General features: G+C 36.1%; 2 protein-coding genes across 4 annotated transcripts; both read left to right on the forward strand.

The window, feature by feature from the left end:
* Nucleotides 1-8,443: 8,443 nt before the first annotated feature.
* Nucleotides 8,444-67,105, forward strand: MBD-like (methyl-CpG-binding domain protein 2). 3 transcript variants are annotated; one of them, XM_081747717.1, is made up of 6 exons: nt 8,444-8,867; nt 14,987-15,103; nt 26,880-27,080; nt 49,655-49,799; nt 62,833-63,078; nt 66,807-67,105. In XM_081747717.1, the coding sequence occupies exons 1-6, from the start codon at nt 8,500-8,502 to the stop codon at nt 66,903-66,905; spliced, it is 1,176 nt and encodes a 391-aa protein (XP_081603843.1). In that variant the 5' UTR covers nt 8,444-8,499; the 3' UTR covers nt 66,906-67,105. The 3 variants fall into 3 exon arrangements, with proteins under 3 accessions (XP_081603843.1, XP_081603844.1, XP_081603845.1); XM_081747718.1 differs by having other exon boundaries at nt 8,472-8,867; nt 26,880-27,032; XM_081747719.1 differs by lacking the exon at nt 8,444-8,867 and adding an exon at nt 14,690-14,848.
* Nucleotides 67,106-98,572: 31,467 nt separating this feature from the next.
* On the forward strand, nt 98,573-119,918 carry LOC145677001 (T-complex protein 1 subunit gamma-like). The gene is made up of 3 exons (XM_081747720.1): nt 98,573-98,727; nt 98,814-98,875; nt 119,700-119,918. The coding sequence occupies exons 1-3, from the start codon at nt 98,688-98,690 to the stop codon at nt 119,901-119,903; spliced, it is 306 nt and encodes a 101-aa protein (XP_081603846.1). The 5' UTR covers nt 98,573-98,687; the 3' UTR covers nt 119,904-119,918.
* The last annotated feature ends 12,404 nt before the right edge of the window (nt 119,919-132,322 follow it).

A 132,322-nucleotide genomic window follows, 5' to 3' on the forward strand; every position in this document is an offset into this window, starting at 1 on the left:
AATTGATATCATATGCATATTCTTAAGTACTAAATAGCTATACGCCTATCTATATCATGTATTTGAGTATAATTTTCTTTTTGAAAAATGGGTTTAAAATATTAAAATCAATGTAATAAAATGTGAAATATAGGCTAGGATTAGGGGGCACCAAAAAAGTCACTTTGACCGGAAAATTTTGCCTTGGTCGCACCTGGTTCCATCTTTTCCATTAACCCTCTATTCAAATCAGAAGTGATAGGAATAAACCACTCCCGGTTTCAACGTTGATCTAAATAGAACAGAAATGGTAATAGATATCTAGAAGCGGTTGTTTCCAATCGATTGAGCGTCTCAAGAGAATGTAGTGTCACTACCCACAACAGTCTATGAAAATCAGAAGTGGCTGAAATTAACCATTTCCGGTTTAAACGTTTATAACAATAGAGAAAAACGGTAATAGATATTAACAAACGACTTTTTGAAATCGATTTAGTGTCTTAAGAGAACATATCGTCACCACCCACAAAACTCTACCAAAACTGGAAATGCTTGAAATTTACTACTAATTTTGATTTGAATATTGATTTTCATGGAACAAAAACGGTAAAAGATATCGAGAAACTGTTTTTTACAATCGATTCAGCGTCCCAAGAAAAGTTCCATCTCCTCCGTTAACTTTCTATTCAAACCGGAAGTGGAAGAAAAAAATTAAGGTTTCAACACTGATCTCCGTCAATTAAACGTCTCAAGAAAACATACCTTCACTATCCACAACACACTATGGAAACTGGAAGTTGTTGAAATTTACTAGTATCTCGTTTTCAATATAGAATTTCATAGAGCAAAGCCAGAAAGAGATGTCGAAAAGCCGTTTTATTGCAATCAATTCAGCATTGCCAAAATACGTTTTATCTCCTCCGTTAATCTGTATTCAAAACGGGAACGGTAGAAATCTACTATCTAATTCCAGTTTCAACATTTATTGTCAAAGAACAAGAACGGCAGGGGTGTAGCCAAGGGGGGGGCATCGGGGCCCTCCCCCCCCAAAGGGTTTCCTGGCCCCCCCAAATGACCAACTTTTAAAACATCATAGTAAAATTATCTCGCTTCATTCATTTAAAAGTTACAAAGTTTATTGACAATTAATAATTTATGGTAAAATAGTATGGAGAAATATTGTTTTTCCATACCGATCGAAAAATAGTATAGTATCTCTTCCTTATACCGATCGAAATATAGGATACTTTTTTGTGACAGCAGATTACACAATTTACTGCGATTTATATTTGACAGTTTGAAGACAAACGTTTCAACAAGGTACTACAAATACAGCCATAAAACAAAGGTACTAAACTGATTTGTAAGTACAGTATATTTTATATGCTTTAACAAGTGTTTTAAAAGACATAGAGGATGGAAAATTTGGTGAGAAACATGCTTTTATTCAATTTGGATTTCATTCGCTCTCTTTTATTTCTATTCAGTGTAATAAAATAATTCTGTTTTGTTTTAGTCACGAATAATGAATAAATATTTTCGTCAGGAAACCATAAAGAAATTAAGTGAATTTTCAAAGAAAACCAATCTTGTGTAGACAGGTTCTGTATACAAGGTCTTAAATTTAAATATAAAGGTAACCAAGAAAAGTTTTGTTGCTTTTTCACCCACCACCTTCTAACATCGATATGTCACTTAACCTGGAAGATAAAAAATAGTCCCATCAGCATCGACGACCTTCTGAAAACGTTCTGGAAGGCCATGCAATCCATCGCGGTAGAACTTGGTGGGCCGTGAAACGAAGAAAGTATGAGGTGCATTTTGGACTTTTACTAGGGATTTGAACTGGCGTCCTCTAAGGTGATTGTCCAAAGAATGGAACAGGTGATAATCGGACAGTGCAATACCCGGGGAATATAATGGTTGCAATATTGTTTCCCATCCAAGGCGGAAAATGGTGTCCTGAGTCATCCTAGCCACGTGGGACTTAGCGTTGTCCCGTAAACGAGGACCCATTTGCAATTCAGAAGTGATAGCTCCAGAGTTTTGAGTTTTTGTTGAGCACAGCTCAACTGCTGACAATACACAGTTGAACTGATACTCTGACCAGCTGGTAGCAGTTCCCGATGCACGATGCACCAAACACACAGAAGGACCTTCTTCTGGTACTGTGCTGGTTTCTGCTGTTTTGAAATCGGTTCATGGGATGGTAACCAATGATGACGGCGCCGTGGAGCTTCGTATAGGACACACTTTTTATCACATGTCAACGCCCTGTCCAGAAATGGCTCCGAAACAGTAAATAAACACAGGCGACTGCCGCGTTGCCTTCTGGCCCGTAGTCAAAATATGAGAGACCCATCGACCCAACTTGTAGTGTTTCACAAGTTGATGGATGTGCTGCTGAATGGTTTCACCACATACTGAATTGTAGTCCCAGTTCCTCTTTGTATATGTGTTGGTCTTCTGGCACGTGGTGTTTTCGGGTGTTTCGTCACCGTCCTTAAACTTGTTAAACCACCGCTGCACTGTCCGCGTTGTCACGACACCCTCACCAAAGGCCTGGCATATCTTCTGTCCCGCTACAGCGGCGTTTGACCTCCATTTGAACTCGTTCAGCATCAGTCCCGGTCTGGCTAGGTCGGCTGCTCGGCGATCGCCGAGGGCCCGAAGGGCCCCAGAGCCTTTGGGAGGGCCCGGACGCATAGGAAAATAAATATTTAAAACTTAAAAAATAACTTAATTATCAGATGTTTAGAATACAAAAACAGAATTAACACTGATAATTTTAAAACACAACAACATAGTTTAAGGTAATGCTTGGAAACCAGCTAAAAAAACAACCAGTACCAGATTTACACGTAATGTAAAACGACAAAATATGATTATTAAGGATTTAAAAGATAGCATAATATATAGTGTCATCATAGATACTACTCAAGATATAGCAGTGATGGACCAAGTAGTCGTTTGTGTTCGTTATGTTGTACAGGGTAAAATCTATGAAAGACTTCTTGATTTAACTATAGCAGAAGATACCTCTGGCGAAGCACTATTTGAACAAGTACAATCATCACTTGAAAAGTTAAATATACCTCTTTCAAATATGGTTGCATGCTCTTTTGATGGAGCCAGTAATATGAAAGGATGCTACAATGGTCTTCAAGCACATTTGAAGAAGGTAAACCCAGAAATCATATGCACTCATTGCATGGGACACGTTCTCAATTTAGTTATAGCAGGTTCTACTGTAAAGTGCCGCCAAGCAGAACATTTATTCGGGCTTGTGAAAGAATCCGCTTGCTTTCTAAGCAATTCATACAAGAGAATGATCGTGTGGGAGAAATTTACAAAGAAACATCATTCTGGGTGGGCAACGCTACATCGATTAAAAAAAAAAAAAAAAAAAAAATAGGTGCTACTAGGTGGTGGAGCAAACACAAAGCTCTATCATCCATAATAGATTTACATTATGATAATGTTGAATCTTCTAAATTCGTTACATTTTTGTAAGTATTGTTAGATATGTCAACAGGCAATTTCGATTGCAAAACAAAATTTACAGTGCGTTCCCTTCTAGGACAGTGGTGCAAATTCGAAAATTTGTTTCTAGTTGTAGTCATGCTAGACATGTTTTCAGTCACTTCTCCTGTGTCCATCTTTCTCCAAAACAAGTCTTTAGACTATGCAAAGGCCCGGCAGTCGGTAGATGCATTATTACACGAAACTAGAAGAAAAAGAAGTGACAAAAATTTTAAAAGATTGCATGACAAATGTAAATCCCTGGTTAAAGACATCAAAGCTTATTTTAGAAATGGGGAAATTGATATAGAAGGTGATTTTCCAGAAAAAAGAATTCCCAAGGTGAAGAAAATTCCTTGTGAAGAAGTTTCCGACGAGGCTAGAAATTTTCACATGACCAGAAATACAAAGCACTATACTTTAACATTCTCGATTATGCCAGTAAAAATATAGAAGAACAGTTTGTGCCCAACAAGACTCTACTGCTTGATTGTTCCTGGTTAGACCCAAAAAGGTACGAGGATATAGTTGCAATGGAGGTAGATTTTCCAGATGATTGCTTGCAAACTGTTTCTCAATTAGCAAACGTGAATAGAAGTGAGTTGTTGTTAGAACTGAAACAGTTTGCAAGCCAGTATCGTAATTTGAGTGCAGATTTTAGTGACAAGTCTGAAGAACCAGAAGAGAAAGAAGTGTGTAAACTTGTAAGAATTACAAGTAAGGATGGTGATGGTATTCAGATGAAAGTGTGACATCTGAAGAAGAATCTGAAAATAGATAGAAAAGGTCTGAAACTCAATGTGGTACTAAAAGGAAATGTTTAAGATGTCTCTCATGTGCATTTCCCATTCTATATGAACTATCGTCACAGTCTGGATTATTTAGTAATTTATATACTGTGTTTAAATATATAATGACCATTCCATCCACTCAGGTAACTTGTGAACGAGTTTTTTCGAAATTGAAAATTGTAAACACAGACTCAGATATTCTTTAAGCGAGAACTTACTATCTCCCTTAATGTTGATGAATGTTGAGAGAGACTTGTTTATAAATTTAGACAAAAATAAAGTCATTGATGAAATTGCGGTGACAAGCGAAGTTTTGAAAAGAAAATTAATGTATTGATATGTTCCTGATACTTTGTAATTCCTGTGTGTGTCTGAGTCATTTTCAATTTTACAATTATGTGCTTTATGATATTGTAATCATTTATTAGTAGTAATCAATAATTTGCCTGTTTGTATTAATATAAATCTAGAATAAGCTTCACTTTGTTAGTGCATACCAATATTGTCGTCTTTTTACAGTTATGTAGTCATATAAATGTTGTAATACATGTTAAATATTTGTTATTAGTTCTCACAGAATAAAAAAAATGGTTATAACTATACGGGTTTCGCATAATTTTGCATTATCAACACATTTCTCTTTATTTCACTCACAGCCTCATTACAGCATATAGTACAATGCTGAACTGACGCCGAAACCTATATCATGATTTATATCTACGTTATATTGCTTAAGTATGATTTACCTTGTCATTTATCGTAACATAGATAGATTTAAAATACTTCAGAAACTTTTTCTTCATAAACAAACCTTTAATCATTGTTGTAAGTACCGAAGATACACTGTGAAAAGTTTCTCGATCAGGGGGGCCCACAACCAACTTTAGCCGAGGGCCCGTGATTGCTCCAGACCGGCACTGTTCAGCATACATGCTCTTATGACGCTCTGTGGATGTCCCATTTTCCCTCTGTCTTTACGCAAGTTCACGGTGTGTCTGAATTGCCACAACCAGGTAGTATGTTGGATATACCCACACCAACAACTGACGTTCGCCTTATCTCCACTTGCATTCAACTCACAGTGTGAGGTCCAATTGAACACAGACCTCCACGAAAAGGGGCAGAATTTTCTTGGTTACCTTTATAGTTATGCACAAAAGTATAGCGTTTGGTCCCGGGCAGTAGTTCTTGATTAAGCATAATAAAAACTATATTGAATATAATTTATGGATAATAATAATAATAATAATAATAATAATAATAATAATAATAATAATAATAATAATAATAATAATAAGAAGAAGAAGAAGAAGAAGAAGAAGAAGAAGCTAAAATAGTGTTTTTAGTCTTCCAGAAGGAAACCAAAATTTTCCTTTCTTTCAGGCCTCAAAAACACTAGCAGTAAAACACTAGCAGCGACACATTTTTTTTTGGCTTTGTACATTGTAGCTGGCCCCCCCTCAAAAACGACGGGCCCCCCCTACACAAACCTGCTGGCTATACCCCTGAAGAACGGTAAGAAATAATGACAAGCTGTTTCTAACAATCAATTCAGTGTCTCCAGGTAACATACCACCTCCACCTCCAACACTCTACCAAAGCCGGAAGTGGTTGAAATTATCTAGTATTTCTGGTTTCAAAATTTCCATAGAGCGAACATGCTCAGATTTCGAAAATAATAATAATAATAATAATAATAATAATAATAATAATAATAATAATAATAATAATAATAATAATAATAATAATAATAATAATAATAATATTATTATTATTATTATTATTATTATTATATTATTTGCACAGACTCAGCGTCCCAAAAATGAGTTTTGTCTCGACTTTTGTTGAAACCGGAAGTGGTGAAAATCTTCTTTTTTTTCGGTTACAACATTCACCGGATAATGAATAAAACGGAAGTGGATAAGGACAAAAGGGTTTTCGATATGAATTCAGTACAATAAGGATATGTTTCTCCTCTGATATTATTCCTTCGTTGCAATAGGAAGCAATTAGTACTTCCTGTTTGAATGTTAAGCTACATGGAGCCAAAACAATAAGGGATAGTGAGTAATGACTATTTGGTATATATTCAGCGTCCGAGAAGCAGTTTCTATCTTCGATCTTATTCCTTTATTGCAACCTGTAGTTATGGATGTGCTTCCGTAAGACGGGGTTACTTGCACTTCAACTGTTACTTTGCACAAAATATGATAAGAGTTGCACAGTCCTCTGTTGGTAAAACCATGAACTGTAAAGAGAGTTTCAACTGCCACCTAAGATAAAACATCTAACTGTATTTTGGCTATAATATTGGCGGCTAACTTCAGTTCTAATTACCAGGAGGGTTTGTTGTAGAGATATGGAGACCAGTCACTGTAAAGGCCGACAATATTTGAAAGATATCACCTACAAGAATTTCCGGCAAAGTTTAGTAAGTTTCGTAGAATACTACTGTGTATAATGGGACTTCGAAGCAGTAGTTGAAATTGAAGTGTGAAACGTTTTAGTCATAAGAAAGTAAAACTGGGAGAAGGCGGTTTCAGCCTCTAATCGGGGTTACTTTGCACCGGTCCAAAGTAACCCCTTAGATAGAAAATTACTACTACTGATACCTCCTGCCTTCTAATTTTAGGTAAATTTCCTGTTTAGGTAGATGCCGGAATGGATTTCTTGTTGGAAAATAAATTACGAACAGTGGCGGAAGTTTGAGAGGGCTCCACTCAGAAAAGCTTTTTTTTTTTTTTTTTTTTTTTTTTTTTTTTTTAGAAATCACTAGACTTTTGGAGGGGGCTTGAAGCTTATACGCATAGGAATAACTAACTAATATTAGATTTAAAAAAAAGAAAAGAAATAATGCAATTTGGATGGGCTTCAGCCTGAAAGTCTCAAACCCCATAAATATTCCATTGAATGCGTTCGGGACGATATTCTCGAGCATAAAGATCAATCAAGGCAAATCAGTTCACAGGGATTTTTTTTTTTTTCGTTCCTGAGTTGGCTTTTTGTGAGACATATGTTAAACCAACAGAATGTGGTTCCTCTGCCAGTACCAGAAAATACATAATTTTATTTACAAATACCTATAATTCATATCAAGTACCGGTACCAGTACCTCATTCTAATATAAATATTTGTAGACTGCATGCAGCTTGCCTAGGAAGTGAAATGTATAAATACTGAAGGGAAAACATATCACAGAAACATTCTGTTCGTATGTTGAACAAACTTTTTTGTATGTTGTGCAAAGTATCTCCACCTATGGGGTTACTTTGCACCCAAGTTAATATTTCAATAACTATGGTCATACTAAATGTTTACTAATGCACTTCCACAAATGTTTTCCTTTTATATCTTACTGTTGTATCTTTAACATATACTGTTCTAAATCATTACGTTTGTAAGTTACATGTGATTTTCTTTAAAATTTCTTAAATATTGTTCAAGGTAACCCAGTGTTACGGTACTTCAAGTTTGAGCATTGTTTTCGAATAGCTTGGAACTCTATCATACCTCACCTAACTTTTGCTTCTACGAAGATGAAAAACGCCTAGTACGCAGAGATAAAATCATAGAGTAAATAGAGAGGTGATCAGTGGATAAAATACTGTAACAGAACCAGGGTATGCTATGCTAAAACTCAATCTTGATTGTTTTGTTGAAGGTATGACAACTTTTGAACCTGACATTGAAGTTCATAGGAAGAAGTTGACACAAATTACTTTTCTCGAAAACAATATACAATTTCTAATATTAAATATAGACATAGCTACTCAAAATAAATGCATGCTAAGTTGATCTAGAAGTTGTCATATCCTACGAAATCACCGTTCCCAGGCGCATTTTGCTTTTCATGTTGTTTTGCAGCTTATTTTCCCTATTAGAGTACTTATGTATCGCAACAATTAGAAGACGAATTATTTTGAGGGATAGGTACAGAACCTGCCTAAATAAAACCTACACCCTGCTTCTGGGTTAAGACAGAAAAAGAAAAGGTACAGAACAGGATAGTCATTTCTTTGAAAAATCATAGCAGACTCATGAATGGTGGTAATCTCATTGTTGAAAATATCTAACTGTCTGTGAAAATATCTAACATCGTTATCTCTATCCCAGAATTTATTGAACAGTTATAAAGAGGAGATATTTTATTTTATCAAGTTAAGAAGACGTAATTAATCTGTGCAATTAGATCTAGCAGTGTATAAAGATGCCAGCTTATTGCTGTGTTAAAGGGTGTTCTAACTGGCGTGGGAAGGAGGAAGTGAAAGCAAGAAATGTGTCATTTCATAAATTACCGATGAGGAACCAAAATTTGCTTACTACATGGTTAGAAGTTATACCATTTCGTACTCAAGTGCCACCCTCTGTGCATACCGTGATTTGTTCTGACCATTTTCAAGAAGAATGCTTCTTTTACCAACGTTGCACCAACAGAAGACAACTAAAGGAAAATGTTCTGCCCAGTATATTTAAGAATATACTTGATGTGATTCCTACAACGAAGACAGTGAATCTAAGTGTCAGAAAACAAAAATGTATTTCACAAAATTACAAGGAAAACGACAATATTATATTGTAAGTACTATAGAATGTGTTAATACACTTATAGTATTACAGAATTTATTCATGGTTGATTAACTATTAGTTGATTTATGCCGAGTGCACAGGTAGTTTTGTCAAGTAGATGTTTAGATTACTTTTTATCGCTTCTCCCAATTTTAATGAAAATAACTCTTTCAATGCTAGTATTAAAAAATAAATTAATAATAAGTTCGAGCACATATTAGGTCAATGTTTCAGTTCACAGACTGCAGTAAGAAATTTTTCTAGTACTAACAAGTCAAAGCAAGATAATTGGGCATGACTATTCAGTAGAATCAGAAATATATAAAGTAACAACAAAGTATAACTATTCAGCTAAATCAGCCATTTTTAAAATCAAAATGCCTATTGGATATCGTTAGGTTAGCATATTTATGAATAAGTATTAAGCTTGATTAGTCAATTTTATTAGCTACAGTGCAAAGCAACTTTTATAGTGCCAATATTAATGTTTTTTAGGATAAATTCTTAAATTCTATTTCGCCACGTTATGCCAGAATACAGGCGGAACAACTGTAAGTGAGAGTGTTACTCAATTGAAATATGTAGATAAATGACCTTCGATAGGACAAATATTCTTGTGAACTTCTATATTATACCAGAAGAGTGTAGATATATATTACTTTTCTTTTTTGCTATTTCCGGTCGAGATACTTTTTTAAAACCTAAACTTTGTTCTCTATTTACAATTATAAATAATAAAAGTATGAAGTAATTTTGTTATCCAGTGTCAACTTTACATGTTAAAAGAAGTTAATAACTGAATGAGTTAATTTCAAATAAATTAACACTAAGGATGAGTTTAAAATATTGCTTTAGATGGCAATAGTAAATATAATGTGCTATGCTTCACATCTAGATTAAGATACTCTTTTCTCCTGCTTTTAAAATTAATGATCAATTTCACATAGTACTGTGGATAAGGAGAAAACTTTTATTTAATATATTAAATCTTGAAATTGAGGTATTTTCTATTGAAGTTTTATAATTTTATTAATTTTTCTCTCATGCTATTTATCAAATCATGGGTGTGTGTTTTTTTAACAAGGAGAAAACATCGACATACTCCTCTTTAATTAGCCTAGTTAGATTTGCTTTTCTCGATACACAAGAAGAAATTCCATTTAACACTTGTAGTTATTTTAGGTTAAGCTATCTTTATAAATTTGGCTATTTCGAAATACATATATTCTTTGAAATTGTGATTATTTGTTCGGGGAAAACGAACTATGAAACTTAACTAGATGGAAGCATAGTTTTAGTTTTGAGAATTGGTCATATCTAGATTTAGATTTACTTGTTAGCAAACGACTTTCAATAAAGTAACCCCGCCTCAGAAGATTAGGGACACAACAGAAGTTTCCCATGCCGTATGAATTATGATTAATAATGATTCAAAAATACACGTTATTCCCCCTAAATTTTCTTCTGCTTTAATAAAGTTTAGTTCTGGTTGTGCATCTCTATATAACATATCGTTTACCAAAAACTGCAGAAACATATTTAATAGAAGGAAGATCTTATATAGGTAGCTATCTGCATGAGATGTAATAACATGAAAGAGAAAGAAAAACACGTTAGAAGGAAGAGTTAAGAACTTAGTCGCAATCAAAATATTTTTCGAAATTGTGCGATTGTACTTTTTAGTCTTCTGTTAATGCTCTACACATGAAGAGTAGGTTACTAGAAATGATTTTACGATTCGTGAGCTGGGAGCTGTCATACAAACGTTACAACTTCACAAACGTTTTTCAGTAAGGCGTAAAATATTTGAGACAAAAAAAAAAAAGTAGCAAGAGTAATCTAATTAGTAGCGTACAATTGTTATTTTGTGATGTGTAAAATTGGTGTGTAAGTTTTTTTTTTTTCAGTTCAACAATACTAATAAAAACTAGTGATGCTCATAAAACACTTTATGGGCTTATAGAGAATGGTTCTCCACCGAGAATTAATCTTAGGAATACGGTAGAGACCTGCACGGGCCAGGCCTGGCCTGAGGCCCGAAGCCCGGCCCGCGGGCAGGGCTTGGGCGGGCCGACTATGTTATTTCTTTGGGCCGGGCCGGGCTTGGGCGGGCCGACACTGTTATTTCTTTAATCTGGGCCGGGCTTGGGCTGGCAGACACTGATTTCTCTTCAGGTCGGGCCGGGCTGGGGCCGATCAACTGCAATTCTTTAATAATTATTGACTTTCGTTAAACGATAATTGGAATAAAGCCAAACGTTGAAGAAGTGTGTCCGTAAAAATGTTACAAAGAATGCAATAGCTGTGTTGCTTAGCAGCTCCACTTTCACTGTAGAGGATTGCAGGCATTATGCGGGAAATTGAGCTCTGACCTTGACCTTCACTGAACTCAAAATATAAAATGAAGGGGTGGGAATGTTTTGCCTGTCGCTAAACAATATTGCCATCTTCACTTTTTGCTAAAAATCAATTTTTGTTACAGGGAATGGAGTTTTTGTTCTCTCGATGACAGGCAAAGCTCTAGGAGGCAATGGTACCATTCGGAAGGCAAGCGTCAGGTTGTGAACCAAAGTTTAGAAAATGTTTCTGAGGGTTAGGTCAAATTTAGTACTAAATTTTGAGAAAGATTCGGGCTCGAGCTAATTTTTAAAAATATTTATCGGGCCAGGGCCGGGCCAAAAACTTAAAATTTTTCGGGCCCGGGCCGGGCTTGGGCCAAGAATTTTCAAAAACTTATCGGGCCGAAAATCTCCAAAACTTTTCGTACCCGGGCTGGGCCGGGCCTAGGTACGTTCGGGCTGGATTGGGCTCGGGCCGAGAAATTCGGCCCGTGCAGGTCTCTAGAATACGGTCAGTAAGTATGTAGTTCGGTACCGCACTTGTATGATGCGAGAACATTAAAAAAAGAAGAAGATGATGCTAATCATGGTTATTTTTTAAAAATTAGTTTTATGCGCCTCGATTATGAACCGAGATTACAGAAGACGTCATTAAGGTGGATGATAGTAATCGAATGAAGTAAATAGGAGGAAATGGAAGAACTCTAAGAAAACCGAAAAACATGATGTTTGTCCACTACAAGCCCACTTAGTGGTAGCTGGGATTACACCAGGAATCCCACGCGTTAGAAATGAGAGCTCTATCTCTGAGTCACCGAAGCTCCCATGCTTATAAAAATGTCGTATCCAGAGGGGTGAGATCATCAAATAACTTTTGTTTTCAATTAAATTTTATCTTAAGGTGATTTTAATAAAGCTAGTATCAAAAACAAAATAGGTCTATACGTTGAGTCAGCATTGGATTCAGCATTGCCGTCAGGAAAACCACACCGTACTTGTTTTCTGATACACTTACTTGTTTATACTTGCTATTATTGGACTACACACTTATTATATTAATCAAACATCACTTTGAGCTCAGGAATAGCGGAACAGTTGATTGGTTGATTTATATTTACGTTCTTTGTCAATAACAAGACTATGCAGAATAAGACATATTTTGAAGTTATATTTGAAGCATTGTACTATGTTCAATGCTCTCCCACTGGGAATCGAAGCCTAGACCTCGTGTAACGAAGGCACTTGACCAGCAGGGAATAGCTAAACTGATCTCAAGTTATAAGAATAGAATTATTATTGTTAAAGAACAATTAATATTTGACGATTTTTCTCTTACAATATAATTAATCTCTATAGCGAATGCGTTGGACAGGAAAGATTTTTCATAAACAAACCAATAGTTGAGTAATCAATTGGTACTTTTATGATCTTCGATAGGTATATGCCACATGTTGAGTTTTATAATGACGAACACAACGCAACATTAGCGTTTTAATTTACGATAGCAGCCATTGTTGTTATAAGTACTTATTGCATTATTTCTGTTGTGATGAGCGTTTAGAAATAAGGCTCACTGTACACAATATTATTGCAACATTAATGCCATTCCCCATCAAGGACAGGGTCATGCCCTCCCTGGAATTAAAACGAATCAACAATTTGAATAGAGTTTCCGATCACGAGCAATATTTCCTACCTTCTCCAATATTTGTTTATCAATATTTTTTTCTTTTCAACTTCTGTTATCAAAATAATTAATGCTATGTGGTCAGTTCAATACAGTAGCTTTTGTTCCTCTTGTTGAAAACTAAGCCGTGAATACCGAGGTGGAACAATGCAAATCAGCTTCTGGGTGACTCCTTTTTATGAAAGGTCTTCCTAAACGTTAATTGGTTTAATGTTCTGCTTTTTAATGATCATGATTGTTTGAACCGAAAGTTCCTCTCTTGATAACAAGGAGCACTTTTAGCTTTTGTTGTTACTCTCTCCTAGTGAAAGTTTAAAATAATATTTGAGTAACTGACTTTCCTGGAAAAACTATCAAGTTGATTTCATATAGCTCGGACAGGGGAGCAGGAGGTATGGGCCATAATCTCTTCGATTAACAGGTGAATTTTGTTGTTTGAGTTGTCCTGTAAGTCCGTAAGAGTCAGTTTCTGAATAATGCGTGTAAATTTGGGGGTAGTATTTTTTCTTTTAATAATACCAACTCCTGTCCGGAATTATACGAGAAAAAAATTGAGAATGTATGTGTATCTTGCTATTTGTTTGTGTATGTAGTATTTATTTAGAATTCTTCATTGTGTAGGGGGTGGGGATTTTTTGTTGTCTTTACAGATTTGGTTTCGTTAATCAGTTCTTTATTGTGCGATTAAGATGTTCTTTGTTGTATTGTGTTATTCTTGGTAGGTGTGTTCTTGCGTTTATGTTTCTTTACGAACCATGAAGTTAACAGGTATCATGTCTTCGCTATGGGTAGTTGTTCAGGTAATCATTGATAATTGGTGAAAACTATAATCAGTCATCCAATGTTTTCCCTTCCTATTAGAATAATCGGCAAAATACCCAAGAGAGTTTTTCGATACCAGTGTTTGTAAATATTGCGACACACAACTCAACGCAAAATTCACAAATTGCTGGTCGAATTTAAGCACACCATATTTTGCATGGAAAAACATATTTAAAGGGAAGAAGCTTTTGCAGGCTGCAGGATTAAAAAATAAGTAATGTAGCTATATTTTATGATTACAAATATAAAGTTACTAGTGTGAAACCATGACAAGTGTTATAGGAACTCTTACCACTGAGAGAACCTACGTATTTCCACTATCTTTTCTTACACGCACACTCGCCGTCACTGACGCGCCTGCTTCGAACGTAACCCTAACTAGCGTGTGGGCCTTCCAGCTTCACCGTACCCTGTCTGAATTTGTACTTTTCAATGGAAATCTAGCCCATACAGGTCTTCACTCTAGATTTTATGATATATGCCCGAATACTGTATTTACTGTATACGGAAATCGTGAAAGAATTGTGATTTGTTTTAGCAATTAAACCTGGTTGTCCTGTTGAACCTTATCAATGCAAAGAAGAGCATTCCAGAGTCACTCAGTGTAAATCTTTTTTTTTGGGGGGGGGGCAATAAAAAGAATATTAGTGCAAGAATTATAAATTTTTCAACAATTATTTCAAGTGCTATGCCTAAACTTGATCTTCACTCTCAATATATATATATATATATATATATATATATATATATATATATATATATATATATATATATATATATATATATATATATAACTCGTATGATTATTATCGTAAACTAAAACGCAGAATTTGCGCTGTATTACGAAATGTTGCTATATGTAGATTAAAACATTTTAAAAATAATAAGAAAAAAAAAACAGGAATTTTAATAAGTAGATTGATGGCAAAGTTTTAAGTAGTATTTCAAGTAGACTTTCAATCGTCCAGTCAGAGACTTGGCAACACTAGAGAAAGCTCTAATCGTATGTGTATGTTGTGTTTGTGTGTTACTTGGGTAAACGTCTTTCGATAAGGAGTGAATATATTTTAAAATTTGGTGTATTGAAACGTTAGTTTTCTATTTATTATAGCTGAGTGCAAGAGGAGTGAATGATCATGAAGGTAACTTTTAGTTTGCTTTCAAGTAATTAATACTATGAAGTTCAAGTTAGATGTTTACACCTGTTACTTTACCATATGCCGGCAAAAACAATGTAAAAATTCAAACAAATAAAATGTATATTATTATTTTAATTTCAGCATGTCCGTAGAACGAAGAAGATATGAGTGCACAGCTTTACCTAAGGGATGGCAAAGAGAAGAAGTAATCCGAAAATCTGGGCTGTCTGCAGGAAAAATTGATGTTTATTATTACAGGTAATTTTTTGTTTTTCATAGCAAGTACATGCATAGCTCATTCCATATTTATTCACTAGTTGAGTACAAGGGTTTTTCTACTTTATTATAAACGAATTGGAGTACCCAACATAATATGTGTTTTTTTAACGGGGGATGTCCGCCTTTGAACAGGGTCCGGTTCTTATCATCATATGCATCTTCCATTTCTATGTACAAGTATAATTTTTAGCTGTGTTGTATACTATGTCTCTATAGTGTTCAGTGTGTATAACTTTTAATACTATGATTGGCCTTTAGGGTTAAATTCCAAAGTTGGGCGTCCGTTTCCAGCAAAATTTTTAAAGTTTGCAGGAAAGATATGGATAATTTGATCGTTTGTGTGTTTGATAATATATAAGAGTCTCGAAAAATCTGTTTATTTGTTATATATAAGCGGTTATAAACATGGGACTATACGGCAAGTGGAGGGAACTACTTGGCGCAAGGTAACTGAACAGTTGCATTGTGGGAAAGAAACGAGCATATATGTTATCAATATGGCGAATGTACAAGGGCAATGAACTAACAGTTTTAACATTTGTGAAGCAATACGTTGATAACTAGCAAAATCTTTTAAAAGTTTGTGAAGAGCACAGATTAATGAACCTAATAACAAATCGCAGAAAGTGTGGAAAGGAGATAACAGCGAAAAAACGTGGCGAAAGCGGACGCCCAACTTCGGAATAAATGCCGGCCTTTGTTTCACATGAATAATATTAATACAAAAATATACATACTTGATAAAATATTAACTTGTTTAATCTAGAAATTCACTCTTAGTACCTTACAAAGTTTTTCTTAAGGCAGAAGTTGCATTACAAGGTGAAATTCATTTTACGAGGGCTGGGTGTAAATACAGCGTATTGACAGTCTAAGCCATAAAAACAACAGTGCAAAATTTGAACCGACCTGTGCTAGGTAGTCACTGAAAAGCACGAATTCTAGCTGAGTTAGGGCAGCAGCAGAGGCGGCTGTAGGGAGCAGGCGCTGAACCCGAGACCCCTAGCGTTTACTTCGTTTTCTTCAAGACTGCAGGCATTTTAGAACACGTTACATATGCTTTCACGCCTTTCTGCGTTGAGGCATAATGTGTGATGACGTCATAAATTTAAAAAGATATTTTTTCTTATCTGTATCATTATTATTTTTGGCGGGTTACATTTTGCATTCAGAAGACTGAAATTTTGCACACTCGTTTCAGATGTTTTCATATCTCTGCGTGGAAACAGCGGGGTCCAGAGGGGCAAAAATGTTTTAAAAAAGGATTTTTTTTAAACAAAAAAAATAGCTTTTTTCGTGATTTTCCCGCCTCAGATGGAAACATATGAATGGTATCGTTTGAAAGACTGTGCTGTTCTAAAGAAAATGATATACGCACTATGCTTCTAGGATAGATAGGGATATCTCAGGAAACGGTTACTGAAATTTTGTACATTTACTCAGTGCACCCCTCAGTATTTTTCAGATTTGTTTCAGATCTCTGCCTTAAAACAGGAGGAAGGGTCCACAGAGGTAAAAAAATTTTTTAAAAATGTAGCAGAAAATTCCTTTTTTCGTAATTTGCCCGCCCCAGATACATGATGGAGACATTTGAAGGGTACCGTTTGAAAATATCCTAGGATAAATAGGGATGTCAGAAAATTTTTATATTACATCCGGGTCGTCTGGGGCATTGTGGGAATATTCTTAGCTCATTGTTAAATAGTTTCCTCACCCTTACTACTCAAGATAGAAGCTTGAAATTTTGTACACACATTTAGTACATCCCTTAGTATTTCCCAGTTGATTTTGAGATCTGTGTGTTAACACAGGGGAATACAGAGGGGATCAGAATTAAAAAAAGTTTAAAAAATGCCGATTACTCAAAATTTCCCGCTTCAGGGACGTGATAGGGAAATGTGAATGTTTCCGTTTCAAAAGCAGTTCTATTCTAAAGAGAGTGATGTATGTACCATGATCCTAGGATAAATAGGGATGATGCTGTAGCTGCTTGACTGAAAGTCTATAATTTACCGTTAAAAAGAGCCATAATTTAAAAGGGTTAAGAAACATTGTTTGGGATTGATATAGGTTAATGATTGGATATAATTTAAAATTCAACTCCAATACTTTCACTTAAATGGCATAATTAGCATTTAATACTAATTCCTATCGCTTTTTCTTCAGTTCGCGGCTTGTATTATACGAGGAGAAAGATTTGATTTAAATCAAAAAAGTCGATTTAAATAAAAGAAATCAACAAAAGTAATTTTTTTTTTAAATCATGATTTTTTTTTACACCCTGATATAAATATTTTACTAGAAGTTTTAGATTTGCAAGAACTGTAAATAGATGTATGACAATATCTATAGCTGCATTATACTGTAGGCAGGTCGTCACTTGTACGGAACTCGGTATAATGTATATTATACTTATGCCAAGTGCTTCAGAAAACATTTTTTTCTACGCACTTCCCCCAGGTAGGGAACATGAAAAGAATTGTCCTTGTCATTTCAGGTGTTTTTTGTTAAGCTCTCGAGTTCCAAAAATGTCCCTCAATCTACATTAATAGGTAAATTCATGTTAAGTGGTCCAATGCATGTTGCTTGACAATTTTTTTAAAAATCTGGCTTTTGATGTGCAGTTACCTTGCCATGTCGTTAGTTCAAAACAAGTATTATTTTAACTTTAGTGACTAGGTTTCGAGTAGCAGCCATATTTGTTTTCGAGGATGCGTCATTGATGTTATTGTAAGGGATTACCGAATTTGAAGTATCTCAGCCCCTAGTTGTTCTATCGATGTGGAACAAAAACCAAAATGGTCAGCAAATTGTAAGCAGGGTTTTTACAAATCTGGAGAACAGGGAAAGTGGTGCTTATCCTGTATATCAAGGAAAATTCAAGATTTTCTCTCGAAATGGACTGTTGTCCGTCTTACCTATTTGTTAAGATAAGCCAATAATTCAGTCATTATTTGTTGAAAGAGAGACCACCAATAAATTATTTTCGTTGAGTTTCAAGAGTTGTATTTATAGTATGTAAATTTGTTAAGTAAAGTAGTTACTACTTCATGTAGAGATGCAAGGGCTCGGGAAAAAACAAGTTTTTTGAAAAAGAAAAACTTTTTTCTGCTTCGCTTTTTTGCTTGGGAAATTTTGGGGTTTTGCTTTAATTGATTAAGCAGACTTTGTTTCGCTTCTCTACAGCACAAGAACTCATTTCATTAGTGGTTGATGGAGATAATAATATAGTACCTCTAAAATAAACCATGAATTTCGAAAAGAATTTTTTAAAATTTTTAACATATTTACATTATGAATTCCAAAGGATTAACCAATATATATGTAATATTTTTTTAACTTCTTATACACAAAAATATGTACTTAAAAAAAAAGATACACAAATAACTAGCAAGATTGTATGTAGTATTTTTGCTTCAATATATCACACATCCTCTTTTTGAAACAAAAAATAAAACATGAGAGAAATACATTTATATGATAATCTTAAAGGCTGCACATCAAGAGCTTGGCTTCGGGTGGTTCTGTACATTCTTGAAATTTTTAAGTTATAACTTCCATATACATTGTATGAATATTTCGAACAAATTTTTCATTCATTGATCACATATGTAATAATGTTACTACCTACCAGGTGCTTAGAATCTGCAAAATAGGTAAATTCCGAATTCCATAATGCACTGACTGTTCCGTAAGCTTGTTCAGAATCGGGAAAGTGCAAAATTTTCTGTTAATGCTGTTAATGTATCAAATGCGTAATAGACTATTCATCTGATCGTGCGGTTTCCTAGACTTATAACCACCATCACGGTTTACCCAGTTCTGAAGGTTTCTGAATTTTTAACGACATAAATTCAACATATCAGTAGGAAACTCTTTGTAAGATAAAAACTATGGAATACATTACAAAAGAGTGGAAAGAATCAATCACTGTTCCAATTCACAAGAAAGTCGACAAAACTGAATGTAATAATTATCGAGGCGTTTCTCTTAACGTTCTATTAACAAGATTGATTCCAGACGCAGATGAAATTATTGGAGATTATCAGTGTGGATTTAGGAAAATCGATCAGCTATCGACCAGATATTTACTATTCGATAAATACTCGAAAAGAAATGGAAATATATTACCCAGTACATCAGTTGTTTATTGGTTTCAAAAAGGCTTATGACTCGGATAGGAGGGAAACATTGTACAACATTCTTTCAGAATTCGGAATACCGAAAAAGCTAGCTTGATTAATTAAAATGTGTTTAAAAGAATCCCAAAGTAAAGTAAGAATCCCTAGTAGAAGATTTCTTGTCCATGAGCTTCCACGTCGAGAATGGCCTGAAACAAGGAGATGCGTTATCGCCATTATTATTCAGCATTGTTCCGGAGTACGCTATAAGGAAAATTAAAGATAGCAACCAGGCCCTAGAGCTGAATTGTATTCACCAGGTTATGGCATATGCTGATGATGTAAATTTAATAGGGGATGATAGGAGAACAATAGAAAGAAATGCAGAAGTCTTATTAAACGCTTGCAGCGACATTGGTTTAGAAGTAAATGCAGAGAAAACTAAATACATGGAAGTTCACCGGGATCGTAATATGGCAAATTATGGATGCGTTAAAATTTCATGTCTTTACAGTAAACTATCAGTTATCTGTACTTCTGATTGTGCTTGTTTGTAGGTATAACTTTGTGTTAATAATAAAGGTACTCATAGTCAAATCTAAATCTAATTTTGCGGTATATAATAATATCACACAGACCTGTTAAGGGTAGGAATTATATATTTTTATCAGGTCCCCCACCAGAGGCATGTACTTGTGAAGGACGCACTTTCTTACTTTCCTGAATTTTTAATAATATAAGAGGGGGGACACGTCCAAGGGTTGAGATTCGGTGAATGAGGACTTCTTTATGAAACATCTTTATCCAGAAAAGCTCACGTTCCTATCTTTATTTATAAGGAAGTTATCAATTAGAACACCAGACATTACGAACGACCGTTATAAGTTTCTGTATTCTACAGAAACAAATAAGAGCAATTGAACTATGAAAACTCAAAAACTTTTATAACTTTGGACCTCAACTTACTTAGAATATTACACCCTGCGTATTTTGGAAGATGTAAATAGTAGCCCAGGAAATAAAAGGAAAAAATCCATGATTGTCGGGAAAAATTCGGGACAAGCTGAATTTTTGCCAGTTGTTAGGACCCAACTAGAGGTGTATTTTCCCAAAAGTCCCCACTCCTCCCCTTGCGCTTTCCCCTCCAGCCCCCGTTAATACTCAATTTGCAAGGTTTTGAATTATCGCTTATATCTCCGTTACTATTCATCCGATCTTCAAACTCCTTTTGCAATCTTTTTTCCTTGAACCACAATCTATAAAAAGTCATTCTTAACAATTTTCGCTAGATCTAATACTTTAAGAGATATTTGTTGAAGTATGTAAAATTTTACATTTTTATGAGTACTTTTTTCCTTTTTTTATATTTTAACTTTTCTGTATTCGATAATTTGTAAAAACGTTTCAAATAAAAGTTGTAGGTCGCTTCTTTAGCTTTAAAACGGTGATTATATTAATATATTTAGCAGTACGGGAACGTGTAAAAGGGCACCTTAAGAGAGCGAAGTGCGCGCTCACCAGTATCACAAACACTGGTGCCGGACAGCCATTCCCTGCGAATTGTTTAGTCGACTTTAATATATGAACGTAATAATGGAGTGTTTCGTATGGTTTGCATCGTAAGTAGTGCTGTTCTGTTATTTTGATCCCGTTTGTGATCATTAGGACAACCCATGGTTAATTAATATTTTTACTGAAATAGAATTTTTGGTAAGAAAGAATAGATTTTGGACATACCGTTTACTTAAATGTAGCTTTTATGTTAAATTCTCTTGATTCTCTTTACTCAATGATCAAAGCCTATTTAATTTCATCTTTTTAGTAAATCTGAGCTCTTGAAAACAGACCAGTTGTTACGAGTTATACGAAGGTCAAAATAGTATATTTCACAAAAGTAAACGTACCAATTAGTTTCTTACTTCTAAACTAAACTTTGTCAATTAAATTACGTCTTCTCACTATGAAATTCCTTTGTTACTATGGAAACTTGGAGTATTTTAATTTATCGAAAGTAATAGGCAGAAAATGTGATGTGTTTTAATTTATCAAATCAAATACTAAGATTGGGGGCGCGGTGGCTCAGTGGTAGAGCGTTCACCTCTGGTGCTTGGGGTCCAGGGTTCGATCCCAGCCCCCGCCAAGTGAACTTTGTGGTGGACAAACATCGTGCTTGTGGGTTTTCTCGGGGTTCTTCCGTTTCCTTCCACTTTCTTCATTCCACCATTTCACTCTCATCATCACCGTCTCCTTTAGCCTAACCGGCATAACCGTGGCGCGTAATACTCAAAGATTTTCAAATACTGAGATTGGATTTCCAGGTATCTTCGTATTGTAAAAAGGGACTAGTCACTTCCGTGAAGTTTCGACAGCACAAACAAAACTCAAAAACAACAAGTATGTGAAGTGTAGTTTTCTCTATTATTGCCGTTCTCTAATATATATATAGTGTTAAAACTCTCAACCACTGTGTAGGGGACATCAAAAGAAGAAAAAAAAGTTCTCTTAAACTTGGTCAAATGCCACTAGTTTCGGAGGTATAACGCGCCACATCCGTACGAAAGTGAATTCCAGAGGCCTTTATTTCAAAAACTATCCAACGTAGAGAGTGCAGCTTAAAAACTCACACCTGCTCTGCTTAAAATTTAGGTTTAAAAACTGCATGAGCGATGTCCCAAGGGAACTGAAAAAACGCCTGTAAAATTGATTTTCGGTTTTTGAGTCCCTTTAGAAATCCATTGAAGAGCTTTTGCGAACCGCTATAACATTTACTAAACAACATATGGAGATTAGAGAAACAAGAAGAAAAAGAAACCAGGCAGATTTGGAAAAGTTCACTAAATAGCTTACAGAACACAATCCGTTTACTAAGTTATCTGGAGAACTTGTTTCTTTATCATCTGAATATGTGTCTGATGATTCTGCCAACTGTGTTGAGGCTTATGAAATAGGAGTTGCAGCGATTTACAGCTTCATAGAAGGGACATGGTGAAAACTCAATCTAAACGAAAAAAGGCGAAAGTTCGGTCAAAGGAAGTGACAGTCGATCCTCAACAGCTTTTCAATAAAATATTGTGTGTTTGTGACAATCCAAACAAATTAAAAGAATATCTAATACATAAACTAGCATCTGGACCGCCGTCTCTTTTTGATGAATTGTCACTCCGTAAAGGCACGAAATCCTCATTGATGAAGATATTCCAAGTTGGGTTGCAAGAAGATATTGATGTAAGTGATGCAACATTTGTAGTCGATGGAGGGTTTCTGATTCATTATGTGAGATTGCCGAGTGATTCCACATATGGAGAAATAATTAAAAATTATTGTCACTATGTAATATCTAACCATGGAGGAACAGCTACTATAATTTTTGATGGATATCCGCAGCATTCGAGCACTAAACACGAGTAAAAGAGCAGAAGAGCTCTAAATAAAATTTCAAGTAAAATAAACTTTGAAGATATCACAAAATATTTAACAGCCAAAGAAAACTTTTTAGGAAATAGAGAAAACAAGAAGAAAAAAGTTGCAGGCAGTAGCATCAGAATTGGACAAAAGGGATATATCAGTGTACATGCCAGATGATGCTGATGTTCATATAGTGAAAGTTGCCATAGAAAAACTAAATCAGTGTATCGAGATAGTTGTTGTAGACTCCGATACGAATTTATTGGTCCTTTTAGTGGCCCTTACTCCTGAGAAAGAAGAAAAATTAATACGTATTTTTGTTAACAAATAGGTGGTAAGGGTCGAACCAAAGTACTTATTTTACAATGTTCAAATGTTGGCTGAACAAAACAAAGAAATTAGAAGTCTCTTATTTACCCATGCAGTGACCGGCTGCGATACTACGTCTTGCTTTTATGGTTTAGGAAAGATAAAAAGCAGTAGAAATGTTGAAATTCTAGTCTGACGCTAAAAAGCAAGCTTTGATGTTTACCGAGAGCAATATTTTCAAAGAATAATTGCTTAAAAGTGCAGAATGCTTTGTATGGACTGAACAGATACTCAAACTAGAATGATGCCCGATACTTCAAATTTACTATGCTCACAAGAAAGTCGAAGTTGAGATGGAATTTCGATTTGACTAAACTACCTCCAACAACAGAAGCATGTCAACAGTACTTACTAAGGGTTTATTTGCGAGTACAGAGATGGTTGGGAGCCAATTTGTCAGCTACTGAATGGGAATGGAAAGTAGAGTCCGTAAGAGGAAATGGAGGAGGGAGAAAAGTACTTAAACCAGTTACCTCTTCAAAGCCTTTTGTACCAGATGATTTGTTGTATGTTGTGTCATGTTCTTGCAAAACTGACTGAGAATTATTGTAAGTGTTGTCAGATATGAATTGTTCAGTTATGTGCGAACATTGTAATGCAGCAACACAACGCAGTCATGTCACAACGCAGCAACCATGGATAAAGATCAAGACGAAATTGATTGATTGTGAATAACAGCATTTATATATTGTAAATATTGTTAACTGCCTTCAATATAGACATAAATTGTATATATGAATTATTGATAGGATAATGTGTAAACAAAAGTCAGGAAACGAATAATGAACATAATATGTATAGGAACAGAAAAATTGTAACATTAGCTGGCAGTGGGTGAGAGGTACGTGATGCTGTGAATGATAATGATTAATTTTAATAGATAATAGTGTCAATTAATTCATAGTTACCGGTTGTCAGTCCGAGACACAGCGGGTCCATAGGTGGTGAATAATGGAACAACTTTATATCGTATGGGTTGGGGGCAGAAGCCGCTCGAACCAAAACTGACGAAAAAGATACGCGACATTAAAAAAAAATACGAGTAATGCATTCCGCAAAATCAGAAAATATATTTTCGATCATCATTCATCAAGAACAATAGTGAGTGTGGATTGAGGCAGGGACCGTGAGTGTTACGGCTCAGGGGACCAACAAAACCAGAAAAAGAATGAAAGGGCCCATTTTTGGATATTGCGTAGGGGTCTATCCCATTTTATGCTACGAGGTAAACGGGGCGAGCGAGGTCGCGACAACTCTGCGAAGTTTGCAATAATGGTGAGCGCGCACTTCACTCTCTTAAGATGCCCTTTTACACGTACCTATACCTCTAAATATATTAATGTATACATCGTTTTAAAGCTAAAGAAGCGATCTACAACTTTTATTTGAATCTTTTTGCAAATTATCCAATGCACGGAAGTTAAAATATACAAAACGGAAAAAAGTACACGTAAAAAAAAACTTACATATTTCTAAGAATATCTCTTAAAGTATTAGATCTAGCGAAAATCGTTAAGAATGACTTTTTATAGATCGTGGTTCAAGGAAGAAGACTGCAAAAAGAGTTTGAAGATGGATCAATAGTAACGGAGATATGAGCGATAATCTAAAACCTTGCAAATTGGATGTTAAAGGGAGGCTGGAGGGGAAAGCACAAAGGGGAGGGGGGGACTATTGGGAAAATACACCTCTAGTTGGGTCCTAACAACTGGCAAAAATTCAGCTTATCTCGAATTTTTCACAACAAAAACCCTTTATTTCCTGGGCTATAGCCTATATTGTCAGCTACATTAAGACACTTGCTAAAGGCACAACATAACTAGTGACTTGTCAGTCAGAATCTGAGTTCAGATCTATTGCGAAAAATTCATCTTTGTACTTAGAAAGACATTTGTACTTTCTCCTTCCATCTCACTGGCTTCTGCTATAAATGGTTTATGTTCATTTAGAGACGGAAAAATCTCCTTCGTTACATCAACATCGTAAAAAAAGTTCTTCAGATGTAAGGTAGCTATCTATGTCACAGATGTCTAAAAAGACATCCAAATTCAGCAGGCCTTAAATAGAATATCAGTAAGCATTGTTTTGATACATTTTCTTCTTTGACATAATTGCTCCCTAACATAAGAAAATGGGGGAGTTATAGCACCACTTGTAAATCATGTAATTTATTGTAATAACTAATGGGGTTATTTTTTATAATATTTTGAAGCGCGATTAAACATTACATTACTAAAAACATTTTCAAAAAATACTGGCTTAAAAATTAATTCGAGGCAATGTGTTATGAAATTCCTTTGTGGTAGATGCAAGTAGTTTCTTTTATTGCTTATAACAACTACTAGAACCAGTTTTCTTGAAAGAGTTATGCTTGTTTTGTGTAGGTGTTATTCTAAATAAAACATATTCTGTCGATTTGAGTATAAAACTGAAATACATATGCCCTTGTCATAATTGCCCCTGCAAGAATTGTCTCAGGTCATCCCTAACTTCCATGCATTTCTTTAAATAATTTTCCGTAGTCCTAATAGTTGTGAGAAATAAGAGAGCGAAGTTTCAGAGTTGCAGGCATCCCGGTGGATCTCTAGACCATCTACTTCTACTGCCTGAGTTGATAAAAATTCTGTCATTTCACTGACTACAAAACTGTTCTGTTAACAGCTTTGTACATGATGCTTTGTATCAATTATTTATCAATGCAATGGCCCATTCATACTAAGGAACAAGGATTTAGATTTCTGGGCTTTCGGCATCTACGGCCATTTACCCCGTTATGTATGACGGATGACGTCCCTTGGCGAGCACACAATCTGGGAAAAGGGAAAGAACAAAGGATTGGAGAAGGAAGCAAGCGACCTAGGACCTATAAGTTAGGTACCACCCAGGCATTTGCCATTTGTGAATGAGGAAAACCTCATTCAGAATGACTGGCCTGAAAAAGCTTTTTACACTTTTCCGACAGAATGCCCCCACTGGGAATCAAGCCCGGGAACGCTCGCACTGATAGGAACAAGGATAAAGGAATATATTACAGATACGAAAGAGCAATATTCAGCGATTTCTGGCTGATCAAACTGTCTAAATACTTCTGAATTTAAAATCAAGGAAATCCATTTTTTTTTCCGGAAAATGTCTTCACGTATCAAAGAAAATGTTTTTGAATGGTATATTAGAACTAAACATCTAGTGTTAAATCTGGATGAGAGCAAGCTCGAAAAGAGCTAGAATGTTGTTTTCAACGGTTTCATTCAGAAATCTGGGTCTCAACATAGTCAGTCTCAATAGTCAACTCAATTTTCCGACCAGGCTCAGAGGCTGCATAAAGCAGCATTTTGTTTATACAGGGTGCCCACCCAACCGTGAATAAGCCGTGGATTTTGTATACCGTGAAAAAACCTGGAATTAGCCGCAAATTTCGCTAACAAACTGAAATCTTGGAAATTTTCAAATTAATAGAAACAACTGACCAGAATCCTTCCAAACATGAAATTGAAAATTTTTGGACTGTAAAAAAGCTGTGGATTCGATTTGAAGTCGATTGCAACTTTGGTTTCAGTTTGTAAGGAATTCGTTAAATTTAATTTCATGTAAAGTCAGGTATTAAAAGTTCTTGCTTTCTATTATTGTTAGTTATTGATTGATTGATGAAAACGGCAAGAAGACTGCTAAAGTTATTTCAACATTCATAGAATCTTTATAGGTGCATAAAAATGTTTATGAACTGTTCCTATATTAAAATTTTATTCCAGGTCAAATTTCTTTATTTCTTTTATGTTATTAATGTATAGAAAAATAACGCTGATGATTTCAAAATATTTGTTCTGTGGTAATCTAACGGAAATGATTTGTATTTTTTGCAGCCCGTCGGGTAAGAAGTTTCGTAGCAAGCCTCAGCTAGCTCGTTATTTAGGCGAGTCTATTGATCTTTCGACGTTCGATTTTAGAACTGGCAAAATTAATTCCCTACTTTTACGCAAGAACAAGAAGCAGAAAGGGACTCAGTTTGATTACAGGTATGGTATCTATACCTGGGAAGCTGAAGAGTTAAAAACAACTTTCCAGTGAGTATTTAGTTCACATATCTTACTGAAAGAAACAAGGTAGTTTTTCATGCTCCTAACGTCACAGAGTACTTGACGGTACAAGATAATCATATATAATAGTATCTTAATTTCCTCTAAATTCATTGTTTGTGTCATCCTAATATTTCGTTCATCTTTTGTAGACAGTATCAAAGAAATGAAGATAAGAATGTAAATTAGATGAGGAAGAAGTGTTTTGCTAAGAAAGAAATCTATAATGTAGTACCGAATTTGCTTGTTACATAAAGAATAGAATTATTGTCCTCAATAATCCAATTGGTGAAAAAGTATTCAAATTGAAAACTGGAAAACTATTCATGCATATTGTAGGTATTGATGTCAGTATACACCGTGTCCATAAAAATACTATCATACTTTTAAGTGGTATTACGTCTCTTTTATAATCGTATTTAAATGAAATTGGTCACATTTAAAAGAAAAACTCAGATATTTTTGTACATGTCAATAATGGACGGGATCAAACACAGAAAAAATAAATTTACTCATGCTTACTTTGTGATTAGTTGATATGAATTTATTGTTGGATATTTAGTAGGCAGTTGCTGTTTCTGCTGGAGGTCACTTGGGAAGCTTTTATGTTTCTGTACTGTTATGCCTTAATGTGCTAACGTAAATTTATTTCCTTTCGTTGTGATGTGTTGTTATTAAAGAATAAGGTTTAAGGAGTTTGGTGACTCCACAAGAACGAGGTTGGTGTGTTTTGGAATCATAGTACGCAGAGTCTAGAGCAGGTTTAGCGTGCTTTCAGGCGAAAATTTCATCAGGCTCCTACATGCAAGTCAATTTTGAAGTGTTGCAGTGATTTTGTGGATCATGGCTGCATATGTCATCAAAGGAAAGACCATTCGAAGAGACCATCTGTCAATGCGGGAATTGCGAAACAAGTGCGGGAGGCATTTGTACGTAGCCCTAAGAAGTCTGTCCGTAGGGAAAGTCAGCAGTTGAACACCCCTAAATCCACCGTATCTAAGATTCTGTGTACGCGACAGAAGTTTCACTCCTACAAACTGCAATTAGTACATAAGTTGAAAACTGATGACGCTGTAAAACGATTAGATATCTGTGAACATTTTATGGTACTAACACTACTAATGGAGAATAATGAAGAACTGCCAGGAAAAGTAATTTTCAGTGATGAGTCAACATTCCACGTTAGTGGAAAAGTGAACAGGCATAATGTTAGGATTTAAGGGAGCGAGAATCCACATGCCATTTTGGAAGTTAGAGATTCCCCTAAATTGAATGTCTTTTGTGCTGTATCGAAACGTCAAGTGTTATGGCCCACTTTTCTTTCAAGAGGCCACTGTCACAGGTCCAACTTATCTTGATATGTCCACTAATTGGTTATTTCTGCAATTGGAAGAAGCAGGCAATGACTTTATTGTCCAACAAGATGGAGTACCTCCTCACTGGCATTAACATGTTCGGGAACATCTGAATGGGCGGCTTCCAGGAAGATGAATTAGACGTGCTGGAAATGATGATAATGTTTTCTATAAGTGGCCGCCGAGGTCGCCTGTCTTGACAATCTGTGACTTGTTTTTATAGGGTTACGTAGAAGATTGTGTGCACCCATTGCCTCAAAATCTGCAAGAAATTCAAGTTCGTACCAATGCTGGTATCCAGTCCATTTCATGAGATATATTGAAGCGTGTGTGGCGTGAATGGGAATATCATCTTGATGTCTGCATCGCCATTCGTGGAGCCCTCATTCAATGTCTGTGAGATATAATGAAAGATATTGAGTTTTTCTTTCAAATGTGACAAATTTCATTTAGATACGATTATCCAAAGCAACGTAATACCACTTTAAAGTATGATAGTATTTTTATGGACACGCTGTATTATCAATACAGATCTCAAGTATTACTATTATTTTTAACGCAATATGAGTTCTTGTACTTGGGTGTAATGCACCATCAGTTCATTTTAATGCTTACTATAATTTTGCAGGTAAAATGTATTAGAAAAATGTGTGCATAACATTCGAGTGTGTATCTTGAATTTGTATATGGATGTGTAGAATCCCATCATTTTCATTATTCTTATTTCTTTGATAAGATCTTTCTTTGAGGATACGAAATTTAGTATCGTAGGAATGGTAAGTTTAGAGGATAATAATCTATATAATTCGTTAAAATTAGAAATTATTAATTTGCACAATAAGTGTAGTAATATTTGTTACTACGTTTGGGGTCATTCCACCGAAAATCGCCTAATAGTTGCACCATCTTGTTGAAAATTCTGAATTTGCACATATATTACTTCAACCCAATGGTATCAAATGTGCGTGCCGTTTACATTTTCAATATTTAGTCCGTATTCTGGTTTTTAGTTGTTTCCGGCCATGCTCAATATTTGTGTGAAAATTTCCCGTCGCTTTCACCGTAATCTGTCCACCTCCAAACACCGTCAGTCTGTGTATTCACCTTTCAAAAAGCATCTACGAAGTCAGTTTGGGATTGTATATAGCACTTTTGAGAAGGAATTTCCGGATGAAAAATATCTATTTATGAGTCCATGAGCTTAGTAAACGGCCAGAAGCCACTGGGAGCAGGATCTCGGGGATAGGAAGGTTGTGGGAGACATTCGATGTGTTTGTGCTGCAAAAAGTCTATTAAAGTGACAGTGCATTGTGCCAATGTAGTAGAAACCTTGAACTTTCGAGTTGTGGTCGATTTTCTTCCAAGCAGTCTTTTCTCCAAAGGTTGCACACAGTTGTGCTCAGCGATCTGTGTCCTTTTGGTACAGAGTTAGCTAGAACTATTCCCCTTTTATGCCACAACATGCATAGAGAAGATTTTCGTTTGAGGGAACTGTGCGAAATTTCGGGAAAGGGGAGAGGAGAAATGTTTCCAGTTTTGACTATACTTTTGTTTCGGAATTGAACAGGGAATAAACGTTTTATCCATAATGATCACGAAGTTAAACTGTCTATTGGCAGCACCGTTTCTTGCCAGCAGGCCACTGGTAATTGGCTTGCGGGGTGTTTTCAGCTCGTCCACCTACCTATGGATCCAGCGTGAACTGATGTTTTCTCAGCTTCAGGTGGTCAGTCGGTATGGGTTGCATGACGTCGTGCGAGAATCTTGTGGCACATGTCCTCCATGGTTTGCTGTCTGTCGTGCATAACCAGATTCTCAACATAAGCAATGTTTTTAGTTTCTGGCACATAACTTGGGCGTCCAATCCTTAGCAAATCCTCTCCTTCTCCTCCACCCCACACCCGAGAATTCACATATGAGCAGTATTATCTGCAAGTGTACTGTCCACACTCATGTCCTTCAGCTGCCGATGAATGATAACTCGTTGCTTCTCCAAGTAAAATCCATGGTGTTAGATTAGTATCCATAAAGGGCTTCTTTTTAGTAATGTATCTTGGAAAACTACTGCAATTAGAAATTTGCAGTTTGGCTCAGTTAAATGTTAAAATCAGTTCAATCCTCAGCAGCTTCACTAAAATGCTTTCACACCTTTTGGTCTCTACTCAAGCATCTACATTTGATACTTAGGGCAGTTCAGATCTCGTACTAAATTGTCCAGTATAAGAAGTTGACCAGGAAAAATTAATTCGTTTCACGTTTTGGGCAGTAGTTTGGTTCAAAGGATGTGGATGCTGCGAACAATTAATTTACTTGTTCTGCTGGAGACAGTTCTTCTAGTTTTAGCAGTGTCTAATGACTGGCGTCAGATCCATACGATATTATTTTTATACTGGACGGAACATAGGGTACTCAATATTAATTATCTTCTTTTCGAATATCCCCAATTTCTGTTGGGCAGAAATATCAGTCTTCATGGCAGAGAAAACTAATCTTCACGCTTGGACACTTGAAATCATTTGTCAGAGGAAAAACCAAAGCCTAAAATTCGAAGTTTCTACAATAAAACACTCTCGTAGTCGATTCCTGTTGGCCATACTCATAAAACACTAAAGTAATAACATTCAGTGTTATGTTCAGTGTATTAATGAAAATGTCAGTGTTTTCATTTTTGCATAATACATATTTACATATAATAAACAAAATTAAGTGACATAACCTGTGTATTTGTTTATTTAATTTTGGCTCCTATTTTTGTTGGATCCTTTGTCGAGTCCACTTTCCTTTTGTTGAAAAGCGAAGCTTGTTTACTTGCATTTTGGGTTTCTGTTTATCTTCATTTTTAAAGCTTTCTTCCGCTGCTACTATTTCTAGGTATTCATTTGTTATTGGGCTTAATATACAGAATGGCCCAAAAGTAGGTATACAGTCCTGTATGTTTTATATATGTAGGTCTGTATACCTTTTGGGCCACTCTGTATACACTAAATTTAAACAAAACCCTGAAATAAAAGTAAGCCTTATTATGTAGCCCATTGTGTATGGACTAGCTGCCAGAATATTATGTTACCCCTTATCATGTTTTGCGTACTTTGAATAACTATACATAAGCTGAACATGCTCTTCCTTAGGTACCTATGTAATCACATGTTATAAAGTAGAGAACAAAGAAATGGAAACTTGCTTTGTTTCAAATGACTTCTGGAAGAAAGAGACTTAAGCATTTGCTAACATCATGTGTATAGGAAGAGACGTTATAAACGAAAGAAGGGGTAACAAATGCATTCGGTGAGCTTCTCTGTGACGCTTATATCTTTGTCCACTTTACCTTTGTCATATTCTCATATGAATCAGCAAGCAATGTTTTCACTTATATATATAGGGTAGGCCATTTATCTTGGAACCGCATTATAACTTTTAAGCTAATAGACAAGAAAGCTTGAAATTTTGCATCATTCAAGAACAAGCACGGGACAAGGTTTGAGATAATCCGCAAGACCAGAGTCCTGCCAACTTAACATAAAGTTGTAATTTTTTTTAAATGACTACGCCAGGTTACTGCTTCTGATCTACATATTAAACGTAAATGTATCGTAACGGACATAAGTCTTTGACCAGGTAATAGCGACTGCTTTGAAATAAATGCAGAGTATCAGAATTAAATCTGTAGTTTCGTGTTGAGAAGAAACAAAATAAACTTTGCCGAAGATTATTCACTTATATCATCATAAAAGAAATACGAAAGACGTTTTGAATCGAAGAAATATAACATACAACTTGCAAGCGAAGGCAAAGAAACCTGACAGAAGATAAACAGAAACCCAAAATGCAAGTAAACAAGCTTCGCTTTTCAACAAAAGGAAAGTGAACTCGACAAAGGATCCAACAAAAATAGGAGCCAAAATTAAATAAACAAATACACAGGTTATGTCACTTAATTTTGTTTATTATATGTAAATATGTATTATGCAAAAATGAAAACACTGACATTTTCATTAATACACTGAACATAACACTGAATGTTATTACTTTAGTGTTTTATGAGTATGGCCAACAGGAATCGACTACGAGAGTGTTTTATTGTAGAAACTTCGAATTTTAGGCTTTGGTTTTTCCTCTGACAAATGATTTCAAGTGTCCAAGCGTGAAGATTAGTTTTCTCTGCCATGAAGACTGATATTTCTGCCCAACAGAAATTGGGGATATTCGAAAAGAAGATAATTAATATTGAGTACCCTATGTTCCGTCCAGTATAAAAATAATATCGTATGGATCTGACGCCAGTCATTAGACACTGCTAAAACTAGAAGAACTGTCTCCAGCAGAACAGGTAAATTAATTGTTCGATATTACCGATACCAATATCGGTTCGATATTACCGGTACATCCCTAATTATTTCACCCAGCTAATTTTGCTTCCAAAGCCGTATTTCGAATCTTTGTAGTTTTTTCTTTCGTAATGGTCACATTTCTGAACCGAAGAGTGCAATACTCAGCACAAGACATTTGATGACTTTCCATAACTCATTATTTAACGACCTATGAAATATACTTGTCTTTTTGTTAGAGATTTCCATCGGCATTCCTATCCTTGCTTTTATTTTACATATACATTTCAGGTCATTACTAATACTGCTATCGTACCTTTTGTGCTCGTTTTCTTTTCGAACGAATCTTATTAGTTCAGTAGCTAATGTTCATGCTTTCTGTTCATGTTGTCTCGGATGTACGGTGAGGATTTTTCTCTTTGATACAAACCCAAGTAGTTGGACCGTATCTCATTTAAGCAATAGGTCTTGTCTCACCTAGCATTAGTGTTGAAAAGGAATGTTGAACACTGACGTCTTTCGTGGCTTAATTTTTCAATTGGGTTTCAATTTCTGTCAGCACCAGATGTGATATGAAGTACAAAATAAAACTTTTACAAGGCATAGTGTCCAGTGTGACTGAATGAGAATTTAGAATTTTCTTCGAGCGCTTTTGTCGATTTTCCCAAAATAATTAGGACACGTTTTTGTTTTAATATTGGATTTCGCTGTGTACTATTCGCAAAATAATACATAGATCAGTATCAAAGACACAGCGAATATATTGATGATGCACATGCTGGAGTTGCCATTTATAACTAATCACAACAAGGACATGCTTAATTAAGAGCATAATATGTGTTGTAATTTAATATTGTGTATGTAACACTGATTTCATCATTGTAGTATACAGATGAGAATTGATATGGGAAAGAATAAATTAATACATTAATAACTAGCTTCCTTCCGGTAGAGTTGGTATGGTCTCTGGCGGTCTGTGTAGATGTGCATTCTATTCTTTTACGATTCAATATTTTATTTTATTGTATGAATAACTGGTGGGATAACGAGTTAGTATGCTATGATATAATAGAAGTATCTTAAAGTAGGTAGATAATACGCAAAATTCCCGTATTCTGAGCAAATTAGTAAGTTTAACGTACCCCATTACTGTTCTGTAGACAAATGGAAACTTGGAACAAAGATCTCGGTTACTCCTGGTCATTATGGAGTTGATGTAGAATCCAACTCATGCTGTACCACTGAAACATCATTTTCATCTTAAATATTTTGACGTTGCTAGCAGATCTCTTGTCTCTCAAAGTTGTGAAAAACTCATGGCTTTTGTAAAAACTCAGCCCAGTGGATTTTATTGACTAAAATTGATTTTATAGGGCAAAACTAAGTTTTATTAAATTACGTACATTTAAAGCCGTATTTCTACTTAAAATAGTGTTTAAGTATGCATGTTCTAATTACTCATTGTGCGTATGGAACACGTTGTAAGTACAGTATGTGTACGTTGTTAGTACTGTTCCTTCCAGTATATGATTTATTTACAGCATTTCAAATGCACCGCTCATACATGTTTTGTTAAGACCACGCTGGCTTAAGTCCTTTTTTTATTCGCAATCTTTGCATTGTTCTTTTTTCGACAGTGGTGAAATAATGAAAATTGCTCAATATATGTTTTATAGATACTACTAGTTTATCTACGTGTTCCAATAGATATAAATTATTCTGTTTATTATCTTTGTAACAATTAAAATGTGTAAACTTAACGTTAGTGCATCGACTTAATTACTAACAGCCTGTTATTTTATGTTTTCATGGATCCTTTCCAGTGAAATTATCTTAAATAGAAACTTCATCTGCAACCAACCGACAACTATGATTTCACTGGAAAGAAGAAAGAAATGAAATTGTTGTTTTAACGTCTCATGGTTATGGTCTTCTGGCTAAAGAAGACGAATGATTAATGAAAGTGGGTGATTGTGAAACTAAATTTTTGTGCTCTCCTTCCGGAAATCGAAGCCGAGACCATGTACAGCAAAGGATTTCAGTGGAAAGTATTCTTAAAACATAAATTAACACGTTCTTAGTAATTAAGTAAATAATAGACGGTTCCATTCGAACAAACTATTAAACTGGAAATACTGCATTTTTATTTATCATAGACTCCTTATCAGTGTGGAGCCCAAACGGCAGGTTGGATTGGAAAAATTCAATTTTAGATTGAAAACCATTTATTTCCAACACCTTCCCATTTATTCATATCTTCACTCATAACGGAGTTGGCCTATCACCCCGCACTTTTGATATACCCGGTATTGCACAATATTCATTATTTCACCACTGTTGAGATATGACAACAATGTGAAGACTATACCTGAAAAAAACGACTTAAGCCTGTGTGACCCTGACGAAAAATACCTGAGCGATGCAATTGAAATATTGGATATAAATTATATACTGGAAAAAACATTATATGGCTGAGTAGTTAATTAATCATTTTTGTTTTATTGTGCACATGAAACTGGAATTTCCTTGTCTCACAAAGGGAATAGATAAAAACCCCATCTGCTTTTCTTGGGACACACTTTGCGCTACAGACACTCGCATATATTTCGATTTCTAGAAATAATGAAGTAGACAATTTTGTAAAGTAACAAAGAGGAGAGTAATTCTATATGCAATGTCAGCAAAAAAATTGAAATACATTAGGGATGTGGATTGCTTCCACTATTATAAAGGTAAACAAGAAAATTCTGTCGCTTTTTGTGGAGATCTGTGTTCAATTGGCCCTCACACCGTGAGTTGAATGCGAATGGAGATAAGGCGAAGATCAGTTGTTGGTGTGGGTATATCCAACATACTACCTGGTTGTGGTAGTTCAGTTACACCGTGAACTTGCATTAGGACAGAGTGAAAATGGGACCTCCATATAGCGTTATAAGCGCGTGTATCCTGTACGAGTCAAATGCCGCTGCAGCGGGCGGAAGATATGCCAGTCTTTGGTAAAGGTGTCATGAGTACGCGGACAGTGCAGCGGTGGTTGAACAAGTTTAAGTACGGTGACGAAACACTCGAAGACGCACCACGTGCCGAAAGACTAATACATATATAAAATGAAGAGCTTCAGGCAGCGATTGAGGCAAACAGTGGCCACACTTATGAGGAACTGGGGCTACAATTCAGTGTAGGGTGAAGAAACCATTCGACAGCACCTCCGTCAACTTGGGAAGCACTATAAGTTGAGTCGATGGGTCCCACATGATTTGACTCCGAGCCAGAAGGCAACGCGAGCATGTGTTTCTTTGCTGTCTCGTCTTAGAAAGGAGCCATTTCTGGACAGGATGTGGATATATGATGAGAAGTGGATCCTGTACGAAGCTCCACGGCGCCTTCATCATTGGGTAGCATCCCATTAATCAGTTCCAAAACATCCGAAACCAGCACTGCACCAGAAGAATGCCCTCCTGTGTGTTTGGTGGACTGCTCGCGGGATCCGTGCATCGGAAACTGCTACCACCTGGTCAGAGCATCAATGCGACTGTGTACTGTCAGCATTTGAGCTGTGTTCAAGAAAAACTCAAAACTCTGGAGCCAGTACTTCTGAATCACAAAGGGGTCCTCCTGTTACAGGACAACACTAAGCCCTACATAGCTAGGATGATCCGGGACACCATTCTGCGCCTTGGATGGGAAACACTATTGCATCCACCATACTCCCCGGATATTGCACCATCCGATTATCACCTATTCCATTCCTTAGACCATCGCCTTTATAGGACGCCAGTTCAATCTCTAATAGAGGTGCAAAATGCACTTGATACCTTCTTCGCTTCACGGTTCACCAAGTTCTACCGCGATGGAATCCATGGCCTTCCAGAACGTTGGCTGAAGGTCGTCGATGCTGATGGGGACTCTTTGATCTTCCAGATACGTCTTAGGTGACATATCGATGTTCGAAGGTGGTGGGTGAAAAAGTGATAGAACTTTCTTGGTTACCTTTATAGATTATATGATGGTAGTGGAGTAGATGATTAACTTTGTAACAGATGGCAGCTCCATAGTGACATTGGCACCATCTGTGTGGATTCTGTGTTGTGAATGAGAGAGGCAGAAGGGCAGCAGGTGAGTTAATGTGACTGAAACGTACACATGAGCAAGACAACATGGCATGACGACGCAATCATACAGTCAAATGAGAGAGTTCGAAGGAAATATTATTGGTCTTCGAGAAGTAGGTTGATTCTTTAGTCGAATCTGCCACAACGTTAGCCGTGATGCATTTGTCATGCAGCGATGTTGGCGGTGGTTGATATTAATCAATTCCCATACCCGCAGAAAAGGTTGTGGGCGTCGTAGCACGGACTATGCAAAGATCGATATAGTGTGAGGGCAACATTGGCAGATCGCACAGCTGTCACTTCCAACATTCGAGCAAATGCGTCCCATGGAGTGTCCATACGCACTATAGGGAATCGATTACAAGCGGCATGACTTTGGGCTTATACACCAATTGCCCATCTGCAACTGATGCCACATCATCGCCGTACACATCTGGCCTGGTGCCAACAAAGGAGCACTTGGAGAGGGGAATGACGTTCTGTTGTGTTCAGCGATGAAAGCCAGTTCTGTATATGCAAGTGATGGTAGATAGTGTGTACGACGTTGACCGGGAGAGCGTCTTCTCCCACAGTGCGTTCATGAAAGACATAATGGTCCCACTCCAAATGTTGTGGTGTGGGATGCAATCAGCTACAACTCCTGTTCGCCTTTAGTATTTGTGCATTGAACATTGATAAGCGCCTCTTACGTGCAAATGTGGTGAAACCTGTTCTATTGCCTGTCTTGCGATAGAAGAATCATGCACTGTTTCAGCAAGATAATGCATGATCTTATACTGTTTGTGCAATAGAACGTGCTCTGTAAGGTGTGTCACGACTTCCATGGGCAGCAAGCTCCCCAGACTTGTCACCTAGCGAACATGTAGGGGAATTCATGAGTCGACAACTGACGACTGTTCCGCGTCTACCGACAACTGTTGTTGATTTGTGCAACCAGGTCGAACAGGCATGGCAGAACATACTGCAAAACCGTATCCGTCATTTCTATGATCGAATGCATGCAAGAATCCATGCCTGCATTGCTGTCATTTGAGACGTGACACGGGTACTAATGTCGGGGTGGCATTGTAATAGTATACATGTCGTTCCCAAATCACTGTACATTTGGAGCTCGTGTTGTAATCATATCATGCCCTTACTATGTAGTGTCTGTGGAATAAATGTGGTTCAGATTGGAAACCAGTTTCATGGTGTTGCAATTCATTTTCCGGCAGTGTAACATGGAATAGGAATTTACATTTGCTATTACACTCACAAATCAAATACCTGGGCTAGCAGTCCTGACTGAAGATTTCATTAGTTTCCCTCAACACACTAACCAAATGTCAAGGTCAGGAGCCAGAGATAAAAAAGAATGAGTTTATTAAGAGGACTTTCTTTTTTTCTAAAGAACTGAAATGTTGGAAACCCTTTTCTTTAAAAAATCATTTCTAGTTACCATTTGACTTTCGTATGATTAAAGGATTTTTGTAACATACAGTAATCATGAATGCCACTCATTCTAGCTTTGGAACTTCTTTTATAAAATAACAGACAAATTTTGACCAAAGCATATATTAACTAATAAATAATAGCGTTACAGTTTCGGCAAATTAACTTTGCCTTCATCAGACACATTATCAATGTGTCTGATGAAGGCAAAGTTAATTTGCCGAAACTGTAACGCTATTATTTATTAGTTAATATATGCTTTGGTCAGAATTTGTCTGTTATTTTACAGTAATCATACTATAATACATCACGCAGTGTAACCAGAGACGGAAGAATTCGAAGAATTCTAGTTTCCCGATCTCCTTTTTAGTGCAACTCTTCTTCGTTTTTATATGTGTAATTATCCAAGCTTAGGGATGAAAAAAAGAAGTATGTCTTCAGTAATTTTCTGTTTTAAGCGAAGCATTTGTAGTGTCTTTGATTCAAATTATGGTGTTACAATAATAATAATAATAAACTGATTTGTAGATTTGCAGTTATCATCAGAGAAGATTCTGTTTCCTCTTTAATGGACTTTCTTGTTTGTATGTGTGTAATTGTCCAAAAGTAGTGTTGAGAAAATGGAGCTATATCTTCAGTAATTTCACTTTTCAAGTGAAACATTTTCGATTGTAATTAGCTGGCACATGGAGAAAGACATTTTGGTATTTGTTTTTACTAATACAAGTACTACAAAAGCAAAAAATGTAGTCCCATTGCTTTTTGTTCCAGATTACAGTTGAAAACCATTACAGCGAATTCGAGCACAAAGTTCGTTATGCATGGTTCCCAGATTTTTCTCCTTCAATGGTATTCTATTCTGGGGAGCTTCTCGTGTTAATTACATATTTTAAGCCAATTTTGAAACTAGGGGTGTACTGAGGAACACGATTGAAGAAAGTAATTATAATCACTTTAAGATTATCATTTTTAAGTTCTGAATTGTATATTTTTAAAGGTTTTTAAGGTGGGTTTTACCCGGAAAAAGCCGACTGGAATTTTGGGGCTAAGGAAAATTCCAACAACACTGCTTTCAAGTCGAGAAGTTTTCATGCATCACAAACCTCCCATCCACACCAATCACTTAATCTTTATTCTCTTTTGTATCATGCAACAGATGCAATCTTTCTCTTTCCTTCCATCATTTTTCTGTATCATTATTTGAACACGTCTCTTAGAATGAAGTTCTTCTCTGCACATTGTGCTAACCGATGAAATTCGGATAGTGAAAAAGTGCAACTGGTCCAAACTCTCACTTGTTCAAACCACATGGACTCTACTACAACTTGTGTTGTATTTGGACAGCCCAGTTTCATATATTGTGAATGCTTGTTACGATTGAATTATACCTGTATATATGTTAAGGAATGGAGAAAACATTCGATCTGGCACCAGTTACTCATGTCATTGACTTCACACCTCTGAAGGATATGGTGTAAGAAAATTCGGGTGTTCCTTCAAAGTTTTCAATGCATATAAATAAAAATGAAAGTCACTATGTTTGTGACTTAATAACTCTTGAACTGTCCGATCGATCTCGGTTAAATTTTCAACATAAATGATGTTTCGGGCTGGGATGGTTTTTATCATTTCACTTTGACGGTGTGACTTAGGGGAAGAGGAGGATTTATAAAAATGATCGATATTAGTGCCTAGTCATAGGTTTCATTATCGCTAAGATGAACATTAACACTTCCGATACTGTTTAAATCGAAATTCAGCCCTGCAACTTGGGGGAGTGGGTAGATATATAAAAATAGATATAAATAGTATAAGATATAAAAATGATCGGTATCAGAGAGCGTTTCAGTAATAGTAAAAAGTGAGTAACAGAACATTTTATATATATATATATATATATATTAATTTTAACCCCGCAAAGCGGGTAATTGATGTTAGTATCATATATAAATGTAATAACAATTTCTCTTTCTCTTGTTAATTTTTCTATTTCTTACTTTTTCCAATACTTCCTTGTTACTTTTCCATTCTGTTCAGTAATTTTCTTCCGTTTTTCTTCATACCTATACTGCGAAACCTTTTGTGTTTCTTGTCTATTGTGTTTGTTTACTGTCTCATGTTACGACAGAGGTTCTTCTTGAGAGTGAAAATTTCTTCGTGGAAATCTGTTCATGAAAAGGCCCCACTTCACCATAATACAAGTTATTTAATTCAGGACTCTGGTCGAGGATTTATGGAACATGGTATCTATTAAAATGTTCCACCTATGATGAGCAATCAAATTCGTACCAGTAACGTCACTACAGCGTAAAATACTATATCAAAATAATGAAATAGAACTTAAACATTTACTTAGTCAAACATATGTAGGTTCTATAAATTCAAGAAATAAAAAATAATTGCAGGCTTTGGATTTAAAAGACATATGGAGAACATCTAATTTCTTCTATTTTCTCCTGTAACATAATACGCACATTTTATGTTCCTACCTAAATCTTTTGCTCTTGGGTATCTTCCTTTCTTTATTTATCTCTCCTACATTGTTACTTTTTCGTTCAATAATCCTTCCCTAGACATCACCCTCCCGGAGATCCCAATAAAGTTTTTTTTTTTTTTTTTTTTAACTTCCAGAAGTATATTTTGAGCTGCGAAAAACCATTATATATATATGTTATCATTTTGCTATCAGCAAACTAGGGTGGTTTCTCGCTGCTTTCCACCCCGTAGTATCCCAGCCGTTAAAGTCACTCTGACTACGTCTGGGAGTAATGTCTAAGTTGCCGTACCAATCACTATGGTTTCCGCCAACTTGGCTACCTGAAGAACTGCTGCCCTCTCCCAGAACACTCGTAATCTGGAACTCTTGTTACAACATTAGACTATCCTGCACGCCTGGAGCCGCGGTTGCTGAGTGGTAGTTTTCACCTGTGGTGCATGGGGTGGTCCCTGGTTCGACCCCAGCTCGCTCCAAGTGAACTTTGTGGTGGACAAACACCGCGTGCGTGGGTTTCTTCGGGAATATCTTCTTTCCTCCCACTTTCTTCATTCTACCATTTCATACATTCTCATCATCAGGGCCTCATTTAGCTTAGCCGGCATAATCGTGGTGCGTAAAACTCAAAGATTTCATTTCATTTTATATTCTGCACGCCATAACCGTCTCTCTTGCAAGTTAATTACTGCAAATGATTATTCCTATTAATGAAGACCGATAATATTTCTAAGACAATAAAGTCATTTTCCCCTTTTCTGCAAGAGGAGCTCAGCAAACAAAATTATTATTGGAACTCTATTATCAGTGTCTATATATATATATATATATATATATATATATATATATATATATATATATAGTTCTTTTTCTTGTTCTTTTTCATGTAGGAACATCTGTTAATAAGAGAAGAACGAGTTTTTTTTTCTTTTTTTAGCATTTGAGATTCTATTGTTATCATCTTAACGCTCTGATAATTTACCCGTACATATTGTACTTGGTTTTCGATTTTCACCGTGTGTGAGTTTTCTCGTGTTCTCCCGTTTCCTCCCACTTTCTTCATTCCATCATTTCATTCATTTCTCATCATCACCGTCTCCTTTAGCCTATCTGGCATAAGCGTGGGACGTAAAACTTATAAAGATTTCATTTTCGTTTTTTGATTTTATATTATGAAATTATTGTATCAATAATAAATACCCATTCAATTTGCAACCCTGCCATCCGTTGCCATTCCAACATTATGTCACAAGCCCGACTGCGAAAAGAAGGAAAATAAACAATACAACTGTTCAATAAAATTGCTATTATAATAACACGCGTTATTTACCTCACTAATACAGGTAAATTTATCTAAGTATTTTAAAATACGTAGTATTATTATGAAAGTTGTAACTTATTATTTAGACATATTTAGATACATTCTATACTTCCGTGTACGGGGGCTGATGGTGGAAGACGGAACACCAACGTTCACCTGTACTTGAGCGTAATGGGGGAGGGGACTTCTTTTTCCTATCAGGTTACGTGAAACAGATTATAGTAATATTAGAATATCATACCTGGAAAGGACATAGTCATAATACTACTTGTTTTAGTGACTGTAAAATAATTTATTTAAACAATTAATTTAGTTTAGTTCAGAAAAAACAAGACCCGACAAGAAGTGTTGGTTCGTCTCCGCGAAGTGGGGCCAGAACTTCTAGCCCTCAGGCTACTTTGTCCAGAGAGAAAATTGTTGAATGGTCAATGGGTCCTCATCATGAACGAGTCTCATTTCTCTGTATAACGTTTTTCCATCTACAAAATGTTCTGGTGAAAACGCTCACCTTGTTCATTACTTATAGCAGCTAATTTTTCAGAGAAATAACTCAAATGGAAATGCAGACATTGAGTGAATTTTAAAATTTATATTTTACTCTCGTGCTTCGCAATTTTTCATGAAGGTTCTGTACCAGTATCTCATAGTTTTCTTCTCTTACAAATAAACCTATCGATATCGAATATCAAGAAACGAGCGTAACCAAAATTTAAAGTGCTTCTATCCATAAAGACGGCCTCAGTGGCCAAAAGCCTGATTGATCAAAATACACCATAACAATGTTTTTCAAGTTTGAAAATTTCATTTTATTTGTGAAATGTATAAAGAAATTAAAAACAAAAGCACATTAACCGACACCGGGAGGAGTAAACATCTATTTGAGGGTATGCTTATTATGATCGCCATCTTGAAGTCGGTCATCTTCTATCTTGCTCGACTTTTTCAAATAGGAAGAGGTCATGTAATATATCAAATTGAGCTAGAATTTTACTAGAAATACAATGGTGAAGTTTATATTTGTTATATTTGCATAAGTTTATATTTGTAAGACATAATGAAATGCACATTGATATGAATTCGTTGGTTCAAAGATTTTTTAACAGCCGTATCTTTTGAAAAGAATTCAAGTCAGGATAACCTAATGTACGCTAGTGAGAACATCGTAGGTATGGAAGGAAAGGAATAATCAGCACGAAATCGTTATCGATTGATCGACTGTAGACAAAATGTAATGGTGATGAGACGATCACAAACTTTACGAAACTGATGGAAGATAGATGACATATTTTCCATTGGATTGTTAGAGTTAGAGGTTAAACCTTCATAAGCAGCCACCTATTCAGTACGCACTAGTATACATTCGGATTTCCTGACTTGATTTTCTTTTACAAAAAAAAAAAATCATTCACGGAATTTTTCGCAGGAGAGGGCAAAGTTTGTCCTCCGATTTTGTATTTTTAATAGAAAAAATATAGCTCTAATAAGAGAAAGGATGTACAAAGAAGTCACTCTGAAGCTGATTTATTTGGTATCATCTCGATATTCACGGTAGTATAACATGACAATCAGTAAGAACGCCAGCTACTTTTACTTAAAATAGGGTGTTCAAATAAAAGAGGGTGTATACCGGGAATAATAGTATACATTTTTACACAAGCTCAAAGAAAACAATACTTTTACGCCCAGGGGTGTGTGTAAGGAAATTTCGGGAGTATTAGGAGTGTTGGGGGTGTGCAGAGTACTCCCTGGACATAATGTATATTTTTACAACAGAAGTTCTAAACGTAAAAAATTAAAGAAACTACTGCAATATCAAATTCAGAAAATATTTACTTATGCCCAAAAACTTAATACTAACTATTCATTTACTTGTTAGGGAGAGGCCATACCCTCCCTTGTGGAGTCCATGGATGTACCTGTATTGCAATATGTTCTGTGTAATTGACAATCGAGAGTAGCAGAGCCATCTTAACGGTACAATAGCCACTTGGCTGAGGGTCCCGCAAGCAATGGGGGTCCAGCGAGCAGATTGGCATGTATTAATTACATGTATTAGGAGCAAAATTTAGTCATAATGACCACAATACATGTGTTTACTCTGGGGCCTAATATGCTGTTAAAATAGAACTGGAGAGACAACACTAACGCGGGGCCCGATTGGGAGAAATCGGTTCAATCGGCTTAAGACCGATCCTGATTATGCAGATCTATTACCAGGTCGTCTAAAAAGCATTGAGCCTTTTGCGCAGGAGATGACGTTATTGCCCCTAATCTCAGGGTATATAAGTCGGAGCAGATAACCAAGTTGCGTCATTCGATAGCTGACAGTAAAAGCTATTGGAAAAGTGTTAAAATTCTTGTAATCAAGCATAAAGCATTGTACCGTGAAGATGAGTGAACTTTCTGCAAATTTCACTACGTTTTACAATTTTATTTCAATAAAGACACAAATGCTACGCAGTCTCATGAAGAAATTTGTACTGTGTATGAGGAAGAGAGGAAGATGTTTTATCAAAAGCAACAGCCAAAAGATGATTCAGTCGCTTTCGTTTTGGAAATTCAGATGTCCAAGATCCTCCTCGCAGTGAAGGATCAATCACAGTAAACGGGGATGATATTCTGGCGAAAGTCGAGCAAGATAAGAATGTAAGCAGTCATAACATCGCCAGTGACTTAACCAGTCATCACCAAATAGTGTTACACAATTTTAAGAGAAAGAGAAAAGAAAAGAATGAGAAGAAAAAAGCCCGACGTTTGGGTGCTACATGATTAGACTCAAAAACATGTACTCGATTAAATTTCCAGCTGCGAATCTCGACTGAAACATAGAAGTCGTTTCTAAAGTGGTTGATCACGAATTATGAAAAGTGGAAAACGAAGACAACAGTGACTGAAAAATGATCGTGGTCGAAACGACGAGACGCTCCATAATCTGTGACAAAGCCCAGGACGGTTATGCAGGCGTTTTGTGGGATAGGAAGGGCATCGTGCATTACGAGCTGCTCGGCCGGGCAGAACGATAGATTCGGACCTATACTGTCAAAAATTAGCGCAAGTGCATCTAGCAATTCGAAACAAACACTTGGAACTACCAACAGAAAGGGTGTCGTATATTATGCTGAGAACGCTAGATCACATACATTTTTAACAACCCCTCAGAAATTGCGAGAACTTGCCGGGAGGTTTTAATGCATCCACGGTACGGCCCGGACCTGGCATCGTCAGACTATCATTTGTTTCACTCTCTGCAGAATTCTCTGAATGGTATTAAAGCCGTTTCAAAAGTGCTTTGGAAAAACCCGTATCAGGTTTTTTGCTTGCTTGCCAGAAACCATTGAAATTGTATAGCGTCGGGATTATGTTGGTTCAGGATAATTGGCAGAAGGTCATTAAACAAAATTGTGCACATATAATTTCATAATATTATTTTCGAATAACTATAACTGTTCTCTACCTTGATCTCCAAAGGATCAATACTTTTTTACGTTTTCTGAGGCATAAGAGCGAGTCCCTAAAAGTATCTTTGTCATCTAAAAGTATCTTTTTTTGGCCAAAGCCTCTGTCAGTCTCTATTTTTGAAACATTAGTCTCCTAAGTCTCTTTTTTTTTTTAATCCTTACTTAGTCATATTGTTTGGATTGTGGCCAATGTACTAGAAAATGTCAATAATTAAATTTTAAAAAAAATAATAATGATGATGGATAGAAAATGACATAAATACAAGGTTGTGTGTGTGTGTTCGTGTGGGAGGTTGGAGGGATTTGTCTCCCTAGAGGGAGGTTGCCAGGGAGCCCTTTCTATGTTTGTCTTACCTTTTTTGTTAGCTACAAGGGAATTTGCAACAGGTTACCCACTCTATTTATTTAACAAGGTTCCCATCGACCTGGTAAACCGGGAAAGTGAGGGAATTCATCTAACTCAAAAGTCATATTTGATCATAGTCATAGAAACCTTTACAAACTTGGAAAAGTAAAATAATTTTAAGTATGGATTTATACCAGGTGTACCAGTTAAGAATGCGGATTTTGTTCGATAGGTGGTATTGCACCAGAGTGCTTTCGGTTCGATGTCAGGCGTGTGCTATTTCGTTCTAGTGATAAAAAAGGTGCAGTCCTCGTTGGTCAAGTGGGACGAAGCTGTTAATTACATAGAAATTTTTATGCTCAGACATGGCAAAGTTCGTGCCGAAAAAAGAGCATGTGCGGGAAGTGTTATTTCATTACTTCATTTTGAAGAAAAGGCTGCTAAAAGTTTTCGAATTCTTCGGGAAGCTTATGGTGAACATGCTCCATCTCAAGATACGTGTGAACGCTGGTTTAAACGCTTTAGGAGTGGCGATTTCAATGTTAAAGACATCGAACGACCAGGCCAACCGAAAAATTTGAGGACCCAGAACTGCAAGCATTATTGGATGAAGATGCGTGTCAAACTCAGATTGAACGTTGCTTAGCAAACAGTTTCCAATCATTTAAAAGCAATGGGTAAGGTTTTGAAGGAAGGGAAAAGGGTGTCACATGAACTGACTGAGAGACAAATGGAAAATCGAAAAGTCATCTGAGAAGTCCTACTTCAACGTCACCAAAGAAAATCCTTTCTACATCGCATAGTGACTAGTGACGAAAAGTGGCTTTATTTTGAAAATCCTAAACGCGTGTCGTGGGTTAATCCAGGTCAACCATCAACATGGACTGCAAGGCCAAATCAGTTTGGACAAAAGACAATGCTCTGTGTGTGGTGGTGTCAGGAGGGTGTAGTGTACTATGAGCTTCTCAAACCCGGTGAAACCGTTAATAGTGATCGCTACTGACAACAAATAATCAATCTCAACCAGACTTTGATCGTCAAACGACCACAATGGGCAACAAGACACAGCAAATAATTTTGCTTCATGATAACGTGTTATCACACACTTCAAAGCCTGTTAAAAGGGACGTTAAAGAACCAGGCTGGGAAATATTAGCTCACCCGCCCTATTCACCAGACCTTGCCCCTTCGGGTTATTACTTGTTCCGTTCGATGGAACATGCATTTTCTGAGCAGCACTTCCGAACGTATGAAGAGGTGGAACTGTGTGTCTCTGAATGGATTGCTTTCAAGGACACCAAATTCTTTTGGGACGGTATCCAAAAATTGCCTGAAAGATGGAAGAAATGTATAGACAGCGATGGGCATTACTTTGAATAAACCCCTTTTGTTGTTTCTGTTGAACTTTTCGTATTTTCTTTGCTTACGAAATTTGCAGTATTAACTGGTACACCTAGTACTTCTCAAATCCAGTTTCTAAACCTTTATTTCGCTACAGCAGACATTTTTTTTTCCTGGTTTAACATTCTGACTTAAAAATAATGTTACGGTTTAACGACTATATAAATGTTCATGCAGAGTCAACCCGTAGCAAGAGGAATATATAGATGCCTTTTTACATTATATGTAGAATCGGAAATTTATAAATCATGATCTGGAAAAGTAAGAGAGTTCGTACTTGCAAAATAAGTGGGAATCCTAATTAAATTGGTTGTAAATTGAGGTAATATAAGAACTAGATATGCCTTTCGCTATGTCGCAGTGTAAATTCGAACATGGTCTCATTGTAACCTTCGATTCAAGAATTTCCTCTCTAAGGTGATGTATTCCGTAAATTTCAATTAACTGATGTATACGAGCAAATAAAATCCATATCTCCGGTCTTCATGAATAAAAAAATGAAGTACACCTATTGAGTCTCCGTGACTACAATGATACACGAGTGTCAAATATAAGTACAGTCAGGGACAAAAATGTCGGACACTCCTCGTATAAGTTATACGGGGAGTATCCGATTTTTGTCCCTGACTGTACATGTATATATTACCTCAATATTACGAAATAACGATGACATCCACATGATATTATTGACTATTGTAGGGTAACAGAAGTGAGGAAATCACTTCGCTTTCAGAATATCTTGTTACAAGTGCCATTGAATGTTTTAAATGTATAATTTTCCACACGTTTTTAAACAATTGAACAGTGTATCCTAAAAGATTAGTAAGGGGGCTTACGAAACAATTAGCTTTTTGCCACCCTTAAAATGGCGGATCTATTCGATGTATGTGAGTTCTTATACAGGGTGTCTATCGGTCTCGAAAGTTACGAAAGTCGCGAAAAAGTCACGAAATCAGAAAATGGTCATGAAAGTCAAGAAAAAGTCACGAAGTTTAGCTTTTGGGTCACGATTTTTTTTATTTGTACAAACAAAAGTACAGACTGAAAAATTTTGTTCTATAAAATGTCAAAATTCATCACCAAAGAAGTCTATGACCGACTTTAGACGCTACCAAATCGCAGGCAAAGCACGCTTCTATCACATGCATGAAAATTCACCTAATTCGTACCAAAATTCACCCTTTTAGAATGTTACGAAATTTTATGGTTTGGTAAAGAAAAAGTCACGAAATTTCATTTTGGAATTTTAGTAGACACCTTGTTATATTACCTCAATGAAGTTGTAACAAATAGGAACATTCAAAAACAGTCCTTTTGCTGGCATATTTTGTATGTTCTGTTACATGCATTATATATAATGTTCCTGAGATGTCAAATCATAATGATGTTATTGTATCTTTGAAAAACGCCAATCCCCATCCAGGACCACAAATAAAAGCTTTGTTCTGTTGAAGACTTTACAGCTGAGTTGTCCCTCAGCTTTCTTTATATATGTTCGAAAATTAAAAATGTCTTTAATCATTTGTGAAGATTGAAAAATAGATAAATATATTTTTTATTTCTGGTCTTAACCGACATCTTGGTAGGGGTAAATCACTATAAAAAATGTTACATTTTCTAACTTATGACTGAAAGTTGATTTGTGAATTCATTATCAGAGGCGAGTTGGTCTACAAAGTCTCCTTTTTTACTTTATTTAATCTACGTAATCTACGAGGTCTTCTTTTGTGCTTCATTTGGTCTATAAATAGCTATTTTCGATGCAGTTAGACGCTCCGATGCCTGTCTGACACTTCCGGAAAAAAAAGTTGAATTTACAAGTACAATTGTTGACTAGAAATAAGATGATAAATATTCTATAAAGCAGTTTTTACATTATTAATTTGTAAGCATTATTGGTTTGTTATGTACTCGGGTATATTAATTTCTATAGTATCATGAATTTTATTTTAGTTTTACAGTGTGAAGGATTGTTGGCAAGGAAATATTTAATTTGATTCACTCTTTGGTTGTAAAAATTTTGTCCCATAATGGTAGTAGTGCAACTTTCGATTGATTAATGCACGAAATATTAGTAGCAAAACTACGTAATATTTCATATATTGATAAGTTAACAAGATTACAAAATGAAAGAAGAATGATTAAGGATATCTTTTAATTTCATTTAAATGCATAGATAAGCATACATCAGATGTTCAGTTTGCGAAGTACAATATTTTAATACAGATCTCATTGTTTTCCGTAGAATTGCAGAAAAAAAGTAAATATGTGTTTTAATGTAGTGGAAAGATACCTTGAATATAGTTTTCATTGATTTTGCAGCCGAGGAGTCCGCAATGATGCTTCTCTTGTTCCACCAATCAGACAGACAGCTTCAATCTTTAAGCAGCCCGTTACAGTGTACAAAACACAGGAAGGAAAGGTTAAACCTGACTTCAAACATGGCCCGCAAGAAAAACCTAAACAGGTACTGTTGTTAAGTATTATTTCCTGTGGATATTAAACTGCTGCTTAATAATTATATCTCTGTTTATTAAATAAATTATATTAAATTCTTAAATGGTAAAATCAAATGACGAATCAGGTCAAAAATATCCGAGCATGAATAGAAATTAACATCATGTTTTCATAATGTTTGTGAACTGGTCATATTTAAATCATGTAATGAAGCTGGCGACCCTGTTAGAATATTGTTCCAGCAATATGTCATATGGCATGAATATCCCGTGAGTATTAAGTAATAGACGCTATAGGACACATATTACATAAACAAATCAAAAGGATTCACCTCAATATTCTGTTGAAAATCAGAATTTACGCTGGAATCTTTGTCCGTGCACATCGCGTAGTAACGTTGACTTCCTTGAAAAATCATTTCAGAGTGAAGTAATCCTAGAAGATTCGAAGGAAACTGAATCATCCGATAGAAGCAATTGTAGCTGTAGTATATATTAAATCTTTCCCGAGGAGATGTGGTGATTAAGACAATAGCACCCTTAAAGATTTTAAACATTGGAAGTGATGATATAAAAGACATATAGTCCAGATCAGTTTGGGCAAGCAAAGAAAATAATCTTGCCTTGGTAGTGTCAGATGTTATTGAATTTAACAGTTGTTAAAATTCAGGACAAAGTAAGACCCCCTTCTTTTTGTCCTAAAAGAAATTCAGAACCGAGATACAGGGCGCCATTTCTCACGTACGAATTTCGGCAAAATATTAAAATACTCAAAGGTATTTTGTTGTTTATTTTATTTGATAATAATTTACTTGTTAAAATGATATCCTGCGTGTGGAAATATATGTCCAACTTCTCTTGCTGTAGCCTTCTGATTTTATCGTCGAAAAAAAAAAAAAAACTGAAAATTTTTGATTTTATTAGTTTTGGTTCAGTACCATGCAATAATAATACTTGCCCTGAAAAGGAGAACTTCCACTTTAGAGTTGAACAGGATCATTAAACAACTGAAAATTTTGCTTACATTAAACCAGTTTCCGTTACCACATTCTCACATATTGGTCTCATGAATTCAGTGTCTAGTCTTATTTTACACGGCATTTTAATTTTGTATAAAGATAAGTAACAGACACAGCTTTCAAACATATTAAAGCTTACAAAATATGTATGAAAATTCCGAAACATATTACAAGTTCCAAAGCATGCCACTTCTGCATACTCTACTTAGAACTGAAATTACAAATTCAGTAAACTGTAAATGTCTTCAACTGTACCAGTATCTTTCTTTGATATTGAGTGTTGTCTTTTTGTTGAATCAATAGAAGTTAGGACACGAACAATCTTGAAGTTGAAAACTTTGTGAATTGAAAGTGAGCACTGGTGGTGTTGATGTCGTGTATGTGGAAATCTATATCCAGTAGCTGTCCATGTGGCAGCATAAATTTCACGACGATTCTATTTAACTTACAGTTGATATCTATAACCTCTGCAACTCACCAGTTGCAGTCATACACAGGCCGCAAACATCCCTCTTTGTAAGTTGTGAATCTCAATATTCAATAGAAATCTGCAATGTAGGTTCGCCCATCACTGAGATATCCAGACAGTGACTTCTGAACAGGACCACAAATAGGGATAGGGGAAGCGGGGCGCGTGGTTGCAGTTGCGCCTAAAAGAACACTGCCGGTACTTGATATTTTTAACCGACTTAAAAGAAAAAGACAAGACTCAATTCAACCCGTTTATGTATATATTGCGGATGTGTTTCACGCATAACTTCGACATAGTTGCACCGATTTTGATGATTTTTGTTGGAAAGAGTATATCTTCTCGGTAGCCTCATATACATTTCTTTAGGATCTGATGGTAATCTTTGGAACTAGATCATAAAACTCCTCAGTGGATGCTGTGTTGAATGCGGTTAGGAGTTTTGTTGAAAAACTTTTATAATTAATCTAAAATTTAATTGTATTTTAAATACATTAAGCATATAATAGTGCATTTTTTCTCGTGTCCGACCAGTCATTATGCACCTTGATAGAAATTCATTGTACAAAGCAGTGAAATTCGTGACACAGAAGACCCAGAGGCAGTCAGACCCGTAGCTTGAAGTGGCCAATGGCCTAATCTGACCCGGAGATGAAATGTCATCATACACATAGGGACTATGTGTGAGGCTTCTAATGCAATTCTAACAAACATGATTCTCTCTGTCAATGCATTTTCACTAAATAAAATTTTCTTTCTCGCTTGTTGTTTAACTGCAAGGTTTATCAGAGTACAAACGCGGTAGTCCAGAAAAGATAAGTTGCATGTTCCTTTCATGAGGGATCGTCAATGTTTAATCGACCTGTAAAATTTGTCGTTTACAATATAAAAGATACCACTGCGCCCAAACAGTGTTTTGTTAATTCTTCTTGTGTAGGCAGTGTTCAAAAACCACGCGTGGGAAAACGATCAAAACATGGTACTGTATCTTGATTAAAAAATGTTGCACCGAGAATCAAACAAATAAATGTTCGAGCTCGAGTAGTGGACATCATTAATCAACTATAAAATTCTGCATTAATGCAGTAGAGATGATATTTTGGCAGCTTCTGTGTCACCGCTTCTGTGAAACGATGCCCGGAATCAGTAACTCATGAAATTCCATCACTGCTACAAAGACATCCCTGCAGTCTCCTCCCTTCCTCCTCCAGTATAAGAGCCTTGTTCCGTAGCCACCCGACAAACTTCAGTGTTTTGCCAAACACCCTTTAAAACGTTTGAAGTAGACTATAGCTAAAGAGGTGTTCGTTTGTTTGTGTATAATAGTATTCCGTTCAAAACATAAAACTCTCTTAGTGAACCTGAGAGACAGGGAAGTTGGGCCCTGACTTTCGTGTTTGCCCTGGGTTACAAATCCTAGTTGCGTGTGAACTTCTTTCACAGGAGTAGTTTGGTTGGTTTTTAATTTTATGCTGACGGAATTCTTCAACTTCTTTTTGGGCAAGAGGATAAGGGTTGTTGATCCCGTATGACTTCACCACTCTTGTAAAATCCTCGACATTCTGAATTGCAGCTTACTTGGGCTGGAAAGTTGATTTTGTAGCATGCTGCTCAGCACTCTCTTTCGACCATCACAAAGCCTTTTCCCATGACCACTAGTACTATATACTCACTCCATTGCGACTTTGTCTGTTCAAACAGTTGGTAGGGCAGCATCAGTTGTTCAGCTTCTACACGTCCCTTCACTTCTTCAATGTGTTGTTGTTGCAATATCTTTAAATGTTGATGTGTTACTGTTTACAGTGTCCATTTCGGAAGTTTATCAATAAACGTATCAATGGCAACAGTTTCCTTAATGAGTTTATTGTTGTTCCTTGTTGGATATGTAATCTCGGAAGGGTCATCTATGTTTTCCAGACCAAGTGTGTGTGTGTGTAAGGCAAGTCTCTCCTTTGTAGAGCAATCACATATTCTGAAACAAACAGGTCTTTCGTTGTTCATCATAGGCTACTAACGAGTTCACACATCCAACCAAAGTGTCATATGTCACGCCTTCAAGTAAGTTTTTCAAAGTTACCACACAAATTTCAAAGAGTCTTTTCATAAAGAATGTGAAATCAGTCATTTAGGTTGTTGCATAAAATTTTTGATTTTCCAATATAGGATACTGAATGTATCTTGTTTAATGGCGAAAGCTTGTTTAATACTGCGGATTATGTATCTTTTTACTTTCACTGTTTCTCCTGCAACTGTTGTGATTATAGTTTTTTTTTTCTTTCTTTCTTTCTTTCTTTTTTTTTTTTTTTTTTTTCACTCTAGCGAGATCAGTCCCATTTCTTTTTCCAGATAAAATAACTGCAATTTGAACATATGCTTATACATAGGATGACCATAGTGGGGATCCGGTTTTCCAAACACTCCCTTTGCAAAACACGAATTTCTTGTTTTATCCATGATGTGTTTTGTTGCTCATAAAATGTAATGCAAAATTTGTACCTTTGAAAGGCTTGCACCTTTTCGTTGTAAGTTTCATACGATTCAATAGCTGTATGATATAAATTTCCGGCAGGCAGCACAAGCTTCTTTTGGTTCATTTTCTTTTGAAGATGGAATTTCTACTTTGCAGTGTTTGGTCAGTTTTGAGTTGATGTACTCACCCACAACCGCTGTGCTTTCTTGTTGCATACACCTTACGACTTGACTCGACTGACCATGGTTTCTTAATAGGATTAACACCAACCTCTTTAGTTGACTGATTCAGAGAATGTAATTCTTATTCAGCAGACACAAAATCTTCATCATCCTCACATAGGAGACTTGTTCAGTTTTGTATATTCTGTCAAAGGATTTAGGACACAAAATGTAATCACTGGAAACATCTTGACTTTGAAATACTCTTGAAGTGAGCACTGTTATTCCCAACTTGAAAGAATTTTTTTCCCCTAGTCTTTAGATATTATTCTTTTATGGATTTACAAATAGTCAGCACACTCCGCTTTCTTGTAGCTGGAGTCAGAAGACATTTCAAACTATTCTTTCCACAAAATACCCTACAACTCAATCAATCAGCAGGATTCTTAGAAAAACGTACAGTTGCTGTTGGACCATAAATTTGGACCATAAATCACATTTTCTCTTTGTTTCCCTGCTGACAACTGAACTATGAATTCATATGTACTCCATTTTATACGCTAAACTAAATACAGAATGATTCCAGATTGTTCTAGAAGGTTTTGTTATATTCTGGAATAATCAGTATAGTTCGCCATTGTTCCAGAAGACTTTTCACGATTTGCAAGATTGTACACTCATGTCCAAAATTATTGTCGCATGTCTATAAATGTGATATTGTAGGAATATAATTTGATAACGAATTTGCCTGGTATTTCTTATAATGGTAGTATGTGTATAATCGGCAAAGACATTTATGTGGCAAATTTCATGTCAAAAGAGCAGTAAATAAGAACAGTAAAACGAAAATAAAACTTTCTTGTCCATTTAGCACCACTTTGTTTTATTCATTCTAATTTTCCTATTTATAATTCTTTTCCTATGAAATTTACCACAACTATAGATTTCCCGATTATACACATAGTATCAGTATTAAAAGTACCCTGCAAAATCATTATCAAATTATATTCTTTCAAGAAGACAGTTATAGATATGCGACAATAATTTTGGAGATGAGTGTACATATGTATATTTAAAAAATCCAGAATAAAAACATTTCACCAGTTCCAGCTTTGTTTAATTTATTGCTTTTATTCCATCACATTGAACACATTTGCCTAAGTGGATTCTTTACAAAACCACTATGTAAAACTCCAAAACCAAAGTGGTGTGCTTTTCTTTTCGGGGCTTGTAATACTTTTACAGATATAACTACTGTACAATTCTCTGAATGTTTGGGATTTATGTTTCAAGATAGAAAAAAAAAAAATTAAAAACTACAATGAAGACATTAGCCTCGGAAGTTATAACATGAACATTGTTTATGGAACCTGTTAAGCTGAAAAAGCATGTAACAAAGTACAATACTGATCAAGAGTCAATCAAAAGGTTTCAGATTAACATTTTTTAAAAGAAAATGATAGAAAATGTTTTTGATTTTTCAAGAAATTCAGAAGGCTACATCTCGAGCCTTCTTACGGGTTTCTTACTACACTGAATTTTTTAATATATGTTTTATTCAATAACATGTGAGGATCAAGCAAACCCTCCTGCCTCAAAATATATATATAAAATTTTGGTTCTAAGAAAATATAAACAATCAAGCTATAAAGTTGTAATTGAAGCGTGCGTTAGCCAAGATTCTTCAACTTGATTGGCATTTGTGTGTGTGTCCGTCTGTCTGTTCCACAATAAATCTCATAAAACTTATTCAGGTTTGATGAGACTTATTATGTGCTTTCCTCCCACTTGCGAAAATAACCCTATTGTTTGGGATTGTATCCCTTCAATATAAGAGGGTAAAAAGGAGTAAAATCCACCCTATGTAACAAATTTACAAATGTACATTCAGTATAATTTTCCCATATAATCCACGTAAAAAGCTTTCGCTTATGAGAAAGAATGTAATTTTCTTTATGGCATTGGGAATATTCCCATAGCATAGCATTAAAGTCTGCCAAGAATGAATGTGTGAACTCAAGCCCTCGTCCCCCTTTATTTCAAAAATGTTCCACGATAATTTTTGTTAAGAGGTGTTTGATTTTAGCGCAATATATCGAACATTTTCTTTGAGTCTTCCCAGTCATTTCTTCTGCAGGTAGTTAAAATCAATAAAGAATAAAGCAATGGATTTACCCTACTAGCTCTTCCCTATTTCTTTGGAGAGTAACACGATAAATTTTCTGAAAGTCATTCGGTTTTGATACAATATAATGTACATTTTCTATGACTCTTTTCCGTAATCCCCAGTGCTTACGATGAAAATCAATCAAGATTGAATGTGATTTCAGTTTCCTCATGTGGGATGAATTACTCTCCCATCCCTCCTCAATAAAAAACGTTCCACAGTATTTTGCCAAAAATCATACGTGAGAAATAACACCCGAGGCCTCATCTTTGGCTGCCTGTATCTCGGGCTAGGATTTTCTTTTTTGACAAAACAAGAAAATAGGGGTTTCTTACTGCTGTTCGATTTTGGTGCTATATATCATACATTTTCTTTAAGTCTTCATAGTCATTCACTTTGCACGGAGCTGAGATCAGTAAAAAATAAAGCAGTGGTACTATCCTCCCCCTTTTTTTTAGTTCCACGATGACATATATATAAAACACAATATTTCCTTTGAGACTCTTCCCGTAATTCCTGTGCTTATGAATAAAATCAGTCAAGAATGAGCGGTAAATATAGCTCCCTAATGTAGCATCGATTATCTCCTTCCACCCCTCCGATTAAAAAATATGATCCAAGATATCTTTGAAAATATTATATTTTCATGGGATATGGTGTACTTTTTGAGACTTCACAATCATTTCCACTCCTTGGATTTAGAATCAATTGAAAACGATAGATTGAACCTCTCTCTACCCTCCCCCTCCGGGTTTAAAACGAAAAATATATTTTCTTTGATAACTTCCGTAGATGTTATTCGATTGTACCACAATATGATGTATGTGTTTATTTAGGTTTTCACATAGTTTCTACTCTTGCAGTTGAAATCAGTCAAACACCAGGACTCACTAAACTCGCCTCTTCCACCCAAAGATCTAAATGAAGATTATATGATAACTTTCGTAAAAGAAAATTTTGTCGAATATGGTCTAATTTTTTCTGAGAATTTCTAGTCTTCTCAGTATATATATATATATACAGGGTGGTTCAGTAATGTTGGACAGCCCTGAATAAATCGGAAACCAGAAGAGATATTAGCAAGAGTGTGGTGGATCCATATACTTGTGGAAGGGGGACGTCTTGTGAGGTACCACACATTGTTACCAGGTCAACAGTGTTGCCAGCTCAGTACAAAGTTGTATTTTTTTAAATGGAACATATAGAAGTTTATGCCATCAAAATAATTAGTACAGAATGTGAATACCAACAAGCGAAACCGCACCTGTCAGTGTTGCCAAATAAGGAAGTTATAAAGCTTCAAAGATCAAGAGATTAAAGTGTCCGTAGAACAAAACTAGCAAAAAGGCAAGAAAAATAATACTACGGAATGAAAAGGAGGAACCAAAAGAGTAAACCAAAGAACGCACAGCATCCAGTGAGTAACAGGGTTGCCACAGCAAAGGGGGGAAAAAATTGAAAATTTTGCAGTTGCTATAGGAGGAAAAGTGCCCATATGACATAATGCTGGAAACACCATAGAAAGTCTATGTAAGATTCAGGAATCCTAATACCGTTTGTTCGAAAGCGATATCTCAAACCGTTTTCGAGATACACCAAAGGTGTGCGGGGTTTGCAACACTGCATAATTGATTTGACGATTAGACCCGTGTAGCTCTTACATTTTGTTGGGCGTATCATTTTCATTACTCGTTCCTGTAGTTTGGAGGGCGAGGGAATTATTATGCAGTGTTGCAAACTCCGCACACCTTTGGTGTATCTCGGAAACGGTTAGAGATATTGATTTCGAACAAACGCTATTAGGATTCCTGAATCTTACATGAACTTTCTATGGTGTTTCCAGCATTATGTCATATGGGCACTTTTCCTCCTATAGCAACGGCAAAATTTTCAATTTTTTCCCTCCTTTGCTGTGGCAACCCTGTTACTCACTGGATGCTGTGCGTTCTTTGGTTTACTCTTTTAGTTCCTCCTTTTCATTCCGTAGTATTATTTTCCTTGCCTTTTTGCTAGTTTTGCTCTACGGACACTTTAATCTCTTGATCTTTGAAGCTTTATAACTTCCTTATTTGGCAACACTGACAGGTGCGGTTTCGCTTGTTGGTATTCACATTCTGTACTAATTATTTTGATGGCATAAACTTCTATATGTTCCATTTAAAAAAATACAACTTTGTACTGAGCTGGCAACACTGTTGACCTGGTAACAATGTGTGGTACCTCACAAGACGTCCCCCTTCCACAAGTATATGGATCCACCACACTCTTGCTAATATCTCTTCTGGTTTCCGATTTATTCAGGGCTGTCCAACATTACTGAACCACCCTGTATATATATATATATATATATATATATATATCATAGTGTTGTGTTTTGTCGGACATTAGAGACTGACTTCTGTTCAGGTTCATATTACTACATATTGTTATGTAGAAATTAATTTTCGCTCTTAAGACAGTCTTGTAATCGTGAAATATTAAAATTCGAGATTGCCTCACATTTACACGTTATATGAACTCTACATACCGAAAACAATTACTTGGATGTTAAACGTCTGTATGTGTAGAGGTCTTGAGGCTGCATTCTCAATGTATGAAACCAAACTTTAAATGTAAGGGTCGTAAAAGGTTTTCGAGGTGAAGCTGATCGAATTTTCTCCCTACATCCGATAACATGGAGTGTGAAAATTCATTTACCAATTTTGTTGCCAATAAAATGGTTAATAAAATTTTACAATCCGACAAATTGTATAATTCATTTCTTTTTGTGTAATCCACAAACAGGAGCTTCCTAATGAGAGTGAATTATTTTTGGACGATTTTAGGTGTACGGCTTCAACTATTTTGTTCCGATTGCATTCACAAACTTGCAATGTAATGTATAAAATGTTTTCGTTTCTAAGGCCTTCCCTAAGTTCAACCTTTATTTTTTTATTTTTATTTTTTTAATTTATTGAATAACTTAGGCAATGAAGAATATAAAAATTGAGCCACACACACACACACACACACAAAAGTTCTTTGCACCGGACCCCAGAATATGGATTCGATGTATTTCGTTATACATGAACCACATTTCGTAACCCCAGGATGATAGATGTGTGAGTGTTTTGTTATGGGGGTGGATTTTGAGCGATTTTGGATAGGGAGAATACACGTAACACAGCCATACAAAAAAAAAAAAAAAAAAGAAAGAAAAAAAAAGTTCTATTCAGTGGACCCCAGGGTATAGGATTCGATGTATTTTGTTGCACAAAATCCAACTTTCGAAATCCCAGGACGTTTGACCGTGTCTTTTTTTAATAAACGAAATATTTGATAGGAAGGAAACACTTTTTCACCCGTAAAACAAAATTCACACGGTCAGTCGTCCTGGAAATTGAAAATTTGGATTGTGTGTAACAAAATACATCAAATCCATACGCTGGGGTCTGCCGAACAGAACTTTTATTTTGTGTGTGCGGGCGGAAGGGAGGGGGACTTAAGACTTTCCATATAGTGTATTAATTTAGTTGCCGACAATTATGACGTCATAAACTGCGCACCGAAATTTCTTACATTATTTTATTTAATAGCATTTTGTAGAGACTACCTGGCTCACTTACTATATTTTTAATGTATTTCATTGTCTTTTAAGTTATTCACTAAAGTTTTTTTTTTTTTTTTTAAATGTGGGGCTGAGCTTAGCGAGGAGCCTTAATTTGATTTCCCTTGAAAAAAAATGAGAACACTATATATCGTATAAGCCCACTCACTCATCAATCGTGATCAACTTAGCATAGTTGTATACTTTGACGTGCTATAAAAATGTGAAATATTACGTTGTGCAGGCTTCCGATTTCCGAGTACAGGTAATCAAACGTTGAATCATGTTTTCGAAAACAAAGTCATACACACAATTTCGAAAACAAAAGGTAATACACCGATTTCATCCGATCGGGGTCAAACTTAGTATGATGGTAAATCTTGACTTGCTATATAAGCGTATGAAATATTATGTTGTATAGGTTTTCGGTTTCCCAGTTTTAAACGGTCAAATTTTGAGTCATATTTTCGAGAGGAAAAGGTCATGTTCGATCGGGATCAAACTTGGCACGGTACTAGATCTTGTTCTGTTATATAAATGTGTGAAATGTTGTGCAGGCTTTCGCTTCCCTTGTTGTGAGCAAGGAAATTTTGAATCATTTTTGAAAACAAGAAAAACATCAACCGAAATCATCCGATGTCAATCAAACTTGGCATGGTACAGTCAGCGACAAAAATTCGATGAAATTAGTTTCGTAAATAACTTGGAAGAACAATTTGAGTACAGTGGATCTTTTTGTCTCTGACTTTATACGCGTGTGAAATAGTATGGTGTACAGAAGTTGGTTCCTAAGCTAAAGCCCTAAATCAATACATTGAGCATAATAATGAAGCAATAAATACTGTGTAATCTGTACAGTTAAAGGCTAATCTTGAACAGAAAAAAATCAAGTGAAGAATAATGTCATATGACTGTTGGTATTTCACATATAAATATACAGTATATTTAGGAAGAGTAATTTACTGGTAGAGTGAGTTTCGTTTCTGTTTTTTCTCTTTCTCAAATATACATGTAACGATTTCGTTTTCAATTCATAAATGTTTCAATATTTGTTAATATGTAATATGGCTCTTTTACTGTTGAAACAAAAGAATCCCGAAATGGAAAATAGATTAGTTATCAGAAAACAAATATTTCACATAGCACTAAAAATGTATGTTGTATATATATATATATATATATATTTTTTTACTTCATCAGATAAAAAGGTGGAAGAAGTAGGAAGCAGAGCGAGAGAAATCAAAGAATATATAAAAATGCCATTTTAGTAATAAGTGTTCCCGTATTTTGTTTGTGTGTAATTATTTAGTACTTAGATAATAATTCCCCCTTCCCTGGCACACGAAAATGTATTAAATTTGAGATTTTCTCAACACAAATAAAAATACCAAACGTAATATAGCAAGCAGGGAGATGAGCCCCTAGAAAATTTTCTTCGAGCGCCCATGAATGAAATCTTAAATTTTATGTTCCATGGTTATCACCGTGTAGACTAAAGGGAACGATAATGATGAGAATGAATTAAATGGTGACATGAGGAAAGTGAGCGAAAACGGAAGAACCTCGAGAAAACTAACACATATAGTGTTTGTCCACCATAAAACTCATTTGACGCAAATAGAAGAAAACCAAGAACCTTATCCACCAGAAGTGAACGCTTTACTCTGAGCCACTACTACCTCAATAAGCAAAAGATGAACATATATTTGCAAATATACTAGTAACCCCAATTGAACCCAACCTGAGAGATGCCCCAAAGGGAACTTAGGCCGGGGAATTTTCTCAACGGCCACTCCTGAAATCATCACTGTTCGTCTGTTGCTAAGAGAAAACCATCAGTTAGTTAAATTTGAGTTCAGTTGATTTTAACATTTCGTTCAACAGCGAGGCTATAAGACTTAGATCTACTGATTACATATGGAATCCGCCCGCCGGGAATCGATCCCGGGTCTCCCACATCCCTTTGTTTACATCCCATTTTTATCTTCACGTCTATTTCAATAGTAGTAAAGCGAAAAGTAGATATCACTAATGTAAACTTTGTTCCATGTGGACAAGTGTTTTTACTGAAAGATGCAATGCATTGTCTTCCCAGAAAGAATCTATGTTCGTCTTTCTATAGCATATAATATTTTACAGCGCACTTTTTCTGTGTAAATACTGTATTTACATTAAATATAATGTAGTACTTTGAGTTGATTATGAAACATTGAAATTGGCCTTTATGGCTAGTGCAGTTGAAAGTCATCATAATAGTTTTATCCAATGTACGTACAGTATCTTAATAAAATGGATAAATGCGTATCAGGAGTATGCTGATATTAACTACGAAATGTACGTACAGTATCTTAATAAAATGGATAAATGCTTATCAGGAGTATGTTGATATTAACTACGAAATCGTATTACGTCTAATTGAGCAACACTGTCAGTACTTCACGACGAGAAGCAAGCAACAGGAAAGTATTTTGAAAATAATGTTTCTTCCTTTCTTCGCAGGAAGCAACCCTACTACGCAGAAAAAAAAGAAAAAAAAAACGCATGCAACTACAAAAGCAGGAAGAAACAGCGCGCGTATGGTTTTCTTTCTATTTCTACTCCCCTTGAACTGCAAGTGCATTTGCTGGCAGTTTGTGATTCACAATTCATTTCGATCATGACAAGCAATTCAGTGGAGAGTACAAATGATTCATTAAAAGAATCGATTCATTTGTGGAAAGAACTCGAATTCATTTGATTCACACCATGATTCGTTCATAATGATCGAATCGTTCATGATCGACACAACACTAATCATGATCATAGTATTAGACACTAAAGTACTTTGGATGTGCATTGTCCCATTTGTCTCATTTGCGTTATTACTGCTGTAGAGCCCATCAAAATTTATTACAGAGTATGCCAAACAGTGTCCCACTACCGATATTTCTGTAGTACAAAATTTCAGCGTTTTATGTTCATTAGTTTAGAAGTTACAAGGTGACAGGAAAATGTAAGATTTAAATCATTTATATCTTTGTAGCAGTAATAATTTGTTTATACAGTATCGTAAATTTCCAAGTCTTTTTTTTTTTTTTCCTTTCTTCATAAGGGACAAAATTTTAAAATGCTTCCCAAGTTCGTGTACGTATTCCCAAGTTTAGTATAGTAATATATTTACTTATATTTTCAGTTATTTTGGGAAAAACGACTGGAAGGTCTGAAAGCATGTGATTTAGATGGAATGGAATTTGATGCCATGGAGTTGCCTCGGGGTTTACGAGCAGTTGGTCCGCACGTCACTGAAGAGACATTACTTCAATCTGTTGCCACTGCTTTGCATGTTTCTACACAACCCGTTACCGGACAGACAGGATCGCGTTCTGCCCTCGAGAAGAATCCGGGTGTGTTTTTGAATCCAGATCAACCATTGGTACAGGTGAGAGCTTATTTTTATTTTTATTTAGATGAAGGTTTAAATTGTATCAACTTTTATGGTGAAATGTAGAAAATATTTGTAATATTGAGTTGATCGGATTGAAATGTCCGATCGACGTTTGTTACTTTCAAAGGTCAAAATAATGAAAACTATCTTACCTGGTTAGTGAAAGTATTCTCTGGCTGCTGTCTCATTCTTTTCTCATCGCTCTCAGCCACACATTGCACCGCTCAGCCATCAGAGAAGTTATGTCCTTTCAGTAAGTGATCGAAATGAGGGAAGGAGTGAGGAAGAGTTTCAGACAGCGATCCACGGAGCGTTCGCACTATATTTTGATATGCATATGGACGTGCATTGTTGTGCAACATGAGATCCATATCTGTTGAGCATTGAGCATTATTGATGCTTACGGATAAGTTTGTGGTGTATTTCATGGAGTTCACTGTAACGTTCCACAGTGGTAATTTCCCCTCGACGGAGAGACATGATAGATGACTTACACTATATACCACCATACCAGCTACAACACCACAACTCTTCTGCAGGTGGAGGCTTAATGTAGAAAGCCGTCGTGGATGTTGATCACGATATAACCACTCTTCTGACCACCATCTATGAATGTCGTAACAGATCCATTTTTCATTTGAAGTGACAGTTCGATACAGAAAATCGTTCCGGTTATTCCGTACAGTTAGAGGACTGGCCTGTTTCAACTCACGGACACCAGTGAGTCCAACTTCTTCACCCAGTTGGTTACGTGGAATCGCCGAACGACAGTAGTATGATGTATCTCTGACTCGTATGCAATTGTACAAGCATTTTTCTGAGGGTCTGCTTCCAAAGTGTTCCTGAGGAGTACAGCAGAACATGCTGTAACAACTATGTGTATTCCCTGAAATGACATTTATAAAGAAACAGTCACATCAGTGCCAGCTTTTTTGCAGACTCGTCAACAGCATACAGAGATTACCAATATAATTAGATATTATTCAGCAGTTATCTCTTCGAATTTTGACAGCAGCGGGAGCTAAATAAATTTTAGCTTTAACAGCATTAGGCACTGAAGGTGGTTTTGATTGCCAAATATTTTGTTAGTGTTAATGGACGACTGCATGGACAGTGTTTGCTGTTTTGGATCAGAAGTTCTTCATAATGATGTCAATGTTTATGTGAAAGGTGAAGTTAATAAATAGTAATTATGCAACTGCTACAGGCAACAATAAGTTTACATTCATTCGCTATTGACTTTTAAGTTGTTATTAGATTGAAAACAAACCTAGCATCGCATTTCTGTTAGTATCTCAGTCTTATTTTCATAAACCAGGACATCATTATAAAAATGAAAGACAGTGTCCTTTGTGTGTGTGTGTGTGTGTGTGTGTGTGTGTGTGTGTGTTAGTCTTAATGCGTTTTCAGGGGGTCACGGTGACTCAGTGGTAGAGCGCTTACTTCTGATTCTTGAGGTCCCTGGTTTGATCCGCAGCTATTAAGTTTGTTGTGGACAACATCATGCTCATGGGTTTTTTCGGTGTACTCCCGTTTCCACCCACTTTTTATTCCACTAATTATTCCATCATCATTCACTTGCTTTAATCATCGTCTTCCTTATGAGGCGTTTACACTTGGTCGATTTAGTCGCACGGCTAAATCGACTCGCTGCATTTGCGACTAAATCGAAGCAACTAGACCGAATGAGATCGATGGATGTGTTCAATTGTTTCAACCGAAATTGAATGCTGCTTGTCGACTCGCTCTCCTCTGGTCGATTCGAAATCGACTGGTAATTTTAAAGATGCCCAAGCAAAAAGTAATTGGTACAATTTGCGGTGTTATAGCAGAAGAAAATAGAATCGACCACAGAAAATAGAACGTCTTTCAATTCAGTTGCTAGTCGATTAGTCGCTTTCGATCAACAAGCGATTAAGTTGAAGTCCTGTTTACACGGTCGATTAAGTTGAAAGTGACGTCAATTCAACTGAATCGAACGCAAATCGACTAAGTGTAAACGCCCCATTAGCCTCACAGGTATAATCATGGGACGTCAAACTCAAAGATGTTCTTAATGCATTTTGTTTTTAAGTATGTAAAAGTTCGCTGCATAATAATTAGTTTGGATTTTATAATGTGTGAATCGACTTGTGATTCATTCTTATATCAGACGAAGACTTCCTTTCTTACTAGCTATACAATTGTACTCACTACAGAATATACGAAGCGAAATGAAAACACAGTGAAAATCCTAATTATATTTGTTATTATAAACATTTAACATATATAATCCAGACAGCTAATGTGTTTCCAATAAATTGATAAGAATCTGTAAATAGATTTAAAGAAACTGAGGAAATCGTCCTCATCACATACCATTAAGTTTCTACGTAGTTGTCTACAAACTGAAGCACTGGTTCTCTGGATTAATGAGCCTCCTTTCCCATTACAGATAATGCCGGAAGTGTTTCTGCCAGTGTGTCGTGACTGCCGATGAGACGTTCTTTTTATCCGAAGTTTACGTTATTAAAGGTCCAAATGTTTCGTTATATTCGGTAGCAGGTCCGATTTTTCTTTCTAAATAATGTAGATATGTGTATCAATATGGATGATATATATATACATGATATATATATATGGATGATATATTCCACTGTTTCTCTGTAACTCGAAGTGAGCAACACCATCTGTTTCCTCGAGATTTACCATCAAACCAGACCAGTGGTATTTGAATTCGGTAGGACGGGCATTTGCATTGTAGAATACTAATACTTTAAATAGTTACAAAACTTGATGATTTCCCATTATATCATGATATTTGATTGATTTCGATAGCGTAGCGAGATAAAGGTAATATAATCTTGGGAGGAGATATCATTGTTAAACTAGCGGAATTTATATTGATAGATATGGGAACTTACATGTTAATTCCAGTTGTGGTCGTTCTGGAAGTGTCCCCGAATGTGACCTGACCTTTTTCAGATCTTATCTATCCTCCTGCTTTTATCTGATGAAGCATCAGTGACGGTGCTTATAGTTTATTATTATTATTTATTTAATTAATTTTTAGGTTAGTGCTTTTAACTTAAGCTGCACAGTAAATAGGCAAAATTCTTAAAAGACTTCGAGAGCCTTATTTAAGGAAGGTAAACTCGGTGCAAAGCAAAATCTAAAATATTCTAATATATTTTTAGAAATACACATCATTTTGCCGAAACGGCAACATTTGAATCCAAAGTAAGAAATTAACATTACTCAACATAGGTATGAAGAAGAAACTAGTGACACTCGCATATCATTGTTTGCATTTGTGGGTGCAACCTTACTTACTTCAGAGCAGAAAGTTACTGTACATGTGCTCTTTTTTCCTCTCGCCTATACTATAGTTTCGTTTCTTGTAAGCAAAACAAGAAAAATATACGGAATCTACCATTCTCCTTTTTCTGGATGTAAATGCCGATAAAATAAAGTTGAGACAACAAAATTGCATTATAAATAATAATGAGTAAAAACAAAGTTAGGTTTAAGAACAAATCACGAAAACATTATTTCCGCTGGTAATAGCGCAAATCTACAAACGTATACACAGACCGTCGCTATCTGACCGAACACCGATAGTGAATATAAATAAAAATTTAAAAGAAACGAAGTATTACTTCTTTCGATTATGTTTTTCAGCTACAACTTCGATAAAATTATTTACTAATCATTTGTTTAATATCTTGTTTATTTTTTTCCAGGCCGTTGCTGTGGCAGAAGATGATATTAAAAGACAGGAAGAAAGAGTGACCATAGCGAGAAAGAAGCTTGAGGATGCCCTGAAAGCTTTAATGAGCTGAGATGTCTACATTCTTATAACCCGTGTTTTATATTGAATATTTTTTATTCAGTGTTTTAAGTATCCGTATTGTGTATACAGTATTTCTAGCTGACAATTTAAAAACAATGTTATTAATCAACATAATCTAGAATAAATTGTGCATAAGAAGTGCACATTGTGATATTATGTACTTTATAAGTAAATGAATTTCAAAGCCAATATTCGTTGTTAGTATTTTATTTTGTCTTATGACTTAACCCTTTGTTTAGATAACTACACATACATCACTCAAATACCATCTACATGTCTTTGATGGATGTTTATTTATGATCGACTACCAGTGTACAAAGGGTCGTCATAAAGTTCTGTCCCTTGGTATGAAGAAGCATAGCACTAAACTTCACTTATCCCTGAAAATGTGTCTGCCAGGTTTTCATGAGTGGTGAAAATCACGTGGTGTATTAGTTTGGAACTCTTCTATTGGAATAAAATCCAAAATAACTCCATTCGTGCAGACAGAAGAGGTTCGTGCGGCGCTCCATTTCCTTCGCTTGAAGAGCAACAACTCCAAGAATATTCATGCTGGAATGGTTAAGGTGTATGAAGACAATGTACCAGCATATTAGACAGTGGTAAAGTTGGAAGAACACTTTCAGTTGGGACAACAAGAGTCGACAAACTGCGCAGTTGCCTACCGTCGCTAACTGAGGGATCAATCATTATCATATAAGTGGAGTCCCTAGTGCTCATATATCGCTACATTAATATCAGTAGGATCCTGCAGAAAGTCGCTATTGGTTACGTGTCCACTCACATCATCCGTAATAATGTGTATATGACAAATGTCCACGTTCGAGTGAATGTGTCTCGAGGTTGCTTATAGCATGCAATAGAGAGCAGACTTGATAGTTTTAGGAAAATTTGGACGCTGTGGCAGGCCGATTCCTTTTCGCAGTAGGAAAACCTTGGATCAATGTTGGATGCATCACTACGATCCAGAAATAAGGGAATTGAGTGAACAATGGAAACGCATACCTTTCCCTGCTCCTAAAGAAAGCAAAAGTGCAGTAGTCATTTTTTCTAGGACTGCCACGGTGTTATGTCCGCAAGAGTCAAGCTGTTACTAGGAGATATTATTATAATTCTAAGTTACAGAGTGTTATCTGTCAAAAAGAACCGTCCTGAAATTCTGTAAAAAGGGGTCCTATACGGCAGGTCAAGGTATGAGCCAACACGCTTGGACTGTTCTTATCCAGCAGAAGGAAATTCACGTCCTTGCACTGAAGCAGTATTCCCATTAACAGCTTTTCTTACCATTTTTTCTGATATTGTGAAGTAATTTCCCCATGAGTGATGGATTGTGAAAAAAATAAGTGTCTATAAACCTAATAGAAAATAAAATACAGGGTGGCCCAAAAGTAGGTATACAGTACCGTACTGATCAGCTCATTGCATTTTATATCATTTCTTATTGTTATCCATCAGGTAGACTTAGTTTCTTTATTATTTGTTCTTAATGTGTTTTTACTTACATATTAAACTCAGAAGAGCCGAAGCAAATAAACCCATAAACTAGAATGTTATACTTGGTCAATGCGGGGGTGTATATCGACTTTTGGGCCACCCTGTATAGAATGCTCAACCAAAATTTACGGCATTGCTCAACGAAACCGTATAAGAGACGAGTGTAACATTCAAAACAATCCGATCATTTTCAAAGTAGATTCTCTTTTGACATTTCTACAATGAAATATGAAATTTGTACAAAAGTAAAATTCATTTCATATGTAAAAGTAATTATCAGGTGTGTGTTTTCCGTCTTCTAAGTTTTAAGTAGTAGTAATGAGTCTAGCAATGAATACATGATCTTGAAGGGGTCAAAGTAACTCAGTGAGAGCGCTCACCTTTGGTGCGTGGGATCCTTGGTTCGGTCTCATCTCGCATCAAATGGGCTTTGGGGTGGACAAATGCATTGGATTTCTCGGGGTTCTTCCGTTTCCTCCAGCATTCTTCATTCCACAGTTCGGTGCATTATCGTCGCCACTGGTTCTCTCAGCCTTGGAGCATAATCGTGGGACGTTAAACTAAATATAAATAACCGGTTTCGGAAGAAAGGAAAAGAAAACGAATAATGAAGGTAGGACTTAACCAAGGTGACATTGAACAGGTTTCATTGTGACTTATTACGATTCTTCTGGTAATGAAATTAAAACATTTTATTTAAGTATGCTTTAACCTAACTTTTGTTCTTTAGTTCAAAGTATGGCTTACAATGGCATATAAATTCCTCTTCGATATAACCTAGCAATGAAAAATAACTATTATTATTATTTTAATATTTTTCATTTTCTCACAATAGATAATAGTTCTTCAATATTTTCTAATAATAATTCATTAGCTTTTAATCGAGTTCATTCGTTGCTATATGCTTAGAGTACGCGCTATCAGCGTGGGAGAACCGGGTTTGTTTCCCGGTGAAAATTCATCTAGTTAGGTTCACATTGTAAGCTGTAGGTCCACATCTCATTTAGCCTTGGTGCTTGTTACGCTCCTCAGTCCGTTTCCTCCAGCATTCTATCCTGAAAATATTGAACTTAATGGTATTTGGAGAAGTAGGACTCTTCAATACTATTGTTTGTTTATTTGCTAACTATATAGCCACCAGGGAATTCTTACAGTCTGTTTCTGAATAAGATCTAAAATCACAAGTGATACATATATAGCGGAAATATGATCGTATTGAAACGGGAAAGCATGATCCTCTGTCTACTGGAAGTTACTATTTTTTCTCTATCTTGTTAATAAAGTGTAGACTCGAAGCAGTACAATAGTGTTTTAAGTGAAACGATAACAGGGAAATCTGGAAGCTCTTAATTTCTGAAAAGCATAGACGAAAACTTGTTTAAGACAATTATGCGCACTCATTCAACAAAATATTTTTGATGTTGGTGTTTCTGGCGTTTTGAAAACTTATGATGTATTATAGAATGATTGTGATCCTGTTACAAGCAGTATTGACGTCAATACAAAACAATGATTGAAATGAACATTCACTTCACAGAAGTAATAAATTGGAGTGCAGCAGCATATTGTATATTGTTATGCTAGTTTTACATTGGTTACAGATGTAAATATAAGATTAAACCAAATACATTTCATGTTTAATTTACCTGCCTTGAGGGAAAAGTGTATGGTTCTTGTAAGAAGGAAATTGAATGTTGAATTCTTCATGTCGAAGGAACACTTGACAATCATCCTTAACAGAAATAACGAGTTGTTGAATATAGTATTAACAAGTAAGCCAAGAAGATCACTACATATTACTTCCCGTCTTAGTTTAGTTGGTGTATCCAATCATCATTACTGAATCATTATTATTATCTTAATCTGGTGGCAACAGTCAAGCTCAATACAAGGAACATAATCTATATAAGAAATAAACGCACATTCAGTTCGTTCGAAATCATAAAATTATATGTTGCATTAATATTTCCGCCCAAATTATCGCTCTTTGATTTTGTGTAGAACATTAAACGTTTCGGTGAGTCTTCTCTGATAGCACACACACACACATTTTCAAGAGAATGTAATTAGTCTAAACGACTTGCTGTTTAAAGCAGTTACGACTGCATATCCAGAGAGTCGGTTGGGACTAGTTATGCCAATCAGTTTGGGTCGAGGTGGCTGTGTTAAAGAAAGTCGTCAGTTCCACCCAGCTTAACTAAACCAAATATATAGCAGTTTGATACCGCATAGATTGTACTATGTGCGCGTCCGACATGTCTATATCTTGCACGGAAATCACAGTATAAAATTAATTTCGTTGTAAGCAAGTTTGGTGAAAAGTGTATATATAAAATTTGTTTTGGTTTAAAAATAGACATTTAATTAAGAATACCTTTCAAACCAACTATAATCAAAGAGCAAGCCTCAGGAAGATAGAGTGTCTAGTAAAATTATAACCAACAAATTTCTTCAGTGTGTAAGTCAAATAGTACAATTGAAAGAATAGTGTTGCCTATCTAAGATATATCTCATACATTTGTTTGTTTGTTTGTTTTAGAAGTGATAATTATTGAACGTGAATGATAGATAACACCAGTGGTTCTCAAATTTTCCGATAACGCGGATCCCTGTTCATTCGGAAAGTAATCTGCGGACCCTCTTGCAATGCTTTTTGAAATTTCGCATGGTATTAAAAAATATACTAATTAGAATTACCATTGACAAGAGAAAGATAAAAAAAATAATAAGAAGAAACTTATTCTACAGATTGTTTCCTAGTGAACGAAATTTCAATTGAAAACACAGTAACTTTCAAGACAGAAAATCAATGTTGTTTATTTTTTTTTTTCATAATTTCATTTTTTTAATTATTATTATTATTTTAGAAATCCCAGAATCGGAGGGAGGCTTGATATTTATAAGCATTGGAATGACTAATATTTACTCTTTAAAAAAAAAAAAAAAAAAAAAACAAAGAAGGAATTTCTCTCACTTGAAGTAGTCCTATATAACGGTTGACCGACTTCAGGGCAGAAATTTAGTAAAGTAGGAAAACATTTAAATTTACAAGCGTAGATAATTTCTAATTGCTTTCTTTTAAGTAACTGTAAAAATACTTCTTTCATAACAGCTGTGTGTTCCATTTTATTAGTATTCATTTCAATTTTTAGGCGTTGCATACCCACTAGCTAAGTCCCGGGAACCCTAGGGGTCCGCGGACCTCATTTTGAGAAATACTGGATTACACCATGAATTGTTAAGTACTTCTGGGAATAGGAAGGAGTTGTCCTAGTAGGCATGCTACGCATTCCGATGTAAACATTTAACATAGTAATTTGAAGTCTACCTAAATTCTAATAGAAAAAAAATCTTCAGAAGTTATTAGAAAATCATAAATCAAATATAGTATTATGGAGTCCTGTTAAGTAGGAGTTCATTACGTACTGTTGTCTTTTGACATCTTTAGAAGCTATGGTATTCCTTAGGATGGGCCGAAAAATTAAAAGTGTTCACATTGACTGTAAATAGCTGCCAAAGGTTGTCTTTGGTGCAAAATATAAGAAAGGTTAATATCTTGAAAAAGTGCTGCTGTCATAAGGTTTATTTTTTTCACGGTTATATTATGGAAATCAATGCTTTTAACTAATTTTGCTGCTAAGAGATATTTATGTATTAAGAACATATTAAATATCCCCTCGAAAATTTGGGAGATATACGTTACCATTTTGAGGGACCGCTGTGTATATATATACGAGGTGTGGCAATTAAATAACGAGACTGTCCACCTCCTGTTGCGCAGGATCGTGGGGGGAGGTAGCTAATGATTTGTTGATCTTGAACCTTCATGAGCAGCCACTGTTTGTTTCATGATTCTGAAAGCTTTTCTTTTTTTTGTAGGCTTGCATGAAGAGGACAGTGTTCTGTAGTAGTGCCGGAATCATGGTGAACAGTAAAGTTGAGCGGCGCATTAACATCAAATTTCTGGTGAAGTTAAACAAAACAACGACGGAATGTTGTGCAATGTTAAAAGAGATGTATGGTGATAATGCTATGTCACGTGCGCGAGTTTTCGAATAGCACAAACGATTTTCAGAAGGTAGGGAAGAGGCTGAAGATGATGAACGACCCTTCCGCCCTTTGAGTTCAAGAACAGACGAAAATGTTCAAAAAAATAATGAACTTGTGCCGAAAGACAGAGCATTCGGATGGTCGCAGACATGACGAACATTAATAAAGAGACAGTAAGACAAATTTTGCATGACAATTTAAACATGACAAAAGTTTGTGGAAAAATTGTCCCGAAAAACCTCTCTCAGGAACAAAAAGACATTCGAAAGACCATTTGCTGTGACGTCATGGAACGACTCAAAGCAGAACCAGACTTGCTAATGCGTGTTATCACATGTGATAAAACACGGATTTTCCAGTATGACCCCGAGACTAAGCGTCAATCCATGCACTGGAAGACTCCCACATCGCCAAGAATGAAAAAAATCACAAATGAGCAAGTTGAAAGTGCAGGCAATGCTCATCGGTTTTTTTTTTCGATATCAGGGGTATCATCATGACAGGGTCAAACGGTGAATCAAACCTACTACAGAGAAATCCTAATCAAGTTGAGGGTAAGAATAGGGAAGAAGAGACCGGATTTGTGGAAGAACGATGCATGGATCCTCCACCAAGGCAATGCGCCTGCCCATAATGCCCTTTCTGTGAAGCAGTTTTTAGCAGCCAAGCGCATTCCTGTGCTCGACCATCTTCTGTATTCCCCAGACCTGGCTCCCTGTGTCTTCTATCTATTCCCAAAAGTGAAAAGTGCATTGAAGGGAACACATTTTCAGTTTGTGGAAGAGGTGAAACGAAAAACGGCAGAGTTGTTGAACAGCGTGACATCTGATGACCTACAGCATTGCTTTGAACAATGGAAGGCACGTATGCAGCGGTGTATAGATAGGGGAGGGAAGTATATTGAAGGGGATAACAGTCAATTGTAACTGTCTTTGCAATACATCACAATTATGACACCAGTCTCGTTATTTAATTGCCACACCTCGTATATATTTGGTCTAGGAATTAATTCGTGCGGTTTTACAAAAGATGGCGTAACTAGCTTATTGTCCCATAGTTTCGTTGATCCAAACATGCGTTGAAAACTACTGTCATTGAGCATCTTGTTTAGTATATGTCAGTTGCTTGAAGCGGAAACAACAACATTTTTTCTTCAACTGAAAATGGCGCATTTTGTGCCTGATAAAGTGTTTCTGCGGGGAATTATTCTTCATTGCTTTAAAATGAAGAAAAGTGCTACCGCAAGTCATCATATTTTAGTGGAAGTGTTTGGTGACCATGCTCTAGCTGAGCAAACGTGTCAGAAGTGGTTTGCACGGTTTAAAGGTGGTGATTTCAGCTTGGAAGACCAAAAGCAATTTGGACAGCCAAAAGAATTTGAAGATGAAGAATTGAGAGCATTGCTTGATCAGGATTCGTGTCAAACGCAGGACGAACTTGCAGAAGCATTTGGAGTTTAGCAAACAACAGTTTCCAAACGTCTCAAAGCCATAGGAATGATTCAAAAGATGTCTTATTGGGTTTCACATGAATTGAAAAGAAAGACGTTGAAAGAAGAAAAACCGTTTGCGAATTGCTGCTTCAAAGACAGAAAAGGAAGGGATTTTTGCATCGAATTGTAACTGGTGATGAGAAGTGGATTCATTACGAGAATCCTAAACGAAAAAAGGCCTGGGTGAAGCAAGGTGAACCAGGTCCTTCACAACCGAAACGAGATATTCATTGTGCAAAGGTTATGCTGTATATATGGTGGGATTTGAAACGTGTGGTGTACTATGAACTTCTGAAACTTGGTGAAACTATTAATGGACACCACTATCGACAACAATTAATGCGTTTGAAGCAAGCTCTGGCCTGAAAACGACCAAAATGAAATAACAGGCATAATAAACTTATTTATCAAGATGATAACTCTCGACCACATGTCGCAAAACCGGTCAAAACCTATTTGGAAAATGTCGGATGGAAAGTGTTACTCCACCCGCGATATTCACCAGACACTGCTCCGTCTGACTACTACTTGATCGATTGCATGAATAACGATTTGATTGGACAGCGGTTCACTTCTTCAGAAAATATCGAAAAATGGATCTTTGATTAGATTGCGTCAAAAGATGAGGAATTCTTTTGACACGGAATCCGTAAATTGCCTGAAAGATGGGAGAAAGTAGTGGCTAGCGATGGACAATATTTTTGTTAACGTATTCATTTATTTTGTTTTTGAAATAAAGCTTCAATTTTTATTAAAAACCGCACGAATTAATTCCTAGACCAAATATTAAAAAAAAAAAAAAAAAGAAAGAATAATTGCGAAATTCAAATGATTTTGTTTCAAGTGAACGCTTAACATATCTAAATCTGAATTTGTGCAAAATCTAACACAAAAAATATGAAACTGCAAATATTTTACATAAAAGAAATGAAATTACACAAAACTTCATATAAAAATGCTGATATTATACTCGCAATTTAAACATTAAAAAAAAAATATATACCTCAAGTTAGTACTTTCATACAGATAGTTTGTACTCCTTGGTTCAAAGGAGAGCAGTGTGCTGTTGCTTGTAGACATACGCGGTTGGTTTCAAAGGAGAGCAGTACGTTGTTGCTTCTAGACGTGCGCGACTGAAATCATCCTTTGCTTTTGGTCCACATACAGCCAGCGATGTATCCGTCACCACTTAACGCAGCGCTCCACGGATTGTGTGACGAAACTTTCAACGTCCACGTAGTCGAGAGCAGATAAGACGGGAAACAGTAAAAGAACTAATGTAATTGTTACGAACGAAATTGGTATCTCGAGTTCGCAATATCCTGCGAGCAGATAACTGCCGTATATGCTTACGGTCATCATCCAAAGTTAGAGTTTGTCAGTCATGAGTGCAACAGGATGTGACCCGCTGCAATCCATCACCCACCGTGACGGATTCTGACCCCTACGACCCTATTGTACTAATAGCAATAGACCTTATTACTTGGCTTTCGAGATACACTCGAATTTTATATTGTTTTATCCTTTACGTTGGCCTACTTGATCTTTATTCGAGACTTTCAAATTTCATTCTGTTTTCCACTGAAAAATATGTGTAATTCAGCAAAGAAAGAATTATTTGTGATAATTAAATTGAATTCCATCTTAATGTGGCCCATGACAAACACTTTACATTTTATAGAAAGGTCAGATCCACCGGTATTATAACAGAGCGGTGCTTGAGTGATTGACCGTAGAAATTCAAACTCCGATTAGTGATAATTTTACAGCGTTGTTTTATTACAAGTATAAACTCTAATGAGTGGAGAGGAGGGTGAGATTTGATGACGATGGATTTTGGTGGGTGGTGGGTCACGGTGGGTCTTGGTTCATGGGTCAAGTTGTTATTGAAACACGCCATCTCTGTCATCATCCAACATCCCCAGGATAATATTTTCGAGATGCGCAAAATACATTTTTTTCTGAATAACAGGGTCGATAACACGTAACAGGTCGTCCATCCTTGGATGATGAGTTGCATTTAGTTGAAAACCAGCTAAGTGTATAGACTTTAATAATGAACGAAACAAACGTTCTTAATTTTTGTGGTGGATAGTCTATGCCGATATACAAGCGTAAAATTCGATTATCTTTTGTAAGCCATCTGGAATGATTCAGTGTACCAGGTGCTTTTTCAGTAAGCGTATCGGGCAGTATCACTAACAACGGCCTCAAATATTTTCCAGGAAATAGTTCTGGTCTGTACTTAACTCATCTCGGTCGATAGTTTGCATGTTCCTGGATAGAATATGTTGAGTAGAGATGCCCGAATTTTTCATTGTTGCCCAAACCATTTACAATAACCCTCAAGAGTGGCGTCTTTGGCATAGGCCTATATGTTGGGGAAATATGCCCCTGTTCCAGATGCAATATTTCTTACTGTGTTCATAAACATTATAGAGACACACTACTAACTTTAAATTGTACAAAGAAACAGCAGACTTTTCACATTATCATCATTTGATCATTCTCTTTTCCAACGCAGATTTTTTGCGAGGATTAATGCAGCGACAACTGTAGATTGTGAATGTTTCACGTAACCACTTTTCACCCACCATACACTTAATCCAGCCATATTCTTTTCTTGTGTAGAATAATACAGGGTGTTCAATATACAATGCAACCCGGAGTTTGGGATAGTAGAACTTTTGAACCTGAAGTGATACACAAATAATGGTTATACCAAAATGAAGCTTTGTTCATGCCCATATTTTTGAACTAGGAAGCAACGATTGAAGTACACTAGGAACCACACAGTGTTGCCACATGTAACTAAAGGTGTAAATGTTTTGTTTTTTTTTCAAACATGTAATTGACTCGTAACTCATACGTATGGATATTCTGTCGTTAATTTTCAGTTTGTTTAGTTGGAGTAGCTTGAAAACTATGGAGCAGAAAAAAGAACTTTTCATTTCCACCCATAACTAATCGGATGAGGCTCCGTAAGGGGCATCTAGGGAAATTATAGTTTTCATAAATTAACACTCTGAATTGGCAACATTGCTGATGTTTCAGTGCATCAAAAGGTGTGTTAATGATCCGTCTGCATTATACAATTCCTGAACACAACGAAAAAGAAACTTTGAAATTATCGTGATAAAACTTTTACTTACATGCACCCGGCAACACTACTATTCATTTCTATGGGGATACTTAAAGCAAGAGGTATACAAGAACAATTCTGGAACTATTCAAGACCTGCAAACGAACATTCGCAGTGTCATTGAGAACATTAACTCTTCTACTCTTCGTAAAGTTGCTGCCAACATGGTGAAATGTGTGAATCAATAGTCGAATCAAAACAGGGGGAACTGCTAGGATCGCTGTAGAGCTGATAACTCGTTTCGGGATAGTAGCAGTGTTGCCGGATGCGTGCAAGTAAATGTTTTTTCATGATAATTTCAAAGTTTCTTTTTCATTGTTTTCAGGAATTGCATAATGTAGACAGATCCTTAACACATCTTTTGATGCACTGAAACATCAGCAATGTTGCCAATTAAAAGTGTTAATTTCTGAAAACTATGATTTCGCGTTCGATACAAGAATATTTTAACTAAGGAATATGTCGTAGACTCTGGTGTGACTCAGGGATCGAACTTAGGACCTCTGTTATTTATACTATTCGTTAACGATTTACCACCTGCAATAACATCTTCCCACAAACTTTTGTTTGCTGACGATCTAAAAATCTATCGTAGTATCTCCACGGAATTAGACGCAATTTCTTTGCAAAATGACATTAATGCTATTTCCCAATGGTGTGAATCAAACAAGTTGCTACTAAATATTAGAAAATGTAAAGTAGTATCATACACCAGGAAAATAAACTATGTACGCAATGTGTATACTATTAATCAAACGCCAATTGAGAGAGTGGATTATGTTACTGATCTTGGAGTCACTCTGCAGTCAAATCTATCATTCGATATTCATGTCAACAGAGTAATTGGTGAGGCCTTTAGGAATCTTGGCTTTGTGATGAGATTAGGAAGTGATTTTTCTAACACTAATGCTTTCAAAACATTATACACTGCCTATGTACGGTCTAAGGTGAAATATGCAACGGTAATATGGGGTTCTAATGGTAAGAAATATATATATATAAAAAAATCGAAAACTTTCAAAATAAATTTGTGCGCTTTTTGACATATAAAAAAACAGGTATATATCCAAAATTTGAGAACTACGAAGGTCTTCGAAACAAATATTCATTACAATCTCTTGAAAGCAGAAGAAGTCATTTCATATTATCTTTCTTACATAAAATAATTCATGGTGCAATAGATTCAGAATATTTGTTATCAGAAATCAAAATTCGCGTCCCACATAGAGCAACGAGACCCCATAATGGCATATTCCATCTTTCAGCGCAAAGGACTAATGCATTAGATGTATCGCCTATCAGAAAAATGTGTATATTGTATAATAAGATGTCACAAGAACATCCAGATATAGATATTTTTAGTTACAAACAAAATTTTCATTCTACATAAATTTGTTGTATCCTGTATATCGTGCTATTTGTATTTTAATGTATATTTTACTTTCATATTATTATTTTATTATATATGTATTTTAGAGTGTATTACAATAGAATTGAGGTCATATTAGTATGTTATTATATGTGTATTTTAAAGTTTATTAAATACACTTTACAATAAGGGAAAACTGTAATTAGGCATTTGCCTGTTGTTTTTCCGAAATAAATAAGTAAATAAATAAATAAATTTCCCTAGTTGCCCCTTACAGAGCCTCATCCGATTAGTTATAGGTGGAAATGAACAATTCTTTTTTCTGCTCCATAGTTTTTAAGCTACTCCAACTAAACAAACTGAAAATTAACAACAACATCAATGCGTATGAGTTATGAGTCAATTTACATGTTTTGCAAAAAAAAAAAAGATTTACACCTTCAGTTACATGTGGTAACACTGTGTGGTTCCTAGTGTACTTTAATCGTTGCTTCCTAGTTTAAAAATATATGCATGAATAAAGCTTCATTTTGGTATAACCATTATTTGAGTATCGTTTCAGGTTCAAAAGTTCTACTATCCCAAACTCCGGGTTGCATTGTATATTGGACACCCTGTAGTTACACTCGATACAGAGATCATTAGTTCAATATTTGTTCTTGTCGTTACGCACATTATTTTCTTGCTACCACTACTTGTTTGAGCAACATTACTTTCCTTTGTAACTGGTTGATCTTTAGCATTGTAATTGATTTCAACACCTGTTGTGTTTACCATAGTTCTTGTATGTCGTGCGATATTGAGAATCTTTCCATAAATATTTCTTTTACCATTTTTGATTTTGACTTTTCAATTACTGAATGTGAAGCCAATTCAATAAGTGACTTAGCCGGTGTCTATTTAATAAAAGACGTGGTATCATCTTTACCAAGTACACGTGTCGAGGGGACAGAGGAACTGAATCGAGTAGAGAGCTGCTGGCATTTCTCTCCATTTTGCGGGCGTTCATTAAAAGTTTTCTTTTCCTTTCTGAAGTAGTGCATATGAACCTGAAACTTGGCTCATGTCTGTCTATGATAAATTCAAGGAGGAACTGACGCTAAATTCAGATGTTGCAAAACACATGATCTGGAATCATATCTTTGTTCCAAGAGTGAATCCCTGTATGCCAGCATTCTGATGTTGCATTTGATACAGTACTTTTCATTCTTTATGCTTTGCCAAAGGCAATCTCAAACTGAAAATGGGTTATATTTTGTTCCTTATTTATCATAAATCAAAAATCACACTGTTATAGTGGTCCTTCAATGACTTTAAAAGGCTTTCTCGAGTGGTTGAGTGTGGCAGCAAGCACAACATGAGTATGTTATTACTTTCAAACTCAAGGATCAATATCACGACTATATGAAATATGCCCACCTACGTATAAAGTAACCTTCATGGGTGGTTTGCACCAAGAAAAATTGTTCTCGCAACACAACAAACGTATGACCCAAGTTTTTGTTTATCACTAGAGTTCCTGCTGGCATTCCGTTTTTATATTCAGATTTTTTTTTTTAGCCCTTTTAAATATTCATAACAGTGGAAGGAACTTTATTTCTTCGTTACATAATCAACCACTGTTATAGATTATTTTTCTCCTCACTTGCAACACGCCCTTTGCTTCGTATGTTGGAATCATTTTATTCACAAGGTTGACTCTTTCACACCATACGTACCGAGTCCCAGCTTCTTGGGTATTATGTTATAGAGTTCTCCGTAAAATACATAACGGTATCTGCAATGACGACTCGTCTCATTGGCCCGATTTCTTCACACAAACTGCTCCTGCAGCCGTCTTCAGTGACGCTTCACTCTATCCTCCAAGCTTAGAGTTTGTTTGTCTGATGTACCTTTCTATTCCCGCCTGTCTGCTGACAGTACATCTATGGTGATATTTGATGGATCAATGGAAATGTTTGCAATAAATTTGTTAGGCTCACCTCAGATGTAAATTTAACTTTTAAAAATAGTTGAACCACCTAAAGGAAGTTAGGTGAACCATCTTTGGATCGATTCCACTGGGACAACTTTCCCAAAAACACCCCAGTCGATCACACTACATCTTCATAGACGAAGAAATACAAGAAAGAGTACGTATTAACCTTTACGAAAGACTGAACTATTTATGCTTTATTCATGTGCTTCTATTTAACTACCGTTAAGAATGTTATTCTGTTTCACCATTTAAGTATATAGATACTAAAATAAAAGTAACTTAGAACCATATGCATAGTCCATCTAATAGGGTTCCCTAGACGAACCGTACCTGTTGGATTCCTCAACCTTCCCCTTGACTATGTATTCCACAAAGCTTCCAGTGATTCCTCGGGTTTGGTTAACTTTGAGTATTGGTTCGTCTAGCTCGAGTGAGGCTAAAATTTTACACACTCGAGTTGAAGATAAGTTCGATTTTACCAAGTTGAAGGTAACGCTCCGAAGCTCAGTTCTACTCTGATAAAGTGTAAACATGACCATGCACGCCGACAACGTGGGTGCTTCGGGGCTCCAGCAGACCAATATCCAGTGGGCGGCCCCCCTAAATTTTCGCTGCCCCCCCTCAAATTTTCACGACAGGCTTGCAAATGAACTATAATATGGTGATGAACTATACTATGGTTGGATCGGGCCCCCTACATTTTTGGGCTGGCTACAGGCCTGGGCTCCAGCACCCACTCAAATAATATTGTGGGTGCGGCGCACCCACAGGAATTTTAGTTTGATAGAAGCAAAATAAAATAAATATTTCTCACTTGCCTTTATCAAATAATAATAAGCAATTCAAACATTAACATGGAAGTTAAAATTTCTAACCTCTAAACCATAATTGTTCGTTTCCAATATGTTTGTGCAAAGGGAATCAAGCAACATACTCTCCTCCTTCCTTGCCTGTCTCCGGCCTAATTAAAGGCAGTTCCCACTTTAAAAAATGGAACTATAGACTATTGTGAATAGAATCGCATATTTTTGGCTTGCTTTGATGTTTCCTTATAAGTGACACACGCCCAATCCATTCGTCAATTGTTTTAAAATAACACTTGCCGATATTGAGCACTAATAAAGAATAAACCGAAACAGAAGGAAGTCGAAGCAACTCCCTCAATAGTTGATTTTTTCCTTTTGTTTGTTTCCATCAGATAAGAGCGGTATGGTGTGATCCTGTGGTTTACAATTTCAGTGAAGTTATTTTCATGTAATCTGGATTGTTATAGTTTTGTTTGTTCTGCGATAGCTAATGGTTTGGGAGGACACGGCAGCTTAGACTGTGCTTGTAGACTGAGAAGTTCTTATTTTAAGAAAAGAACCGAGGGGTGATAGTTAGTACGGTCTACTGATCGGATGCGTTGAGCAAGAGCCCTTCGGCGGGTAAAAATTCTCGCAAATTTCAAACATGGCACAATTAGTGGGCGGCAAACCTGTGTGGAAAGCTGAAAGACAATATTGAGTATTGCTTCCTCACATACTTTCTAATTTGAACAGTAGCTAAGTTTTCAAGTCGCTATGGATAAATTCGTCATATGTTTGTCATCATCACAGGTACATTAGCAACAAGTGTCAAGAAATCGTCTGGTAGGTCATACCATGAACAATAGAAAAAGAAATTTCTTTGAATTTATCGCGACACAAAATTGACAAAACGTTCTGTAGTGCGTGTAAAAACGCCTTTGATTCCAGTATACTGCTTCCGTCAGCAATTGCTACTTTTTTGTTCGTATAATGCATTTGTTCGAAATGGATTTTCCTAGTGGCAAAAGACAATTGAACGTTTCGGGGTTGACGAAAAATGTGCACTTCATCGTTCGTCCGTGACTGCTCTGACAAACTACAAAATAGGGAACCAATGTGTTATCTCTTGTCTCAACAAGTAAATTAGGAGATATGTAAAGTGTAAGCAAGGCGATTTTAAATATAATAATGTCCCTCCAATTTCTAAGGCAGCAAGGAATTACAATTCGGGGTCACACCGATGAAGCATCAAATATTCTTCAGTCGCTGCTGCTTAGAGCAGATGTTCCTGACTTGAAATCTTGGCTGCAGTGAACTACATAAGTGGATTTTTCACGATATTGAATGAAATTATCTCTTTATTATCAAGTAATGTACAGCAAAATATTGTGAAATCTATTAAGGCGGCACGATATTTTTCTCTTATTGTTGATGAGACTTCCGACATATCAGTGAGGGAACAAATATCCATATACTACAGATTTGTAGATAAAAATCTACGGGTTGAAGAAGTGTTTAAGGGGTTCTATGTAGTAGCTTCAACAAGTTCTAGGACGATGTTTGAAATCGTCCAGGATGTCATAAGACGTTTATCTCTCAACATAAAATACTGTCGTGATCAATGTTTTGATGGTGCGAGTAATGTCAATAGGCGTTTAACAGGATTACAAAGTAGGATTCAGTGGCGGCTCGTACTGCCATTAACAAAGCGTGCTACACGTGTATTTACCCACTGAAGGAGGAAGTTGATATCCATCCTTCGATTCTTAATGCTGGCAAACTTTTCTATCACCCTGGAGTTGAAATCTAGCATGTTCTTGATCAAACTTTTTTCTATCGAGGGCATGGCAAGGGCAGTTAACCTTCCTGGCCTACGGAAATTCCTCACGAATGTCTTAATTCTCTTTAGAGACGAAATGCATCTCTCACGCTCTGCTGTGGACATTGGTATGGTCACTATTATTTGCAAAAGGGTTGTTATTTCGCTAAAATTGTCCTGTAAATTGTTTTTAAAGATAAGCTGGCAGAACCAAAATCTCAGTGCGAAGTCACTGCTTACCTAACATTGGGTAGCTTTTCAACCTCAGTGTCCAAAAATGTTCCGGAAAAATCACTAAAATTTGCAGAATTCAGAAGTTTGGCGGCATCCAAATGGCTTGTTTTCTCAAATCGATTTCGCGCATCCGCAGAAATGCGATCACATACTTCTTTGGCATTGGGTACTCTGCAAAATATAATCTGCCCATATTTGTTTTACCAACTGTTGGAAGAAATATGTCACTTGTCCTAATATTGTCTGTGTCATTATTAATTTTCTCAATGGCTTCAATGAAATATTTAAGTGCTGTTTGTACTTTAATGGTAGGCCTGCACTGAATTTGATTATAGAAAATATTCACATGCGGCATTATTTTGTGAAAGAATTCTAACCAAAACATGAATTCCCTGGTTGGATTTCTCTAGTTCTGAAAAACACTCTTTCGAAACATTTTAATTTTCATAGATGGAATTGACGGTTCGTGACTTGAAATTCCATCGAGTAGCTGACCCATTCGGAATACGTCGTACAGCCACTTTTTCCAAAACAGATAAACGCTCTGGGGAGCAGGAGGAAAAATGTATTTGGTCTAGGAATTAATTCGTGCGGGTGGACAAGAGATGGCGCAACGAACGGAGCGTCCCACAGTTCCGTGTATCCACACATGTGTTGCAAACCCCTGTCATCGTGTATCGTTCGTAGTATAGGGCAGTGGATTAAAGCGTCAACAACACCAGTTTGTAGTTAAGTGAACATGGCGCAATTTGTGCCTGATAAAGTGCTTTTGCGGGGTGTCCTGCTGCATTACTTTAACATGCAGAAAAGTGCGACTGAAAGTCATCGTATTTTGGTGGAAGTGTATGGTGACCATGCTCTAGCTGAGCGAACGTGTCAGAAGTGGTTTGCACGGTTTAGAAGTGGTGATTTCGGCTTGGCAGACCAAGAGCGAGCTGGACAGCCAAAAAAATTTCAAGACGAAAAATTGACAGCATTGCTCGAGCAGGATTCGTGTCAAACGCAGGAACAACTTGCAGCAGCATTAGGCGTTGATCAAACAACAGTCTCCAAACGCTTGAAAGCCATGGGAATGATTCAAAAGATGTCACATTGGGTTCCACATGAATTGAAAGACAGAGACGTTGAAAGACGAAAAACCATTTGCGAATTGCTGCTTCAACGACAGAGCAGAAAGGGGTTTCTGCATCGAATTATTACGGGTGATGAGAAGTGGATCCATTACGAGAACCCTAAACGAAAAAAGGCCTGGGTGAAACCAGGTGAACCAGGTCCATCACAACCAAAACGAGATATTCACTGTGCAAAGGTTATGCTGTGCATATGGTGGGATATGAAAGGTGTGGTGTACTATGAGCTGCTGCAACCGGGTGAAACTATGAATGGAGAACGTTATCGACGACAATTAATGCGTTTGAAGCAAGCTCTGGCCAGAACACGACCAGAATGGGAGAACAGACATGATAAACTTATTGTTCAACATGATAACGCTCGCCCACATGTCGCAAAACCGGTCAAAACCTATTTAGAAAATGTCGGATGGGAAGTTTTACCCCACCCGCCGTATTCACCAGACGTTGCTCCTTCGGACTACTACTTGTTCGATTGCATGAACAACGATTTGATTGGACAGCGGTTTACTTCTTCAGAAGATATCGAAACATGGGTCTCTGACTGGATCGCTTCCAAGGATGAGGATTTCTTTCGCCACGGAATCCGTACATTGCCTGACAGATGGGCGAAAGTGGTGGCTAGCGATGGACAATATTTTTCTTAAGGTATTTATGTATTTTGTGTTTGTACTACAGCTTCAATGTGTGGGTACCAACCGCATGAATTAATTCCTAGACCAAATAGAAAATCCTGAAAGACTACAGGAAAAAAGCTCTTGTCGATTGATTTTGAGATGCAGTTCTTCCCATTATCAAATTTAAGTGGTTAACAATGGACGTAGTGTGCCAAAGGAAAGTGTTCTTTAATTTTAGATTGTACGCCATTAATTGATCCCTTATTACCGATGCCCCATTAAATGTGTACGCTATAATTTTGCTACAATCTGAATCTGTGTCAAAAATGTTCAATTCATTTAATATACACTCCCGTCAATTCTGGGCCCCCGGACCTTTAGGATTAAAGAAAATAAAAAAGAGGAGAAAAGACAGAACCGGGCGGCGAGCGCCGCCAGTAAGCAGAAAAAAGCGAGAAAGAGGAATACTTAGCGCTTGCGCAGAATGTCTTCGGGCTCAACCTAACACAGCACGGTGGAAGCTATTCTGGGTGAAAAAAAAAAAAGGAAAATGGACAAGGCATATTGAGATCTTTGCTCCACAGTGTTGCCAGATCTACTGATTTTGCAGGAGATCTCCTGCTTTTTCTACGTTCTACTGATCTACTGCGAAAGAAAATGAAAAGTTAACAATCTCCTGCTTTTTCTTTACTTCGAGAAGTTGAAAAAATATATTATTAATAATATTGAATTTTCAATGTTTCCTCACATAAAAAGACGAAATTTCTCTGTTATAATACACAAAGCTCTATAGAACATATAGTTATAGAGCTTTATTGTATATAATATGAATCCAAAGAATACAACTGTAAGTCATCTTCTATATGCATTATGGTTAGCGTTTTTATGACTTTCTGTAAGATTTACAAATAAGTGTTTTGTTAGATTGGGACTTGGGTTGGAAGAGTGGCTTAGATCGTCACGATCGTCAGCAAGAAATCGTCTTACGCCACGGTCACGTGTGACTGCACCATGTAGCTACGTTATCGCTACGTGCATGAAAAGACATTTTCCTACTCCACTTTGCTCTTTCACTACGTTTTACTTCACACATATGTGTATCAAATAATATTAATATAAACCGGGACTTTTCCCTTTTATTTGCTCAACGTAGTTAATCGGAAATGAATTCTGGACTGCTTGTTTTGACTACTGCCCCCTTAATAATGGCAAATGTTATTACCCCCCGGATTCACATTCAAACGCCATCACGTATGTGTCTACTGCTTTCTCCTGTTTTTTATCTTCGAATCTCCTGCTTTTCCAACTGACTCGTCTGGCAACACTGTTGCTCCATGCTAGAGATATATTTGTTGAGTAGGCTTGTATAGTTCAAGCGGGCTCTATTCAGTACAGCCCGCTCGGTTCGTTAGTACAACTTTCACACTGCTGAAGGCGCTGATAATCGCGCTCCACGCTCGAAAAAGAAGATCGCCATCGGAAAGTTCTGTATTTTGTTAATTGATGAACAGTTAAAAAAATGAATAGATGCAAAATTTTTGAACTAAAATTAATCTAACACAAATACACGAACATAGGAAGCGTGCTGTAGCCCGGTAGCCCTATGTCAGAAACCGCTACTGGTAGGATTACTCACTTGGAGCCGAGAGCTATATTTGTTCATTGTTCGCCGCAAAATTTGAATTTGGTGGTGCAAGATGCGATGCAAGGTATTAGCTATGTGTGAGATTTTCTTGTGATTCTTCATGAATTAATATTTTTAAGAAATACGCCAAAGAGGTTAGCAATGTTTCTATCGCTAGAAGAAGACTACGAAGTCAAAGTTGGTGTTGTAAAAAAAACATTCTCAGACTGACTTTGCGACTATTCTGCTCCACAAGGTGGTGTGTGAGGGTAAAATCACTGAAATCGTTGCAAAGTAATTATGGTGTTGTCTTGAAATTTTTGGAAGATCTGTCACAAGATTAAAGTAAAGTCGGTGGGAAGGGCAGTAGATATTTTTCGAACCTACATCAATTCAGATTTCTTATTTTGCTGAAAATGTTAATATCAGTTTTCGGCAGGATTGAACTTTATTCTTCTTTTCAGAAGAAATCATTGTACTACCGAGAAATCAAAACTTCGGTGAAAATTTTGTCTGCAAGTTTAGCTTCACAAAGGGATATATTTCTTGCGTTCTGGAATGAATCCATGCAGAAAGCGGAGGAATTGAACATTGCTGAACCAGTTTTCCCCACAAAAAGGAATATGCCAAAACGCTACGACTAAGCTAGTGATCCTCATACGTAACAAACACCCGAGAAAATGTATGTTCAGACAAATATTTTTGAAATAAATATGGCTGTGGATTCATTAATTTTTTTTTTTTTTTTCATAATTACGTGCCTTTATTTATATATATATATATATATATATATTTTTTTTTCACATTTCCAACATTATATTTGTATTTTAGTGGTTCGGATTCTATATTTTACTATAGGTTTTCGTCACATGTAGCCTCGGTGCTAAAAAGAACAATAGACTTTAACAAAGAAACAAACATACATATTGGAAAGGTACTTAAAATTCAAATATAATTTTGATAACATAAGCCTCGCAACAGCATCCTCAAACTTCGCCGAGATTACAGACAAAAGATCTCCTCCAGTTCCTTACCAGAGGGTAGCGTTCCCAAAACTGATGCAACGTTCCCTCTTTGTACTGCCATGCTGATGCGTTGCAGTAGAAAAGAGGTTGCTCTAGCATCTCCTGACGATAAAAAAATGCGGTGACCAACTTCTTTTATAAAGTTAAGGCCTTCGAGACCCCATGAACCACCCGATTCAATAGCTATAGCGACAAAATTATATTTGTCGAGTAAATTGCTATACTTCCTGCGTTTTTCTGTTTCTCGGCGAGCAGCCACGTTGCCAGCTTGTGCTGAGGAAGAATGTAAATTTGAAGGGGCGAAGGTGTCGGAACAAGTAAAATCCCATAGAAGTGCTTTTCCTTTCTTCCACGGTATTAGGGTCATACCATCTGGCCTCTTGCCGTCTGCACGACTGCATCCCAACGGTTCACATATAGAAGGAACGCCTGCTGAAATTAGTGCCCTCATGATAATGTCGTTGACGCTGGAGTGGCGTGAATATCTGCCCGCACTATTGGCACAGGAGAGTCCATGAAGGCCCTTCTTGTCTACGACACTTCTACAGGCAGGACATCTGTGTTGCTCGCAAACATCTGCTCCCAAACGCAGTGCACTGGCAATTCGAAAACTGTCATTGGGAAGATGTAATCCTAAAGAAGGTGACGGGATAGCATGAAGCCAAGCGCCTGCTTCTGGAGATGATGTAGCTAGAAGTCTGGCCTTATCTTCTGGGTTATCGGATGACTGAAGTAGAGCTGAAAAGTGATGACTTATAAGAGGATCGTCCCAAGAGGATTGTAGTCCTCTCTTATCAAGGTCAGGTGGATCTGATCCCACTATAGATGACCACTTAGCAATGCTATCGTTGACATCCGAATCCGATACTAGGCTAAGATCTTGTTGGAGAATGGTCTCAATTAATGGCTTAGCGCCATAGAATGAAGACAGGAAGGATGAAATAGCCAGATCCATGGCGCGACGAATGCCGAGACCTCCGTGGTTAACAGGAAGGGACGCCTGCAACCAAGAGTTATTGTTGAGTGAACAATTCAGGATAGATTCTAGACCGGTTTTCAAGGTGTTGTCATAGCATTCCAGTAGATCAGCATCCCGCCAAGAAGGAGCACAACGAAGAAAGTATAGCAGCCTTGGCATGGACAATGAGGCACGTAGTAGGTAAAAGGCAGAGTGAGCTGAAATCAAGGAAAGACGTGTAAAGAAGAATTCTAATTTAGAAATTTTGTCTTTTAATATTGTTCGTCTTGCCTCATTAGATAATGCTGCTCCTAATAAGCTGGCGTCATCTGTCGAAATTCTTTGAATCCCAGGCGCGGCTTCGTCAAACAGCTTGAAGAGGTTATTAGACTCCTCATTGGAAACTCCGAGAAAGCTGACCTCACATTTGGAGAAATTCATTTGCAATCCGATCTCCTTAGCCCGTCTACGGATCATTTCTAATGTCTCTAGTACTGTATCCTTGTCTCCAGCTATAGTCCCGTCATCCAAATACCATATGTTCAGTTCTGTATTGATACTATTAACGATGGATTGTAAAGTTAGTGCGAACAAACCAGGGCCAAGAGGGTCGCCTTGTTGTACGCCACGCTGAGAGAGGATTATTTCATCTCCTAAGTATAAGTTGCTCGGTTGCGAGTAGCACTGATGTACGTATCGATAAATTGATGGAAAATTGTTTTTTACCTGTATGAGCATAGAGTCACGATTCAACTCGTTAAATGCGTTTCTGAAGTCTATTTTCAGAAAAACTTTCTCCTGCTGGTGTGGAAAAGAGTAATACATACGAGCAGCGTGGACTGCTGCTTCTGCTCCATGTGAGACGCAAACTCCAAGTTGGTGTGGGGATAGAAAATGTGTTAGAGGTTCTCTAATTCTATGGCAAATGATTTTGGCTGATAATCTCCTCCACACATTGCCTATTGCGATAGGACGAATGCCGCCACTTTTCTTCCTCAAAGCTATTAGTGATGCTCCAAAGAAAATAGGTCTAATTTCTGTGGGCACATTACCGGAAATAATCAGATGGAGAAAATCGCAGATGGCGTTAGTCAGGTGGTCTTTAGTTTTGCAGTCTTGGGAGAGTAGGAGGTCCTTTAATATTGAAGGACGGAGACTGTCCATACCTCCTGATGACCCGGAAGGAAATGATTTAAGTGCCTTCGTAAACTCGTCAACTGATATTCTAGGCACTACAATACTGGGCTCAATGAGATCGGGAGGTTCAAAAGGGTGGCTGTGAGCCGGATGTTTCTCTTTTAATGCTTCTAATACCGATCCATTCGGAGAAGCTATAGTATCTTCTGAGATGAGAAGCCGTACTGCGTTGCGGACATCACCATCTACTAATTTGTTCTCGACATTCTTAACGTTAAATGTGGAATTTACTGGTCGTCGAGCTTTGAAGGATTTTTTACTGTGGTTAGGAAGGGCTTCGCAACGAGAATCAGACCAACATCGCACTCTTTGTTTAACCCGTGATGTTAAATTATTCACTTTGTCAGCTTTTGATGGCACGCACAGTGTAACGTAAGGAAAGAAGAAGAGATCCATCCAAGCTTCTAAGTCGTTTGTACGTACAATCTGTTGTAATACCTCGCACAGAGAGTCTGCCACTGTAGCTCTAGCCCCTCGAGGTACCCTGCGCAACATTGGAATAGAAGACTTTAATCTTGTTAGAAGCTTATTGCATTTGGAGATCAAAGTTTTTCTTGGGTGATCGACATTATCAATGGATGATTGCGACTTCCGTGAAAGCGAGCATGATTTGGTTTTATTGATATCATAATGGCACCTGCTATTGTGAATTGCTAGGCCTTTTAAACTAACACACAATTTGTTGCAAAGCTTACAGGTGATCTCGTTAGGCCTGTTTGAAAAATCAATGTTCAAATTTAATGCGGTATCATTTTGGGTTTGATTTCTTTGATTAAATTTTGATCCTGATGCGTTGCTTCCATGCGAGAAATCTGCATTAATGGCCCTGCAGTCTTTATTGATATCATCAGTAATAGCAGCGAAAGGATTACTGGTATCATTAGAAGAGTCACGATCATCTTCCATAGTTATTATAAAATTTTAAATTTGAATTTTAAATTTAAATTACATCCAACTACATTGTTGGAAATGTAATATTGTTTGAAAAATAACGACCATTAATTGAAATTAGAAATTCATTAAATTGTAGATTTTAAACAATGGTTTTAGAACTTATTTCAGAACTTGAAGCCTTTGTTATCGGTGAAAGTGGTGCTGATCAAATTCTGCAGTTCTATGAGACAGACAAGCTAACATTGCATAGGAATACGTTTCTAAATGTGCAGAATGAAGAAAGAAGTGGTCAATTTGTCAGACATTGCACCAGGCCCGTAGCCAGACCAAAAATTTAGGGAGGGCCCGACCCAATCATATTATACTTAATCACCATATTATAGTCCATTTGCAAGCCTACCGTGAAACTTTTAGGGGGCCAGCCAAAGTTTAGGGGGGAGGGGCCCGTGGATACGGGCCTGCATTGCACATATTTCAAATAGACAAAACAGTGCTCCCATGCGTAAAATGTTAACAGAGGTCCTTATGCAGAGTCGTTTTGACGTATGATTAGCGTCATACTAAAGGTATGACTACTGCAGGAAGGTGCTCAAACTTAGTATGTAAGTACCTTAGGTCGATACCGAGATTCAATAACTGTACCAGTCATCTAGGATCACTATCAAGGTCACAAGGTCAAATTATTGAATTTTTCTATAATCTTATAACAATAATGTTATATGTATTTTTCAAACCCTCATATACGCAACAGCATTTCTTATGCTTCTTGTAGACGATCCCAGAAAGCTTGAACAAGACCATTCAATATCTCAAATTTACACGTTCAAAGGAGTATTGTTCGAGACACTTGAACAAGTGTCTCGAACGGACTTGAAACAACTTTTACACGATCATAGAGGTATTGAATCTGTTTTATATTCTTGTTAATAGATGGCAGTTCAAAACCAGACTGTAACTATGAAAACAAATGAAAGCGAAACTGCGTACTGATAATAGTTCAGACCTGCGCATGAATAGCTATAATATTAGCATATTTTTCGTAACTTTGTGCAAGCATTTGTAATTTAATAGATTATATTAAATAATTTAGAAAACAGGTCAATTGATTTTGCAGCAATCCCATCGAATTTTCACTAAGTAGTTTGTCCCTTTTACATTAAATGCGAGTTAGGTTAGATGACGTTAAAACTGTAAAATACTGCTTAGGTATAAAATCGTTCCCTATACTAAGCTTTTTTTTTTTTTTTTTTTTGTAAATCTGATTCTTCAAATGGCGTGCTGATGACAGAACCACACTCAAAAAGAAAAAAAAGAACTGTTTCCTAAAATTGTGTGTATCACGAGGCAATGATTGCCATTTGATGCTATTTCTGCTACAGGACTTACCGCCCATATCTGCATCCGACTTTCTTCACAAATCTATCCCTGTTTTGGTACTGGTTAAGAATAACCCGTCAGACGAATTTTAACTTTACAGTTAAAATGTGTGAGTGTGTACGAAGGATAATTATCTGAGATACCGTAATAATTCCCACTGTCGAAACATGCCTGTATAATGTAGGAAATCAGTATTTCATGTTTAGAAGTTTAATGTTACCAGTATCAAGTCATGACAAGGGCTATAGTTCAGTTCAAACGAATGAATACGATGTCAAGGGTTTGTTGCACTATTCTAATTTATCCATGATTCTTGTACTATAACCTCCGTCGATGACGCGCCAGATCCGTACGGACTACTCTCCCGTGGACCCCCTTCAATACTCCTGCCCCGACACTGTTAAATAGCATCTCGATTTTATTTATTTATTATTATTATTATTGCACAGTCTTGTATGTAGCATATGTTAGAATGCACATTTGTACCTTACGGGAAAGCACTAGTAAAATTAATCTACACGCGTGAAAGCAACCTCTATCTTAAGAAATAACTTCTCAAATACTACGTGTGGATTTCGTGATAAAATAATTAGATTACAGTAGGATAACATGTAATCATTTCCAGGATACTTCAGTTTCTGAGCATATTATCAATCTGTAGGCAATTATTTAATATTATCAGAAATTAATAACAGTACAAAACGTCTTATTAAATCAAGAAAAGTCAGTATATATTTTTTATTTAATGGACTCTTCTTTCTTAATCTACACCAGGCCCGTGCTGGCCCACCGGGACGTGTCCCTGTGCGCCCTCCGAAATATTACAGTATAAATAAAGGTACAAGTTTTTAGTAATAAATTCTTACAGTTTTATTGGTACAGAAACCGTGAAAGGTGCAGTGCGCCCTTTATATTAGGCGTCCTTGCGAAACCACATCAAATATGAACGATTTTATTCACTCTTCTGTATACCACAGTTCTGTATAATAAATACATACAGTTACTGTTGGCGAAGATCCCGTGAAAGGTGCAATGCGCCCTTTACATAAGGCGCCCTACGAAACATCACATTATAGATAAGTGGTTTTAGTTATCCTGTATACCAGCTTTGTATAATAAATACAAATACTGACTGGTAGTACAGAACCTGTGAAGAATACAAGGCGCCCTTTACATAAGATGCCCTGCGAAATATCACATTATTATTTTTTTTTAATTTTATTCTTCTGTATTTCAGTTTTGTATTATGAATTCATACAGTTGCTATTGGCAGAGAACAGGTAAAGAGTATAATCTCTTACAAAAATATTATAAAGTTATATATCTATAAAACGAAACAATATGATACATCAAGAATAGTTTGGATAGTCAAACGTACGATGCATTTATGTAATACTACACTGACACTAGTCTCTAATTTACGATCTTTACGGCATCGAAGCTTTCACAGTCTTAATATGCATCCATATATCCGAGCATATTGATTGTTCCTGTGTGTTTTAAAGCAGTGTTCGGATAATCAGTACCTGTTGTATTTCTGAAATATAGCTGTATTCATTTCCGTAAAATGTGGTCTTCCTGTCACCACGGCACGGCGCGTCCTCAGGTTGTGGATCGAGGAGAAGGCCTCTGGGATATAGAGGTTAGCTGCGAATATACTGAGTAAGCAGTCGCGGACAGACAAGGGGTGATAATCCAACTTGATAATTTGGTGTGAGGCTAACAACCTCATCCTGTAAAAAAAGGATTGTTCAGATAAGTTCGCAGAATCCTCGGATCAGAACTGATAACTTGGCACGAACTCAGCATAGTAATATCGACATGAGATTTGGAACATGGAATATAAAAGTCTCTATAGGACAGGCGCGTTAAAATTTATAAAAAATGAGTTTAGAAATAGAGGTTGGACCTAGTTGGATAGCAGGAAGTTAAATGAGAAGGAAATGGAGGAGTCAAGTCGGGAAATTTTACGTTCTTCTACGGGGAACAAATTAAAAATTACCAACTAGAAACAGGGCTTTCCGTTCACAAACGAATACGTAATATCAGCAATTACATAGATTGAATTTGTTAATGACAGATTTTCTTTTATTTCTCTTAAGGGTCGGTGGTATAACATTATTGGTTAAATGCACATGCCCCAACAGAAAATAAGGATGGCGATAAAAAAAATACAGTTTTTACGAAAGAATAGAACTGGTATTTGATCATCTCCTGCAATACCATATGAAAATTCTGTTAGGCGGTTTCAATGCGAAGGTAGGACGAGAGGGTATTTTCAAACCGATTATAGGGAATAAATGTATGCATAAGAAAGGTTGTGACAACGCCGTTAGACTCGTGAACTTTGCAACATCCAGAAACCGTATCGTGAAGATTACAAAATTCCAACATTGCGAAATTCATAAATATACTTGTACTTCATCAGATGGAAAAAACACATATTCAAACTGATCATATTTTAGTAGACAGAAAAGTACAGTCTAGCACAATTGATGTTCGGTCGTTCAGAGGGGTAGATTGTGATAGTAAGAGAGAGACTATCGTTGAATAAAGGAAATATTCAATATCTGAAAACGGAGCGGTTTATTTTTATTTTTTTAAATAGAGGAGAGTCAGGTGAGAGGGGAGCCAGATTGTAGTGTCGAACAGATTCTCGGTTTTAGAAGGTTCGGAGTGCACTAGTGTTCAAGATACTTGGTTGAAATTAGAGATAACATTAAAATTTCAGCAAAAGAAATATTGGGGCACGCAGAAATACGTAGGAACAAACCATGGTTCAACCAGGAATGTACTAAAGTAGCAAAGAAAAGAAAACAGAAGAAACAGCGGTGGCTACAAAATCCGAACGAAATAACTACATAAAATGTCATTGTCATCTGGCAGAAAACTTCTACAACTTTTAGAAGAAAGAAACGCGACTTTTGAAAGTTAAAATTAATTAACTTGAAGATAATAGTGAAAACAAAAACATTCGGAACATGTATAAATGCATCAACGAACTTAAGAAAGGCTATCAACTTCGTGCTTATATATTAAAGAAACCTAAAGGAACAGTTCTCACTGATACAGATAGTATCTTAAATAGATGGACAGATTTCTTTGACGATTTGCTTAACACATGGCCAAAAACTAATGCGCGTGGAGAAAGTGAAATGCATGTAGCGTAACCGTATATTGCAGAACCTAACCAGACAGAAATTGAAATAGCTATTAAAAAAATTAAACACATATCTCCGGGTGTAGACGAAATTCTGGTTGACTTAATTTTAGCTGGAAGTGAAAAATTGTAGAGCAAGATACACAAACTCATTCTCCTTATCTGGAACAAGGAGGAATTACCACAAGAGTGAAGAGAATCAATCATTGGTCCAGTTCAGAAGAAAAGTAACAAAACAGATTTAATAATTATCGAGGCATTTCTCTTGTCAACATCCAATAAATCCTCTTAAACTTTGTATTAGCAAGATTGACTCCATACGCAGATGAAATTATTGGAGATTATCAGAGCGAATTTAGGCAAAATCGATCAACTATCGACCAGATATTTACCATTCGACTAATACTTGAAAAGAAATGAGAGAATACGACATCCTGGCACATCAATTATTGACTTTAGACTCTGGTAGGAGGGAAACATTGTACAACATGCTTACGAAATTTGGAATATCGAAAAAGGTAGATTAATTATGTTTAAATGAAATGAAATGAAATCTTTAATTTTACGCCCCACGGTTATGCCGGTTAGGCTAAAGGAGACGGTGATGATGAGAAATGAATGAAATGGTGGAATGAATAAAGTGGGAGGAAACGGGAGAACCCCGAGAAAACCCACGAGCACTGTGTTTGTCCACCACAAAGTATGTTTAAATGAATCTCAAAGTAAGATTCTAGTAGAGAAATTCTTGTTCATTAGCTTTCACGTTGGGAATAGCCTGAAACAAGGAGATGCGTTCTCGTCATTATTATTTAACTTTGTTACTATAAGGAACACTATAAGGAAAATCAAAGACAGCAATCAGGTCCTAGAGCTGAATTGTATTTGCCAGGTTGTGGCGTATGCTGATGATGTAAATTTAATAGCGAATGATAGAATAATAGAAAGGAATGCAGAAATCTTAATTAACGCTTGCAGGGATATAGGCTTAAAAGTAAATGCAGAGAAAACTAAATAAATGGAAGTTTGTCGGGATCGTAATACTGCATTTTATGGATGCGTTAAAATACCAAATAATATTTTCTTTCGACAAAGTGGATACTTTCAAATATCTAGGATCATTATTAACAGACCAAAACCATAATCACTAAAAAATTTGATGTCAACTGAAAGCAGTGATTTCGTGCTATTATTCAGTTAAAAAACTTTTGTTGTCGCTAATTCTGTTGAGGAATTTGTAGCTCAAAATATAAAACGATAATCATGACTGTTGTACTGTATGGTTGCGAAACATGGTCACTGACTCTGAGGGAAAATCGCAGACTGAAAACAAGATTCTTAAACCAATATTCGAACTCCAAAAGGAACGGGAATGGGGAAAGGCGGAAACTCCATAAGGACGAACTGCATAATTTTATACCGTTTACCAAACATTGTTAGGGTCATCAAGTCTAGGAGGCTCAAATGGTCAGGTTATGTAGCCAGAATGGAAGAAATTAGAAACGCTTTCGAAGTTGTAACTGGAAATCCAAATAGGAAAGTGACCGTTAGGAAGACCGAGGAGCAGATGAGAGGACAATATTAAAATGGTTCTCACAGAGATTGAAATATAAAATAGAAACTGGGTTCAGTTGGCTAAGGACAGAAATCAATAGAGAGCTTTTGTAAACGTGGCAATGAACCTCCTGCGTCCATAGGCGTGGTACATTAAGTTGTCGATACATTTAGCTTCTTTTTATTTGACAGAAATGTTATTACAGGGATTAAAAAGTTTTTTCTGTAGTAAAGAGGATTTCGATTCGAGGTTAGTTATTTACGTTAATACTAAAACAAATTTAGTGGTGATTTTGATATAAAATGGCACCCATACTTTCTTTCAAAGTCTCTCTCTCTCTCTCTCTCTCTCTCTCTCTCTCTCTATATATATATATATATATATATATATATATATATATATATATATATATATATATATATATTCCCGTTTGTATGGGCGCCCTTTTAGTAGACTTGTCCACCGCCCTCATTAGTATCCCAGCACGGCCCTGATCTACACCCGGTATTCTTGTATATTAAATTCTCAAATTAATACTTATACTTCTCATTGCCTCAAAATTTAACAGAAGTTATGGGCATGCAAGCATTATAACTATATCGTGAATATTATCAACAAAAAATACTAACAATATCTTCCGGCGCAAATATTAGCTTTGTTTATTATAATACACACTTGGAATATTATATAATTATGGAAAAGAGTAACGAAAAGATATTTATTCAACTGCAGCTCTGTCTCACGACGCCATCATACTTATTTTGTATTTTCCTGCACTCAAACTCGAGCGCTGATTGGCTATTGAATGCTCTTGAATTGCATTGTTTAGAACAGGACGAAACGAAATTTCTTGAACGATACTATTGAATTCAAGACAAAATGACGTCATTGCTGACGTCTTTTTCATCAAATAGTCTTGAATGGTCTTGAACAAGAGTCTTGTTCAAGCTTTCTTGGATCGTCTACAAGCAGTATTATAGGTAAAAAGTTATCTTGTTTACAGAGAAACGTATTTGACCCCAATTGCGACTTTGTACAGCTCGTACCTCGCCATATAAAGGGAAAGTGTGCTCTAAGATTTACTGTTATTTTGAAGATTGTATATTAACGTGGAAACTAAATTTCAATAATAATAATAATAATAATAATAATAATAATAATAATAATAATAATAATAATAATAATAATAATAATAATAATAATAATAATAATAATAATAATAATAATATAATAATAATAATAATAATAATAATAATAATAATAATAATGTACAGGTATTATAGTTAGTGGGAGTCCAAATCATCAAACCAATATATGCCACTGATGTTTCGTCTGTAATTTGATTAAAGATTTGATGCCTTACATAATTGATCCTATGATCACTGGCATCATTACATATGATTTTTCGGAAAATTTAGTATCATAACGTAACACAAAAATCGTAACAAGTGACTATAGTCTATAGCAAAGTAAAACGCAAAATTTACGTTTAGATTCCACAGATTTTAAAAGACCCGGATTCCACAGATTGAATTCAAGACAACCGGCATATTTCGTAAAGATTTGCTTCAACGTAATGCAAAATTTACTATTTAGTTTCCGATAATTGGCATAGGAGTTATGATGAGTTTTTGCATTTTTAGTGTTGATTGTTGCATGCAGAATTTTGTGAAGACTGATATGGAATGGCTCCTCCTCAGAGAACCACAAATGAAATTTTGAATTGTTACCCGTAATCATTGACTGCATTAGCGCTGCCACTCGGCGACGATAGTCAACTGTTATTTTGTTAGTCTTTGGATGTAGTTTAGTGTCTTTCTAGAAGCAATTGTTGATTTCTTATAGCGTGCTCGTACTAAAATAGAAAGAAAATGTATGGACCAGGTGGAGCAGCTCCTATTTTAGTATTAAGTAAGTAAAACTTTAACTAGTTGAACATTTATTTTGCTTATTTTCTAACAATTACGATGTTAACTTATACGCTGTTTAAATTACAGGTCAAAATACAAAGAGGGATGCCGGGCGGAAGGTGCAGTTGGAAAATATAAATGCAGGAAAGGTGAGGATTGTGCACCTGTTTTTATTTTTTATAATTAGCATGATGTTTTAACAAAGTAATAAAATTTCTAGTGCCTTACGTTAACCTCTATATGAAGAATAGTGCTTTGAATGTTTTATTTTTTTTCACATTATTTCGCTCACGTGCTTTTCTTGACTCATTTTCCATACCATATTTGGGAATTCGGAGCTGTGGTTTTTGTGGAACCAAGTGTTTCAGATCGTTTCAATTTTTGGTAGGTCTGTTTCCAGAGAATTTACCTATTTGATGAAATGTCATACCAGTAGGGAACAGTAAAGGATTAAACATGCAGGTCAAGTTTAAGTATACCACTCGAAATAATTGTTGAAAAATTATAATTCACTTTTTTTTCTTTCTCATTGTCCTCCAGAATATTTATGCTGGGCGGCATGCCAGTACCTTACTTAGTACTGTTGAAATTCAAGGGAGCCACCAGAAATAATTGTTGAAGAAATTGAATATTTTCACGGGTAAACTTTACAAGACACGCTCCAGCTGCGCATCGATAAGTAGGGCCCTTTAAAAAGTATAGTAGAGTAGAATAAGATATAAATAAGTAGGGTAGGGGTTAGGAACGGGTTAGCTTAAGGTTAGGTAAGTTTTGATCCACTTTCATGAAATTATTAGTGTGAATTTTCTCGTTTCTGAGTGAGTATACCTGCTGGAGCGGGCGTTGTAAAGTTAACCCATTTTCACAATTTGCACATAAATAGGCCTACAACGTCCGAACACACTCATAGCATAATGTAACCAAATCTAATCTAAACTAACCTAATATTGGTAGAAATAAGCGAAAGTACCATTTTTTGGAAAATCATGCTGGACCACTAAACTAACTCATCTAAAACTGGCATCTCTGTTAAACTAACCCATCTAACAAGCTAATCAAACCTAACGTAAACTAACCTGATCTCAAGAGAAATTACCGAAATTATTACATTCTTTTTAGAAAAAAATGCTGGATCCTTTCTGCTAAACATTGGCCATATTCTCTTACATACTTTCCGGTAAGTACATATAGGTAGTATCTACGTATTCCGCATTTTTCGGTCCTACAACAGGTACTTCTATTAAATTCTTTAATAAGCACAAACCAATTACGTTTCCCTTATTTCAACTCATTTCTCCTGTAAATTAATATTTTTATTACTTTTGGCCTCCTTTATTTAAACAGGCCCTAAAATAAGTAAGTTCATATGGAAAAGGACTACAGTAAATTATATTTTCCGGCGGTGAAGCATTTCTGCAGCGCACAAAGCTGTATTTTATATTACAAGTGGTACAGAAACTCCTATCACTGCGAAAACCCACATTAATGTACTTACCTGCATCATCCATTTCTCCTGTAAATTTTGTATTTTTATATGCTTCTGGACCCCTTCTGCTAAACATATACACTGATGCAAGTAGTTCGTTCTAACCTAACCTAATATTAACAGCAATAAGTGAAATTGTAACATTTTTTCGAATCCAACCAGTTTGGTGCAGTGAAGCCGAAGATGCGATATACTTTTGGGCAGTATGGAGTGTTGCTAGAATCAATCGGCACTTTTTTTCTCCCCTGTTGCATCACGCACCTACTGTAATTAGTAAGACGGCGGGTTTGAACACATCCATGCATTATACTCTATTGTCAGTTTACTTAATACGGCCTTACTATGCGCCTTTCTTATAATCTAACGTTAAAATTCAGTTTTCTTCGTAATTAGTCACCGTGCAGTGATGACATTCGTTACAGTTTTTTAGTTTATATTTTTTGGGGGTGGCGTGGAGGCACTTTTTTAAAGAAATATATTTATATGCAGTGTGTCCAGTTTTCGCTGTAAGTTTTTCAAAATATCGTGTAGCCTACCTAAACTTAACCTACATCAGATTAAATCTTGTGAAAATCTAGGCAACAAGGTGTTTCTGAAGAAAGTTTGGTGTTTTGAAAGGTACAAAAAAACTGTACTAGCATCTAACATTTGAACACAAATTTAACGGTGGGGCACTCGGTCGGAAAAGTGTAAAACGCTATTTCAGGCTAGCCATCCTGAATGAGGTTTTCCTGGTTTTTCCTCATTCACACTAGGCAAATGTCGGGGTAGTACCTAGCTTATAGGTCCTAGGCCGCTTCCCTTTCCCCGAGTAGTATGCTAGCCGAGGGGCGTCATCTCTCAAACGTGACGAGCTAAATGGCCATAGATGCCGAGAGCCCAGAAATCTAAATCCTAACATTAATTTAAAATATCATATGATGGAGAAGATACTACCATACCGAGAAAATCCTTCTACAAGGATATCTAGTAAAATTTTGAAATCGACAATGGAGCGCTTAAGGCATTAGGAGAGAAATTTGGGTGTGTATATATATAGTCAGCTTATACGGTAGAAGTTTAAGCCAACCCCTGCAAATTGAGAATAGTTTTTAGAAGTAGTGTACGTTAGGAGTGTATCATCCCTTTTCAACACTAGGCTATGTGAAGTTTCAACCTATAGTTTTAAGGTGAAATCCAAACCAACGTTATGCATTTAGATTTGTAGACAGTCTCTCCTGGAATCGAAATCAAAACCCCACGGGCTTACGCCCTTAGACCAGTTTATAACAACTACGGGTTCCGCTTATGACGGCCTCAGATGATAGCTGCACGAGCCTGTTTTCAACCGTTCTGTTAGTAATTGTTTTAGTATGGCGTATCCCCAATTACTCCTGTTTCATTTTCCTTCTTTACTCGATGTTCTGCACGAAATACGTATGCATCTACCTTGTATTATTGCGCAAAAGTAGTGCCTTAAAACTGTTAAGTGTTGCAAACTCCACACTATTCATAAATAACTAAAACAATGGATCATTAACTTTAGTGAGAGAGTATATTTTTCGACCGTTTACGGTCCTTTCATTGTTTACAACCAGGATCATAAGCAATCTTTTATTAAAGTGTTACGTTAAGAAACCTCAAGAGGGAAGTGGTTTCGAGGCGGAGCCCACAGTAAAATTTTGCTGCGTTCAACTGTATCGAAAAAGTCACTATACAACGAAGCTTGGGGCTGAGCCCCCTTCCCCCCAACGGTAAAATCTTTCTTTTCTTATGTGTACCTTACGTACAGTTGAATGTGCACATTGAGAATAGGTCGTCAATTTTTTTAAAAAATCACTTTTCTCGCTTTGAATGATAGTCTAAGACATTCTGCACTGTTATTTTCGTGTGGCGCATGCGCAAATAATTTCGTACAAGTTGATAATATCCATGCATACTAATGTGTCAGGAAAACAATTATTCATGAAAAAAAAAAAAAAAACACCCACCAGCGTGTGCCACGATACAGTAGAAGGAGTGGGCCAGAGAAAAGCGAGAGTAGGTTACGTTAGGCTAGATTACCTGACGCATCCTATGTAAATCCATACGTCCGGTTATGTCTAGGAGATGTGATTTCTGTGGGACATTTCTTAGTTTTTTGTGGAATAACCAAACTGCCTCAAACGTGAACCTATTGATTGCTGGATATAGCGTTGAACTTTCTCTTTCAGCGCCGAGGGTATATGGAACGGGAAGAGGAACCTATTGAGTAAATACCAACAAATTAATTGTAAAGAAGCAAATAAAGTATAAAATAATGAATTGTTGTTTAATGTCACGTGGAAGCAGTCAGACCCGTGATCTAGTATGACTTAAGCAGACTGGGAACGACGAAACATCGTGATACACATGAAATGAGTGTGTTCCAGCCTTTCCCGTTAATCTAGTTGTTAGCGCAGATATCTTTGCACCTAATCCCAGGTGCGATTCCCGATGGAAAATCACTAAACTTTTACTTCCTTAATCATCCATCTCCTGTAGACTCAAAGGAATAATCGTGGAACGTTAAACTATTTTCTGATTTACCTTCATTTCATTTTTAAACGTAATCCAAAGAAACACGATTCTGCCCTCTTCCCATTAAAGCTGTAGTTTTCTTTCTCTTGGTTTCTGCTTCTGTATGTGTCAAAATACTAGACAAAGATAGTTACTAGGTCTCTAAGAGTATAAATGCGCGAGAATTACATAAAGATAGCTATATGGTTTTCTTGCAAGGGTTCGCCAGAATTTCATGCAGCGAGCCTGTAAAACTTATGTAGAATATAAGAGATACTGCTGAAACCCAAACACCAGTTTGTTAAATCCTTTTGCGTAGTTTGTGCTCAAGCTGCTGCATTAATTTTTTACATCATTAATAAATATGAAATTGTTTGAAATTATCAGGACATAATACCTCAGTTAAGAAATATCACACCGGGAATAAAACACGTAAACATTCGAGCTCATTATCGAGCTCGAGCTGAAACACGTAAAATCATTAATGCTATAAAATGCTGTAGCGTTCATATTTGGATTACTTCTGGATCATCTGGTGTGTCCGAGTCACTAGTTTTGTTCGAGTGAGGCTGGATCTGAAAAGCAAGACTCAGACTCATGTGACGTGGAAATGTCGTGGCCATAGGGAACAAAGTTGCAGTAGTAAGAAATAGAATGTACCATGTCAGTACCAAAGAAACTTTTGCATGATGAATAATGTAAACATTAACTTATTTAAATTCAATTTAATTTTCCTTTGTAACAGAAGCACTTTTTAATTTAGGTGCTAATGTTAAATTCTTAGGTAAACCATTTTCAGTATTAAAAAGATGTTAAGGAAAATATTCAGCTAAATCTGGGATGGTTGTGAAAAAAGTATGGGACAGAGTTGTAAAGATTATGCATGTAAAAAGTTTGGAACCAATATTTTGTAAGCTATTGACAAAATAACAGCTAGAGACGAAAGAAAATCTCTTGAAAAGTGAAACTGAATACTGTTCCGCATTCAAGCATAAGTTGTTACCAATGTGATATCTTACATACCAAGTACACACCTTGACTTAACATGGAAATGAATCATTCTATTTCAAATCAACCAATGATGAAAGATTCATGTCTCAGATTTTGATAATTTTTTGTACATTGAAAGACTTCTGACTTCGCATTTTATTATTTATTTCAATAACTATAAGAGCTATGAAGCTAAAAAATTAGGATCTGCGTATAATTTTGCCTGTAGATTTCAAATCTGCAATCAAAACTAATGAATATTTTTAGGTGTAGAATTATAGCAGCATTTATAGTCCCAAATTCGGACCCCTTAATGAGCATGTGGTGAAAGTTGTACATCTGTGAAATTTTAGCACAAGGTTAAGAAATACATGTATTTCGCGTGAACCAAATTTGATTTTGGGTATTTGAATCTAAGGGCCAAAATAAAACTTCTAATATGTGTGTGGGGGGCGCGGTGGCTCAGTGGTAGAGCGTTCACCTCCGGTGCTTGGGGTCGCTGGTTCGATCCTAGCTCGCGCCGTGTGGACTTTGTGGTGGACAAACACCGTGCTCGTGGGTTTTCTCGGGGTTCTCCCGTTTCCTCCCACTTTCTTCATTCCACCATTTCACTCATCTCTCATTATCACCGTCTCCTTTAGCCTAACCGGCATAACCGTGGGACGTAAAACTTAAAGATTTCATTTCATTTTTTTCTAATATGTGTGAGTTTACAAAAGACAAGTGCAAACCAAATATTAAATGAACAGCAGTTTTATAAATGGTCTGTGGACAATATCACTTCCATTTGATATTTTTTGTGTCAACTGAAGGTGTTCAGCAGCATCGCACAACTCAGGAAAATAGGTTTATTCCTGTGAAAACAATACCTGGAACATGAGGTAATCATGCTTTCATTCCTGACCGTGAAATAAGTTTAAAAATTGGACTAATTTCCTCCACCAATGGGACACCTACATAGAGTTTGGGTAGATAAACAATACAAACAGGAGACATCATAAGTAAAAGTCTTGAATCCAGGAAAATTTGTAGCGTGTGTTTGACTGCAGATGGTGGATTGGGATGATGCTGGAATATTCTGAGGAATATCAGGACTAGTGTGGTAAAGGCCTGGGAAAAAAACGGAAATTTTGGGTAAAAAAAACAATTTTTTACTGTTTTTTTCCCGAGTTTGAAAAAAAAACGGAAATATTGGGAAAAATTTAAATTTTCGAATAGTTTACTACATTATGCTTTTAAAATGAAAACTATTTTGTGTGTACTAGTTTACAGTTAAGATCATTAAGTAGTTATGTTTCTTGTATTAGAATAGGGAAATTTTGTGGCACCAAATATATTTGCACCACTCCTTTAAAGTTAACACTGTGATAGTATGGAGTTATGACTACAAAAGATACTAAAATATAATTCTAGTTAAATTAATTAATACAGATGCATTTAAATTATCTTAAGTAAACTTATAAAGTTACCTTAACCACAACATTGTTAATTCATGTTTGATCGAAAAAGCAAAAACAGCAACTGAACGGAAAATTAAAGAAGCTTATTACATTCATAAGGAGAAACCGGCACTCAATTCAGATAAAAGTGACATAAATGTCATTTGGAGCAATGTTTTTGCTACTCATTTTTGTCGTCTGGAAGATAATGAAAAGAGAGGGGAAAAAACCAAACAAACAGTAAACAACAGTGAACAGTGACAAGTGAATTACTATTAACATATGTCTAAACTAATTATAGTGACAAGAAGATTTTTACTTCGCACATTTTCAAATTCTTTTTATGGTTTTACGCTTTTTTGAAGTGTGTCTAGGCTGACGATGAAGACTATGACAGGGCCAGAATAATTTTAGTTAATACCAGTATGTTAAAATCAAATATATATTTTATGGGGATACGTATCTTACTTGTGCTGTGTAAAATTTCCGGAAATTTTGAACCCATTAGAAAAAATCTTTCGTTCGGAAATATTGGCAAAACCCGCAAAATATAATTTAAAACTATTTCTTGATCTATACTTAAACTATAATTTAATTTAAAACTTGATGCTAATCTTATTTGCTGTAACGTGTCTGCAGCATATGTACAATGTATTTTGCTAGCAGGAAAAAAGCGACAGATTTTAATTTTACTTTTTAGTTTTCTGATTTCTGATAAAAATCCCTCTTCATTATTTTTATATTTTTCGAACAACTCAAAAAGAAAGATGATCTTATTTGCATATACACACACACGTAAATTTGAGCAGCGACAAGTATATTAAAGAATTTAACATGTGAAACTTTCGTTCGTTATTATTAAAGACTAGCAGAATACCCGTTTTTCGCACGGGGAGAATACGTTTAATTTTAGGTATAAAGAGCACCAAAACTGTCACCAGTGAACTTAGGGACCCCAAAAATTATGAATTTGGCATTAGTGTCAGTCACTTTCAATTACTTTTACATGTCACCCTCCACCTTTAGGAGCTGAATTTGGATTTAAACGACATCGGAAGTGTCATTGTTCATCTCAGCCACCCCGAAAACTATGGATTCGACACTAATATTGGTCATTTTCGATCATTTTTATATATCTACCCCTTCTCCTCCCCGCCCCCAAATTTCGGCGCTGAATTTGGATTCAAACACCATCGGAAGTATTAAATATATATATCCCTCCCCCGCCCTCAAGTTACGACTATAAATTTTGATTTAAACAGTATCGGAAGTGTCACTATTCATTTTAGCGATCCCAAAAACTATGGATTGGACGCTAATATAGGTCATTTTTGATCATATTTGTATATCTCCTCGCCCCCAAGTTGAGGGCCTGAATTTGCATTTAAACGGCATTGGAAGTGTTACTGTTTATTACAGCAACCCCCAAAACTATGGATTCAACACTAATATAGGTCATTTTCAGTCATTTGTATATATATATATATATATATATATATATATCCCCTCTCCCCCGCCCCCAGGTCACGGCCTTGAATTAGGATTTAAACAACATTAGTCATTTTCGATCATTTTTTTAAATGTATATCACCCCCTTCAACCTCCTTAAAGTTTCGGCGTTGAATTTGGATTTAAATTGCATCGGAAATGTCACTTCATCTCAACGGCCCTGAAAACTATAAATTCACACTAATATCTTGAATTTTGCATCATTTTTATATATATCCCTCTTGCCCCGATTTGCGAGGATACATTTGGATTTATACTGCATCGAAAGTGTCACTGTTCACCTCATCGACCCCGAAAATGATGAATTCGACACTGTAAGTCATTTTCGATCATTTTTAAATATATATCACCCCCTTCCCTCTCCCTGAAGTTTCGGAGTTGAATTTAAACTGCATCGGAAATGTCACTGTTCATCTCAACGGCCCTGAAAACTATGGATTCCCACTGATATCGATCATTTTGCATCATTTTATATAGCTCCCCCTGCCCCAATTTGCGGGTATAAATTTGGATTTAAACGGCATCGAAAGTGTCACTGTTCACCTCAGCGACCTGTTCAACTATGGATTCGACACAGATATCGGCTATTTTAAATCATTTTTATATATCTCCCCTTTCCCCTCCTAACTTGCGGGCCTGAATTTTTATTTAAAGAGCATCGGAAATGTTACTGTTCATCTCTGCGTCCCCAAAAAGTATGGTTTTGACACTAAGATCAGTAGTTTTTGATAGTTTTATTTATCTCCCCTCCCCTTCCCCTAAGTTGCAGTGTTGAATTTAAGCTTCATCAGAAATATCACTGTTCATCTCAACAACCCCGAAAACTATGGGTGCGACACTAAGATAGGTAATTTTCAATATATGTCCGCACTTTCTTTCTCCAAGTTTCACCTTCAAAGTAAAATTGTAAAATCCATCCCAGGCCCGAACCTAATCTATGTTGAAAGTTTTTATCGAGATCAGTCTGGTGGTTTAAGGGTTGTTAAGTTACAAATATAACCACTTGCATTTTTACGTAGATAGTTAGTCGTACTAGAAAATAGGTATTTGTTTAGATACAAAAATTTATACATAAAGTTTATCTTGAATTCTATATTAGAATATTAAATGATATAATAATATGTTTTAGTGCATGAGTATTATAGAAATTTGCCTACTTCTCTCTCTCGCAAGAAGTAATTCGGTTAAAGTTAACAAAATTTCACCAGATCAAAGAACACATTAAGAACTCAGTTTCATTCAAGAGCCCTATTTGATGCAGGGCCATTCCATCGTCACGGGCAGGACATTCACACTATATTTTTGATGCTTTAAAGTTGTATATTTCTAAAAGTACAACATAAATTCTGCTAATTGTATGATATATGAGCAGTACAGACTTAGGAGTATATGTAGCTGATGTTTTCAGTATTTTTTTTCTGTTTAGAGTAGAAAATATTAATTCTTAAACGTCTGTCACGGGCTGGGACAAAAAAGAGAAGTGTCTTTCGACACACCAAGTGAATGTTACAAAACTCTGTGAATTCTGAGCTCAAAATGTCTTTATTTAAACGGAAATGTATAAATTATGAAAATTTTAAACAAACTTCACATAAGAGAAATTTGCCAAATATTTATATTAATAAATAAACTAAACTTTACTGTGTCACGGGCAGGACACATGGTTGTCACGGGCAGGACACTGTGCGAATCAACACACAAAATCCCAATAAGAATGATTTCAAAAATGAAATGAAATCGAAAATAAGTCAATTTCTGCTGTTCTGCTATAGCATTGTACACAAATAATTCTATTTAATTTAATCGAGGCTCGCTTTTATCACATGAAAATAATAATATGTCATACACTTATTTCTCACCACCTACACTTTAGGAAATGATTTTACTTGCACATTTACACCCATCTTGTAGAGAAATTCGTACAAAACACTGTCTACCAGTATATAAAATAGGTGGTGGTATCCAGTGCTCGTGCCGTGGAAAATCAGCGCCCGGGGCGAGAGCTTACGACGCGTCGCGACGGCGCCTCCGTAAATATGAGTGAGGTCCACAGACCAGCCGCAAAGCGTCACCATGGTTGGCGCGACATGTAAGAAAATTTTCAAAAATAAACCCTCCTTTTCCTTGATTTTGAGCACTTTTTAATACTTTTTTTCTTCCATTTTATGTATATCTTTTTTTCCTCCTGAATTTTGCGCCCCCTTACTTTGACGCCCGGGGCCCTCACCCCGCTCGCTACTTCCCCCCACGGCACGGCGCTGCTGGTATCACAGGTATTATTTGATCGCAATGCACGTAGAACACATCTTCAACAGTCTTTAAAATTTTACCGCAATCGCTTACGGTCTCCATACGAATTTCTTTGACTTCTTCGTCCTCTTCCACTGGACTTTGTGCGATAGTTGCATGTCTATGTTTCCTTTTTCTGTCCACTAGAGAAAAATTCCATCAGCAAAAATGTTCCTTGTGTTATATCTGCAACAGCTGGTCTAACACAAGCCTTGTTAACATGCAAACCTAAGTCGTCGCTCAAGATAGCTTCATGGCTTTCGAAATCATTTTCAGAATCTGAATAAAAGTCTGTTAGAAATTTAAAGATTTTACACGGATTAAGCTCTGTTTTAAAAGTTCGACGAACTACCAAATTTTCGCTGTCAAATTGCAGGAAAAAAACTGTTTTGATTGGAGACAATTGACAACCAATTGACAAGAGCATTTTCCCGTCTTTTATTCAAAGCGTCTTTTTTAATTTCTGGTGATGAGAGTAGTAAAACAGATATATTTTGAAACAAAGAGCTTAAAGCTGCTACGAAATCAGCAGCACATTCTACAATTACTTTCTTTTGTTTCACAAAGTTCCATACTGGCCTTTTTGTACGTACTCCAATCCTATTCACTGCTCCCTTGAAACCATCAAAAAGGTGGCGCTAATGATAATATTTATATGACACTTATTTTAAGTTAACACATCATACTGACAGTAATAGATAATCCTCTATTTAAGTAAATAATGTTAATGCTTAGAAAACTTTATTTTAGTACACATGGAATCATTTTCTATCATGAATAACCAATGTACACAAACTTTCCCATGAGCTCCTCCGTGGCTAAGCGGTTAGCGTACGCGCCTTTGGCGTGGGAAACCCGGGTTCGATTCCCGGCGGGAGCTCATGTGGTTCGGATTCCACGTTAATCAGTAGGTCCACATCTCATATAGCCTCGCTGCTGAACGGGACGTTAAACTCAAAATCACCTCACCTCACAAACTTTCCCACCAGTTGCATGCCCACTGTCACGGGCAGGACAAGTTTTCAAATTGGAATAAATCGAAATATATTATTAGCATTAGTCCAAAATTTGGTAAATGTGAAGTACACGTGCAAATTGTTACTTCTACTAAGTACGAACCACATTTTCAAATTTAGTAATTCAGTACAATAACTTTTGGTAGTTTTCTGTCACGGGCAGGACACTCAAATTGACGTTTATATCTTTAATGATATTATAAACAATTTTTATCCTGTAAAAACTTTTTCAACTGCAGCTTGCAGCTAAAAGAAGCATCTTGAATAGCTCGAAGTCACTTCAGCCAAACTAGCACAATATACCGTAAAATGTTGCCGATAACAAGAATAAAAAAATTCCTCGCAGCTGACATGTTACAAATTCACAACTTAGACTTAAAATTTTATGTGAATTCTAAGTATAAAGAAATATTTCTTTATGAAAAATTAAATTTCGTTCTATTTACTTCATATATATGTAAAAATGCATTGGTTTCGACAGTTTTCGAAAATTTGGGTTCAGGCTCACTTTCGCGTGGAATGGCCCTGCAACAGAAACGCTTCATGATGGTAGATGTATATGCAATTGTGAAAGTTCTGTAATTAATGCACAACCAGGAGTAAACGACTGAAAGGCACATAAAGGAAACGAGTGCAGACTATTAATTTTCAAGAATTAATACAATAGTTTTATTTTTGAATGCTTTTTTAAATATTCACAATACTGAAATTCCTCAATTTACATTTTTCACGCGTTAAAAAAAAGTAAGTTCCATTACTAGTAAAACTAACCTAATACAAAGATTTTTATTTTTTTTCCAATTTTCCGGCCGGAAAAAAACTTTTTTTTTTTTATCAGCAGGTTCAAAATTTCTGGAAATTTTACAACACTAATCAGGACTACAACAAAGAGTTCTTACACCTGCAAGGCCCGCTTCCACTTTTCACTGGCATGAACCGACAATATCGTATGGGTGCCAACCGATCACATTCTTATTGATGCAACAGATCACATTTCTATCACAGCTTGTTAATAAAATTTGCCAGTTATTCGAGATTTGAGTAAACATTGATACATTGTACAATGCTGATGGTTAGTAGATAAGTCAACTGTTATTTTTTCGTATAGACTACTGTGTGGAATAGTTGTAATAAAAGTTATCCAGTATCAAATAATCTATATCATTACTTCAGAAGCTCGTTATGAGGCAAAAGACACATTCAGATTTCGTGGGGGCCTTAGGTTCAAATACCCAAAACAAAATTTGGTTCACACGAAATATAAGTATTTCTTAACTTCATGCTAAAATTTCATACATGTACAACTTCCACCACATGCTCATTCCGGGGCCTGAACTTGGGACCATAAGTGCTGCTATAACTCTACACCTATACAATATTCATTAGTTTTGATTGCAGATTTAAAATCTACAGGTAAAATTACATGCAGATGCAAATTTTTAGCTTCATAGGTCTTATGGTTATCAAAGTAAACAATAAAATGCAAAATCAGAATTTTTTGAGTCGGGACCTTGAAGCTGATTGTGTAATCTTGGGAAATAACTATTCTCAAACATATCTTTCAATGTACTAAAAATTATCAAAATCTGAGACATGAATTTTTCATAATTGGTTGATTTGAAATAGAATGACTCAAATCTTATGTATTGTTCACTACATTAAATATGACGTCTTGTTTTTATATATATATATATATAAGGAACTTATACATGCAGGACAGCACCAATACTATTAACATCTATATTGTACAAATAAAAATATTTTGTCTATCATAACGGGAAATGGCTGAATAGTTTGAAAAGAATTTTTGAACATATTTAATATATACATCAACCTGGATTGTTGTCAGGTCATTTTCATTAAAATGCTTATTCTAAGGGAGAATAGGAAATCCAAAATGTATGCCAAGAATAGTTTGTCATATGTATTAAAAACAAATGGGCGGTTTCCAATCATTTTTAGAAACTGCACTTTTAAAGGGAAGAAAGGAGAATCTCTATAATTGTTTCTCAGTATTTAAGAAGACATCGAGGTCATATGTCTCATCATCACAGCAAAACGAAAGAACATTTGAAATAATGTCTTTTAATATAGTGTATTTAGCAATTTGCTCCAGTCGGCTTTTTATCTTGTTACGTTCATTATCATGTGTGTCATAAGGGGAAGAGGGGTTTTAAAGATAGGCCAAAGATAGAGTATCTCACGAGGTGAAACTTGCATTAAAGAGGTGAAACTTGGTATATAAACACCTTACCTTTTTTAAAAAGAGTGTGTGCTCCATTGTCTTCAAGAATTCCGCTTTTAAGATGAAAAGAGGACAACTTCCAAATATTTGTTCAATAAAGGTGATATCGGATGTTGTTTGTTTAACCATCACGAGAAAACGGGCAATCGTTTAAAAGAATGTTTAATACTTACTAGCAAATGATCTGCTGGTGTCCGCTGGGGATTTGACTAAACGTGGACAAAATTTAGAGGCTGATACACTCAGTCCAAATTAGAGATGCAAGGGCTCGGAAATAAACCGGCTTTTAGAAAAAAAAAACGGTTTTTTCTGCTTCGCTTTTTTGCTTGGGATATTTTGGGCTTTTTTCAAAATTTTGCTTTAAATTGATAAAGCACTGTTTCGCTTCTCTACAGCACAAAAACTCATTTAATTAGTGGTTGATGTAGGTAATAATTTAAAACCTAAAATAAACCATGAATTTCGAAAAGATTTTTTTTTTTTTAATTCTTAACAAATTTACATTATGAATTCATAAGGATTAACCAATAGATGTAATAATTCCTCTCATACACAAAAGTAAGTTCTTTTATTTAAAAAAATGATACACAACTAGCAAAATTGTATGTAACCTCTTTTTGAAACAAAATAAAATTAAACATGAGAGAAATACATTTATATTATAATCTTATAGGCTGCACATCAAGAGCTTGGTTTCGGATGGTTCTGCACATTCTTGAAACTTTTAAGTTTTAACTTGCATATAATTGTATGGATATTTCGAACAAATTTTTCATTCATTGATCACATGTGTAATAATCTGTTACCACCTATTAGGTGCTTCGGATCTGCAAAATCGGTAAAATTCCGAAGTACCGAATTTTCTGTTTATGGATCATATGCATAATAGACCATTCATCTTATCGTGTGGTTTCCTAGGCTTACAACCACCATAACAGTTTACCCAGTCCTGAAGGTTTCTGAATTTTTAACGACAGGAATTTTCAACTTTTTTTAACGACAGAAATTAAAAAAAAAAAAAAAAAAAAAAAAAAAAAACTATGAAATACATTTAAGAAGAGTGGAAAGAATCAATCACTGTTTCATTTCACAAGAAAGGCAACGAAACTTATTGTAATAATTAGCGAGGCATTTCTCTTAACATTATATTAACAAGATTGATTCCATACGCAGATGTAATTATTGGAGATTATCAGTGTGGATTTAGGGAAATCGATCAACTATCGACCAGATATTTACTATTCGATAAATACTCGAAAAGAAATGGGAATATATTACTCAGTACATCAGCTGTTTATTGATTTTAAGAAGGTTTACGATTCGGATAGGAGGGAAGTATTGTATAATTCTTACAGAATTCGGATTACCGAAAAAGCTAGTTGGATTAATTAAAATGTGTTTAAATGAATCCCAGAGTAAAGTCCGAGTAGAAAAATTCTTGTCCATGAGCTTCAACGTCGAGAATGGTTTCAAACCAGGAGATACGTTATCGCCATTATTATTCAGCATTGTTCCAGAGTACGGTATAAGGAAGATTAAAGATAGCAACCAGGCCCTAGAGCTGAATGGTATTCACCAGGCTATGGCGTATGCTGATGTAAATTTAATAGGGGATGATGGGAGAACAATAGAAAGAAATGCATAGGCCTTACTAAATGCTTGTAGCGACATTGGTTTAGAAGTAAATGCAGAGAAAACTAAATACATGGAAGTTCATCGGGATCGTAATACGGCAAATTGTGGATGTGTTAAAATATCAAATAATACTTTCGACAAAGTGGATACTTTCAAATATCTAGGATCAATATTACCAAACCAAAATCATATCCACAAAGAAATTAAATGTCGACTGAAATCAGGAAATTCGTGTTATTATTTAGTTCAAAATATTTTGTCATCGCGAATTCTGTCGAGGAATTGAAAGCTTAAAATATATAAAACGATAATCATGCCTGTTGTTCTGTATAGTTGTGAAACAGTGTCGTTACCGATTAGGGAAGAACGCAGACGGAGAGTATTTGAAAATAAAATTCTGAGACGAATATTCGGACACAAGAGGAACGGGAATGGGGGAAACTTCATAACGAAGAACTGCATAATTTATACGGTTTACTAAACATTGTTACGGTCATCAAGTCTAGGAGGTAGTTCATGGAGGTCATCAAGTCTCAGGTGGGTAGTTCATGGAGCCAGATTGGAAGAAGGTAGGAACGCTTTCAAAGTTTTAACTGGAAATCCAATCGGTAAATGTCCATTAGCAAAACCTAGGGGCGGATGGGAGGACAATATTAAGATGGATCTCGCAGAAATAGGAATACAAAGTAAAAACTGGATCCAGTTGGCTAAGAATAGAAGTCAGTGGAGAGCTTTTGTGAACGCGGCATTGAACCTTCGGATTCCATAAACCATATATATAGAGAGCACAAAACCATGACTGAATGGTTAGTTTTTGCACTTCTATCGGGAAGTCCGGCATTCAACCCCGAATTCGAGCATTTTGACAAAAGTTTTTCTTAATTCCATCTGTGAATGTAGAGATAGTGCGTGTACTGTGAATCCTGGCCGACTTCCTTTATCGTTTTTAAATCTTTGTTATTACTAATTACCAGCAGTGACGGATTTGCGAAGGGGGTCAGGGTGGGGATGTCTTACAGATTGAAGCCTGTATCCCGAAATTACGGAATTTCTAAAACAACCGAAATATTTGTTATGTCTTTACTCATAAACTTCAAGCTCTCCTAAATAAAGATTAGATATTTTTAGAAAAACTAAACATTAATATGGAAAAACCCTCCCAAAATACTTTTCTAAATCCGCCACTGATTATCAGTATAAAATGGTCTTCAATGTTGTATCCGGAAGATTATTGCTGAATACAAACAAAACGAAATATTAGTTATATTCATAGACTTCAAGTTCCTCCCAAATAAAAATTAGGAAATTTTAGAAAAAAAAAAACAAACATTAAGCAGAGAAACACTTCCCAAAATACTTTTCTGAATCCGCTACTGATTATTTCTATAAAACTGTATTCAAGGTTGTATCCGGAAGATTATTGCCAAATCATTGCACTGCTACAGTATAACAAAAATGTGGAAGTACGCTGTAACAGATATACTGACAAACGTACGTTCTGACGGATATATTGAAAAACATAAGTTTAAATTATGTGCTAGAAGCTAGAGTAGGCCTGCTAATCTCTAAGAAATGAAACACGGATGACTGAAAAAGAAATGACGTAGAGAAGAAAAAAATGTCGATAACTCAGAAGTTAAAATAAAGTTAAATATCCTCTGCAATTGCCCTCAAATACTACGTACTGTATATTTACTTTAATTCATAAAACATGTGCTCTATCCATCGTGATGGTGAATTCCAGAGCGAAATATGGTATTTAGATCATGAAATCTTATTTAACTTTAGAGTATACTATAAGAAAGCTATTCAAATAGAAAAATCATGAAAATGAAAAAAGCCAACATTTCCAAAATTCTCGTTCCCCCCCCCCCAAAGCCGGCTTTTTATGTGCAATAAACCATCGATTCAAAAAAGCCGTTTTTTTTTTTTTTTTTTTTTTTTTTTTTTTTTTTTTTTTTTTTTTTTTTTTGCATCTCTAGTCCAAATATAACATGTTAGGTGGAAGTAATGAGGGTTTCAAGTTTAGCATTGAAAATGAATGAGAAGCAGAATTTGAAGTGCACGAAAGAAAATCTTTTACAAGGTTTCAACACATGAACATCTGATTAACAGACTACTCACCGAAGTCGTTCAGCTATTTATTACGCATATATAAACTGCTCTGCTGCGCTGTAATTGTTGCTGCCCAGACAGAAAATGCAGGGGTTTACAGGCGCCCGTGAAACATGCATAAACAGGCATATTTTTACAGGCGCCTGTATATGCGACTGAAAATGGAACACAGGTATAAACTCATGAGACAGGTATAGATTTTTTTTCAAGATCATTGCATGTTCATTTCACGGAAACAGGTAGTTTACATATTGATAGGGTTGCAACTTTGCAACGTGAAAAATGCGTGTAAACATGTAGAGAGTGGAAAGACATGTACGTAACCGGCATATTCCATGTAGTTGACATATACCTTACCTCTTGAGGATCTGACAACAACTGCTTTTCATTTGATGAAAATGTAATTGACATGTTAAATACATGTGAAATACAGGTGTTAGCGAATTACAGTGGTCTGCGGACGCCTCTGTATATATGTCAGCACCTTGCATATGTGCTGTCAAAGTGGAGACTTGATGTCTGGATATTGCATGTTCTCCACGCCTGTAACGTGAATGTTTCACTCTAATCAACCTTGTACATCGCATTTACCTGTTTAAGCTATTTACTCACTACACGTATCTGTTTAATCCATTTATTGGCAGACATGATCATTGCATGTTCCCATTCATCTGTACATTGCCTGTACACTGCATGTAGGTGAGTTCACACTTTGCATGTTACAGGCAATGTGTCTAATTCTATTCCAATGTACTATACATGTGTCAGGACCTTGCATATGTGCATGACAAACTGGAGACTTGGTGCCTGAATATTACGTTTCCTACACCTTTAACATTAATGATTCACTCCAATTAACCTTGTTCATTGCATACACCTGTTTAACCCGTTTATTGGTAATCATGATCATTGCATTTTCCGTTTACCTGCACATTGTCTCTACATTGCATATAGGTGTGTTCACACTTCGCATGTACACAGAGATAATACAGGCAATGTATTCAGTTGTAATCCCATGTATTATACATGTGTCAGGACCTTGCATAGCGAATGTCGAATTGGAAACTTGTGCCTGAATATTGCATATTTCCTATGCCTACAACGTGAATGTTTAGCTCCAATCCACCTTGTTCACCACATGTATCTGTTTAATCCATTTATTGACAATCATGATCATTGCATGTTCCCGTTCACCTGTACATTGCCTGTACACTGCACGTACGGGAGTTACACACTTCGCATGTACACGAAAATGATAAATGTAAAATAACATATTCTACATCATGCGTTTTCCATGCTATACGCTAATACATGGTATTTACATGTAATGCGAATGTCGCACATGTATATTACATGTTGATAAATGGGTACCTTCCTGTACTTTTCATTCTTACTGTATTGCGAATGTTATCAACAATTCATTCAAGGTACATGCACATATTCCCTCCGTTTACTTGCATGTGAGTGACTACGTGTACATTGCATGTTCTTATTTTAATGTACAGCTCTGTACAACGCGTGTTTCCGTGCAAAATTTCCAACAGAAGTTAAATACTTTTTCGACATGCATATCACCTAAAGACAATGTGCCTGTAATATTTTATTTACATGTGTTTTCGCCGAAACAGGCGCCTGTCAAAATCTGACAGGCTTTAATAGGCAATTCCATGTACTAAACATTGCATGTTTCCTCTTAAAAAAAAAAAAAAACATAATAATGACCAGTTCAAACTCTTCGTAATTTTTTCCGCGTGTACTACCATTTAAAATTTTGTGTTTAGGCATAGTTGCCCATTCTCTAAACAGTATCTGAGTTCGCCAGCGGGCACCAGCTAACCATTTCTTAATTATCTCGAGTTTTTTTGTTTGTTTTATTACAATGCATATTCTGAACGGGGAAAGAATTAAAAATGTACGCCAAACAACGCCAAGAGGAGGAGGAGGAGTTGTGATTTTGTTTGATATTTGTGTTTTAATGTACTATATATTACATAGTTGTGATATATATTTATAAATTTCTTACATTCAAAAATACTCTTTGTCAGTAAAATTTAGATTCGTTATAAAAAAAAAAAAAAAACCCTAGCCAAGATTCGAACCCATGTTAAAAATAAACATTAACAGGCGAATCCATCACATTATCCACTGGACCAAGAGCGTATGCCTATTATTATTTGTTTCTGTTGCTATTCTACTGACGGTGTACTTTCCATAGGTTTTAATCTCATATCATGTAATATATCAGTTTTTTACTTTTATTTATTTACGTATTTTTTTGGTCATATGTTATGATTGTTTTCTACATTCCACCTACATATTTACTTGGAGCCAATGTCCAGATAGTCTGTTTCTGTTAGAGAATATGCATATTGCTTCGTAACAGAATGGAGGGAAAACTAAGGAGATCTGAGGGACATAAGGATCTAGGATCAATGTTTTGGACTTCGTTTCTGAAAGGCAGTCCCACTTTTTGTGACCAGAAGTGTACCACAGCTTAATTGTGTTATACTTAGACAGCCTTATGCCAGTAAATGAAAGCTTACCTCGCTGATGTAGTGGCTAGCGCGTGCATTTGTTGTACAAGTGAAGCTGGATTCCAGTGGGACAGCATTAAAATTTGCTTTACGGTGATTCGGATTCCACTTCAAAATATAGGTCCATGTTTCATATAGTCTCGATGGTGGAAAGTGGACGCTAAACTAAACAAACAAGACAGTAAGTTAAATTATGTGTAGAGACCGGATGTTAGGCGAAATGCCTATTCTTTAATATTAACGATAGGATCAAAAATAACGTTTTAAAGTTTATATGGGGGTTACAGTTTCAATTTAAGCTAATTTTGTTTTGCCTGTTTCGCCCATTTCCGCCTAAATAATTCTTCTAGTGCCTAATGTTGCCTATTCTATGCATTTTCTTCAAAATAATTCTTTACCGGGGGAAAATATATAATTTAGTATTTCGAGAAAGGATTCTACCTCTTCCGAGAGATACAGGGTGGCCCAAAAATAGGTATATAGAGCTCTGCATTAATCAGTATGACATTTTACTGTAAGATAATGAGTGTCATTGCTTAGGTCTGTTCCGAGCTTAAGATGTAAGTGAAAAGAAATAAGAGCAAATAATAAAGAAACTAAGGCAATGTCTATGAGTAACAATAAGTAAATAATATAAAATGTCATAAGGCGATTAGTGTAGGACTGTATACCTATTTTTGGGCCACCCTGTATAAATGTTGTTTGTAGTGATGTCATAAAATTTTGGATTGCTATGTGTACTGATAAAGTGCTGTAAAACTGGACTACTGTGTGCACTGATAAGTACTGATTTGGACTGTTATGTGTAGTGATAAAGTGCTGTAGAGAATGTATTTACTAAATATACATTGAATACATGTCAAGCTTCGTTTGTATATATCTATACAGTAAAAAAAAGATATTAACTAACAGGTATGTTTCTATATTCTTTAAACTTTACCCATGACTTAAATTTGTTTTTTAATTGTATTGAGTATTTATCTTTATTATTTCGAGTTACATTTTAGTGCCTGTTTTCCAGGTTTTTAATGCCTAAACATGTCTCTGATTATGTGACTAGTCTGTTGAATTAAAACGGGAGAGACCGGATAACAGTGATTAACAGAATGATAGGCTGAATTCCGAGTTTGATCTGCTGGTCCAGTCTTTATTTCTACTCATTAAATTTTATAACTACTAGTAACTCACTTTCTTCTAGGCTATTGCGGATGTAATTCGAACATGCCTTGGTCCTCAGGCAATGCTGAAAATGTTGATGGATCCAATGGGTGGAATTGTAATGACGAATGATGGGAATGCCATTCTGCGAGAAATCACCGTACAGCATCCTGCAGGGAAATCAATGATTGAGATTGCTAGAACTCAGGATGAGGAGGTAAGAAAGCATTCAGTCTACAACTAATGGATTCAGATATGTAAGCATCGTAATGGTTTCTAATTCTCTCTTTTCTCTCTCTATGTAACGTTACTTATGCGTAGAATTCTTAATTAAAAAAAAAAAAAAGAAAATTAATTTTACTTAAATGACAATGATTAGCCTTGTATCCAACAATGATTATTTCTTTTTAATTACTGATAGGCACGTCTTAATATATAATGATGTCTTGCAGGGGCAAGTACATTCTTATTATTTCTTGTATAATTTAGGCTTCCTCTGGATTTTTCTCAAGTAACTTGACCTCTTATTGCTTCCGTTTCCTTACAGTTTCATGTTCGAAGAGAACTTTCTTGAATTATTTGAAAAATACAGGATCATTCGAAAATCCTTTATATTGTAGGCTTTTATTTTTTTTCGTCTGTAGTTTCACTGTAGATCCGCACACAGCTTCACTTGTAGGCATCTGTTCTTGGAAATACATTTTTTCAACTGATAGAATTGAGAAAAAATTTCGATCTTCAAACTAACAACTTGTAATGTACTAAGAAACTAACCACTTATAATGTATTACTAAAAAAAGTTGTACAGGAAAATAAGTTATTTTTAATATTCCGTTTGACAAGACAAGAGTGGAAATGTTAAAAAAAAATAAAAAAAGACTATTCACTATCTCTTTTTGAGATGGAAAGGCATATTTGTTGAAACGTTTGTAATTAGACCGTACATCCAGGTCTAGTGGTTTGTGCATGTACCATTAGTGCACTGTAACGTCCCCATCCGCCTACCCTCTCCCAATTGAAACCGAACCAAGAGTTATTAAACAGTAATAATAATAATAATAATAACCGTCAATTCGAGTTCCAAGAATCAAAAGCTGGCAGAAGGGACTAGCAAGACTGACCAAATCGTCTTGTTCTCAACAAAACGCATTAACTGATCCAATATTTCCAATCAAAACACAAATATATACTCTTATGCAGGGAGAAACCACACACATGCAATAGAAACACAAAACTTCAACTTTTTAATACAGTTTATTCAAAACGACTTGAAGGTGGTGTATATGTCCTGTTTCGTTAGAACAACGCCAATACACTATTAAAACAACAATATATAAATAATACAAACTATGAGAAAAAATGAAATAAAATAAATAATGCTGAAAGTCAATTTACCTAGAATTCTGATTTTTGAATCATTTATAATTAGAAACCTAACAAAGTTCAATTGAAGAATCCTAAATTCTCATCAATCTAAATTTCTTTCACGTTTCCAATATTCTTCAATTAAATTCTTAACAGTCAAATCCATGAAAGGTAGTCGATTCAAATATTTAATCAAATTTTAAGATAATCAGCAATTAAATCAAATTCCTCACATTCAAATTAATTTAATCTAATGTAGCGCCCCTTTGCTTATACCAAAAAATCAATGAACAATCTGTAAAATATATATAAACCCTAATTTTATCAGCCTTCAAAGGTTTGACCCATTCTATCAAAATGTAACAATTGCTTTAACCTTTTGTCTCAAATATCAGACTACTTTAATGCATTTGAAAATTAATTCATAGACTGCTGGAGAATGGGAAAGAAATCAGCGTTAATATCAACTCGCAAAACCCAATTCTATACAGTATCAAAATATAAATCGTTACCAGCTGAAAAAGAAATAATTTGGGAATATTGGATACTTTAAATTAAATTGTAACCCGGGACTAACAAATTAACGCAGATAACCGTTTGTTAAATTTATCCATTCGATTGAAAATCAAAACTTATGTCCGTGATGGTTGAAACAACAGGAATCAAGCCGAGATAAAATAAAATCAACCATGGAGCCAAGTAACACAACCACACAAAATACGCAAGTAAACGTAACACACCTGCTACTAATTTTTAGAGAGCACATTTTCACTCACCTTTTTCGTTTGCTCAATTCTTTTAGATTACCTTGGGATATCGGCTGCCACAAGCGCCCTCCATTCTCTCACGTCTGTACCTTCTGAACAGTGGTGTAGCAGCTGCCCCCGCAACCCCCGCAGTGCGGGGGAGCCCGAGATATAGAGGGCCCCGAAGTCTTGCGATGAATAAATATTTAAGGAACTAGAACTTCAATCTTACTTCTGTCGGCTTTATAACTAGGGCCCCTTCTCTATACTTTGTAGGGGGGCCCGCAAAAGTGTGCTACGCCACTGCTTCTGAACTAATTCAAATGACAATTCGGGTGTATAATGCCAGCCGATAATATTTCCGTTGTTTGACCAGATTTGAGAAACTAGGTCAAAAATAGCATCTAGCACACAGTGCAACGTGAATCGAAGGATTCTACGGAAATTATAACTGGTATAGATAAAAATATTGGCCAACAGTAAAGGAAGAACCGCTAATCAAAATGGTAAGAAAAACACCTCTTTTATTCAATGTAATTTCAAGCACACATATTACGGGCCACCAAAATATAAGAACTGAGCCTGAATTGTCACTGCCAATATCAAAAAGAACTCGAATAGCAAAATTCACTGAATATATCACAAACAGAATTGAGATAAACTTCACATAATATATTGCGGTTATTAATATTCCACTTATAATCACTGGCATTAACAACCAAATAGTCACGGCCTTTCCAATTCACTACGGAACAGGCACATCGAACTACGTGTGAAACGAAAGGGGAACAAGACAATCCAGATAATTCATGTCGGGAAGCAAAGTTACAATTCAGCGAGCACAAGGTGCCTCATTGTCTCGTAACCTCTCACGCGTTTAACCACGCCACTCCCAACAACTTTTTTTCTTTCTCCAGCAGTTACAACCGTTTGAGCAAGTTTACCGTTCTAGAATTTTTGACTTTTTTTAAATATAAGGAGAGAAACAAAATAGATTGAATTTTTTAAATTGACCAATTCTCTTAACAATTACAGCCTGAATAAACACATTTAAGGTACACAATTGTTTTCAATATTTTTCTCTTCATTTTCCAATTCTGAAACGAGTCCATTTTTCGAGGGGCCTCAATCCCGGAGAAAGAGGGCTCGTTACAACCGCCGCTCGTTTAAAGAAATTCTGAAGCCAGAATTTTGACATATACAAGGATATCTATAAAATAGAATAAACATATAATTAGAAAAAATAATCAAAAAATACATAAATAAATATCCAATTTATAATTACAAATCTGAAATTAGAAATTCAGAAATTCAACTATTACAAATTCAACAGTCAATTAAAATTTCTTCAAATGATCATTTATATATATACAAATATTATTTAATACAATTAATTTTGTACATTTTTTGGAAATTATGGCCATAATTCCTTAATAAAATTTTTTGTTTCCTTAAAATTTTTGTTTTTCAACTAATTTCTTGATACCCGATGTACTTTAAGCTCAGAAACATGACTACGTGTATATGAATCAGGATTATCCTTTTCATCGGATATCAGGACAGTATTTGGTGTCAAAAATTTCCTAACAATAAATGGACCATGCCATTTATCACTTAAGAGACCTGGCGATCTTATCTTTTAACGACGAATTAATATGCAATCGGACCAACACTTCGTCGCCAATTCTGAACGCTACATTCTTTCTTCTTTCTAACATAAACCGTTTTCTCCTGTTCCAAGCCTTTTCCATGTTTTTCATGGCTTCAAGCCAGAGATCATGGGTTGATCTACCTGCAATATCCGATTCAGAGATGTTCCATCGATTTTCTAACGGGGTGTAGGAAGGACGTCCATAAAATATTTCGATCGGACACATCTTTAAACCGGAATGCTCGCTGATGTTAAGAGTATACTGTAAATCTGGAATGAGGGTTGCCCACAATGTTTATTTGCAAAATAAGCTCTAACTGAAGATTTTAATGACTTTATGAAGCGTTCAGCGGCGTTTCCACCAGGGTGATAAGGGCTTAAATTAATATGTCTGATCCCTAAACCGAATAAGAACTTTTTAAAATAAGCAGAAATGAACACAGAAGCATTATCTGTGGAAATGGCTTCTGGATATCCTACTCGGCTGAATATATCACATTTTGTCAACTGTGGATACTGAGGACAACGATCTTAGTTTTTCTAACACGACAAAACGACTCACATTGTCTACATCAATTAGAATATATTTATATCCCCTGGAATTGGGAAGAGCACCAATTATATCAAAAAACCAGTGATCCAATTCGCTTATTATATTCAGATAGCAAGAATTCCATTTTCTTTCGATCCTCCTCTTAAGACAATTCTCATCTATGACAGCTTCTTACAAATTCTGTCCCATCTTCCTTTATATTTCCCCAAGTAAATCGTTTCATCAATTTCCTGAGTGTTCTGTAGGTCCCAGAATGACCACCAACGAGTTTATCATCGTAATAGTATTCGATGAGGACTCGTCTTAAACCCTTAGGGATTAAAATTTTGTATGGATTATGAACAGAATTTGTCCTTTTCATTAAAATGTTCTTATTTAAAACATACCCAGAAACAGAATCACCCTTTTCTAACTGGTCAATTATAAGTTTTAATTTGGAATCATCCCTTTAAAGATCTTCGATGGATTCTTGTATTAATGAAAGTCTCCACCTATGCGCCAGTCTTAAATTATTATCAAAGGCCGCCAACCCCATCGGACCATCAATTACGCTAAATTCGAAGGATCATATACCCTTGTTAAAGTGTCCGCAATTAGATTGTCACATGATCTAACGTGCTTAATCTTGAAAGAGAACTGACACTATTTTTCGACTAAAGGTCTGTATATTAACAATCGTTTAGAATTACTAAGTATATAGGTTAGCGCCAGTTAGGACGTCAAATTCTTTGAGCAAATAATGCCTGAACCTAGGCATTGATTTTACAAGACTAATAAATTCAATTTCGTAAATGCTACGGTGCTTGTCTGCCTCAGATACTTTTTTTAATTAAAAAAAGAGATTTTGGTTCCCCATCGCTATTTTGCTGAGAGAGACAGCCCGCAATACTTTTTCCTGACCCATCAACGTTCAAAACAAAGCGTTTATTCAAGTCGGGGGTTTTAAGAACAACATTATCCACCAATTTTCTTCAATTTGTCTTCTGATGATTAAGATTCCAGACGAATTTATTTTTAGAAGACTTAAGCTCACTAAGAGGCCCCATTATTTCCTGTAATTCAGGGGCGAACTTAGCATAACAGTCCATGCAAAAAGTCCATAGGATGACACTGAGATGGCGTTACTAGACTTTTTTCCATATGATTTTTATTTAGTACTAACCTTCAAACGATACGTGTATACATTTGACAGCAATCTGACTATTGATTCGTGAGTTCTAGCTTTTTGTGTGAAGCAACTTATGTTAGTGCAAAAACAATGGACAAAAGTGAATTTCGAGTTTTAATAAAGCATTGCTTTTTGATGAAAAAAACTACAGTGGAAACCAAACAATGGCTTGATAAACATTATCCGAACTGCTCCATCGAGACAAATGATAGAGAAGTGGATTGCTGAATTTAAACGTGGTCGTACCAGCACAAATGATGCAGAGCGTAGTGGACGCCCAAATGAGGCTGTTATTCCAGAAAACATCACAAAAATCCACAAATTGGTTATGAACGATCGCAAATTGAAGGGGCGAGAGCTAGTTGACATTGTAAAGATATCAGATGGTAGTGTTTTTACCATTTTACACGAACATTTGGGTATGCGAAAGCTCTGTGCAAAGTGGGTGCCGCGTGAGCTCACAGTCGACCAAAAACAACAATGAATCAATGCTTCAGAGGAATGTTTGGCGCTGTTAAACCGCAATAAAAGGGAATTCTATCGTCGATATGTGACAATGGATGAAACATGGCTTCACTATTACACACCAAAATCCAAAAGACAGTCAGCTGAGAGGACAGCAGTTGATGAACCGAATCCAAAGCGAGCAAAGACGCAACAGTCGGCCAGTAAGGTGATGTTGTCTGTATTTTGAGATGCGAACGGAATAATAATCATCGACTATCTCCAAAAAGGAACCACCATCAACAGCGACTATTACTGTGCACTTTTGGATCGATTGAAGGCTGAAATCGCAAAGAAACGGCCACATTTGCAAAAGTGTTGTTTCACCAACACAATGCACTGTGTCACAGATCGATGAAAACGATGGCAAAATTGAATGAATTGGGCTTCGAATTGCTTACCCACCCACCATATTCTCCAGATTTAGCCCCCAGCTACTTTTTCCTGTTTTCAGATCTCAAGAGAATGCTTGCTGGAAAGAAATTTAAGTCCAATGATGAAGTCATCGCTGAAAGTGAGGCCTATTTTGACGAGAAAGAGAAATCGTAATATAAAAGTGGTATCGAAAAGTTAGAAAATCGCTATAGTCGTTGTATCGCCCTCGAAGGCAACTATATTGAATAATGAAATAGAGTTTTGTCAAATATTTTTTTCTTACTTATCCTACGGTCTTATTGAATGACCTGTTAGTAGCTAAATAATCCCAAAATTTTCATCAAACCTCTTCTATTACGTGACGGTGGAGTATTCTTTATCGCTGAAACCCTGGCTGGATCGATTTCCATCTGATTCCCTGATATTATGTACCCTAGATAGTTTATTTTTGTATAGAAAAACACACTTATCAGGAGATATAGTGACATATTCCTTAAATCTCTGAAGGACTTTTCGAATCGTAGCTTTATGTTCTTCAATGGAATCGGAGGAAATTAAAACGTCATCGAAGTACGATTTACCCCATCCTTCTCCAAATCACCAAGCATTTTATGCATTACACGAGATAAAATGTTGCTACCCGTCTTTATACGAACTGGAACTCTTGTATATTGAAAACGACCTTTCGGGGTAACAATAGTAGTGATGTCTCGCGAGCTATCATCCAGTATAATTTGGTTATACGCGTGCCTGAGATCTAGCTTCGTATGAAATTTCTTTCCAGATAGCCCTGCTAAACATTCCTCTATATTTGGAGACGGATACGGATCGTTCATTATCAATTCATTGGCTTTGACGTAATTTCCTACGATCCTATAGCTATTATTTTTATTCCTTACCAGAAAACAACTGCTTGCATAATTAGAATGATCCACCTCAGTCAAAATTCCCTGATTAACCAAATCTTGAATTTGTTCTTCAAAAACTTTTTCTTTATTCTTAGGGATCGGAAAAGGATTTTGTTTAAAAGGTTTATTTTCTGATAAATAAATTGTACCTACGACGCCCTTAATACATTCGACCCTTTCAGAAATTACATCAAAGTATTCCTCTCTGATCGACTCAAGAAATAAAGTAACGTCTCGATCCCGATTACTCCAAGATTCTTTGATATTTGGTTTTTCAACCTGTATGTCAATTTAGTTTTCCACTTGCTTGAATCGATCACTCAAGTTCGTCCGCTGAGGAATAGTTTCCGAGACATACTTCCTATTTCTACTCGATAGATCGTGAAATTTTTCAGCATGCTCAATATCAACGTCTGAAGCCTCTGAAGAACTCAAAAGGGAATTTATCCACTGATTTAGATACCACTATTTGAGAATCCTCTTTGTTGTTAACTTCACACTGAGCAGCTCCTTTAGAATCACTCGTTTTAAACTTCTCACGAGAGATTTTCTTTTTATTATTCTTCGTCTTCTTTTTCTTCTTTGGCCTCTTACTCCATTTTGCAGGGTCGACTTCAAATCCCATCATAATTTGTTGCTGCCAAAACATTTGGATGATTTTTATCAATCGAGGATTCCTGACATGAATTGATATCCATTTTATAGACGTTATCCACATTCGTTGATATCATCGCCATATCAACGGATGCATTCCCTCCTAAATGGCCATGGCGTATATCAAACATTCCATGATCTTCGTTAATCTTCTCGGGATATATCTGATCATCTTTGGAATCCGACTGTCCGAATAATTGAAGTTCCTCGACAAATCACATTCAATCAAGTTACGCAAAGCTATAAGTTGCGATGAGTTCGAAGCATCAGTTGTTAGAAGCTGATTTTCCAGTTGTTGTAAATCCAGTTCACATTGGATTCCCTTTTCACGCAGCCCGAAAGAATATGATTCTGCACGAATAAAGATTGAGACCAAACCCGAAAAAGAATTTAATAACAGGGTGTCTACTGGTCATGAAAGTCATGAAAAAGTCATATATTTTGCTTGGTGGTCATGAAAGCCATGAAAAAGTCCTTTACCCAACTGGTCATGAAAATCTGAAATCGCAGAGTATATTTTTATACTTCATACTTTTATACCTCATACTGCATGTACTGAAACAGTTGTATCAGGCCAGTAATTGTGAGAATTTCCCCCACCAGTTAGTGCTGGCTAACTGGTACTTTACTGTCTTCCTAGCTGCTCCCCATTTCATCTTCAAGTCTCTGTAATATAGTAACAACTTTTTACTGTCCAACTTTCTGATCTGCTATTTCTTTACTTCTAAGAAATGTAAATTGCGTATTTTTGGGCCTTTAGACTTATGCAAATAATATTATTCGTTTGAGTTTGCAGATTTTAAATTTGATTATCTATTTTTTTAAAACGAATTTCTGTTATAATTTGTTTTGTCTTTGAGCAGTTCTCTAAGTGCTTAATTTCAGAGAAATTTCTGCTAGATGGATAATTATACTCAGAATTAAAACTTCAAATACAGTATAGAGTGATTCACTGGTAAGAGCAGGCCCGTATTTAGGTAAGTGCTATTCTGTGCTCGAGCACAAGGCGGCAGAATTTTAGATTCTTTCTTTAAGATTCACAATAAGTGATATTTAAGACTAGCAAACCGCATAGTTCCGTGCAAGCACGAGGAAATATGTTAATGTTTTTAATTCGCTCTAATTACAGTAGTTACTAATTAGCTATCTTATCTGAAAAAGTCATCCTCTCCTACCCCCACCCCAAGGGGTGACGATGAACTTGAACATCATGAAAACTGATATCGTTAAACTCAGAGACCTCGAAAACTATAAATTTAACACTAATATCGGTCGTTTTTGATTACTTTTAAAATGTCGCTCCCCTCCCAACCTCACTCCTAGAGAGTGGAGTATGACCTTGAAGTTGAATTGGATTAAAGTGTCACTATCTCAGCGACCCCTAAAATTATGAATACTTTGGATAGAGCTTAAAAGTATATGACTAGCTTAAAAGTATATGAAAGTATCCAGACTCTATGTAAAATAATATAATTTTTTACATATAAAGCTTTATGAAATGTTTTTTACTAAACTCACTATGATCTTTAATGATGTGATAAGTTCAATCTTTAATTATGTTATAGGTTCTTTAATTATGTGATATTCAGTCAAGATGTCTATTTTTGTGTTCACTTTTTTAAAGTTTTGATGAGATACTAGTATGCAGACTGTGAGAAAAAAATATTTGTAGAAGTACCCTTGAAAAGAGAGAAGAAAGAAGGCATCAGACCCCATCCAGGATGAAGGTTCCATTATGAACAAATTCAGTAGGTCTTATCAGTATGTTTATGTACGCTAATTTCAAATATGACACGATGGAAAAGAATTGTATATTTACGTAATCAGTCTTTTCTTGTAAACGAAAATTATAAATTTAGAATTCAGAGTACATAAAATGCAGATAAAAACCTAGCTGAATGTAACGGGACTGTTCACAAGATTTTTTTAAATCTATAGAACCTAGTAGGCCTTAAACCCATACTTGAACCGCAATTAAAAATTTGTTTACTGCCTTTTAAATTGCTCTTGCATTTTAAAATTAGTTGTCAGCTAATCGACATTATGTACATTAGACAAATAACATAATGTGATCTTCATCTTAACCGATGCACCACTGATGATGGGAGTTTATTATTACTAATGGTAAATTTTTATCGCCATGGTCATGAAAATTTGAACAAAAAGGCCATGAAAAGTCATGAAAAAGTCATGAATTTACTTTCTGGTATTCCATTAGACACCCTGATTAACGATTTCTTGTTACTTTATCACCGGAGAACTCCCGTTTGCCAACCTGGACACCAGATCGTAATCTTCCTTTAAAAGAGTCAAAGAAATTTCGTTGATAATTAGTCCGCAGTCTTTTCTTCCCATCGCATAAAATTATTAAGTTATTTTTATAAACAACAACCGCAGATGTCGCTCGAAGGAAAGGAATGCCCAATAAACATTCACAAGGCAAGTTTTCAACGACCCGAGAAACGGGACAAGTTCACATTCAGTGTTACTCGTTACAGCACGTAGCCTCGGGTTTAACCCCCGGTGGGAGAGCACTAAAATTTACTTTCACAACCATTCACTTTCATTAATCATCCGTATCCTTTAGTCTAAAAGACGTAAACTCTTATCAGTGGAATAAAAAAAAATGAATGAATTCGTTGAGTAAGAGGAGCAGTTTGAGGTTAAAGTTACTTACGAAGACCCTGGAGAGGATTAAAAAATATATAATAAAAAATAATCATTGTTGGATATTAAGTGAGTGCCTGTCATTAGATTATAAATATGTATATTATAGCGTCCGTTAACAAGTAGTAGGGTAGGACTTACGAAAAATATTATTTCAAGGAATGTTGTACAGTGCATTATATTAGGTACATGCAAAAGTTCTACCCGTTTGCACAAGATTGCTGATGAAAGGTGCTTTGAAAAGTCCGCTCCATGAGCTGGAATCTGTGGTCACGTCATCGGGAGAAGAGTACAGTAGCAGCAGGCAGTGAATGCGTACTAATGGCTCGTAACTGGAGAGAGTGTTGTGCCGATCAAATGGAGACCAACAAGGAACAAACACATCAGACACTGTTTACTGTATGAGTTCGATAAGGGCAGTAGTGCTTCCGTGGTCTACCGCAACATTAGGCAAGTGTATGGTGAGCATGCAATCGGAGAAAGAACATGTTGTTGCTGGTTTCGAAAATTCAGGGATGGCAACAGAAGCTGTTACGATCAACCACGGTCTGGGCGTCCATTAGCGTTCTCGGAAGAGGATCTGGACCACGCCATAATAGTAAGTCCGAGGCCAACTTTAGAGGAATTAGCGGCAACCTTCCAGGTATACCGGACAACAGTGGAAAGAAGGTTTGTGGCTCTGGGTTTTGTCACAAAGTTCGATCGTTGAGTTCCACATCAGCTGAGTCAACTCAGCGAGAAGGGCGAGTCACGACATGTTGCAATTCTTTTCCGGTACGAACAAGATTCCTTCTTGTCACGGATTGTCAGCGGCGATGAGAAATGGGTTATGTACTGGAACGCGAAAGTCGCAGGACTGTGTGTCGCGTTTCTGAACGGTCTCCATCGATATCCAAACAAGAACTTCATCCCAAGAAAGTGTTGAGTGTCTGGTGGGATGTTAAAGGAATCATTCATTGGGAGGTCCTGGAACCTAATCAAACCATTAATGCGGCCTTCTACTGTCAACAGCTCGAAAGACTGTAGGAATCATTGCGGTCGAAGTGGCCAGGCCTTGTCAATCGCCAAGGGGTTATCATCCAACATGATAATGCTAAGCCATATACTGCTGCAATGACACGTCAGAAGTTAATGAACCTTGGTTGGGAGGTTGTACCCCACCCGCTCTGCTCCTCTGACTTGTTTTCCACAGACTTCCACCTTTTTCGCGTTGTGCAAAACGCCTTCACTGGGAAGACCTTTGTTGATGTGGAGGTTGTAGAAAGTGCCTTACCGAGATTTTCAACGTCAAACCAGTGGAGTTTTATTGGCGTGGGTTTCATCTTGTACGGAAAGATGGTAAGGGGTCATTGATCATGCTGGTGATTATACACAGTTCTAGGTAAGTTACAATTTGTTCTTTGCATATCCATATGCACACCAAAATCGGGTAGAACTTTTGCGCGTACACTTATGTCCAAAATGATTGTCGCATATCTATAACTGTCTTATAAGAATATAATTTGATAATGATTTTGCAGGGTACTTTTAATACTGATACTATGTGTATAATCGGGAAATGTACATTTGTGGTAAATTTCATAGGAAAAGAATTATAAATACGGAAATTAGAACGAGTAAAACAAAATGTTGCTAAATGGACAAGAAAGTTTTATTTTCAATTTATTGTTCTTATTTACTGCTCTTTTGACGTGAAATTTGCCACACACATGCCTTTGCCGATTGTACACATACTAACATTGTAAGAAATACTGGGCGAATTCGTTATCAAATTATATTCCTACATCATATTTATAGACATGCGACAATAATTTTTGACATGTGTACCTAATAGAAAGGAAGAACATGGGAGAGAAGAGTTAAACTGGTGGACGCTAATAATACGGGCAATTCTTTAGTTAAAATGAAGAGATTAGTGAATGATGATAATGGACAGAAGCTTCTCAGTTTCTGAGAAGTGATCTTCCATTCATTAAACACTCTTCACAATAATATTTAAATAGTGTAAATTCTGTAGGGGTCCTTTACGAATCAAGACAAAAAATTGGAAAGACTTTGAAAACATGCTCCAT

The sequence above is a fragment of the Thermobia domestica genome, unplaced genomic scaffold (genome assembly GCF_964235325.1).
Source record: "Thermobia domestica unplaced genomic scaffold, izTheDome1.hap1.1 HAP1_SCAFFOLD_518, whole genome shotgun sequence".
In the NCBI taxonomy this organism is placed as follows: Eukaryota; Metazoa; Arthropoda; class Insecta; order Zygentoma; family Lepismatidae; genus Thermobia; species Thermobia domestica.

Excerpts from the sequence above, each read along its gene's own strand:
- MBD-like (XM_081747717.1), top strand. The coding sequence starts at position 8,500 with ATGCCAGCTTATTGCTGTGTTAAAGGGTGTTCTAACTGGCGTGGGAAG. Across the intron at positions 27,081-49,654 it reads GAGTTAAAAACAACTTTCCA|CCGAGGAGTCCGCAATGATG; the intron begins GTGAGTATTTAG and ends TTGATTTTGCAG. Across the intron at positions 63,079-66,806 it reads CAGATCAACCATTGGTACAG|GCCGTTGCTGTGGCAGAAGA; the intron begins GTGAGAGCTTAT and ends ATTTTTTTCCAG.
- LOC145677001 (XM_081747720.1), top strand. The coding sequence starts at position 98,688 with ATGTATGGACCAGGTGGAGCAGCTCCTATTTTAGTATTAA. Across the intron at positions 98,728-98,813 it reads AGCTCCTATTTTAGTATTAA|GTCAAAATACAAAGAGGGAT; the intron begins GTAAGTAAAACT and ends TTTAAATTACAG. Across the intron at positions 98,876-119,699 it reads AAAATATAAATGCAGGAAAG|GCTATTGCGGATGTAATTCG; the intron begins GTGAGGATTGTG and ends ACTTTCTTCTAG.